The following is a 144,179-nucleotide window of genomic DNA, read 5'->3' as shown; positions in this document are numbered from 1 at the left end:
TCTCTTTTTGCAGCATCAGCCCTTTCCTTGCCAGCTTCTGTGAGCAGGGCCTGCTTCTGGCTCACAGTTTAACTTTGCTTTATGTTAGCAAAGTCTTGACCATTTCTTTAGTTCGGGCCTTAGGCCTCATACCGGGCCTTTGATACCAAGGTTTATATCTCAGGGCCTCCTCTTACTACAGTTTGCTTACAGGGAATGAGTCAATCAAGGGAGCAGGTTTTCAACAAACAGAACTTTCACACCGTAGCCTGGCCAGTCATGAAACTGGTTTTCAAAGCTTCTCTGATGCGCAGCACTTCCTGGTGTGATCTTCTAATCGCCCTGGTGTCTGGCTGCGCATAATCAGCAGCCAGGCGATTTGCCTCAGCCTCCCACCCCGCCATAAAGGTCTCCCCCTTACTCTCACAGAGATTGGGAGCACATAGCCAGCAGCAATTACAATGGGGATATTGGTTTGGCTGAGGTCTGACCGAGTCAGTAACGATCGCCAGTGACCTTTTAAACGGCCAAATGCACATTCTACCACCATTCTGCACTTGCTTAGCCTGTAGTTGAACAGCTCCTGACTCCTGTCAAGGCTGCCTGTGTATGGCTTCATGAGCCATGGCATTAAGGGGTAGGCTGGGTCCCCAAGGATAACTATAGGCATTTTAACATCCCCAGTGGTTATTTTCTGGTCCAGGAAGTAAGTCCCTTGCTGCAGCCGTTTAAAAAGAGTAGTGTTCCTGAAGACGCGAGCGTCATGAACCCTTCCCGGCCACCCCACGTTGATGTTGGTGAAACGTCCCTTGTGATCCACAAGTGCTTGCAGCACCATTGAAAAGTACCCCTTGCAGTTTATGTACTGGGTACCCTGGTGCTCCAGTGCCAAGATAGGGATATGGGTTCCATCTATCGCCCCACCACAGTTAGGGAATCCCATTGCAGCAAAGCCATCCACTATTACCTGCACATTTCCCAGAGTCACTACCTTTCGTAGCAGCAGCTCAGTGATTGCTTTGGCTACTTGCATCACAGCAGCCCCCACAGTAGATTTGCCCATTCCAAATTGATTCCTGACTGACCGGTAGCTGTCTGGTGTTGCAAGCTTCCACGGGGCTATCGCCACTCGCTTCTCAACTGTGAGGGCTGCTCTCATCTTGGTATTCTGGCGCTTCAGGGCAGGGGAAAGCAAGTCACAAAGTTCCATGAAAGTGCCCTTATGCATGCAAAAGTTTCGCAGCCACTGGGAATCGTCCCACACCTACAACACTATGCGGTCCCACCAGTCTGTGCTTGTTTCCCAGGCCCAGAATTGGCGTTCCACAGCTATAACCTGCCCCATTAACAGCATGATCTCCAAAGCACCGGGGCCCGTGGTTTGACAGAATTCCATGTCCATGTCCTCATCAGTCTTGCTGCCGCGCTGCCGTAGCCTACTCCTCACCGCCTGGTTTTGCAGGTTCTGGTTCAGCATAAACTGCACGAAAATGCGCGAGGTGTTTACAATGTTCATGACTGCTGTCTTGAGCTGAGTGGACTCCATGCTTGCCATGGTATGGCGTCTGCACTGTTCACCCAGGAAAAAGGCGCGAAACGGTTGTCTGCCGTTGCTTCCCTGGAGAGGGGGGAGGATGTACCCAGAACCACCCGCGACAATGTTTTTGGCCCCATCAGGCATTGGGATCTCAACCCAGAATTCCAATGGGCGGAAGAGACTGAGGGAACTATGGGATAGCTATGGGATAGCTACCCACAGTGCAACGCTCCGGAAATCGATGCTAGCCCCAGTACATACCGCCGAATTAATGTGCTTAGTATGGCCGCATACATTCAACTTTATACAATCTGTTTCCAAAATTCGAATTATATAAATTCGGATTAATCCCGTAGTGTAGACATACCCTTAGAATAGGTGTACATTTATCAAATGATTTGAGGAACAAGCATATTACCATAAGCCGATCCTACAATGGGCTCAGCATCCCCTCTCAGGGTGCTATGTCTATTCCTCTCCCTAGCAGTGTTATTGGGGTAACTCAGGGACTGCTCAGAACCTTTCAGTATTGGGACCTGTGACTGTTCCATCAATAGCCACCCTCATATTTTTAAGGTGGAACAGAAAAAGAAAAAGTGTTTCCACTGAACTCAGTGGAGGTATGATTTACACCACCTGCGATTTGGCCCATGATTAAGAATTTATTTTTCTGATGTAGCTAAAACACCAGCAGTTATCATAGAGTTCAAGCTGTATGCAGCTGAAGAAAAATGTACTGAGAAGGGAATTATTGTCTTCATTTTTAACCTGGTAATCTAATGGCTCTAATTAAAATTAAAAGAGGGCCTTTCCTGCACCAGCATGGACCTATATAGTTCCCCCTCTCTTCCGGTCACCAGGGGCTGACTTGGTTTGCATCTGCAGCAGAAAGTCACTTCTGGGCTCTCTAGCCCTTAAAGGGGCACACGCCTTTTCCAACAAGCCAGACAACAGCCTCAACCACCTAATGTGTGGTGAGGTCACTAGAATGGTGGTGGTGGGGTGGAATCTCTTCACTGTTCCAATTGATTGACACAATTTGGAAAGAATATCTTTTCAGAGATAAAAAGTGATTCATTTTGAGTTTGATGTGTAGCAAAGTGCATCAAACCAACAATTTTTTTATTTTATTTTTTATTTTGCCAACCAACAGTTCAGAACTCCTCATTTCTTCCAGTGTATATACCAGTTACACCCACCTCTCTTACGACATCCTGAAAAGAGAATTGTCTTTGGATTTGTATTAGATACTTATATAATAAGGTATGAGAGCTGACTGATTTCTCTCTTTTCAGAGGGACGTGTGTAAATCTGAATTTTGAAGGTTTTTTATTTGACACCTTTGATATAATTACTATCTTGTTTAAATTTCACTGTACTATTGCCTGACGTAAATGCAGTAGAAAATCACCATGTTCAATGTAACATTCTGATATTCACATCCCCCCTGTCAAAATGAAACCTTTTCTTAAGACTACAGGGGAATTTTTTATTTTATTTGCGTGTTCATTTTTAATGTGGATAGCCAATATGCTGGATATCTATTTTCAGATGCAGAATACAAATGGTGCCAGTTGGTCATGATTATGATGCACCTATATGCTTTTTCTTGTTGATTACTTTTGACATTGCACAGTGATAAAAATGACAAATAATAAATAAATAATATATCATTGCTTTTTAACCTACATTTGGTATTTAAATCAGCTGCCGTTAGTTTTAACTCAGATTCTCCACACTTCCCAGTTCAGCAAAACAATGAAGTACATACTTAACTTTAAGTCTTGACTGCAGAGAAACTTAACCACATGCTTGAGTGCTCTGTCATAGACATAGCCGTGACTTCCAAAGCAAGTTCTATGTTATGTAAGTATTCCTTCACTCTCAGAATTTCTCTGTTCCTCAGTGAAGGCATGGAGAAGAAGGTTCTTACTTGGCCCTAGCTCTCCAGAAATTTATTTCCTTCTATTCTGTTTGAGCCAGAGTCTGATACCCTTATTCATGCTGAGTAGTATTGTTGTGATAATAGGGCCTACAAATTTACTCTAATGGTTAGCTCAACTGTAAAAAGTATGTGAAAGTTCATAAAATGTCATAATAACAAATGTTGATGGGGAAAAGGTTTGAAAAGAAGACAGAAATACTGAATTAGTCTAAACAAAAAGGTCTACTGATAAAACTTAAGGACTGGGTTAAGATCACGCTTAATAAACAAGAAAGTGTAGGTCTGGAAATCAGCAAACCAAAACTGGTGTGTCAGAAGCTAAGCCTAAGTGGTGGACAAAATAATGAGGGGATGGGCTATTTCATCACTTCCATCTTTCCCTTTTATGGGTCCTTAAAGAAATATAGAAAGAACAGATGGAGGCTACTGAAGCAAGCTTCACTGTCCTTGCTACCAGCCTCACCATCTCCTGGGACCCCTTGCCTTCTTCATCCTAATCCTGAGAGATGTCCTGACCAAGTCAGGCCAGAGAGAGGCACCCAGATAACATCATCACCTCTACCAGTTCCACCTGAATCCCAAACACCACCTTGGATGAAATGGAATTGGACTTTAACAACAACAGCTCCAGTCTATCTAAACTAACTTCTTCTCTTCTTCCCCTCCCCAAAAGACAGTTATTACCATCTTTGATACCATCTAAGAGACTGTCAAACATGGGGGTTTTCCTTCTAAAAACTCTTCCCAGCTAACTGGAAAGGGAACAAGGGATATTGTAAAAATGAAAGTCTTATTTAATACTTTACATTTCAAATGCTTTAACTGTTTTTTTCCCTTCTTTTCTTTATCTTAAATAAAAGGTTAAAAAGATTTTAATGGTATGTTTGCCATGGTATTAAGCAGACTGAAGTCTCTGTATATCAAACTCCATATCTTGCTTAACACTGTTTGATGGTGGACAGTGACTGGGTTATGTTAACACCTTTGGCCTATGTATTCCATCTAAATTAATACAACAGTACCCTTACTTTGTAAATAGTCCAATTGAAATCAGTGGGACTACTCAAAAAGTTTGCTCATTGAGAGAAGGGGGGGCAGAATGTGTCTTTCTGTGGGTTTGGAGAATTATTTTCGGGCATACTACAGCAGGAATCGGCAACCTTTGGCACGCGGCACACCAGGGTAAGCACCCTGTTGGGCCGGGCTGGTTTGTTTATCTGCTGCATCCGCAGGTTTAGACGATTGTGGCTCCCACTGGCTGCAGTTCACCGTCCCAGGCCAATGGGGGCTGTGGGAAGTGGCGCGGGACGAGGGATGTGCTGGCCGCGGCTTCCTGCCGCCCCCATTGGCCTGGAGTGGCGAACCGCAGCTAGTGGGAGCCATGATCGGCCGAACCTGCCGACGCGGCAGGTAAACAAACTGGCCCGACCCGCCAGGGTGCTTACCCTGGCGAGCCGCGTACCAGAGGCTGCTAACCTTGGTCTATGGTGTGCTAGAACTGAATGCACAGGTGTTTGTGTGCAGTCAAGAGGAAATCAGGTTGATTAGGTGTGGCCCTGGAAACCCCTTAATACCAACTGGCAGAGGAGCCCCATACTGTAACCCACTCAGGCCTGACACTCACTGTCTCAACAAACTGTTGTCATAATACATATCCCAAAGATGTTATGTAAGGTATCATATGTAAACTGTTGACACAATGGTCCCTAAAAGCACTTGTGATGTAGGCAAGTGTTGTTCATAATGAGTTATAGATATGTGCTAGAAATATGTTCTTAAAATGTGTTTGGGAGGCAAAGCATAAGACCAGGCTGCACTAGACAAAGGAATGTGTATTCATTTGTCTAGCCAGCTTGGTTACAGGCAGAAAACAATGAAAGTATCTTTACATAAAAGGTAAGAAATCCGTCAAGTGAAACGAACAGGGTAGAATACTGTTCAACAATCATTCTGGGGGACAGAATCTGAACACCAAGAAGCCTTCCTGGCTTTTCACACAGAGACAATGGACTATGAGTAATATAAGAGGAGCAAAAAAGACATTTGAGTAATCCGTCATTTACGGGACTGCACCCTTTAAGCCTATGAAACCTGGATCCTCTTGGCTTGAAAGGCAAGAGTACTAGAAACTTGATGTAAGTGAGAAACTTGCTTAGATAAAGATTGTAACTTGTTAAAATTAAATTGTAGTAAGTAGGAAATGTGTGTTTTTTTTTTTAATTTATAGCCACACCTGTCTCATTGATTCTTACTTGGTATCATTTAAATACCTGCTCTTTATTAATAAACTCATTCTTGTTTTATTACAAGACCATTCCATTGTTGTGTTTAACCTAACAGTCTGCTGTGTACACTATGTCTTTGGAGGCAGAAAACGTATTAACTTCTGTGAGTATCCAGTGAAAGGGACTGGACCGTGCAGTGTTTTGCTGAATTGGGACCTATATTAAGTGTCTGGGGAACTCGGAAATTTGGGCTGACTGACTGTTACCTGCAAGGCAAGGTTTGGATTGACAGTCGTGAAGAGTTTGCTGGCAAACTAGACAAGCTGGTATGTCAGGAAACTGACACACAGCTTAGCAGCAGCAAAGTCCTGCTGAAGCAGAGTGGTAGCCCAGTTTTGCGTGTCCTGAGCAAGACACATTTTAGAATTGGCTTCTGATGTTCACAAGGCCTGTAGGGATGGGGCAGTTATAGTATATCAGAACCAAGTGTCCTGCCAGCACTTTTAAAACTGTTTTGTTGGCATATTTGGAATTGAGTATCTTGTAGTTCAGGGATCAGCAACCTTTGGCATGTGGCTCGCCAGGGTAAGGCTGGTTTGTTTACCTGCCATGTCCGCAGGTTCAGCCGATCGCGGCTCCCACTGGCCGTACTTCACCGTTCCAGGCCAATGGGGGCAGTGGGAAGTGGCGGCCAGCACATCCCTCGGCCCGCACCACTTCCCACAGCCCCCATTGGCCTGGGATGGCGAACCGTGGCTAGTGGGAGCCACAATCAGCCAAACCTGCGAACACAGCAGGTAAACAAACCAGCCCGGCCCACCAGGGTGCTTACCCTGGCGAGCCGCGTGCCAAAGGTTGCCGACCCCTGCCATAGACTGTGATAGAGGGAATATATACAAACCTATTGTTGCTGGATTTAAATATGCCAACCAACCTGTTCTCATGAACTCTGCCATTTGTCAGCATGACTGATAGCATGCTCATGAGGCCATTATTTAGAAAATTTAACTCTAGGAACTGCTAGATGAAAAAAGGAGAGCCACAATCCAATAATAGGATAAATTTTGCCCTCAGTTATATCTGTGCAACCTCTCTGACTTCATGGAGTTTGCACAGGTGTAACTTAGGGGATAATAGACACCACGGAGTTTTCAATCACAATTAAATGGGGTCTTTGTGTCTTTTTCTGAGTACTGGAAGTTTAGAGTTCTTTGACTAGGATTGTCTTCAAAGCTATAAAAACGGTTTGATTTCACAAATATGAAAATTCAGGTTTTTCCTAACCTGAAATTTAAACCTACATTTAAACTTGGATTTCTCTGGATTTAGTTGTCTCCAATAATATTGACAGGGTTATTTTTGTGAAGTGGTTTTGAAGCTACCAATTTTATAAGGACATTTCTGGAACTCACAAGAGCAAAAAAGGGATTGCACAGAAATGTTAATCCATTGGTATTCAAGTCTTTAAGCTTTCTGTATTCTCTGATAACATGACCTTTGTATTTTCTATTGACCATCAGAATCATATTCAATATAACACTATATTTCAATATTAATGCATTAAATCACATAACCATGCCATATGTTAGCTACTTTATTTCATTTTTTTCTTAAATTATACTAGAGGGTTCACATTTGAAAGAAATGTGAAATCTGTCCTTGAAAACTTGTAACTAGATCTTTATAAATATTACAAAAACAATAATTTTTGCATTAGTATGGTGAACAAGTAGCAAAGAGTCTGAAGAATATAAATTGAATGTTCTCTAGAAGAATTGGAAAAGGTTAAAATTCATCATTTTAACTGATAGGCTTTCTTTGGGAAATAACTGATGCAACGAATACAAAATACTATGTTAATTTTGTGTTCTTACTCAGTGTATTTCCTTGAAAAACAATATATTTTCAATAATAAAACACACTTTTTTGCATTCAGTCTAGGTTTAAAATTCTCTCAAATGTTTTTGTCTTCATACACAAATACTAACTTTCTTAATTAAAAATGAAAACTGTTTATGTGAACGATAATGTCTTTGTCCATTTCAGAAGGCATAATACTATAGGAGATATATTGTAATTTAGTCCTTTTTAGGAATAGAATTAACATAGCCACCATATCTTTAATTGGTTGAAAGCTGGTTGCTAACTACCTAATTTGCTACCATGGTTTCTATAGTGATTTTCAGGCTCTAACAAGCTAGTAACTACATTGTGAAAAAAATGAATAAATACAATTTATGCTGTCGTCAGATGCCACCGGTGGTGCTCTACTCTATCCAATGTTGATAACGGTCGGCTGTGTGCGTGTGTTCTCCGTGTGCTGCCCCAGCTCTGTGCAGATATCTGACACAGCAGACCCTGAGAGAACCCCCAATGACCACAGACTCTGATAAGGTATGAAGGCACCCGGCCAGGTGTATTGCCAAACGAAGCCCAGTAATAGTTTCCAGCAGACGCTACAGGACATACTATAAATTTGTGACCCCTGACAATGGACGCAGCTCAGTCAGTGGCAGGACTCTCCAATGCCCCCTAGTCTGGACAAAGAAATCCCCTCAGGGATGTATTCTTATACACAGGTACAAACAAGTTACACATCACTCCTGACGTATCGAGGTACAAGCCCTCTGCATGTTGGGGTGCTGCCTCTCTCCTGGTACATGTTAGTCGAACAAACAAGTCTATCCATCATATTATCATATAATCGTGCTATTGTGTGTCCAGGGAGATTGAAGTGTTCGCCTACAGATTTTTGTATATTGCCATTCCTAATATCTGATTTGTGTCCATTTATCCTTTTACGTAGAGACTGTCCAGTTTGGCCAATGTACATAGCAGAGGGGCATTGTTGGCATATGATGGCGTATATAACATTGGTGGACGTGCAGGTGAATGAACCGGTGATGGTGTGGCTGATCTGGTTAGGTCCTGTGATGGTGTCGCTGATGTAGATATGTGGGCAGAGTTGGCATCGAGGTTTGTTGCATGGATTGGGTTCCTGAGTTAGAGTTACTATGGTGCGGTGTGTAGTTACTGGTGAGAATATGCTTCTGGTTGGAGGTTTGTCTGTGGGCGAGGACTGGCCTGCCACCCAAGGCCTGTGAAAGTGAGGGATCATTGTCCAGGATGGGTTGTAGATCACTGATGATGCGTTGGAGAGGTTTTAGCTGGGGACTATATGTGATGGCCAGTGGAGTTCTGTTGGTTTCTTTCTTGGGCTTGTCTTGCAGTAGGGGGCTTCTGGGTACACGTCTGGCTCTGTTGATCTGTTTCCTTATTTCCTCGTGTGGGTATCGTAGTTTTGAGAATGCTTGGTGAAGATTTTGTAGGTGTTGGTTTCTGTCTGTGCTGTTGGAGCAGATGTGGTTGTACCTCAGTGCTTGGCTGTAGACAATGGATCGTGTGGTGTGTCTGGGATGGAAGCTGGAGGCATGAAGGTAGGCATAGCTGTCGGTGGGTTTTCGGTACAGGGTGGTGTTAATGTGACCGTCACTTATTTGCACCGTGGTGTCTAGGAAGTGGACCTCCCATGTAGATTGGTCCAGGCTGAGGTTGATGGTGGGGTGGAAGCTATTGAAATCGTGGTGGAATTTTTCCAGTCTCCTTCCCAAGGGTCCAGATGATGAAGATGTCATCAATATAGCGTAGGTAGAGAAGGGGTGTGAGTGGATGAGAGCTGAGGAAGCATTGTTCCAGGTCAGCCATAAAAATGTTGGCATATTGTGGGGCCATGCGGGTGCCCATAGTGGTGTCACTGGTCTGGAGGTATATATTGTCATCAAATTTGAAATAGTTGTGTGTGAGGATAAAGTCACAGAGCTCAGCAACCAGTTGTGCTGTGGCATCATCAGGGATACTGTTCCTGACAGCTTGTATTCCAACTGTGTGTGGGATGTTTGTGTAGAGAGCCTCTACATCCATGGTGGCTAGGATGGTGTTTTCTGGAAGGTCACCAATGCATTGTAGTTTTCTCAGGAAATCAGTGGTGTCATGGAGATAGCTGGGAGTGCTGGTGGCGTAGGGTCTGATATTAGGAATGGCAATATACAAAAACCTGTAGGAGAACACTTCCATCTCCCTGGACACACAATAGCAGATTTAAAGATAGCCATCCTGCAGCAAAAAAACTTCAGGACCAGACTTCAAAGAGAAACTGCTGAGCTTCAGTTCATCTGCAAATTTGACACCATCAGCTGAGGATTAAACAAAGACTGTGAATGGCTAGCCAACTACAAAAACAGTTTCTCCTCCATTGGTGTTCACACCTCAACTGCTAGAAGAGGGCCTCATCCCCCCTGATTGAACTAACCTCATTATCTCTAGCCTGACTCACTCTTGCTTGCATATTTATACCTGCCTCTGGAAATTTCCACTACATGCATCCGATGAAGTGTGTATTCACCCACGAAAGCTCATGCTCCAATATGTCTGTTAGTCTATAAGGTGCCACAGGACTGTTTGCTGCTTTTACAGATCCAGACTAACACGGCTACCCCTCTGATATGTATATACATGCAAATAGCAGCCTACTTCTTGCCAACTTCTGTGAGCAGGGCCTACCTCTGACTCACAGCTTAACTTTGCTATATGTTAGCAAAATCTTGACCATTACTTTAGCTCAGGCCTTAGGTCTCATACCAGGCCTCTGATACAAGGATTTATTTTTCAGGGCCTCATCTTACCACATATTCTAGAAGTATTACTTATTTAAATAACAGTGGTACCTACAGGCTCTATTATGCCAGGCACTGTACAACAACTGATAAGCAACAGCTTCTCTCCTGAAATGTTTATAATGTATATAGACAAGAAAAAAATCATATTCATATTTTATAGATGAGGAACAGAGATTAAGTGACTTTTCCAGGCTCGCAGAGGAAAGATGCATCAGAGTGAGGAATTGTACCCAGATCCCTTATATCCCCCTTCAGTGCTTTAACCAGGAGACCATCTTTTCTCTCAAGCAACTCGCCTCCATTTAGTTGTTACTAAAACTACAGATTAATCTGTTATATTGATGGCCTGAGATTGACCCCAGTTTGGGTAAGTAAATCAGGTATTAATTTGGGGGGGAAACGAATTCTCTGTCAATACCCCTGCCCATATCTGACTCTCAGCTTAAGGCATCTTGTGTAGTTTGTGATGGAAAACAGTTTTTTAATTGATTTGCTGAGGTATAAATTACTACTCCAATTAGCTTGTCACAAAGCAGAGAATTTAGGGCCCAGTTTTCAGATTTCATTGGGAGCTGTGGGTGCTTGGCATCTTTAAAATCCAGACTGATATTAATTCAACATGCCCTGAGGATGAAGCTCATCTAGGTGCAATGACACCACATAAGACTTTCTTCACAACATAAATATTGCCCTTTTGCATGGATAAGCAATCCCCTGTTCACCAGGAAGGACCCCTGTATAGGCCAACATAGGCTGACACAAATGAAGCCATCAGGCCAAGTCCAGGGGGGAGTTCCTGGATCTGTTCAGATTTGTGAGGATTGTGTTGCCGCCCCCTGGTTTGGGAGTTAATTCTGTTTTCTTTAATCCTCTTTTGTTCACACACAACCTCCTCAAACCCCTCCAAAATTCACCACAAAAAGCACATTTACTCTGGGCATATGCCTGTGTGTACTTCATCCATACATTTCCTATGGCTTACGAATTAACTCCTGCTACTTGTACACCTTTCTCATTTTCTTCCTTTCCGTAGTCTATTCAGATAAGCGTTTTCATTGTCCCTGTACCCACTTTATTCTGAATAACTGGAGTGTATGAAAAAGCAAAACTCACAAAAGAATGACTTGCTAACATTGCTGCCACTGCTGGATTTGAATTTTAAAGCCATCACACAAGAATGCTGTTAACATTTATCCTACTCTCTGTGGGCTGACAAATTAAAATATTACTTGAAGACTCCGATCAGTTTCTGCTTCAATGTTTCATGTTGATTGATGTCCTCTATTAATACCAGTGATGCTAGTTAGCTTTAAGACCCCCCCAAAGGCTAGTCGACTAGTTAAAACTCCAAATGTACCTCATGCCAGCTGTTTAGCCTCCTGAAAGTTTTGCTGAGACTGACAGAAGACCTTATCAATCATTACAATTAAGTGCTTTATGACTGCCCATTCTAAGGCAAGTCAGTTGAAGTGCCAGCTGCTATTTTGCTTTTAAAACTCACAGGTCTGTTTATCTAAGGCGGCTATTTAACATTTGAAATGATGTTTTCTTTACAAGGGTGTGTGACGGGACTGATGAAAAACAACTTTTTGTTTTAATAATCAGCAATTTCTATGATGTGATATAATTTTTGCAGTGCTCAGGGCCCTTTACAAATCAAAAGGAATCCAACTAAAACAGTAATTAATGTCAAATGACGAGTCACAAAAGGCCCTATTTAATTAAAAAGTTCTGATCTTTGATTAAGCCTCATCACATGTTCTTGTGATTGCAAACTGTTGTCTGAAAAGAGAAAGTAATTGGGGACATAGTCTATTGTGTCTCCTAACTGACACCTGCTAATTGTCTCAGCAGAAGTTAGCAGCGGTTTCATTTAAAAAGTTAAAATGTGTATTTTAAGTTTGACTTTCACATTAATGGCAGAGACGATATGGAGAAGATTCTGCTTACATGCAGGTTGTAATGAGATTCTGGTTTTATTATTTGAATTATAATAGCCCCTAGGAACACCAGCCGTGGACCAGGACCCCACAGTGCTAGGTGCTGTACAAACACAGAACCAAAAAAAGTAATAGGTAATATAAAATGTATCAATCCATAGCTTTATTCATATTTCACAATTTACTTAGTGCTTTTCATTTCTAAAAGATTTTGTGAACATTAACTAAGCCTCAGAATACTCTTAGTAGGTGTGTTTCTAAAACCATGGCCTGCAGTGAAAGGGTAAGGATTGCAGCAGTGGCCTCAGCAAGAATTCTGGCTAACTCTGACAGAATTCCTCCTGAGGGGAATTGGCAGCTTCAACTCCCTTTGACAGTGTAAAATATATATTCCCCACTGTGCCTCTCAAACTTGTGAAGTTAGCTCCACCGGGAGTGGCACTAGCCTGGAGCTTCCTAACAGGATTATTGCCTGGAGTGAAATGCTCACCTGATTGAAATTAACGGCAAACCTTCCACTTACTTCAGTGGGGTCAGGAATCCACCCCAGGAATGCATATGGAGAGGGAAGGTGCCTTGTCCCCGCATCTCCTCCTCCGTGCACCACAGTACAACTTAGTCCAGGAATCGGCAACCTTTGGCCCGCGGTCCACCAGGGTAAGCACCCTGGTGGCTGGGACGGTTTGTTTAGCTGCCGCATCCGCAGATTCGGCCGATCGTGGCTCCCACTGGCCGCAGTTCGCCGTTCCAGGCCAATGGGGGCGGCAGGAAGAGGCGGCCAGCAGATCTCTCTTACCCTGGTGGGCCGTGGGCCAAAGGTTGCCAATCCCTGATTTAGCCTGTGGTTTGCTAACGATTCATGATCAGAGCTGGGTTTAGCACTCATGAGTTCATGGTTCCAGACCTCAAGTCAATCTACTAGATTTTTCTGTAGCCAGTCAAGATTATTTCATAATTCCAGTTCTTATGCACTAGAAGTTTACCACTTTTTTACAAAGCCATATATACATGGGCATGATCCTCCAGCCGCACCACAGCCAAAATTCCCATTGAAGTCAATGAGAATTTTGCCTGCATAGGGATTGCAGGAAAAAGACGCAAGTGATATCTACTTCTTACACAAATAATTAAAAAAACCCTTTGATGTGTTGAGTGGAGCACTCCAGGGAAGTTTGCCTCCATTGTTTTTGATGGCATTCATTCCAGAGTCATGCATAATTAAACAGGCCTCCTACAAGGTGAAGTTTGTCCTTTAACATCTTTGAATTTTTTTTATCGTCTCTCTCACACAGCAGATTTTTGACACCTCCACCTCCAAGACTACTTCCTTGGGAATAATCATTTTCAACTTTCTATCAATCTTAAACATAGTTTGCTTCAGTCTTAATATCTGGAACATACATGTACCTTAAATAATATAGTAGATGATGTATTGTCATAATCCCTGGTGTGACAGGGAGTGGGGTGATTATGCATTAAATATCACACCTACATGTAGACTTTGGATGCCATATAATAAAATTTAGCTCTTCTACAGAATTTTTTTTTTAATTTGTCATTATCAAAGCATTATACAAAGGGATGTAAGTATCAGTATCCCCATTTTACAGATGCAGAAATTCAAACACAGCAAGAGGAAGTGACTTGTCCAAGGTCCCAGGGCAGATCCATGCTAAAGCCAACAATAGAACCCACATTTCCATCTCCTTTATATATATATATATATTGCTTTTGTGATTTTTATTACAAACAAGGTGGCTGTAGCATGCAAGTGAGAAAGTGAATAAAAACAACAAGATCCTAAAGTAGATAATCCCTCCTCCCAGGCAGTCAAACTTCTAACTTTGCAGTCATCTTTGACTTCTTCTTGACTTTCTATATTTCCTACATACCAGGTCTGGCCAAAGCCTGTTGTTTCTCTCTCTACAACATCCTCAGCATTCATCACTTCCTATTTTTCTCCACTGTTGAACCTCTGCCTCAGGCCCTCATTATTTCTCACCTACTGTGACCTGCTTTTGGCTTCTTTAACATTCTTCACTCTGCTCTCCCTTTCCACTTCACTCAACACATTTCAGCCAAGGTTATCTTTCCTGGTCACAGCTCTGATCATATCACCCCATGGCTTGAGCATCTCTGCTGGTTTTCCATCTCATTACACTAGGCCTGGTCTACACTACAGGGTTAGGTCAAATTTAGCCGCATTAGGTCAATTTTAAAATGAAAGTGTCTACACAACCAACTCAGTTCCGTCAACCTAAAGGGCTCTTAAAATCAATTTCTGTAGTCCTCCCTGATGATGGGAGTAGCACTAAAATTGACCTTGCTGGGTCGAATTTGGGGTATTGCAGACACAATTTGACGGTATTGGCCTCCGGGAGCTATCCCAGAGTGCTCCGATGTGACCACTCTGCACAGCACTTTGAACTCCAATGCACTAGCCAGGTACACAGGAAAAGCCCCGGGAAATTTTGAATTTAATTTCCTGTTTGGTCAGCGTGGCGGGCTCAGCAGCACAGGTGACCATGCAGTTCCCCCAGAATCGCAAACGAACTCCAGCATGTACCGAAAGGGAGACACTGGATCTGATTTCTGTATGGGGAGAAGAATCTGTGCAGGCAAAACTCTGATTAAAAAGAAGAAATGCTAACACATATGCCAAAATCGCACAGGGCATGGTGGACAGAGGCTACAACAGGGACACACAGCAGTGCTGTGTGAAAGTTAAGGAGCTCAGGCAAGCCTACCAAAAGACAAAGGAGGCAAATGATTGCTCCGGATCAGAGCCCTATACATGCTGCTTCTATGATAGGCTGCATGGCATTCTAGGGGGGGACCCTACCACTACCCCACCACAGTCCATGGACACCTGCAAGGGGGGAGTCTCACGCAACAGGAAGGAGGATTTTGTGGATGAGGAAGAGGAGGAGGAAGACAATGCGCATCAGGCAAGCGGTAAATCCGTTCTCCCCGGCAGCCAGGACCTTTTCATCACCCTGGAGCCAATACCCTCCCAAGGCGGGATACCCGACCCTGAAGCCGGAGAAGGCACCTCTGGTGAGTGCACATTTGTAACTACAGTACAGGGTTTAAAAGCAATAGTGTTTAATGTCTGATTTACCCTGAAGACTTGGGATGCATTCGCGGCCAGTACAGCTACTGGAAAAGTCTGTTAACGTGTCTGGGGATGGAGCAGGAATCCTACAGGGACATCTCCATGAAGTTGTCTTGGAAGTACTCTGAAAGCCTTTGCAGAAGGTTTCCGGAGAGGGCTGCCTTATTTCGTCCTCCATGGTAGGACACTTTACCACACCAAGCCAGTAGCAAGTAGTCTGGAATCATTGCAGCACAAAACATGGCAGCGAATGGTCCTGGGTTTTGGTCGCATTCAAGCAATATTCAGTCTATATCTTTTTGTGTTAGCCTCAGGAGAGTGATATCATTCATGGTCACCTGGTTGAAATAGGGGAATTTTTGTAAGGGAACAGTAAAAGGACCCCGTTCGTGCTGGGCTGTTTGCGCTTGGCTAAAAGGGATCATCCCAGAGAATAGCCACATGGTTGGGGGAGGGATCATCCCAGAGAATAGCCATGCGAAGGGGTTCGGGGAGGGGTGTGCTGCACATCCACCTGAAAACCGCAGTCCCTCTTTTTAAACAGCAAACTCAACCAGCATTGCTTGCTATGGGAAAGGAGGGTGCTGCAGTTTGAAACCATTCCCACATGTTATGAAGGCGTAAGAAGCCAACCCCACGTATCCATTGGCTTACCATGGCTGCCTGGAAACGGAATTCTGTTGCCCAGCCATGTGTGATGTGTCACCATACCGGCAGGCGCTCAATATAAAAGGCAAAATGTGACCTTGTACCTAAAGCACACGTGCTGTCTACTGTGAATTGCTTGATTCACTGTGAAAGAGTCTCCCTGTTGTTCTCAGAAATGTATCATCTTAAATTTTACTCTCCCTTTTCATCCCCCTGCATGTGCAAATGTTTCTATGCTCCCCTTATCATCTCTGTCCCTGAGGTTATCACAGATTAAAAGGTGAAAAATCGCACTCGTGATGACATGTTTTCAGAGCTCATGCAGTCCTCCCGCACTGATAGGGCACAGCTTAATTCATGGAGGCATTCAGTGGCAAAGTCCAGGAAATCATTAAGTGAGCGCGATGAGCAGAGGCAGGAGGCAATGCTGAGGCTAATGGGGGAGCAAACGGACATGATGAGGCATCTAGTGGAGCTGCAGAAAAGCCAAAAAGAGCACAGACCCCCTCCCCCGCATCCACTGTATAACCGCCTGCCCTCCTCCCCAAGTTCCATATCCTACTCACCCAGACACCAAAGAATGCGGGGGGAGGCTCCGGGCACCCAGCCACTCCACTCCAGAGGATCGCCCAAGCAACAGAAGGCTGTCATTCAAACAGTTTTGATTTGTAGTGTGGCTACAATAAGCAAAGTGGCCTTGTCCTTCCCTTCTCCCGCACCCCACCCTGGCTACCTCAGTTATCTCACTTTTTTTTTTAATTAAAGAAAGAATGCATGGTTTCAAAACAATAGTTACTTTATTTCCTTTGCCAGCTGTGATTGAAGGGGAGAGGGTGGTTGGCTTACAGGGAATTAAAATCAACAAAGGGGGCGGCTTTGCATCAAGGAGAAACACACACAACTGTCACACTGTTGCCTGGCCAGTCATAAAACTGGTTTTCAAAGCTTCTCTGATAAGCAGTGCACCTCGCTGTGCTCTTCTAATCGCCCTGGTGTCTGGCTGCTCAAAATCGGCCACCAGGCGATTTGCCTCAACCTCCCACTCCGCTATAAACGTCTCCACCTTACTCTCACAGATATTATGGAGCACATAGCAAGCAGCAATAACAATGGGAATGTTGGTTGCGCTGAGGTCTAACTTAGTCAGCAAACAGTGCCAGTGAGCTTTTAAACGTCCAAAGGCACATTCTACCACCATTCTGCACTTGCTCAGCCTATAGTGGAACTGCTCCTTACTACTGTCCAGGCTGCCTGTGTATGGTTTCATGAGCCATGGGAGCAAGGGGTAGGCTGGGTCTCCCAAGGCTAGCTATTGGCATTTCAACATCCCCAATGGTAATTTTCTGGTCTGGGAAGTAAGTTCCTTCTTGCAGCTGCTCGAACAGCCCGGCATTCCTAAAGATGCGAGCGCCATGCATTTTTCCCGGCCATCCCATGTTGATGTCAGTGAAACGTCCCTTGTGATCCATCAGTGCTTGCAGCACCATTGAGAAGTACCCCTTGAGGTTTACGTATTGGTTGGCAAGGTGGTCCAGTGCCAAGACAGGGATATGCGTTCCGTCTATCGCCCCACCACAGTTAGGGGACCCCATGCAGCAAAGCCATCCAGTATGACCTGCACATTTCCCAGAGTCACCACCCTTGATAACAGAACGTCAGTGATTGCATTGGCTACTTGGATCACAGCAGTATCCACAGTAGATTTGCCCACTCCAAATTGATTCCCGACTTACCAGTAGCAGTCAGGCATTGCAAGCTTCCAAAGGGCTATCGCCACTTGCTTCACAACTCTCAGGGCAGCTCTCATCCTGCGCATCAGGGCGGGAGAAAGCAACTCACAAAGTTCAAGGAAAGTGGCCTTATGCATGCGAAAGTTTTACAGCCACTCTGAATCATCCCATACCTGCAAAACTATGTGGTCCCACCAGTCTGTGCTTGTTTGCTGGGCCCAGAATCGATGTTCCACTGTATCAACCAGCCCCACTGCCACCATGATGTCCCAATTGCCACAGCCCGTGCTTTCAGGAACATGTGTCCATGTCCTCATCACAATCGTCCTCGTTCTGGCATCTCTTAGCCAGGTTCTGCACATATTGCAGAATAATGCGCAAGGTATTTACAATGCTCACAACAGCAGCAGTGAGCTGAGCGAGCTCCATGCTTGCCATGCGATGGCATCTGCACGGGTAACCCAGGAAAAAAGGTGCAAAATGTTTGTCTGCCATTGCTTTCAGGGAGGAGGGAGGGGAGATGGACGGCACGTACCCAAAACCACCCATGACAATGTTTTTGCCCCATCAGGCACTGGGAGCTTAACCCAGAATTCCAATGGGCAGTGGAGACTGCGAGAATTGTGGGATAGCTACCCATAGTGCACCGCTCCGTGAGTCGATGCTAGCCACGGTATTGAGGGCGCACTCCACAACTTAATGCGCTTAGTGGAGAGGTACACAATGAACTGTATAAAATCAATTTCTAAAGATAGACTTCTATAAAATTGACTTAATTTTGTAGTGTAGACATGCCCTGGGTCAAACTTCTCATCCTTCCACACATTCAAGGCTGTGCATGGGGCCACTCCTGCTTATATCTTGGCTGTCAGGTGCTGCTATATCTCTACCCATCCACAATGCCCTGCCTCTTCTGTACACTCTTCTCCCACTCAGGACTCCCTGTTTTTGCCACACAGTTCCCTGCAGCTGGAACACTTTCCAGTGTGCCAAGCAATAATACTTTCCTCCTTGAAGTCACTCCTAGAAATTAATTATTAAATACCTTCACCTCACCTCATAATTCTTTCATTTATATTGGGTTGTGAAGAAAGTATAAAAAATAAAGAAACCTTTAGAAGTAAAAAGACACATACCAAATACACTGCTCAGCCATTTTGCTTTTATGGTTCATCCTTCCTCCCCTGTCCAATTTGATTTTATTTGATGAGATTTATATTGTGAGCGCTTTGGGACAAGAATCTTGGTTTCTTACATGTCTGTAAAGCATCAGCCATGTCAATGACACTGTATAAATAATAATTATGGACCTGAGACTGCTAGCTTTTTTCACATTGTATAGTGTCTTAGTCTATGGGTACGTCCAGACTACCCACCAAATCGGCGGGTAGTAATCGATCTATCGGGGATCAATATATCGCGTCTCATCTAGACACGATATATCAACCCCCAAACACGCTCCCTTCGACTCCAGAACTCCACCGGTAGCTGCGGCCGTCGATCCCGTGCCATGAGGACATGAGGTAAGTCGAAATAAGATACATCGACTTCAGCTACGCTATTCCCGTAGCTGAAGTTGTGTATCTTACATCGACCCCGCCCCCCCAGTGCAGACCAGTCCTTAGAGTAACATACTCAAATGTGATTTGTATCAGCCTAAGGGAAGTAAACAACCAAGATCTGTCCAGATTCCCTTCCCTCCAGAATTAACCTTGGCCTCATCTAAACTAGGAGGAAAAAGTGTTTTAACTTGTAACTTAATATGTGATAACTAACACACTTTAACGGTCTAGTATAGGCAAGGCAAGTTACAGTTTTTAAACCTTAGCTGGTCAAGATAAATGCTAGGCTCTCCCTCCCCCCACCCTAATTAAGGTTTATCTTAATCAGCCAATACATTTTAAAACTACAACTATAATTTGCCTTGTCTATATTAGGATTCAATAGGTGTTCATTACTATATGCTAAAAATACACCTTTGATCCTGAAAAAGATAAGGCCCCAGATAGCTGGCTATCAGTTCCAACGCGTTCTCAGTTAAGAACCCCATTCCTTATCCCCCATCTGGCTTAGCCCCTCCTAGAGAAGGGGCTTTTTTACTGGAAAATGGGCTTATTCTGGAGTGTTTGTCAACCAAACACAGCTACTGGTGCGGAGAAGCAGCTAAATTTAAAGGAAAGTAAAAAAAAGGGTGCATGGAGAGAAAGAACAGAAATGGTGAAGATTAATTGAGAGTTTGTGCCATCAGTTCAACCTGCTTTCTCTCAAAGTAGAAAGGAAATTTGGGGAAGGAAAAAAAATACGAAAGGAACCAAAACAACAACAAAACCCTTTATTCTTTTGAGTTCTTTTAGATGAGCCTCGTTATCTCACAAATCATTCCTGTGACTCAGTTATTAAGCATCTGGATTCTCCAATCTATTGTCAGTTAAATTAATGTCTGTGAATCTTTATCACTGACAATATTATAATATCAGAAGCATCAAAGGGCAACTGCTTTCAGTTTCATTGACAAAAGCAATGGGAAGTAGAAGCAAAACCTTGCAGCAGCAAATCAGTAAATTCTTCTGCTAATAAAAATGTGGCATTTGATTCATTCTTTTTAATTTAGAAATCATGATAACCAATCAGAAGAAATAAAAATGCCTAGTGACACTAGGTTTGCCTCTTGAAATATAATTAGGAAGTTGATTAATTAACAATAACACTCCTCAAACTGTTGTATCATGTCAGTTACGTAGATGACTTATATGAGTAAAGCTGGTCACTAAAATTTGAAGATCTGATGTTACTGTAAATAAATCAAAGAAAAAATACTGAAGCAATTTTATAATGATAATTGGAGAAATATTAAACATGGAGAATGGTAGATCATAAAATGATACATGATTATTCTCTATTGATCACTATTTGCCTAAATTCAAATATGCATTAACATGATTTGTGACTTATACCACACGCATTTAAAGACCTGGACTTTCTATAATGTATATACCTACTTGTAGTCTATTTAAAAGTACTAATAGAAAATGTTTAGCATTCTTTCTTTTAAACATAGTCTCAAATCCAGAAATATTTTGACATCTAAAATTGACTAGCACACATTTTTAACCTGTTAAATTCAATGAACACCTGTTAGCTTTAGTGCACTGATCCTTTAAAAAATTTATCAGTGACTCTGCTCTCCACTTTGTGGAGCTAGTGAGTCAGTGTGGATAGTGAGCAACAGTCTAAATATTTTGATTGAAAGTCTCTTATTTGAAAGACAATTCATAATCCGCTAGAACATTCTGCTCTCTCTTTTTCAGTGTATCTCTGAATCAAATTAGAGTAATATTTCAGCAAATATGACAGCAAAATATATGTACATACTTAATTTTAAATAATTTACTTTACCTTTTACTGAGATAATTTTACTCTATGCAGTGTTTTACTCTGGTTGATATGTTATATCATATCATATTTTATTATGTATTGACTGCAGACTTTATTAGTGTTGTATTTGCCTATACTAACTTAAAAAAAAAAAAACATGTGTTTTCAATGTCAACATACCTGTTCCCTCTGCCTTGAAAATCAGTGACAAAACTCCCAAGGATTTCAATGAGAGGAAGATAACTGCCCATGTTGACAGCTTAAGATACCCCAAGATTTTGTGTGATAATGAGCTGCAACATTTATTTAATGAAAACTACTCTAAATTATTTACTTGACTGTAAATAATACAACATGCAACTGGAAATGAATAATCATTTATGCTTTTTCACACAGTGTAGCATGGACAGTATCAATGATAAAATAAGATTATTTAATCTTTTATTTACTTATTGTTTATATGGTGGCTGACTTTTTATCTTTGGAGCCACAATTCAGAATCCACTCAGGAGGTCTCAGCTCATTCATTTATGAGCAACATTCTATATTTCAAAATTTGATCCTGTTTGGTTTTCCTTGCTCTGGAATTAAGAAAGACTGAGTAAGCCTCGGTCCTTGTTTAGCTACAGCCAAAGTGAAGGTGGACGCTCTGGGGCTACATCAACACTACAGGGGGGAGTCGATTTAAGATACGCAAATTCAGCTACATGAATAGCATAGCTGAATTCGACGTATCGCAGCCAACTTACCCCGCTGTGAGGACGGCGGCAAAATCAACCTCTGAGGCTTCCCATCGACGGCGCTTACTCCCACCTCCGCTGGTGAAGTAAGAGCGTCGATTCGGGGATCGATTGTCACGTCCCAATGGGATGCGATAAATCAATCCCCAAGAGGTCGATTTCTACCTGCCGATTCAGGCGGGTAGTGTAGACCCAGCCTAGGTCAGGGTTCAGATAGTTAGTTTGATACATTGTGAGGATGTATGTTTTGCACATAGCTGAACAAATTTCCAGGTCTGTGGATAGGAAGGAATGTTTGCTTTGATGAGCTTAACCTTGACAATCACAATTTACCCTACACAAAAGCATTTTTTAAACCATGAGTATCTTCTAATTCAATTAAACCTGTAAAAAGATGTTGCCAGCAAAGGCTCCTATCCTGTTCCTATTAAAGCTAATGGGAATTTTGCCCCTCACTTCAATGGCAACAGAATTGGGCCCTTAATTAGATTGTAGCAGAGCTTGTAGCCAGTTAACCCATTTGAGATGAATGTCAATCACACATGACTGCAAGCCCAACACAGTGGAGCGATTTGGCTCACTCTGTCAATTAATCATCATCTTCATGTGATCAGGATTTGAATACTAGCTGTTCCTGTTATATTCCTGTCATTTTCCATTGACTCACTAGAGAATGCACATAGTAGAATCTGTCAGAGGGTTTCCAAATTCCATTCTAAAGAAAATGGACAAAACAAATAGAGAAAAAACGGTTACTCACCTTTGTAACTGTTGTTCTTTGAGATGTGTTGCTCATATCCATTCCAATTAGGTGTGCGCGCGCCGCATGCACGATCGTCGGAGAAATTTTCTACCCTAGCAACACCCAGTGGGTTGGCTGTGGAGCCCCCTGGAGTGGCACTTTCATGGCGCTGGATATATACCCCAGCCGACCCAGCGCCCCCTCAGTTCCTTCTTGCCGGCTACTCCGACAGTGGGGACGGGGGGTGGGTTTGGAATGGATATGAGTAACACATCTCGAAGAACAACAGTTACAAAGGTGAGTAACCGTTTTTTCTTCTTCGAGTGCTTGCTCATATCAATTCCAATTAGGTGACTACCAAGCCTTACCTAGGCGGTGGGGTCGGAGTGAGACATCGCTGCGTGCAAAACCGCTGATCTGAATGCAGCATCATCTCTGGACTGCTGTACCAGTGCATAGTGAGTGGCAAAGGTGTGGACCGATGACCAAACCGCAGCTCTACAAATGTCCTGGATCGGGACTCGAGCCAGGAAGGCAGTCGAGGAGGCTTGAGCCCTCGTGGAGTGGGCGGTGAGGCGCGGCGTCGGGGCACCAGCCAGGTCGTAGCAAGCACGAATGCAGGACGTGATCCAGGAGGAGAGACATTGTGAGGAGACCAGTAAGCCTTTCATCCGGTCGGCCACTGCAATGAAGAGTTGTGTCGTCTTCCTAAACGGCTTTGTACGCTCAAGATAAAAAGCCAGGGCCCTGCGTACTTCCAAGGAATGCATACGCTGGTCTTGACGGGTGGCATGCGGCTTAGGATGGAAGACCGGGAGAAATATATCCTGGTTCACATGAAAAGGTGAAACCACCTTGGGAAGAAAGGCAGGGTTGGGGCGAAGCTGCACCTTGTCTTTATGGAAAACTGTATATGGAGGCTCAGACGTAAGCGCCCTGATTTCAGAAACACGTCTTGCTAAAGTGATGGCTACCAGGAAGGCTGTCTTCCAAGACAGGTACAGGAGTGAGCAGGTAGCCAATGGCTCGAACGGGGGCCCTGTGAGCTTGGAGAGAACCAGGTTAAGATCCCACGCCGGAACGGGTTGGCGTTGCTGTGGGTACATCCAGTCTAAGCCCTTGAGGAATCTAACGACCACCGGGTTAGAGAAGACTGAGGAAGCGAGTTCTCCTGGGTGGAACGCCGATATAGTGGCCAGGTGAACCCTGATTGAAGATATCGCCAAGCCCTGCTGTTTCAGAGATAGGAGATATTCGAGTATAAAGGGAATTGACGCCTGCAAGGGGGACGTAGCCCGCTGCACGCACCAACAGGAGAACCGTTTCCACTTGGCTAAGTAAGTGGTCCATGTAGAGGGCTTTCTACTTCCCAGCAGAATCTGCTGCACGGGATGTGAGCAGTGTAGCTCTATCCGATTTAGCCATGGAGCATTCACGCTGTGAGGTGGAGCAATTGCAGGTCAGGGTGACAGAGTCGGCCGTGGTCCTGAGAGATCAGGTCTGGGCACAAGGGAAGCATGATCGGAGTTTGAACCAATAGCTCCAGAAGCGTGGTGTACCAGTGCTGTCTTGGCCAAGCTGGAGCGACTAAAATGAGATGTGCCTCAACTCTGCGTAGCTTGAGCAGTACCCTGTGGACCAGTGGGAATGGAGGAAAAGCGTAGAACAGCTGGTCTTTCCACCTCAGAAGGAAAGCGTCCGACAGGGAGCCCGGAGATCGCCCTTGTAGGGAGCAGAACACATGGCACTTCCTGTTGGCTCGAGATGCGAACAGGTCGACCTGGGAAAATCCCCACCTCTGGAAAATGGAATAGATGATGTCTGGGTGAATTGACCACTCGTGCATCTGGAAGGATCTGCTGAGACGGTCCGCTAGAGTGTTCTGGACTCCAGGGAGGAACGATGTCATGAGATGTATCAAGTGGACAATGCAGAACTCCCACAGGCGAATGGCCTCTTGGCATAGGAGAGACGACCAGGCTCCTCCTTGCTTGTTGGTGTAGAACATGGCCGTGGTGTTGTCTGTGAGGACTGACACGCAACGGCCATGCAGGAGACCGAGAAATGCCTGACAAGCTAGACATACGGCCATCAGCTCTCGAACATTGATGTGCAGAGCTAGTTGGGGTGCGGTCCACAGGCCCTGGGTGTGGTGCTCTCCGAGGTGAGTGCCCCAACCGAGAGATGACGCATCCGTGACCAGGTACAGGGAGGGTTGTGGAGCGTGAAACAGCATTCCCGCGGCAACTGCCTTGTGATCCAGCCACCAGGTGAGAGAGGCCAGGACCGAGTTCAGTACTGTGACCACCATGTTCAAGTTGTCCCGATAAGGACGGTACACTGACGATACCCAGGCCTGAAGTGGGCGAAGCCAAAGTCTGGCATGCCTGGTTACGTAAGTGCAAGAGGCCATGTGTCCCAACAGGCCGAGACACGTCCTTATTGTTGTAATCGGGAAGACCTGGAGCCCTCGGATGATGCCTGTGATGGTGTGAAACCGATTGTCTGGTAGAAGAGCTCGGGTGAGTCTGGAGTCTAAAACTGCCCCGATAAACTCTATTCTCTGGGTTGGCTCCAGAGTGGACTTGTCTTTGTTGAGTAGAATGCCTAACTCGTGGAATGTTTGCAGTATTATCTGGACGTGAGCTTGAACTTGCTCCCTGGTGCGGCCTCGCACCGGCCAGTCATCTAGATACGGGAACACCTGTATCCTTTGTCGACGAAGGTATGCTGCCACGACAGCCGTACATTTGGTGAACACTCTCAGAGCCGCGGACAAGCCGAAGGGAAGGACGGCAAATTGGTAGTGTACCTTGTTTACTACAAAGCGAAGGAAGCGCCTGTGTGTGGGGTAAATTGCTATATGAAAATATGCATCCTTCATGTCGAGGGCGGCGAACCAGTCTCCAGGATCCAGGGAAGGGATGATGGTCCCCAAGGAGACCATGCGGAACTTCAACTTTACTATGAATTTGTTGAGTCCGCGTAAATCTAAAATGGGACGTAGACCCCCTTTTGCTTTGGGGATCAGGAAGTAGCAGGAGTAAAACCCCCTGCCCCTTAACTCCGGGGGAACCTCCTCTATGGCCCCCATAGAGAGGAGTCCAAAAACCTCCTGTGTAAGGAGATGCTCGTGAGAAGGGTCCCTGAAGAGGGACGGGGGTGGGGGATGGGAGTGGGGGGAACGAAGAAAAATGGAGAGCGTATCCCCTCTCCACCATGCGAAGGACCCAGAAGTCCGAAGTTATAAGGGACCAAGCACGGTGGAAATGGGAGAGGCGATCCTGAAAGGAGGGAGATGGATCCTGGGTAGTGGCTGGGGCGCCGTCCTCGAGCGCACCTTCAAAAGTTTTGTCTAGGGCCTGAAGCTGGCCTAGGCGGGCCCTGGTTCTGAGCGAGCTGAGGGCCGGTCGACCTTTGTCTACCACCTCGTCCCCATCTTCTGGCAAAGTCTTGTCTTGGACAAGGCGTGGGAGGGTAGAACCTTTGTGGCTGGGGCCTAAAGAGTCTGCACTGGGGCCCTGGGACACGCATCCCCAGGGAGCACATGATGGTTCTCGAATCCTTGAGGCTCTGCAATCGAGAGTCTGTCTTGTCCGAGAATAACCCCTGGCCCTCGAACGGTAGGTCCTGCAGGGTCTGCTGCAGTTCTGGCGGTAAGCCCGAAACCTAGAGCCAGGAGACGCGTCGCATGGCTATGCCAGATGCTAGTGTCCTGGCGGCCGAGTCCGCTAGGTCCAGGGAGGCTTGTAAGGAGGTCCTAGCCACCTTCTTACCTTCCTCCACTAAGGCCCCGAACTCCTCCCTCGAGTCCTGGGGAACCAACTCTTTGAATTTACCCATGGAGTTCAATGAGTTGTAGCTGTAGCGGCTCAAGAGTGCCTGTTGGTTTGCAGCTCTGAGCTGCAGACCCCCCGCCGAGTACACTTTACGCCTGAACAAATTGAAGCGTTTAGCGTCCTTCGATTTGGGCGCTGCCGCCTGCTAGCCATGATGCTCTCTTGTGTTCACCGAGGATACGACTAGTGAACATGGTGGAGGGTGCGCGTATAAGTATTCACGGTCCTTGGAGGGGACGAAGTACTTTCTCTCGACTCCTCTGGCAGTGGGAGGAATGGAAGCAGGAGTTTGCCATATGGTAGTGCCATATGAATCATACAAATCAGTGGTAATGCCACCCGGGATGGGGGCATCAGCGGACAGGATGCTCACCACCGGGTCCTGCACCTCTACTATCTCCTCCGCCTGGAGGTCCATGTTACGTGCCACCCTACGTAACAGGTCTTGGTGGGCACGAAGATCTATTGGGGGCAGGCCTGACGCTGTTGTGCCCGCCACTGCCTCATCCGGGGAAGACGAGGAGGATGCATCCGGGGGCAAGGAGTCCAAATGAGGGTCCGGTTCTAAGGGCCCCTGAAGTGGAGGATTTCCTGCCCCGGGGTCTAGGGCCTGAGGTGGTGTAGGCATGGGAGCTTCCATGCCCCCTGGGGGAGGATGGGAGATGGTGGCCTCCGGAACTCTGGGCTCGGATTGTGCCGAGCGAGAGGCCGATGGTGGAGCCCCTTGCGCCTGGTGATATGCCCACGGGGTCCAGAAAGACCAATGCATAGGGTCCTGCGTCGGGTCCTCTGCCCCCTCCTGCCAGTGACCCAAGTCAGCGGCAGCCTGACCCTGGGGAGGGTATGCTGATCGTGAAGCCCCGTTGGACGAGTGAGACGCTGATCTCGATGGCCAGGGCGGTGCCGAACGTGGCTGCATCGGCTCGGTGAGGTACGGTGCCGATCGGTGCCGGTCCGTAGGTGAGCGGTCCCTGCGTGGTGAGTGGTACCGTGATCAAGATCGGTGCCGCTGGCCATGTCGGTGCCGAGATCTGGATCTGGACCGAGATGAAGACGACCGCCTGTAGATGTGGTACCGGGAGTGGCCCCTCGAACTGGAGCGGCACTCGTACCGGTGTCGAGAACTACGTCTAGATGCCGACTGGTACTGATGGTCCTGATGGTGCCGAAATGTCAACCGGTGCCGTGAAGAGGACCTAGGCCGCGAGTATGATCGGTGCCGGGTTGAAAGTTGGCGCTGGGACTGCGAGCAGTGTCGGTACCTGCTCCGAGACCTGGAGCGGTGCTGCGAGTCCACACCCGAAGACAGCGGGCGTACCAGGGCAGGCTTGCCCCTGATTGCACGGTCCGAAGAGCGGGCGGTGCCGCGGGTTGAGACGGCGCCGGCTCCGTGAGAGCGATGAGGTCGTTTGCCGTCGCAAAGGTCTCTGGAGTAGACGGAAGACAGAGCTCCACCACAGACCGAGGCGATGAGCCAGTCCGCACTGGACTCAATGGCCCTACCCCCGGTTCCGGAGTCAACGGTGTAGAAGATATTTGTATCTTCTGGCACTCTAGAGGCGGACACGGCTCTACCACCGGTACCAGGGGAGCCGGTGCCTGTAGAACAGCGGCTTCCTATGTCTTGCGGGGTCTCTTATGTCCCAGAGACAGAGAACGGCGCTGAGGTGCTTGTGGCAGATGCGGTGCCGAGGGAGGACGGTGCCATGAGGCCTTATCTGTGTCTGCTTGCGGTGTAGTACAGGTAGGTGCTGCCTACCTGTGCACCGAGGCGCTCGATGCCGGAACTTGGCGCGACGAGGGAGGATCTGGGCTAAGTGCCGCCTCCATGAGGAGCTGCTTGAGTCTAAAGTCCCGCTCCTTTTTAGTCCTGGATCTGAAAGCCTTACAGATTTTGCACTTATCTGTCTGGTGGGACTCTCCTAAACACTTCAGACACGAATCGTGCGGATCTCCCATAGGCATAGGCTTAGCACAGGACGCGCACGGCTTAAAGCCAGGAGCCTTGGGCATGAGCCCGGCTATGCGCCGGGGGAAAAGCGGAGAGAAATATCCCCCTTAACTCCCGCTAACTATTTACAATTATTTAAATAATGAACTATTAACAACAATCTAAGAATATACTACAACTATAACTACAACTATCTATAAGAATTACAGGATAAGCTAGGGAGAGTGGAGAACAGCTATGCCGCGCTCCACAGTTCCAACGACCGTCAGAGGTGGTAAGAAGGAACTGAGGGGGAGCTGGGTCGGCTGGGGTATATATCCAGCGCCATGAAGGCGCCACTCCAAGGGGCTCCACAGCCGACCCACCGGTTGTTGCTAGGGTTAAAAATTTCTCTGACAATTGTGCACGCGGCGCGCCACACCTAATTGGAATTGATATGAGCAAGTACTCGAAGAAGAACTAATCTTAATATATTAATTATGAAATTTTCTGGACTACTAATGCTAATACAATCAACTAAACTTGAGCATTAAGCATATGAATATGTGATGACTTATTGCATAAGCATCACTGCTGCAAATTGTAATATTTCTTATTTAATTAGATTGAAAACTCTTTGGGATAGGGACTATGGGTGAAATCTTAGCCCCAACTGAAGTCAATGGGAATCTTTCCATTGACTTCAGTGGGGCAGGAGGTCCCCTTATAACTTTGTAATCATTCTGTGAAATGCCTTCAACACATTAAGGCACTGTATGCATTAATTAAATGTGTCTTAGTATGATTTCAACTGACTGCAAAGCTCTACAGTAGTTACATTATGTTGGTTACCTAGTGGCAAGGTTGTCAAGTAGCTGAATAATTTAATTTGGCTCCAGACAGATAGGACCCAAACCTGCAATAGTTACTCAGGAAAAATTTCCACTGCTATCAAAGGGAGTTTTACCTGAGCAAGGACTGTGGGCATATCCCCATAGTTACAATTTAGGTCTTGACCCTGTGAAGTATTGAACTCTCATATTACATAATAGAGATCTTAAAGAACAGAGATAATGGTCAAGATGGTCACCCTCCTTAGAGAAGATAATGCATAGTAACTTAAAATGTGCTGACTCAACAGTTTTCTACATGATTAAGCTTTGCATTAAGAGTTCAATAACATCTGCATTCAATCATTCTTGTGACCTAAATGTACTTCAAACATTTCAGTCCCTGAACACTAGACATCAGAGGTGTTTGCATCAGTGTTGTGTCCTTATATCAATTCTATTCTATATAGGCTCTTATACCATGGTCATCACTGTCATATGTGAGCGGCTTCCAGTAGTGCATTAAACAATCTAACATCTGTTCTCTCCTCCTCTCCCCAGGGGAAGAAGTATGTGCACTGTAATATATTGTTTGGGATTTTTTTTTAAAATATATAAACACACATGTTGTTATGCTGCAGGTCAAAAAATGCACCTTGCACTTAAAGTGAAAGGTGGTGAAGTTTGTGATGGTCCTTAGTTTCTGGGCAAGTTATTCTGCAGTCTTGGACTGGCCTCTGAGAAAGTTCCATCTCCTGCACAGATGAGCTTTACCCTTAGTGCAAAAAATCCCATTGTGCCACAGGAGTGAAGTTGTCAACCACAATCTTCATCCCAGGGCTTTAGGCGATCTTTTAGATACCCTGGGTACAAGTAATTGAATGCATTCAAGATAAGAACTGAGACCTTGAACTGGATTTTAAATTCTATGGGAAGCCAGGTTTCAGAGTAGCAGCCGTGTTAGTCTGTATCCGCAAAAAGAACAGGAGTACTTGTGGCATCTTAGAGACTAACAAATTTATTAGAGCATAAGCTTTCGTGGGCTACTGCCCACTTCTTCGGATGCATATAGAGTGGAACATATATTGAGGAGATATATACACACATACAGAGAGCATGAACAGGTGGGAGTTGTCTTAGCAACTTTGAGAGGCCAATTAAGTAAGAGAAAAAATTTTTTTTGAAGTGATAATCAAGCTAGCCCAGTACAGACAGTTTGATAAGAAGTGTGAGAATACTTACAAGGGGAGATAGATTCAATGTTTGTAATGGCTCAGCCATTCCCAGTCCTTATTCAATCCTGAGATTGGAAGCCAGTGTTGAGAGTGGAGGACAGCTCTGATGGATTCTCAGAAGCCAGTGCTGCCAAGACACACTCCAGTGTTCTGTACTCGTTGGAGTTTCCTAAGCACTGAAGGCTTCATGCCCAGGTATATTGCCGTGCTTTAGTCCCACCAAGGGGTGGCAAGGCATGAATAGTTGAGGCCAGTGCCTTTGATTCCCAGGATGGGATCAAGTCTCCTAGCCAGTCGGAGGTGGTGAATCAATATACCTTGCATTTTGAAGTTAAATTAACTAACCTTCTTGAGTAACACTTTGAACTCAAGTTCCCAAATATGCATTTAATTTAGAGTTTATAACAGTTATTGAACATTAACTATGAATTAGTTATTAAGAAACACAGACGTTTAAGGATAGATACAAACTAATTACACAGTCCTTAAATCTGAATATATGTATAAAATACCTACCCTAATTTTATGAATATACAGTGACTTTTTACATCAAAATTAAACTTCTATAATTTAAACAGAACCTTAATTTAAAATGTTACCCCTTTTTATTACATGTACTTTTCTTCTTTATACTGCAATGGAGACATCTCTTGAATATGCACATCAGTGAATTGCTGAAAGTTAGAATACCTAAACAGTTATACACAATACATTAAAACCAAGTGCACACTATACATTTTCAGACTGATTTTATTTGCAATGCAAATCTTAACTTGGAATGCATGTTAAGATGTTATTTCTGCTAACATTTTAAGATATTATAATAAAATGAAGCAATATAGCAGTTCATTTATATTAATTTCTTTAAATTCTAAACTCCTAGGGGCAGCAGCCATGAATTCTTCTTTTTCTTGGGCAGAACCAAACATTGTTTTGGTACTTAACAAATAATAGTGATAGGAACTAGTGATAGGAATACTAACTAGTGCAAATAGGTGCATGCTTCTCCCTTTTCCAATTTTTAAAAAAAAAACAACAACATTGCTATTTGGTTATTGTTAATTTACTCTTGTTTAGTTTAGAGCACAAAATAAGATAACATTTAAGACCATGACTAGTGATTTGGATGCCTCACATTTTGGGTATCCAACATAAGACATCTTAAGGGGACCTGATTTTCAGAACATGGGTGCTAGGCAATTTCTGAGAATCAGGCCCTTTTAAAGGGTCTTATTTTAGGCAGTCAAAAATTAAAGCATCTAAAATCACTAGACACTTTTCAAAATCTTGGCCTTCATTTTGGGGTATATTTTCCTTTAAAACTTACAGTAAGGGTTACTTTTTAAAAGGCTGTTTCACCTTGTTTGTTCATTTGGTGCTGATTTTCACTACTGTAGTCTAATCACTTATGACAAGATTGTAACGTAACAGTTTGCCTGGAGTAAGGGGTGGTGCATAGCAGCACCACTCTAGGAGTAGATTGGGCAAGATTTCTAGAGACATAATCCCCCCTGACTCCTACTGCTCTGCACAAGTAGCAGATACCTCCCCATTCCATCTCAGATCTGTTCACCCCAGCTGGCCAACATGTTGAGGGGGTAGAACCAAAGCTCCTGCTGTTCCATGGCCAAGGCCACGGAGGTGTGTCAGCAGCCTCTGCTGGAACCCAGGATGCACGTAGCCAATGCAAAGGAGTGAGCTCTTGAGCCCCCTTACTCTCCTGCACACTGTTTAAGGGCATCAATTTAATTGATGATTACACAGTTAGGAGCAATGTTGAGGCCTCAATTTAGCAAACAAATAGCCAAATTAAGCAGTTATCTTATATACAGTTACCCTGATGGAGCCATATTGGACAAAAGACATGATTTTGCAAATGCTAAGCAATATCAACTCACTGGAGGTTTGGGCCCCACAGTATTCTTATCCCCATAACAAGATTAAGTGAAGCCTCATGCACATAAATGGACTGTATTGCAGCTACAAACGTCAAACTTTTTCCAAACCTCATGCTCTAGACAGCCTTGCATTTTTGCTAATTGGTATGTTTTTCTTTAAAAAGTGAGAATCCTAACCTTTTACTTGACAGATATGTGGATAAAATGCCACATAACATTTTGAAAGCTTATCTACTGTATGCTGTTTACCAGCTTTATGTTGGACCTCACACAGGAGTATACAAATGAAAAAAGTCCACAGAAACAAAACTATCACCTAAATGGTTCGAATAAATGTGCACACTACTAGCGAATGGTTTTCAACTATGTAAAAGTACTAAAATACTGCTGTGCTTGGAAAAAATGACTATAAAAAGGGTTCATTTTCACTCAACAGCTCTATTCCTTGTTTTTATTCACCATTCTGTCTATTGACTTTAGTGACAAAAATAAGATGTCTTACTGCTTTTTTTCTCTCATGTTACCGCAGCAGCTAGGAAAGAGTAAATAAGATTTTATTCCTTCCTAAGGACTAGCTACTGAATTGTTTACAATATTGAATCAGTTATACCTGTGAAAATCTGTTAAAGCCATACAGTTGGAATCAGTAAAGGAATACTTTGAAATTGAAAACAATAGGGTTGCACAGGGTGTAACCAAAAGCCTAATTTGGTCTGTAGAACTTTTAGTGCAAGATGCACGAGAAAGAAAGAACCAAATGTGACTCTTAAAGGAGTTTGTAAGGCTTATAGATAGGAGAGAAAAAAATTGTACTTGTTAACCAAGGAAAATGTACATGAAAATAATTGAGATGATGGCCAGACCAAAAAAAAATCCATAATTTTATCTGCTTTTCCAACTACCACTCCATCTCCCTTCTCCCTTTTATATCCAAGCTCACAAAACATGGCTTCTACATTCATTGTGTGGGGATCCTTTCTTTCAGTTTCATCCTAAGCACTCTCTAATGTGGCTTCACCCCTCTATACTCTATTGAAACTTCTCTCAACAAAGTCTCTAATGACTTCTTCACAACAAAAGCTCAGTACCTGTACTCTAAGTATGGCATGGCTTAAGGATCAGCTAAGGGTAGCATTCCCTATCTCTGACTGACTTCACTGACATCAGTGTATATTACACTGGACTAACTGTCTGATAAGTTGATTGCTTGCTAACCCTATTAATTCACAGATTCTAGATAATAAAATTTGGAACCACTGCTTTCACCAAGTTTCTTGTGTCCATGTCTTCTTCCTGGCATTGTATGATCAAAAGAGAAAATTACTCTTTTTACATATCATCAGGAGCTTATGATTAACTATACTAGCTAGTTGTCTCTGTAGATATGAACTCATCTGAGAAATATTGAATGTTTTTCTTTGTGGTATTAGCAATTTAGACTAAAACCAGGCTTACAGCATTGACTGGTACAGTATTTAATAATCACTATTAGTAAAATTCAATTTTACAAGAGTCAGCAACACATGCAATTCAGCATCTGAAACATGTAGTTTGATGGAAAAACACATTGAGATGCCAAAACTGAAACCACTAAACTATGGAAACACCTTATTTTTTTTAATAACAGAGTAAAAATATAAGGAAGAGTTTTTGTGACTCTACCTACTACAGATTCTAGATTTAATAGTGGACTTAATTTTAAGGGATATACATTTATATCAATGGATTTTGATATGCCAAATAAGTGTACTCAGTGTAATACAATATTATAAACTTATATACATGAGAGTATATTGCATGTATGTATTAATATATTATTAAATTAAAAGCTATTTTGGAAAGAATGTTACTGTAGCAAAGTCAAGCACCCAATTAGGAAATGCCAAAATTAAGATTGTGCAAGCAATGCTAATTCGGCCCACTCGTGCGTATGCATTATGACATAGTCTTTAAGTACATGATCACATTCTTTTTTCCAGAGGATTCTTGTATCATTCAGTGAATAGGTAATTATTTAATATTTCTTTTTATCCTCCTAATCAATATGCATAGCTCAGATCTTATTTACTGCCCATTATTCAAATACTATACTGAATACAAAATTATTTTCCTGATGAGCTTTTCTATGATGAGCTCACCATAGTATCTAAGTGCTTCGCAAGGATGAATGAATTTATCTTCACAACAGTCCTGTGTGATAATCCCCATTTCATAATTAGGGAACTGAGTAACAGATATCGTAAGGCCCAAAGTGTCAAAAGTGTGAGCCCGACAGGATACCTAGAGCCTGATTTTTCAGAGTACTTAGGATGGGATCTACAAAGGAATGTAGGTGTTACAACACTGAGTGTCATAGCACCTTTGAGATATCTAGAAAATCACAAAGAGAACAGGAGTACTTCTGGCACCTTAGAGACTAACAAATGTATTTGAGCATAAGCTTTCGTGGGCTACATCCCACTTCTTCGGATGCATAGAATGGAACATATATTGAGGAGATATATATACACACACACATACAGAGAGCATGAACAGGTGGGAGTTGTCTTACCAACTCTGAGAGGCCAATTAAGTAAGAGGGAAAAAAAACTTTTGAAGTGATAATCAAGATAGCCCAGTACAGACAGGTTGATAAGAAGTGTGAGAATACTTACAAGGGGAGATAGATTCAATGTTTGTAATGGCTCAGCCATTCCCAGTCTTTATTCAAACCTAAATTGATTGTGTCTAATTTGCATATAAATGCACTTATCCACCCCTCACTCCTGATTTCCTCTTCTGCTGCAACTATCTGCTCCCTGCCCTTCCCACAGTGCTTCAGTTCCTGACCCTCTTCATCTATCTATCGAGGTTTAAACTGATGTAAAAATGTCCACATGCAAAATTACATCAGTTTGACTTAGTTAACTTCTGTGTGTGTAGACCAGGCCTTGGATAGCTTCTTGCAAGACACTTCACTACAATAAAGTAAAATTAGAAATTTAAATATATTATGTGAACTTTAGATATTATTTTGTTAACACACTCAAAGAATTCTAATAGACTACAGAAGCACCATTTTACTTTACAGAAGCTGTGCTGGTTTGTCCTTACATGCTGATCCAAAGCCCACTGAAGTCAATGGAAAGACTTCAGTGGGCTTTGGAGCAGGGTCTTATATCATGTTAATCTAGGTGTTTTATAATTCTATTTTTAATTGTAATTTCAACTGATTTCCTGATACTGAAGTAAGGCTCACTAGACTATAATTCCCTGGATCACCGTTACAGCCTTTTAAAAAGATAAGTGCATTTACTACCCTCTAATCCTCTGATATAGTAGCTGATTTTAATGAGTGCATATTTTATAGCAGCTCAGTCATTTAATTTTTAGATTCTTTCAGAATTCTTGATGTCTATCATCCTGTCCAGCTGACTTTTTGATCTTTAGTTCATCAGTTGCTCTGTCAACACCACATTCTATGTAATACCTCATCTTTGTTACATGAAAAGAGTAGGTCTAGGGTAGATATCTCCCCAACATTTCCTATAAAGACTGCTGCAAATAAATCATTTAATTTCTCTACAATGTCTTGATGTTGTTTAATTTTTCCATTTGCTACCTGGTAATCCAGCAGACCCACCAATTCTCCCTTAGGCTTTCTGATTTTGATCTACTTAATAATGTATTTGTTTGTAAGTGTTTGGCTATTTCTGTTCAATTATCTACAGGTACTTTGCTCCTCAAATTCCCTCTTAGGCCTCCTAATTTCCACTTTACCTGCTGTAGTTTATGTTCTTTTCTGTTAGTTTCACTATGATTGAATTTCTGCTTTCTGAAGGATACCTTTTAGACTGAAATAACCTAAATCTTGAACCTTGCCATCTACCCATATTGATTTTCTCCTTGCCATCCTACTTTCTTTTTTAGTTTAGGGATATGAATGTCTTCTATCACTGTTATGATATGTTTAAGTGGCCCCCACCCAGAGACTAAGGATTTTGATTTCAGTACTTCTGATTTAATGTCCTTTTGACTAGTTTCCTCTCTTTTTAAATTGAAATAAAATAAATCCTTCTTTCTCAGGATAAGGTCACCAAGACCTAGTGTTTGGGATGAATCCTTACTCCAAAGATTTTGAACTTTGTTATATTGTGGTCACTATTATTTAACAGTTCAATTATAGTTACTTCTTGAAGCAACTGCTGTGTACCTTAAAACAAAGTTGAGAATAGTCCTGCTTTTGTTTGTTCTAGAACTATCAGCTCCAAAAAGCAATCATTTCAGGTTTCAAGAAATTGATTTTCTAAATCTTGTCCTCTTATGCCATTTGACCAGTTCATATGCAGGTAGTTGAAGTAATTCATTATTGCCATTTTATTGGACTCAGTTCTCTTGTTGATCATCCTCAACACTCAATATATTTTTTCGGATCAGGCGGCTGGTTAGTATAATCCTCCTAGTATATTTGTATTCTTATGTCCCGAGAGTTATATGCAATAGTTTATCTTTGTATGGTCCTCTCTACTCAGAAATTTTATTTCACAAAATATTTCTAATAGGTTTTTTTCCCCCACTAAACATGTGGCATATGCAGAATACATGATAGTGTGGTGCACTACAAAGGTGTTATTGGCACTCATTTGCCATGACCTTCACAACTCTCTTGTGGCTTCTCCACACATGAGTAATGTACCTATTACAAATTAATGCAGATAAAACCTTTATAACACTCTACACCATCACTTGATATATGCTACATATTTGACAGAAATAAATATTTTAGAAATATCTGAGAGCTGTTAAACAAACAAAAATTGTACTATTTGCACATGTGGATTGAAATCAATAAATGGCTTTTCATGGCTATAAATTGCCTGGCAGAACAAACACCAGAAAGGGAGACAGATGTTTTAGAGGTTCTGAGTCTATGAAATTAATAGGAACCACAGACAGTCAATGTTTCTGAAAATAAGGGGTGAAATACTACACCCCCCTTGAAGTGGGATGGATTTCACCTCACACCACTTATGTCAGTGTTCAGATATGGATTTAGGGGCCTAACTTTAGGCACTCACATTTTGATATTTTTTTCCAAATATTCTACATGTGTACTTAGTGTAAATGGTATGTAGCTCTTTGGTGCTTTTAGGCAAACCTTCCCAGCAAATTTTGCAGGCAAAACTTCCACTGGTTTGAATAGAAGTTTTGGCTGAGTATGCACTATATAGTTTGCCCCTTGTTTCAAGGTCCTGGAGGCTTATCCTATGAGATGCTGAGTGGTCTCACCTTCATTGACTTCAGGGTGAGTTGAGAACTGTTCAGCATGTAAAGTTGAATACTTAATTATATCAAATGGAAAGAAGCAATTGCTGAATTGGGGGGAAAAAGAGAGAAAATATCCCCAAATGCATCTTATTTCAACTGAACCTAAAAATTAGAGAGAAATCCTTTGATGCATATTACTCATAATATTCCATCCTAAAAGTGAAGTGACTATTTTGGCATGTTGGAACCCTAACAAAAAGACAAACTAGAGACAACATATGTACACAAGCGGGTACCCATCCACTCACCCACAAGATGCCCCAAATGCAGTAGTACTGGCTCAGTACACTAGAGGGAGCTAGTACATAAATGCAATGAGACATTTTTTCATATTCAAAGAGCATTTATGTCACATATTTAGATATCCTACAGTATTTAATTTGGCAACAGTTGCCTAACTATATAATAATAACAACATAAGACCCAAGGATGGGTGATACAAACCTGCTGAGACAACGGAGTATCTTTGTATCGATGTTCCACTTTATAAAATGTGTTGTTGGTTCACATCTTATTTTGGTAAATAAAAACAGACTATTTGTAGCAGACAGCCACACACACTGAGCTTTCATCAGCCAGTCAGAATCCTCCTTTCAGAAAGCCCATTTTATAAATATACCATATATGTCTCTCTTTGGCACACAGACTATGTGTACATTTCAGTTTAGTGATTCCACCTGTAACGATAGATAGATAGATAGATAGATAGATAGATAGATAGATAGATAGATAGATAGATAGATAGATTTTTACACAGCATTAGTTTCATAATGGTTAGAAGCAGAATCATTCTGCATGGCAAACTATCCATTTTAAAGCTACAAAGGGGTTTTAGGATTGGGAAGTGCTCTAGCAAGAACACTGATTTGAATATATAAATGTAAAAGCTGTACTCTTAGTTGAATTATATTGATGGACATAACTAAAAAAAGCCTGACTGTAATTTTCATTGACTCAGGCAAAAAAAAAAAAAAAAATCCTCTCTCACCTGAATTTTTAACAAACTCCTCTAAAATAATTTCCAGAAGCATCTTGTAATTGCTCTAAATTTTATTTTCTTTACTTCCTAAATGATTCATGTTACTCACTTACACATTCATCATTCACAATTTATAAATGGCAACTTAACTTTAGTATTTATGAATTGAGATCAATACATTAGCAATCAAAACACCTTTCTATTTCAATACATCATGCTTCCCCCCTACTGCTCCCCCAACTTTCGCCCGGGATGTCTGAACAGCAGTCGAAGTTTATAGAGCTCTCCCAGTGGCTGCTTTATGAGAGAATATATGTGTAGAGACAGTAGTCCTAGTTTCGGTACTAAAACATTAATCCAGAAAAAGAAAGAGGTGAGAGAGCACTCCAGGTGCTTCTAAATATTGGTAATACTTGGATGCAAAAGAAGCTTCTTGTGGACCACAATCGTTTGCAGAAGTGCCGAAATTGCCTATTCCAGTTGTTTACCACCGGACCAGCTTCCATAGGTATCACACAGCATTCGGACAAATGTTTCTTTGTGCTTGATAAGATTTATATTTTGGTCATCTTGTGAAACCTGCTAACTGTGGTTAGGGTGGGGCCCAATTTCTAATGAAATGTTTAACGGACTTGAGGAGAGGGCGGAGATATTTGATTATCCCCCCTTGAGACACTTATTGATCAGTATGTGCTGGAAAAAATATAATATTCGGGGTATCTATCATGCATTACTATATTAGTGCGTTTGAAATAATTATTTATGGAGTGGCAACTCAAATATTTTTACCGAAGGTAGGGGAATTGGGTGAAGATCGCTGCCTACCCACCGGTATCATAGAAGATATATAGGACCGGCAGCTAGATCACACGGAGGCACACTCTCCTATTCCCACAGTGAAGCATTCTAACCGTACTCAGGGATTTACGTGGAGAACCTGTTGGGAATCTGGGATCTATGTCATGTATGCAAATTTTATCCCGTCATACGCCGTTACTACAGTTTGTTTAATGTCTGACATATGGGACGTATTGGTCCTAATTTTTCTCTATTTTCAGCGATCACCTAAGACTCCTTAATATTTCTACAAAAAGAAAATAAAAATAAAAATGCCAGAGAGACGCTGCAGTGTGTAGAAATGAGAGACTGCAATTTACAAGCAACAAGCCCTTCTCACATTGTTAGTCTCCAATCTAACTGATCTAATCAATGACACCAAAGCACTGGGGATTCTAGCACCGCCTCCCCAAGCCTTTCCACTGATTCTCATTGGAGGCCAGGTTCGGAGGCAGGTTCCTTTCCTCAGCACGGATTGGCTGGCAGGGAATCAGTATCAATGTTTAAGCAGCGGCGTGAGGTGAATAGAGTCAGTCGGCAAGAGGCACTGGGAGAGAGCGATGGGGCTGGGAACCCAGCAAATGCTGCAGTAAGGGAGGGGGAGCTATAAGAGACAGTGCTCCAACTGTTGAATTTTCGCAAATCTCCACTTACCTACGGACGGCTTATACTGTGGATCTGTTATCTCTGAAATCGACATCGCTTTTGCATGTGGTCTAGTTAACGCTGGCTAATGCCTGTTTGAAAGGTGCTACCCATCAATGAGACCGAGAGAAGAATTTTTAAAAATCCCTCTACAACAGACTGCAGAATTAACTATGTACAGTGGCTCCGGACTCAAATAAAGGAGGAAAAAACAACACAGAACTGAGACTTGGAACTAGAACTGTGAGCATTTCAATGGGAACCTGTGCTTTCCCCCCCCGTTAATGTGCAAGATCTCTGGGTGTTCACACATAACTCTGAGGAAAGGTGGCTAAAACACTCAGCAAAGCAGGAGACAGACGCGCCTCTGTGCCCGTGAGTGGATAACAGCCTTGTTTTCCTGATCCCCAGTCTCCCGGAGAAAGAGGTATAGTAAAAGTGCAGCTGGATCCGACACCCTCCTCTTTCTTCCCCTCTCTCTTTTTTTCCTCCAAAACATGAATCTGATTTTTCTGTCTACAGCGTGAGTCAGAAAAGCGTTAGGAAGAAGCTGCAACTAATGTCTGTGAAGGGAGGAACATGAGGCGATAGAGAATGTGATTTGTTCCGCTGGATCTGACTCATCCAGCAGATTGAAACACCTGCATTTCTGGATGTGTCAATCATTTCTTTTCGGCTGTTAAAAGTACCTGAAATAAAAATTAACCCCCTTCTCTCCCCCTCGATATATACCTATACATACTATCACTGGGGAGGTAAATCATCCCGGGTGAACGCATCTGGCATTGCAGCCGCTCTTTCCCCATACACCAAGATGCCCAGAAAGACTATTACAGCTTGAAAAGACTGCAAAATGCATCACACCAAACACTGAATTGTATTTGTTTTATTCTAAAAGAATTGTCGATCAAAATATTTGCCTCTTTTTATTCATCGCCAAGATTCCCCCTCCCCTAAATGAAGAGGACTAGGAGGCAGTGTCATTGGAAGGAGATGCTGAATAGAAAGAAAAGAGAGGCACTTGACAGCTCAGCCTTGTGAATGCAGAGACTGTTTCCCTTTTAGCGAGAGAGTGTGTGTGGTGGGTTGCTTTTTTCCCCCCCTCCCTCGCTCTCTCTCTCTTTTTTTTTAATCTGTGCGTCCAGCCATGGATTGCCTGTTGATTTCCTCTCGACTAGAAAGAAAAGCAAACTGGAATTAAACTGCATCGAGAAAAGTGCTGCTCCACAGACACACACACACACTCACAGTGTGTGAGAGAGGATGTGGTGGTGGCGGCGGCTACTGGCCTGTCTTAAAGAAACCCAAGTGTGCATTTGATTGAGCACAGCCTGTGATTTTTTTTTTAACACACATCTATCGCTAGTGATGACGAGCAGCTGGTGGGTTTCTTAATCCCCCACCCCACCCCCCAAAAAAGGAAGAGAGGGAGGCTGGTGGCGCGGGGAGAGAAAGGAAACTACAAATCCGGACACTAGTTTTCACACTGCAATTTCCCTCCCTCTTTTTGTTGTTCGGAAAGGAAAGAGTGAGCGTGGCGGAGCCGGCGAGGGGGAAATACCGATGGCAGCGAGATGCAGTTCGCCGCCGCAAGCAATGCAAGATTAGATCTCTAAATGCAGCAAAACACTCCCTGAAAACCAACAACCCCGCGGTGCAATCAGACATTTCACTGCCTCTCACTGCACACGGAGCGGGCTTCTACACAGGCGAGAGACTCTTTTTACCCCCCTCCCCCGCTGTCTCCCCCTCCTACCCACCCTCCACTCCATCAGTCGCATCACAAGCACTGAGTAGCAAATAAGCGTTTTCTGTTTACGGTCCTGCTTCCCAACAGCCAGCTCCCTTTTCTATATATTTTTTTAAATTCCTTGGACTGATCTGGAAAACCACCACCACCACCACCACCACCACCGATCATTTTTTATATTCTTTGTAAATCGGCGAATATTAAAGAAAAAAATTAAACAACCCATCCGTCTAAAGAAGAAGATATATTTTTATTCTCCTCCTCTTCCTCCAGCTGAAGTTGGACAGCCTAAGTAACTGTGCGGGGATTGTGTGGCCGCAGAAGCGCTGGATTTGAGGCGGCTTTTCTCTCGCTCTCTCGCCCCTCCCTGCGAGCTACATGCTCCATTTGCTGCCCCGCAACCTGTGTCTCTGCAGATGTTTTAGAGCAACAGGTTCAGCAACTTAAAACACAGGGGTAGGCAGCGGGAACAGAAGAAGGGAGAGGGAATAAGGCAGCGGAGGAGGAAGAGGGGGCAGGGGCCACCCTGGTGCTGCAGCAGCTGCCACCACCCCCTGGCTTGGGGATGTACCTTTCCATTTGTTGCTTTTTCTTCTGCTGGGCTCCTGCCCTGACTCTGAAGAACCTGAATTACTCGGTGCCGGAGGAGCAGGGGGCGGGCACGGTGATCGGGAACATCGGCAGGGATGCCCGGCTGCAAGCGGGGGCGGGCGGGCAGCCGCCGCCGGCGGAGCGGGGAGGCGGCCGGGGGACCAAATCGACTTTCCGGGTGCTGGAGAACTCGGCGCCGCACCTGCTGGACGTGGACGGCGAGAGCGGGCTGCTCTACACCAAGCAGCGCATCGACCGCGAGGCGCTGTGCCGGCGCAGCGCCAAGTGCCAGCTCTCGCTCGAGGTCTTCGCCAACGACCAGGAGATCTGCATGATCAAGGTGGAGATCCAGGACCTGAACGACAACGCGCCCGCCTTCCCCTCCGACCAGGTGGACATGGACATCTCGGAGAACGCGGCGCCGGGCACCCGCTTCCCCCTCACCAGCGCCCACGACCCGGACGCCGGCGACAACGGGCTGCGCACTTACCTGCTCACCCGCGACGACTACGGCCTCTTCTCGCTCGACGTCAAGTCGCGGGGCGACGGCACCAAGTTCCCGGAGCTGGTGATCCAGAAGCCGCTGGACCGCGAGGAGCAGAGCCACCACACGCTGGTGCTGACGGCGCTGGACGGCGGCGACCCGCCCCGCTCGGGCACGGTGCAGCTCAACGTGCGCCTCATCGACTCCAACGACAACAGCCCCGTCTTCGAGGCGGCCTCGTACGTGGTGGAGCTGCCGGAGAACGCGCCGCTGGGCACCGCCGTCATCGACCTCAACGCCACCGACGCGGACGAGGGCACCAACGGCGAGGTGCTGTACTCCTTCAGCGGCTACGCGCCCGAGCGCGTCCGCGACCTCTTCAGCATCGACCCGCAGAGCGGCCTCATCCGCGTCAAGAGCAACCTGGACTACGAGGAGAGCGGCCTCATCGAGATCGACGTGCAGGCCCGCGACCTGGGGCCCAACCCCATCCCCGCCCACTGCAAGGTGACCGTGCGCCTCATCGACCGCAACGACAACGCGCCCGCCATCGGCTTCGTCTCCGTCCGCCAGGGGGCGCTCAGCGAGGCCGCCCCGCCGGGCACCGTCATCGCCCTGGTGCGGGTCACCGACCGCGACTCCGGCAAGAACGGGCAGTTGCAGTGCCGGGTGCTGGGCGGCGGCGGGGCGGGCGCGGTGCCCTTCGCCCTGGAGGAGAACTACGACAACTTCTACACGGTGGTGACCGACCGGCCGCTGGACCGCGAGGCGCAGGACGAGTACAACGTGACCATCCTGGCCCGGGACGGGGGCAGCCCCCCGCTCAACTCCACCAAGTCCTTCTCCGTGCGGATCCTGGACGAGAACGACAACCCGCCCCGCTTCAGCAAGAGCCTCTACGTGCTGCAGGTGCCTGAGAACAACATCCCTGGCGAGTACCTAGGCTCCGTGCTGGCCCAGGACCCAGACCTGGGCCAGAATGGGACTGTGTCCTACTCCATCCTGCCCGGGCACGTGGGCGACGTCTCCATCTACACCTACGTCTCCGTCAACCCCACCAATGGCGCCATCTACGCCTTGCGGAGCTTCAACTATGAGCAAACCAAGCACTTTGAGTTCCGCGTGCTGGCCAAGGACTCGGGCTCACCCCACCGCGAGAGCAATGCCACTGTGCGTGTCACCGTGCTCGACGTCAACGACAACGCACCTCTCATTGTTCTGCCTGCCCTCATCAATGACACTGCGGAGCTCCAGGTGCCACGCAACGCTGGTGTGGGCTACCCCGTGGGCACCGTGCATGCCCTGGACAGTGATTTTGGGGAGAGCGGACGCCTCACGTACGAGATCGTCGAAGGCAATGAGGAGCACCTCTTTGAGATGGACCCCACCAGTGGCGAGATACGCACTTTGCACCCATACTGGGAAGAACTCAGTCCCGTGGCTGAATTGGTGGTCAAGGTCAGTGACCACGGCAAGCCCAGCCTCTCAGCCGTGGCCAAACTGATTGTCAGGGCCTTGGCAGGACCATTGCCCGAAGCCGGCGAGCCGCAGGTGAATGGTGAGCAGCATCGGCGACCACACTGGGACCTGTCACTGCCCTTGATTGTGACCTTGAGTACAGTCTCCATCATCCTACTAGCTGCCATGATCACCATTGCCGTGAAGTGCAAGCGGGAGAACAAGGAGATTCGCACCTACAATTGCCGCATCGCAGAGTACAGCCATCCCCAGCTGGGAGGAGGGGGCAGCAGCAGCGGGGGAGGAGGAGGAGGTGGCGGTGGCGGAGGCAAGGGCAAGAAGAAGAAGATCAGCAAGAATGACATAATGCTGGTGCCCAGTGAGGGCGAGGACAGCAGGGGCCCCCTCAATGTCATGAACGTAGTGAGCAGCCCATCCTTGGCCACCTCACCCATGTACTTTGACTACCAGACCCGTCTGCCCCTCAGCTCACCCAGGTCCGAGGTGATGTATCTGAAACCCGCCTCCAACAACCTGACTGTTCCCCAGGGACATGTGGGCTGCCACACCAGCTTCACAGGGCAAGGGACTAACGCCAGCGAGGCTCCCCCGAGCCGGATGTCCATTATTCAGGTAGGAGACTTTTAGAATAACCCGGACCTCACTTTAGACGCTGGTTTAAACGTTATGTTTTGTCTGCAGTGAAACCTGTTGTAAGGCACCAACAAAAATCAGTCACTTCAGGGAGGTGGACTTATTAAAGTAAAGGTATGCAGATCATACTTGAGGGATCTGATTCTGTTCTCATGCTGGTGTCACCAGTGTAAATCAAAAGTTATTCCACTAACATAAATGGAGTTACAACATTGTAAAGCTGGTATATGTGAGAACACTGTCAAGCCTAATATGTTTGGGATACTTTGGGGTATTGCCTAATAAAGGTGAGAGAGACCAGGTAGGTGAGATAATATCTTATTTTGGACCAGCTTTTGTGGGTGAAGAAGACAATCTTTCAAGCTACACAAAGCTCTTCTGCAATCTGGGAAAGGCAAACTCACCCACCTTGTCTCTCATAAATAATCTGGGACCAACATGGCTACAAAAACACTGCAAACAAGCAAAAGGTGGTCTCTTCCACAGGTTTCACTGTACTTTTGTTTGGGGCAGAGAGATGGGGATATTTGAAGAACTTATGTCTGCTTCTGTAACCAACAGGACATTGCAGAAACTGTACACACTAAGGACACACTCCTCCCCCCCCCCCAGGAAATCTATTGCAACAGTGTATATAGCCTTCCAATCCTGTATATAATATGAGCTATTTCCAAGATGTATGCTTTTAATTTTTTTAATTTCTTTTTTAGGACATATATACATATATTTTTTATCTTTGACACAGAACAGTATCATTTGGGGCCCCATTACTTCCTTTTCTTCCCTGAAAACAATAAAACTTTCAGCCTTGGAAAGTTTGCTTAGTTAACTAGATTAAAATGTATGTGATAGCTCCCCCCCCCCCCCCGCCGCCAAAGTTAACAAAACTCAAATCCTATTGTAAATCAACAGAATGACTAGTCAGATTTCCAGTAGCCTGAATCAATATTGACTATTGCTTTATAGTGAAAGACTTACATGCTCTGTTTTTGTTTTTGTTTTTGTAATCAAAGCTTATTTTTGAAAAATACAGTAGTGGGCCACATTCTGCCTTCAGTAACACTCATCACCCATTGACTTTCATGTATGTCAGTGATGGCAGAATTTGGGCCATTGGATTGAGTTTAATATTTAAGTAAAATAACAACTTAATACATAGTGTGTAGGATGAAGTTCAAACACAGAAGATATGTTCTGAAGCAGTGGGCTTATACCATTAAACAGAGGGCAGAATCTGGCCCTAACTGATCTAATTTAAAGTATTCCTTAGTTAGTGTGGCTTAATGTTCAAATGTTACAGGTATGCTCCAAAGCAATTTTTAGATTTTTCATTGAATGCAGGCTCTGGGTAATGACTATTAAATATATCTAAAGTGTCATATCTGTTTTGTCCTGTGGTTCTCCTAATATGCTGTTCTGAGTCATAGGGGAATGAGCTGAGTGTATCAAAAGTGACACAGACTCATTTTGTGTTGCCAGCTAATGAGAAAAAGTTGCACTGTAGACACTTGATGTATCAAAAGGAAATTCGTAATGCATTTGAGGCTTCATATGATGCAGTTTTGTGAACACCAAATTTACTTAGTTTCCAGTGGCATCTAATATTGTCAAGAGAGGTGGCCAATAATTGATCATCTATAGCTGTATATTTTAATAACTGCAGAAAAATGCCCTGTGTACAAGGTCACTGTGAACTATTTCTCAACCCACTATTGAGTTGTGTCACAGAAACAATTTAATTTTATACTTATCATGAATTTGTGTTGCTAGCAATTAGGTGGTTGAGCAATATTCAAAATCAGAACTTGATTTTAACAAAAAGTGACACTTAAGGAAGAATATTAGGTTAGGGCAATACCGAAAATAATTCAATTTATAATTCATGCTTTAAAAGACAAATAAATAACTTTCCATTACTCTTGTTTAAGTCATGTAATTTTTTTTACTATAAAATGAAGTTGTCAGAATACAAAAATACTTTTTTTTCCAAGTGACAAGTGTAATAGTTACTAAAACTTAGAAAATTATATTCTCTTGCAACCATGTAATGTCGATATAAAGCAATTAATATATGTATTGATACTACTAAATAGTAAAGATTCAACTGTAGTGTAAAATCTCAGTCGTAAATATTATTCCTTTTTTACAGTGTTCACTGTATCATATCAGTCATGATTTTTTTTTTTGAAATTTATATAAAACTGAAAGAGGAATTTCCTCCTTTAAAAAAAGGTGTGTTGTGGTTTCTGTGAAAGTTTTGCTGTGATGACTGTGAAAAAATTTAACCCTAAGTCCTGATAGCATCAACCTGTATACCTAATATTTAACTTTCTGTTTTCCTGAATATCTACACACACAGTGTTTTGGAGCAAGGTGGTGCAGCTAGTGAGTTAAGAAACACTCCTCTTTCATTTATGGAAAGCTGGATCAAATTTAGTTTAGGTCACAAGTGGACCTGAATTTAATAGTCACAACATAATCATAAAACAAATACGCAGTTTGACATAGTTGTTGGGGCTCTGTTCAGGATAGGTCCAAGTTTATAGTATCAGGATTTTGTATTAAGAGAACTATGTGGAAAAAATTGCATGTCTTCACCACAGGCTACATGAAATGAAATTTTATATTTTCTTGCCTTCTTTCTCTCCCCATCCCCAAATTAGATATTGTATATAAACTCTGCACTTAAAATCAGAAAGCACATGCTACTTTGAGTCTGATTCTGCACTTCATTGAAGCTCTCATTGGAGTCAGTGGGAGTTTTTCATGACCAAAGAGTGCAGGATCAGGCTCTCTATCTGGATCCTAATCCACTGGTAGAAAATCTACTTCTAGGAAAATAACCTATGTTGTTAGGAAGAAAAGAGGTAGCCAGTAAAAGGAAGAGCTAGTTACCAACCATCTGGGTTCTTGTCCACCTTCATTAACTAGTGAAAAATGCACAATTTGCTCATTGCTTTAAGTAGGTGAAAGCTAAGCTATTTTATAAGTATTTTCTCTAGTGAATATTCAGTGTAGTTTTTTAAATATATATGTATGGTGGAACCACATTAATCTCCTACTTTCTAATATACACAACAGAACAGCTCTCTTTCTCTTCCTGTTTCTCAGCAAGGATTTAATAGTAGAGTTCTCTAGTGAGGTTCTACTAAGATTTTGTATATTTACAGAATATACTACATTGCATTACACCACATTAACTAGTACACTACCAAAAATTTATAAATAATCAAATCAAGACTACAGTTGTCTAATCAATAAGGGCCAGATTTTCCCATTCTTACCTTTTTACTCTGAAGTTACTCCCAGACTAAATTCAATAGGTCAGATTGTGATATCCTTATCCATGTGCATAGCATCGTATCTCACCTATAGCCCATCTAAGTTAAGGGATACCTGGAAAAAGGTGCTACTTAGAATCTGGCCCAATGAGAATACTTGCCAAGTAAAGTAAGGCTCAGTATGAATGAGGTGGCATAATTTTCTTCCCAATTAAGTACATTTTGCAATGCATTAGCTTTATATTTTAACTGTCCATTTACTCACTAATTTGTGAGTAAATTTCAGTATTTGCAGGTTTATAAGTAACTAACGTGAATTAGTGGGTTTTGTACCATAATTATGAAAATCTTCAAATTTCCTGTATTATGTATGTGTAAAATGTTGGATGGATATTCAGCGTCACTGAGAACTCAGCACTCATCGATTTCTATGAGACTTGCAGGTGTTCAGCAACTCTTAAAATCAGGACATGTTTATTCAATAGATTAATCAGTTGATAGGATGACATATAAAGACTATAACTTTACTAGTCATACATAGTTAGGACACTTACTATGCACAAACACATCTTACTGTTATTTAACAATTCAACCAGCACATTGTATACATCCTCTAATAAAGAATAGTGGCTTTAAAGAATAATTTAGCATAAATATGTTTAGACATAAATGTACTGTTATGTGTTTATATACACAAACAAAATTTATTTACAAACCAAAATTTTAAATGGCTCACATAGAGGAGAAAAGGTATAAATTTCATGGCAAGATTAACTCAAACTTCCATCCAAGCCCTTAATCTTGTAACAAATGGGACTTTGCTCTGTAATCTACAAGTACATATTCAGCCCTATCAAAAACTTCTATAGTTAAGTGTGTAAGCAATTCATGCTAACAGGAAACAGGCAAATAGTTCTGCTGGCAAACAAGCCACAATTTCTTTTTCTTCAAGTTTCCAGTAGATGAAAGAGTTGATGGATAAAGGGAAACCAGCAGAAATAGGTTCTTTAAAGTGACATGACAGTAGTGTAGAAAACTATCTACATATGCAAGGAGTGTTGATGATCATAGAGAATATTTATTATTATACTTGTGATGCAGTGTGGAGAGATTTGTAAATATATCAACTGAGACAGAATGGGGAAACTTTCAGAGTAACAGCCGTGTTAGTCTGTATCCGTGTTCTTCTTTTTAATGGGGAAACTGTGGTCACAGATTTTATTGAATAGAAAAAAAAAAAAAGAGAAGAAGAAGAAGAAAAGAAAGAGACCATTTTACAAGGAACTATCAAGCTGGGAGTTACCACAGTTGCTTCACTAGGCAGTCCTGTAACATTTTAAGATAAAGTGCAGATCATTCTTAATACTTCCAGGCACCTGATGTTTACGATGTGTCAACAGATTACTGTTAAGTCCCAATGCAGCCTCATCACCAGGTGTCTAGTAGTATCTGAGAAGATATAGACTTCAAGGGGAAAAAAACCCCGTAAGCTGTATTCATGCTGTTATGTCTTCAAATATATTATTGTTTTCTTTTAGAAACTTCAGTGTGCAGTGTTGCAGAATGAAATGTGCTGACACTGCAATATCAGGAGAACTGAAATAATTAAAAAACATATTGCATTCATTCCCAGAATTCAGAACTCCAATCTCAAAAGACTCACATTACGTTTGGGTTTTATATCCTTTGCAAACAGAGAATATTCTTCTCCTGATGCAGAAGCTAATTTTTCCAATAGAGCTAGTGGTAGTTTAGGACATGTATTGGGAGGAGAATTTAGGAGAAGTCAGTGCAAGTTCTGCACAATTGCAGGCTTGCAGTTGGGACATTATATTTCCTAGGCATTTGGATTTACCAACAGTAAATGAAAAACTACCAGACTAATGTCTGATCTCATGTCAGAGCTATCTGTCTGAGAGGTATTATGATAGTTTTTATCATCTGTATGTTTAGATTAGATGTAATGCAAAATAGCCCTATTAAATGTTTGAGATGTGTAAATATATATTGCACTGGGTATAATTACATTGTACACATTTCTATAGCTTCTATGCCAGGGATCGGCAACCTCTGGCACGTGGCTCACCAGGGTAAGCACCCTGGTGGGCCGGGCCAGTTTGTTTACCTGCCCCGTCCGCAGGTTCAGTCGATCGCAGCTCCCACTGGCCGCGGTTCACCGCTCCAGGCCAATGGGGGCTCTGGGAAGCGACGCGGGCCAAGGGATGTGCTGGCCGCGGCTTCCCGCCACCCCATTGGCCTGGAGCGGCAAACCGCGGCCAGTAGGAGCCATGATCGGCCGAACCTGCGGACGTGGCAGGTAAACAAACTGGCCCGACCCGCCAGGGTGCTTACCCTGGTGAGCCGCATGCCAGAGGTTGCTGAACCCTGTTCTAGGCCTATTTTTCATTGTGTATTAGAGTCAATGCAAGTATTGCCAGCGTAAGACCTGCAGGATTGGATGTTTCCTTTATATTTTCACAACAGTAAATATTTCCTTTCTGCCCAACTGCTACTCTGTTTGAATATAAAACTGTTACATTAAACACACGTACTTTATGGCCTGATCTTGCAACCTTATCCCACAGTAGTATCTTCTGGGATTACTAATCTGGGTAATGGCTGCAGGATCAGGCTCCCCGTCTTTTGTACCATGACTATCATAGACCCTCTGGGCCTGATTCTGATCTTTCTTCCTCCTACAGTTTACAACAGTGTTATTCCATTGATTTCACTGTAGTTAAGCCTGATCTATGCAGGTGTAAGTGAGATCAATCTAAGGCCCTATATTCCAAAATGGTTTGTGGGGTTAAACATTACAGAGTTAAACAATACAAAATAGCAAAGGGAGAGATAAATTAAGAGTAAGGAGGAGAAAACACAGATATTGGGAGTAGGGAAAAAGAACAATGCCTCCAAAATAAAAATCCTCACTAACTAGGTGGTTAAGAAGATCAAGGGCTCTATATGACTTATTTTCTGTTAAAAGAGACATATAAGAGCTGAAAAAAGTTAGTGCAGTTAAAATCAGTGACTAAGGGACAGATCCTGCAATCCTTATTTGGGTAAAACTCCCATTGACTGTTATGTGCTACACAGTTGTTGAAGCTTTACTCATGTTGGTGACCACTTACATGAGTAGTCTCATTGATTTCAATGGAAGTACTCAGGTGTATAAGTGATTACCAGCATGAATAAGGTTTGTACAACTGAGCCCTTGAAGAGTTAACTTTTGGTTTAGCAATAATTTTGGCCCAGATTCTGCCACCCTGACATTAAGTACTGTCTTACTCTACAAATAATTCTATTGAATCCAGTCAAACTTCACAACAAGGGATCTAGTTCCCATTTTAGTCAATAATATAACTCCCATTGACTTCAGTGATGCAAGATCAAGCCTCCTACTAAGGCTTCTATGGAATGTGAGTAAGGGTGACAGAATCTGATCTTTATATTTAGAACTCAGCCATAAAAATCGTCTGTCATAGCAGATGTGGAAAGTTGTTCATATATATAATGGAAACAGCCTGTGCATGATGGTGCAGAATCTTTTTCTAATGAAGAATTGGGGAGATTTCAATCTTTTTTTTTTTTTTTATAATTTAAATGTCCAAATTTATGTTTGGAGTTTGAAATAATATAATAACATAATAATACATTAATTAATAATTATAGTGATATAAAGGTCAGAGATATCTAAGACTCCTTTGAACTATTCATAAAGAACATTTTTTGCTTTTATATTATCAAAACAAATATTTGTATTTGTTTAAAACCATGTATACAATATACTATTATTTTTAAAATGTGGCAAATATAGCTCTGTGGAAAATTGTCACTATGTAAATTTAAAGTATTTGCAGCTCTTACCTACAAATAATCAAGTATAGACCAAATCTTGCAGTTGCTACTCACGCAAAAAGTTAATGAAAATTAATGGAGTTTTACCTGATTAAGGATTGCAAAAGTGGACCCTAAATCAGTTCTTGAGGGTTTTTTTAATATGAAGAAGCTCCAGTTTCTCTTTACAGCCACTTTCTCTCCCTTCAGGCAGTATTACACAAATCCATGTCCGTGTATTTCACTTGTCAGAAGTCTTTAAAATAAACAAAAGAACACCTGTAGCAATGTTGCTATTTGGAGGTAACAAACTGTTCAAGTTTGAGGAGTGTCTGTCTATATTAGATGAAAGGAAAAAATATTGTGCAACAGTTAAGAATTTCCGTGCAAGGATCTTTAAACAATGATTTGTTGACCAGAGCAGAAACACAGCTCCTTTTTTATCTCTACTAGTAGAGAAGCAGTATTTTGGTGTCAGGAAGTCAGAAGAAAATACTTCAGACATATTTTTTTCCCCAGAAAGTAGCTTGAGGACTTTTATTTTCAGTCATATCAATGCTTACATTGTACAAACAGAAGTGGTAAAATTCATGATGAGAGGGTACCAAAAGGTAGGGAATGAATGAAATCTGCTTCTCATGGGAATGCAGATTCTTACATGGAGATGAAAATGCTCCGGGGAGAGCCTGGCAACATCTTTTTTTGGGAAAATATAATTTTTGAGAGTAAGGACCATTTTGTTTTTTAGTGGGGAAGAGGGAGAAACTAGTAGGTCAGGCTTTCTGATGGTTCTGAAATGATGGAACTCAATATTGCATGCATTCTGACAGTATTAAGCATTTTGTATACAATTTCCACTGTTAGGTACTACACTGAAGAGTAAGCAAATTTGTACATATACACCTGTTAATTAGGATATTAGGTATTGCTTTATATAACTTTCCCAACACTAATATATTTTATAGATAAATCCCAGAGGCTACAGCATACAGTTCACGCTTTATTAAGGTCACAACAGAAGCATCTATTTCTATTACTGAATTGCTTCATCCAGTTAGTGGGGCTACCTATGCAGAAGGACAATATAAAGATCAGTTCATTTCTCAGTTACTTTCAGGATGTCTTTTTTTTTTCAGCTCTAAAGATAATCAGTCCTATGCTGATGTAATGTCAATTTATTGCAGTAAAGGAGATGTCCTTTGATTACTTAAAATAAATTAGCTTTAATAAAAAAAGGCTTTAATGACATCAGTGTGCTGTGTGACTGAATGCTACAGTCTCCAATGCATGGGACAGCAGACTTCTAAGTGTAAAAAGAGAGACTTGTTAGAAAATATAAATGCAGAATTTCAGCTATGTGGATGGCACAACTTATCGATTCATTGTAAGTTCTTTCAGCGATAGACATGTGAAATTAGTTTCAGACAGTGTTTCAGACAATGTATTGATATATGTATGACACACTTACATTTGCTTGTTCTAGTCCTAGTGACACTATGATTACTGGTATTTGCAATCCTTGCCCTGGAACACTTCCAGACAGTTTTATTGTATTGAAATGACTCTTACAGTTCATTGAGCATCTAGCATAACACTGCTGAATATGATTGGCGCGTTTGCATATATTTATTCGAAAAAAATCAGGCAGTTAAACTGCATAATTATGGGAAAACGAATCATAACAATAAAAGACCATTTAAGTTAACAAGCTTTGTGATCAAAGGATAAATACAGGTTGGATAAATGAGACTCTAGATGTAACTAATCTACATAAATAGGCTTTGGTCTGATTAGGGGAAAGGAATACATTAAAATAATTTAAAGGTATTAAAAAGCATTTTGCTTCAGTAGCTTTATAACATCTAGTTTTATTTTATCTTATTTTTGTTATGTTTCTATTCAATAAAAATAGCTGTGTTCAGTGATAAACTACTTTTATGTGTTTTTTTATTTCTTGATTACCAATGCAAAGAAAATATAAAATAGCACAAGTAAACAAAAGTAACAAATCATAAATTTCCATTTTATTTTGAACACATTGTGTGTCAAAAACCTGAAGCATTTTTAAAAACTTGCAATGTTTTTGATTGATTTTTAATTAAAGAAAAACATTAAAGGGAACATTTAAAGGAGTATTTCTTGTTTACTGTCTTTATCAGTGAAGAGCAGCCTTTGTAGTATTTGAAAGCTGGTGCATTAAAAATCAATTTCAAGTCTTCAAAGCTATAAACTCTTCCTTGCTTTGTAGATATATACTGTTTTTAAAACCATTCAGAGTACACCTGACAATTGAATTAAAAACAAAAGGTAAATAATAGCGTCATCAAAATTTTGAAGGATTTTAATGTATTTTTAATAATTGCTAAGGGATCTTTATATATAACTGACGTGAATCACAATTTGTAGTTTTTAAATGAATAATTTGTTCCTAAAGACAATAATACTTAGTCTTTTATTTATACATTTTGTTTTCAACTTTCATTCGTGGTGTTTTTTGTATTTTAATGAACATCATGACTCAAACACAGAGAATGTCAGTCAATATCTTTACTTACTATATTTCTGCCTGGATCATTACTGATTGCTAAGCAACCACTTATGGGTAGAATTGTTGTGGCTACAATTCAATAAAAACTGAGCAAGAGTACACAAAATTGCATTAGGAACTGTCATAACTGCTAGAAGTTTAATTGTATAAAACTGCAAAGGTCATTTAATTTGGAAGAGAGTTGCCATAAAACTCTAAAACACAAAGATTGTTAACTTAAATGGTCTTTTATAGCTTTCTTACTGCACCCTAAATTCAACACTTGGATCCTACTTGCACAACGTTATCAGAGTTTTTTCCTTAATTTAGTGGATCAGGATCATGCCCTTAATCTGTTTATGATTAACTCTAAGACCTGTGAAAATCAACCTCCTTAGATATAACAACTCCTTAGATAGAACAACTGCACTGGTATTACAGGTCAAAAGGCCTGATTCTGCAAATACTTATTCAGCAAAGTGTTTTAACTTATGAGAATAGATCAGTGGTAGGCAATCTGCGGCCCGCTGGCCACACACAGCCTGTCAGGGAATCTCTGTGGCCTGCGCCACTTCCCGCAGCTCCCATTGGCCGAAACGGCGAACCACGGCCACTGGGAGCTGCGGGAGGCCGTGCAAATGTAAACAAACTGTCTGGCGGCTCACCAGCGGATTACCCAGATGGGCTGCATGCGGCCTGCGGGCCAGTTGCCCACCACTGGAATAGATCAATTGAATTAAATGGGATCACTTGTGAGTGAAATTGCTCATGTGTAAATATATGTAGAATTGGGCCCAGAATTTGTGATTCTTTATTATCAGCATCCCTCCCTGTGGCATCTCCCAAAATTGAATCCAAGCTGCAAAAACTGATCATGTAACTTTCCCTCAAACTGTATTCTGTAATACTCTACTGAGATAATCCTGATGACTGAATATTTGATAGTTTTTGCTGTTTTGCATACACTTGTGTAATTTGATATGCAGATTTGAAGATCATAAAAACAATCTTGCTTTGATGATCATGAGCAAGATTATCCAGCCACAGCTGTAAAGTACCCAGTGTGTTCTTTACTGATCTCATCATCATTTCACTGGATCAGATGACAATAAGAATATAGTGGAATTTAGAGTGCTTGGGAAATAGTGGGTTTAAAAGCTTTAAAAATGGCAATCAAGAAAACCCTAGAAACTGTTTCAATATCTAGGCCACACTTCAAACAAAATAAGTGTGTGTGTGTGTGGGGGGGGTGGGGAAGAGGATGCAATGTGTTTCAAAAAGAGATATCTACAGGTTGAATGGAAAAGAATGTGAGTTAACAATGCACCTTTAATGGCTTTTTTGTACGTATTACATGACCTGTAAAGAACAGTTAAGCAGTCCTGGAGAAGATGTTGTCAGTCTGTACCCTCTTGCAACAAATGAGAAAGCATCAGGTTTAGAGGCAGATTCTGTTGTCATGTTTTCCTGTGGCAAAAGTGTAATGAAGGAACAGCCTCCCTTTCTACTGCATAGTTGCAGTTAAACATCCTGCTTAAAACTGTGTATTCAACTATCAACCTTCAATATTGAGAATAATGATGAAGAGGCGGTATAAATCATGTGGAATGTGAAATAATCAGCACTCAATCAGTTTTATTAACAGCATTAGGTATTAAAAACACACGGTAATTTGCATCCCCGTAGCTTCAAGGTAAGGAAAAAATCAGTCAACTATGTAGGCAGTGGGTAGAAAAGGGGGAAAACAAAATGTTTTATGATGTTTCTTTTGAAGTATAGTCCTTTCTTTATGTAAGTCCATAAATGTATTCTATCTGTTTAAGCCACCTGTAACTCCTTTTCAGGCCTAGCAGAATAGAATATTGAATAGTGATAAAATTAACTGGATGGATTTGTTTATTATTTATGACCACCATTATATATGAAGTCTCTTCAACAGTATACATCTCATTAACACAGTAATGTGATTGTCATGAAATAAAGATTTCTTCAGAAGTAAAGTAAGCAATTTTAAATGCCTGTGTGTTTCTGCTTCCAGAATCTTGGATAGAACTTTTAAGCTCCGCTCATTTAAATATTATACACCAACATCTTCCCTGCATCCCCTGCACTTTGATTTTTGGCAGAACAATCCTAATAATTAGTGGCTAGCTTTCCAGATCTTGACCTGCTCTGTAAGACTACTGTTTATCCTTGAATGAAGTTAAAACAAGAGAAAACTGCTACGGTTAAACAAATGCAGGCTGCAGGAATTTTGGCTGGTATTGGCAAATATCTATTATGGATTGCTTGCAGTTGAGTTAGTCTTGCTGATACCAATACATGAAGAAATGGGTACCCATGCTGAGTAGCAAGAGGAGGAGAGAATACATTTAAAGGAGACTTTTTGTTCTGATTTAAATTTTGAGCAATAGGTTTTCTACAGTATTTTATAATCAAGACAATTACATAGTAATTTGGGTTAGAATACATGCCCAGTTCCCTATCTCAAAACCCAATTTGTTACCACCTGTGGCTATTTCTATTAAAAAAAGAAACATAATTGCTATGAGTCTCAGCAGTCTAAAAGTAAATTTTTGCAATTACAATACCTCCCTTGGGCAGATATGTGAAAATGGCAGATTAATTCCTGCCAGGGTCTATCTGTTCCTTGTGAATTTTTAGGGTTGCTAGTGGTTTGGTATAGTCTGCTTATTACACTGGTACTGTTTGTAATGTTGTGGATAAAGTTAAGTCAGCACTTCCGTTATAAATCTCTAGAAATAAGGCTCTATAGCACTGCCATAAAAATTCTCTCCAAATTGAAACTTGACATATAGGGTCTCAGGCAAGGAGTGAGAACCCAATTCTGCTTGCATGGGAAACTGATAGGAGTTTTGCCAGTAGAGTTTACTTCAATAGAAAGAGGATTGGTATATATGTTATTATTTTATCCCTGACCAGATTTAAAAAAAAAAAAAAAAAGTTTAGTTTTACTACAATAGCTGGATCGTTCTTAGAGTCACATAGTAACATTGATGGAATAGTGTGTGAACTGAAGGGCCACATATTGCCTTTACGATTTTTTGTTTTGTCCACAATGGCACACGGACTAACATGTTTCTTTAGAGTGTAATGTCTGTGGGCCATCAGGACCAGATCCTGAAACATCCACCTGAGTTACTCAAGGGGGGTAGTCTTATTCAAGTCCTAATTAACTTTACTTGCCTGAGTAAAGTTACTTGTGTGCATAGGTATTTTCAAGATTGGGTGCTTAGGCTCATAGCCTGTAAACAGCTTTGCGCAGATGACCTCTTGCCTCCAAACGGAGCCCTTGTTGAAGTCAGTGTGGCTGCACATGGGCTCATGAGTCCACCTGCAGGGAGTAGCATTAGCCTGTGTTAGAGATTAGTGTCTTATGAGTGTGCAAAGAGAGCAATTTAAGGAACCTTAATGTGTCCATTTTCTTTACATTCATGTGTTGTTTGTGTGTGTGTGTAATTTTATTTTTTATTGCTGTTGTGATTTGGGATTTTTTTTTAAAGTCAGAAGAATTGTTTGTTTCAGCTCTCAACTGGTTTTATGGCATTTTTCTGACTTGGGCATTGTCACAAACACAGAATGACTTCCTTAGAGCCTTTACAGCCCATTAATTGAAAATCCATGGGGAAAAAATAGGTTTATACATCACACCACAATATCAATTGATTTATTTATTCTTGATTAAAGCATCCATATGATGTCTCTGAGTGCCTTGCCATGTAAATAAGATTATAAAATCAAATCACCAATTCAGTCAACTCACGCTCCTACCAAGCAGCTGCTTATAATCAAATATTAACAATCACATATATTGGCCTATACATCAGTCTCCCATCCTCAGGTGAAACAAATGCGTCCAGCAGCTCTGCCCTGAAAATTGACAAAAATCCATGCTAGTTTGGAATGAGGCAGGAGGGAATTCCAGAATCCCAGGCTCCTTACAGAGAATACCTTTCCAGCTGTCCTCTCTCTACTTTACCAAGTGGCTCTAGCTTCCAAGTCTCCACAACTGTGGCAGTGTATCACAGGGAGAGAGGCAGTCTGAGGTGGGCTGATCCCAAACTATTTAGGGTTTTACAGGTCCAGTCCATCACCTTAAAACCTATGGAAGCTCACAGAAAACCAGTGCAGGTTCCAGAACATAGGTGTAATGTGATGTCTTATGTATAAATACACCACTTATCAAGCTAGCTGCTGCCTTTGGTGCTAGTTCCAGTTTCATATATAGCTCCATGTAGAATGCACTGCAATAGGTTAACCTTGAAGTGATAAAGGCATGTATCATGGAGGAAAGATCTGCATCCAGAAATTAAGGCCATACCTTTCTGGGAAGGCATAGATGGTGAAATGCCTTCTTTACCACCACTATTATATTAATGGTAAATTGGACCCAAACCTTGTATTTTACAAAGTGCTTATGTGAAGATACATGACTGTAATGGTTCTAACATTTATTTAAGGACATAACCTCTTGTTAAGTTTGTGCAGGCCTAAATTATTTATCTTATGTCATAGATGATAAAGCAACATCACAAAATTTTACAACTGCAGATGTATGTCACACAGGCATGTGATCCCATCAGATTCGATAATTTGGTGTTCCTTCATTATGGGTTCAGTTTTCAGTTCTGCAGATGTTTCCATATACAGAGGCTGTGACTCTAACTAGTGCTAGTTTATGGTAATTATATCTATGTGAGAATAGACCATCATATCCATGAACCAAAGAACATGAATAACAACTTTAAAATGTTGAAATAAATAGTTACATGAACCTAAATAAATAGTAACCCAGACAGAAGTAAATAATGTAGATCTCATGGCCTTCAGTGAAGAATTACGTAAAATTAAAGGCTTAATTTTTGACTGGCTCTGAGAAAATCTTCAGGGGAGGAAAATCTTCTGAAAGCTCCTTTACAACTCCTAAAGTACCAAAAGCAGGTGAAGGGCACCAATTTAAAGAAAAGGGCAACTGAAAGAACTGTGGGAAAATGCAGATCTGCCTCTGTATATTTCGTAAGTATCGCACTGACAGGCAGGTCCAATGCCCTGCTCATTTGTGTCCTCTGCCCCTAGCAGGATCGCTCTAAAACTATACTATATCATAGATTTCCCCGGGAGACAAAAGCATGGAGTCAGAGTACTAACACCTGTGCAGATTTACATTTGGAAATCTGCTGGGTGTGGAGTAGAACATGTCATATACAGGGTCTGCTCTCTTGGTGATTCGCCATTCCTTATCATCACCCTCAAAAACCCACTGAACCCTAACCATGTGTCTGTGTAGAAGGGCATCTGCAAGTGTGTATGGGGAGGTGGAACATACTGTACAGGAGTTCCTTTACCCATCATTTCACTTGTTAAGAGCCCATTGCAATCTTTCTCCTGCACCTTTGCAGCTTTCTGCAGCATTCAGTGTATATGTATGTGGGGATATAAACCCCCATGTAAGTACTCAGTTCTGCTCTGGCTGAAGTAAAGGGCTGATCCAAAGCATATTGAAGATAGTGGGAAAAAAAACAGTTTATTTCAGTGGGCTTTGCATAAGGCCTGGTGTGAGTTTTGCCATTGTCTTTAGAGGGAGAGGGAGCAGCCCCAGACTATGTAAACAGTATATTAAGGTGTTGATTCAATCTAAATAAAGCTAAGACATTCAAAACAGAATGTCTCTGTTTTCCTCCTATCAGTATACTGTGAGTTCAGGATAGTATACCAATAAAAGGACACATTTTCATCTACCTCCCTACCATATACCGTTGCTTTTATAGAAAAATGTTTCAGTACTCTTAGAAAAAGGAAAACAATAGTAGTAAGAATAGGACAAATCCTGAAGTATTTACTTGCTTGAGTGGAAGTTTGAGTAAGAACTTTGGGATTTCATTCAAAATTAAAAATAAAATGCCCCCAGATCAGCATTCATGAGCATTGTAAAACCAGTGTGCATGATAGAAAAATATACGAAGATAAAGAGATTGTTTTCATACTTCCAAGGGAGAGTTGCAAACAGAGGGAGAGGAAGGAGAATATTTTTTTTAAATTATGCAAACATACTTGGACTGTCTCCTTAACTTTTAATATCCTTGCTTTTGTCAGCTTGTATGTAATTTTAATTGGTTTAACTTTCAGTGTTAACATTTAATAAGTAAATCAGGATGACATTGGTATCAAAGTTGATATCAAAGATGTATTATCTCTTTTTGCTTGTGATTCACAAGTCCTATAGCAAGCTGATACAGTGATAAGGTGGTGGAGATATCATCTAGTCATTTAATTGTAGTTGAGTCAGTTAATTGTAGTAAACATAACATCTTGTTCGGAATGCTAAGGTAGATTCAACATGGTGAGAACCATAGATAAAAGATGCATTAAAGCATTTCAAATTCAATCATTAGGTTTCATTGCACCCATCTGCTACCAGAAAATATAATTGGAAACTTGATTCATTGACCTTTAACTGTCATTTTGGACTATGGTTTTTAAACCCATATTTTCAAGTCAGAGTTAATTTGATAAGAGCAATGCCCACTACATTTTAATGCAATTATTTTTTGTGCAATTTTAACAAAAAAAATATAATCAGGTTTTAATGGTCTGTTGTATATTCTGCTAATCCAGTCAAAGTAGTTATTTAAAACTTTATGTGGTTAAAAGCAACTAATGTTCAACTTCATTAAGGCCTCTGTTAAATAGGAGGCTTGCTGAACTTTTTACTGTTATTTTATGCACGAACTACTACCTCTTATTAATTATTTCCAGGGGTCCATGTTACACTAAAATTATACTTACAAGCTCCAATCACACCAAGATTATACAGCATGACACAGAGGCTAAATAAGCACTGAAATTACATAGCGCTTCAGGTATTCATTTCTAAAGCATGCTTAGTTTCATAGCCTTTCTTGTATTTTTCCTTGCACAGATGCTGTCTCATACAGGGGGGATAGTACACACATATCCCCTAGCACTTCTCCTACATGTGTGGCACACAGGTAGAGTGTCTTGTAAAATTACAGGATTACTTAGAACAAGCAGGAAATGTGTTGTGATAAGTGAGCATGATTTAATGTCCTCTCAGTGATGGTATGCTGTTCTGTTGTCTGAGGTTCATGTGATGGAAAATAATGATTAGACAGGTGTTTCTTCAGCTTGTGGGATCAAATTCCTGAAATATTTTATATAGTGTAGAGACAGATGTACACAACATAACCTTATAATCCCATTTCACAGCTTTTCCAAATACTGGAGAGCTCGATAAATAGAAAGCCGATTATATTGGTAGCATAACTCCATTAATAGGATTCAGATCTACATTATTGACAAGTCAGTGCTGTTAATATGATCCAGTATATTAACTTGACAGGAAAAACTAGAACGATAGGATGCATCTGCAGCCTAATTGACAGGGAAGCTCTTTCAAAAGGTTCTTAATGTGGTTTTTATTGACAGTGTGGCTCTAGTAAGTACATATCATTGGTCAACAGTGAAAATATATTGGATACAACTATACTAGTAGGCTAGAGTGTAGTAGTTACTGTTCTGGTTTCCCATACTGCCATCTTAACTTTGATATAAGTCATATCAAGTCCCCTCATAAGAACTTCACAAATATCTCTTAAAGCGTCAGTCTCAGCTGCAATGCTCACAGGCATTTGACATGTTGTGAATTATTTTAAATGTGCTCATCTTTTTTTTTAAATGAATAGAGGCAATACAGAGTAATGTAATAATGTGTCATGAATTTCATTATGTTTATTTATTTATTCTGTTCTGCGATAGCAGAGGCAGAGCTATTGTATTTTCAGCCAGAGCTCTTTATACAGTGTGGTATTTGGCACATCTTTCTATATGCATTTCTTGTGCCTTCTCCAAAAAATAGTTTGTTTTAAAAAGTCATATTACCATTAAATAAATATTTTGATACTATTTTTCCTTCACCTTGTTTATGTTCTCATCAGATGTTCACATCTCATGTGAATGAGGCTCACAGACCTCCTAGTGAAAAAAAAATCTATTATGCAGCAAAGGGAAGCAAGAGTTGGGCCTTCAAAGCATTCCCTCTGATTCCCATTTTAGTAGGAGAGGAGTCATGGACTGAATGAGGCTGTCACCCTTTCCCCAGTTCTCTTTTTCACGGAGAGAGATTTGTCTGCTAGGTGTCTCTTGCATCTCCTCTTGCATTGATGGGGAGAAAAAGGGATGTGTTAGTCTGAAAGAGCTTTCCCTCTGAGGAGGGGAAGAATTAATCATGAAGAGATCGCATTCTCTCGTATGTCTTTTATTTCAGATGCGAATTTGGCCAGGATCTGTCCATCCCCTTTCCCATCTATCTTTCACTTTTCCTTTTTACAAGGGCCAGGGGAAAATCTGGCAAGTATTCTTGAGTCTTTTGTGTGTGGTGAATTGCCAAGTACACCATTGGCAGAACTTGGCAAATAAATAATAATACATGGATTGGGAACTGATTTGGCCAGGATAATCTGTGATACTCCAGTTTATTATATCAGATGGAGAGAGTGGTGGATATCGCTCATTCTTTTGTTCTCAAGTTTCAGAGTAACAGCCGTGTTAGTCTGTATCCGCAAAAAGAAGAACAGGAGTACTTGTGGCACCTTAGAGACTAACAAATTTATTAGAGCATAAGCTTTCGTGGACTCTAATAAATTTGTTAGTCTCTAAGGTGCCACAAGTACTCCTGTTCTTCTTTTGTTCTCTGCTTTCCGGGGTAGGTGTGTATATGGGTGTGAAAGTGCAATCCATTGCCTTCCCACAAGAATCCTACTTCCTTTGGGCAAAAGAAATGCATGCTACCAGCAACCTGTAGTCAGTATCCCTACAGCAGAGGCCAGTAGTACACATCTTCACATGTGCCCTTGTTTATTTTTGGTATCATGTGTTTTCTTAATGAAAATGTGTTTTTGCACAATATCATATGTCATATAAGCACGCTGTACATTTTCTAATATGGAAACCCACATTTTACAAGTGTAAAGCTTACCAGCCATGTATATATGTAATATAAAATATACCTCAATGGTGCAATTCCAGAAAGAAATGAGAGCACAGCACATAAGAGGACAATTGTTCCTAGATTTGTCTAAAATGGTTTCACTTTTTATTTCTATCCTCCAAATAGCTAAAATTCTTCATTACTGATTTATGTACAACTCTTTGTTCGCTGTTGGGCCAATACCTTTTGTTAATGGTAAAGGTCTGAGGTTTAAAATTTTTATACCAAAATAAAAAAATAAGTCTTCAGGCCAAACACACTCAGCAGCAGATTTACCAAGAAATCTTTTCTTTCTCTTTGTGGAAAATTGTACCATGTAGAACATAAACAGTTTCTAACAAAATCAAGACAATTGTCTGTTCTCTCAAAACTAGATTTGGCAGAAAACAGTTCTTTTGTCTTGCAAAGTGATTGCCAGTATGTAAGAGCTCTGTTTCACTGGAAGGAAAATACTTGGAATTAAGGTTTTCAAGAAAAGAATTGGAAGATGCTTGAATTAGATATTAAGTGGCAGCCTAATAAAGGGGAGCGATGTTCCATTTCATTTTCTGCTAATGTTTAATTAAAAAGATGTTAGAGTCAGCAAAGACATTTTGCTTTATTGTAGTTTCAGGTATGAACATCTACATAAAATAGACTTGCATTGAATCACACATTTTGCAGATGTCATGCTTGTTCTTGTAATTCTGAGAAAGATTATGAATATTCTAGTTGCCTAATATTCATAAATCTGCTTAATGTTTGTCTTCTTTTTTAGATATTAGAATAAATCTTCTTCTAATATGGCAGTTATTTCTGGGCACAATTTGTCAAGAATACTTGAATACCATGTTTCTCAAAATTTTTCTGGAATTGTGTTGTTTTTAGACGTTTATTTTTACAAGGGCGGGAGCTGTCAAGTTGCAAGCTTGAATTTTCTGTCTGATTTTCTAATTATCTTATACAAGCTAATTAGAAATGTACCAATAGTGGATTTCAGTCTGGAGAATTACAGTGTAATAGTGGGCCTAATTTTGCAAAACAGCTTTTAAATTTGCACCTATGATTTTGGAAGTTCTACACATGCACAAACACCCAAATTTGCACCAGTAAAAACCTTTGCATGCACTGATGTGGGATTTTGTGAACACAAATATTAAGAGGCAAGGTTCAGGTCCCTTTTGGAAATTAAATACTCATCTAAGGGATGTAATGATGTTTCCAACATGGATCCAGATCATACTCTTCTGTCATAATACCCAAGGGAGATGACTCTGGAGGGGAAAATCTCCACAGGTATGATGAAGTTGCCCTATGTTGTCCCACTGGGAAATAGTGGGATGCGTGCAAACCTGGTGGATCCCAGAGGGTGTACCTTTCTCCTGCGAATCTTCCCAAAAGAACAAAACCTCTAGAGACATTGTGGAAATCTTCATTTACAAAACATCAAAACCATTTCATTTCAACTAATGTAGATTTCAGTGCTCACATTCCTCCCTTGCGTGGATTCACAGAAATTAGAAATAGGAGAGACCTCTTAGTTCAGCAAGGCTATCCTCCCCTGCTACTAGAGGAATGTTCACTGTAATACAACATCATCTAGTGCTGTTTCCAGTCTTGTTTAAAATGTTTCAAATGGTGGGGCTTTCATATCTTTCTATAGGAGACTATCCCACTCTAGTGGATCTCATTAGAAAGTTGTTCCTAATATTCAGCCTATTTATATCTCAATTTCCTCCTTTCCTTTCTCTTAAATTAATCTTTTTGCAAGTAGTAGCTATTGTAAAATTAAATAGTAGAACCTAACCAGTGGACATGCAAATTTCTGGGTCACATGGTTGTGAATTTGGGAATTGAGAATTCTAAGTTCCCCATATGTAAGGAATAAGCAACTGCAGTGTTGGTTTACTGAAATTTATTTCTTCTGAGTTCACAGATCCCAGCTGGTATCACAGAATGTGGATGGGTAGGTGTGTACCACAGCATGCAATTTCGAATTCCATCCGGCCAGCATTTCGTATGACTAATAGCAGAATTTGTATGTGTGTTCTTCATCAGTACTTTATTATCACCATGCTTGATCCCTGTCTAATGCACTGTGTTAGATAATTTTACTCAGTGAACATCTTGAATTCCAAATAAAATCTCCAAAATCTGATGCTAAAAAAGCTGTCTTTTGTGGGGTTTTGGTGGGAAGGTGGGTAATGCTATCTGCCTGTTCAATTTGGGAGCAGACCAGGGTGCATTAGTGTAGCCCCTTGGATGGGCTACTCCAGGCTTCAGATTAGTAGCTGTTGCCCTGCACCCCTGATATGGGGATTCCTGATCACTGAATACATGTAAAGTTCTGTCACCTCTCTGCCCAAATATATTTGAATCTGGTGTAGAAAACATCTCCCTAGCAGCCAGCATGGCTGCCCCAAGTAGGCCCTATTATGCAATGGTTCTGTGGACAGTTCTAATAATTATAACTGGCAGTTCAGTTCTGATTCTTGAACATCCGTTCAACATCTAGTTCAGATAAAAGCTGACCAATAAATTATTTCCTAAGAATTAAAATTATCAAGAGAACTGCATAGATTGCAACATTTACAATCATAAATAGTGTTTAATAGAGGTGTAGTTTGCCTGCCCTTTTATCTTCCTTCTCCTCCAAACACAAAAGCCTGAATTCTCTGCTGTTGTAATGCCACTGAGCCTTAAAGTTTGACTCTGTTACTCTGGTTGTGTGATACCAGTGGCACTTGAGGTTTTATCCTATAGTCCTTACTCAAGTAATTAAAATCCCATTACAGTCAATAAAACTCTATAAATGAGTGTGTTGCATGTAAATGAGTTCAAAAGTTAGCAATGAATATGGGCATACAGTATAGTACTAATAATATCTGCAGCTAATAACATGGAAAGGTTTTGGGTGGTCAGAGTGCAACAAAATGCTTTTGGCTGGTGCTAGGTTTTTCAAAAGCCATACATTGCTTAGAACTGCAGCTGTGTGGGTATAAAGTGGTATGACTAATACATCTGCTGAAAATATTTAAGATGAAGTTTGGTGAAAATATTTCGTATCAGCTTTCATCAGTATTACATTTAAATTTTTTTTTTAATGTTTGCTCATTTAGGCTGGGATTGTCAATAGAACCCATGTGAGTTAGGCACCCAAATCATTTAAATCAGTGTGAGTTGGGAACCTGACTCCCTTAAGCACCTTTGAAAATCTCTGCCTCAAAGCTTAATGTTTAGTATTTATTATCAATGGTTACAGTGTATGTAAGGACGGGGGGCTTTATGTTTTTTGCCGCCCCAAGTACGGCAGTCAGGCAGTCTTCGGTGGCATGCCTGTGGGCGGTCCACTGGTCATGCGGATTCGGCGGTGTTTCTGTAGGTGATCTGCCGATCCCACCAAAGGCTGCCTGACTTCCACCCTCACAGCAACTGACATGCCGCCCCCCGCGGCTTGCCGCCCCAGGCACGCGCTTGGTGCGCTGGTGCCGCCCCTGTGTAAGGATAGTGTATGTAAGGATTTTGTCCTCTAGCTTAGAGTGCCCTGCTGTAGCTCATTATTGATAGGGAGTTTCCAAGCTTAAGTGGTAAAAGTCTATGTTTCTGGAGTTGAAGGAGTAGGATTTTACACTTAGTTCTGCAACTATACATAGATTATCTAGTAATTGTGTGTGTTCTTCTGTAACAATGGACTTATTGTAGGATGGCACCCAACTGTTTGTTTTTCTGCTAAGTATAATATGAAGAAAATCAGTTGAATTATTATTGAGTTACAGGTCATTAACCTTTACTTTGAATATGGAGCTTCAGGGTAGCAGCTCCATAGTTAAGATTGCAATTAGGGTTCCATTATGAACCCTGTTTTTCTTATCCCTTGTAACTTGGCATAGAAAAAGTATTTTCAGCTAAAATTCAAATGTATGTATGCAAAAGAATGTTAGTTTATACAAAAAAAAATTAAAATAATGGAAATGGGAAGTAAATAATCAAATACTCACTCCATACAGCCTCTTGAATAAATGTTTGTTCATAAAACGTCACATCTAATATTCAAAAAACAACTTTAACTCTGATGCCGTATACCGAACTGTCATCCATCTAGCAGGGTTATGCTTTACACCATAACACCTACAACATTAGATATTTTATAACTCTTAGTTCTAAATCCTTTCGCTGCCACCCCTCCCTCCAGCTCCTCTGTGATTCTCTGGCAGCGGAAAGCAGACAGCTTGCTCACTCAGTCAACTGGGTTTCCCCTTAAGTAGGCAAATCCCCAGGTGATACAAATCTGGTATAGCCTACTGTATGCATCTTGTTGCTATCCCCCTTGGCATTGGAGACTGAAGGGGGTGTGGCCAGAACACACATTGCTCTGAGAATACTGGCAATACTGTTATGGGGCAAGTACAAAACAGTGTAACATGGCTTGCTCTGTCTTGCACCAGTGATCAAATACATTCAGATGATCCCGGGATTGGAAGGGAAAGATGGAGAAAAGCCATCTAAACCCTTTCCCCAGGTATACCATTTGCACTGGCCCATGGATTACATATGAAAGTGTAATAATATGTTCTAGACCTACTCTATCTCTCTTCCTTTATATAAGTAAGTAATGTGCAAGCCTTGGTGAAGGAAAAGAAATTAATTGTTTATTATTATTATTATTATTTATTAATTTAAATATCATAACCCTGAGTGTCTCGGAGGAAGGAGGGTGAGAAGTTTGCAGAAATGGCCTGTTGTGATTTGGTTATTATTCCTTGGGAGGATATGTATGATACAGATGGTGTGATGACTGGTGCAGTTCCAAGATTCTAGACAAAGTTTGAACAGAGTATTATGAGGCATGGGCATAGATGTAAGGTGGATTGAGCTAAATTTAATATCTGGCTTGTATCTGTAAGATAGCATCTTTGACTTTAGGAAGATAAAAAAGGAAATTATATTGAGCTATCCAGTCTATATAAATATACTGGATGAGGTAACTTTGGCTTTTTGCCTCATAGTGGAATGATAGATGGGAACAGTGTTGATTCTGGGTGGTCTCTTGAACATAATAGATCGTTGGGATTAGGAAGAGGCAAATGTCTGATTATTGAAGATAAGAGGAAGAGGTTGGCATCTCTGGCCAATAATAGTTAAGATGAATGGGATCTGGAAAATGGTCTGTGGTTGGTTCTATTGGCTATAACCATTATGCTGGGTTGGATGACCTGTGATTTGTGAACAGTGGTAGACTGTTTTCAGAATATATATACTGTAGGTTGGGTAAGTATAAGAGCGTTTCTGGTCTATAGGCTGAGATTGAACAGGATATGGGGGCAGAATTAAAGTTGTTTTGGGGATATGTTATGTGGTATTTAACGTGAACACTTAAGAGAGAACTGTATTTTTACAGTTTATCTGCCTTCCCCCATTCCATTATTGTTATTTTAATTCTTTTAAATAACTAATTTTTAAAACTGTACTATTCATTGATATATGTACATTATAGCCTACATGTTAAGTAGCAAGCTTAATAGAAATAAAAAGCTAACAGAGGCTTTTTTTGATAGTAGATATTAAGGATCAGGTTTCAAAAGGGCCAAGCACCAAACTGCTTCTGTTTAGGCATCTAAATGAAATGGCTGGATTTTCAAAAGTGTTCAGCTCCCTACAGCTCCTACTGTGAGCACTTTTCAAAATCTAGCCTCAATAGTGAGAACTGAGCACTTCTGAAAATCTGGTCCTAAGAGATTTGCCTAAGGTCACACAAAAAGCCAATGAAAGAGCTGGGATTAGAACCCGTAATTCCAAAGTTCCAGTTCTCTAGACTACATTTTCTTAGGTTATACCTAAGAATATGATATTTCCCACAACAGAATTCCCTTTTACCTTCTAACATCTGAATAAAATCAGTTGCTATATGCATATATAAACCCCTATATTTGAAAAGCACTGTAAAGATTTGAGGCTACAACAATGAATTGGAGACATAAATCTAAAACATTTTATTTTGAAAAAAGAGGAGTAAAAGTCTGATTCTATTGTCAGACATATGATTTGCATTGCTATGCCTCTTAAAAGAAAACTCTCACATGTGCAAAATCAGATTTTTTTAAATCAACATACACAGTGTGGTGCATTTCAAATCTGAAATTTGAAACTACTTCAAATGTTAATACAAAATGCCTGGTTATACTGTACCAGCTGTCTGTGCCAAAGAGTTAATAAGCAGTAAGGGGGGAAAAAACCCACAGAATAAATACTCTTCTTTAATTAGTGGGTGAGAGAATGTAGTTTTTTCCCCCACATAATCTGTAGTTTAAAAAAAAACCCACCACAAGTTATATAGCTAAGTTTATTTTGCATATACTGGGAGACTGATAGATGTTTGATAGTTGATTGCAGCAAGCAACTTAGAAGAATAGATTTCAGATGTAGGGTCACATTCTCCCAAACTTCCCATGCACCCTACAAACGGCAGCAAATCATTCTTATTGCAGTGGGTCTTCATCAGTTGCACATAACAATAAACAAACCTAAGAAATTAAGTTGGGAGCGAATAGGGAAAACAAATATTTAAGAGACTAGTCATTTATGTAAACACTTGTCCTACAACATTAAACCTTACCTTGGGCCTTCTGCTTCGTTAATTAAGTGCTCCCTGTGTTACTGATACTTATGCGCTAGATGCTGTTCCAGAACTCATTGCTGCGGAGCATAATGGCGTGATATGAAGTGTTTCAGAAAACAGTAGAAGCTTTGTCGCTAAGTCAGCTGCAAGAAGAAGTGACGTGTATGAATGTATAGTATATGGTGTTTTATGAAAGATACAGTCTCTTTCTCTCTCTTTCACCAAAAGAACTGTAATTGATGATACAAGGGGAATTCAGTTCCCTTTGGCAGAACTCCATGTCAGTCTGGATGCTGTAAAAACTCCTGTTCTACAGTTACTTAGCTCATACTGCTAAAAATACACTAGTCACAGACTTTATAAAATATCTTCTTTTTAAAAAATGTTTGGCAACAACAATCATTTAATGTTATTGTGTGCATGCATTCCCTATTGTTCAGATACAGCTATTAATACTGATGAGAATTAATTAGAGAGACAAAATCAAATATATGCATAAAGCTTGCTTTTGTTTCCAGTAATATTTAAAAGCCACAAACACAAAGATTCTTAAACTAGTTTTTTTGCAATTCAAAAGCAATGTACTAGTTTAAATGAAATTGTATTCAGCAATAAAGGCGTCAGAATCCCAGTAGATGATGTAACTATGTTAAAATGAGTATTATTGAATAATTCACTTTTGTAATATGCAAAAATTGGGTAATTTTTTCTTTCCTCTCTAATAACCATCAGTCTTAATATCTAACTAATGAAAAAACATAAACAGGTTACTGACAGAGAATACCACTTATTGGAGCCTCATTGTTTACTTTAGCAGGTAATTTGTGGACCGGAATCATTTAATTGTTCTGAGTACATAATTACATGCCAGCATTTTCCAATTTAATTAAAATGTACAAATCTGAAGATTAAGGGATTTTTTTGAATTATTAATCATTTCTCCTCTAGGAAATCTTGTTGCTCTGCAGGAGATTTGTCCAGTGTACAACTATACGTATTTTTTTCCTTCTCTTTCACAGACAGACAATTTTCCCGCAGAGCCCAATTACATGGGCAGCAGGCAGCAGTTTGTTCAAAGGTAAGGCCTATTAAATAACTTTCTCGGCTTCCCCATTTGCATTCTTGTCAAAATTGCTTTGCCAGAGAGTACAATTCAAATTGGAACATGTAAATACAACTCTTTCTCTTTTTTTTAAATATGTATTTCAGTAGCTCCACGTTCAAGGACCCAGAAAGAGCCAGCTTGAGGGACAGCGGGCATGGGGACAGTGATCAGGCTGACAGTGACCAAGACACTAACAAAGGCTCCTGCTGTGACATGTCTGTTAGGGAGGCACTCAAGATGAAAACTACTTCAACTAAAAGCCAGCCACTTGAGCAAGGTGAGTGAAGCTTTCAGTGCCTACAAAATGTAAAGCTTAAGCAATCATTATAAACCTATTAGTGCTACAGTTGGAGTTTATCATGGTGGAATAGCCCATTGATAATACTATCAGATGAAACAGTAAATCTTGGCCCAGAGCAAAGAATGTTCAATATCTTTAAGTATGAACATGAAACTGCAATAGCCTTTTTTTTATTCCAAAGAAGATTTAAAAAATCATTAAAAATTAGTATTTTTCCAAAACTATTAAAGTATACTTTGTTTGCATGGACATTTCCATATATGTATAGTGTACAGTCTTTCTGCCTAGGCATGCCTTGAAAATTGAAATTAGATATGATTACAACAACAGACAAAATAACATCCAGTTATTTCTATTCTTTACATAGTTTGGAGTGAGGTTTAAGAAAAGACCTGGGATATCAGAGGGGAAAAAAAACAAAAAACTGGATCAGAAGAAATTTTCAGTTCATGGCTATATTTTCCTATTTGTAACATTGACTTCACTATTCATTGCAATATAAGAAGCAAAGTGTCAAATAATGGCATCATATGATTTTCAGTATAATCATTTCATTCACACCCTAAGAAAGACGCAGATAAGTGTCTGTGAAGCTGCTACAATGATTTATACTAGGACAGCGGCAATGCTCTATAAGCATACATTCTGATAAATAAGCATGTTTATTGCCTCAAAGTCTGTGTCCAATTCATTTTTTTTATGCCTTTTCACTAATTATATTTTCTATTTCAAAAGAAATATGACATTTCCTAACAATGTCAGCCAAACTGAATGCTCCAGCATCATGTGTGTTTGTGTGTTTTGTTTGTAGTCTCAAAGGCAATGAGGAAATGAACAAATTAATTCTTTTGAATTTACTGTCACATATCTGTTAGTCATTTTACTCTGTTGTGTGGAAAGTGATTCACAATGTTAAGGATATTTAAAAATTGATTAATTAAGTCATTCTTAATGAGAAGCTATATTTATAATTAAGCAGAAATACATTATAAGCTTTTTATTAATTGGTGATTAATTGGAACTAGATTTTTGCCTCTAGCACAATCTGATCTGTAGCACATTCATCAGCAAATACATGCTCTACTTCATTTTTCTGATCATGTTGAGATTGCAATATAATTTTTGTTGTGTACAATATTTATAATGCTGCAGTATAATTTATTCTGTGTGTATTGGAGGGTTGACCTCATACAAGGCCTTGTTTTCCAAGTAATAAATGCCAGAAAGATTTTTTTTTTTCCTGACCTTTTACCACAGTGACTCTGCTTATAATTGGACATTGATCTGTATAAAGATGCAGTGCTGGACTTTAAAAAAAAAAAAAGAAAGAAACTGTTTGAACATGGATCTAAGTTTCTCAGTTTTTGTATAGAAAACAGAGGACAGGGTCTCCAGGCTTCAACATAACAGGTAACCTGAAAGTACAATGGAATTCCAAAAGACTAAAAAAAAGTAGAATTAGGAAAGTTATGTTCTAATAATCTAAACAAAACAGGTGCATTTTTAGAAAAGGGTTAAAAGACAGTTTGTATTATTGCATTTTGTGCAGCAACATGTTATATACATCAACCCAGGTACAGGTCAGATTACAAAAAGACTAGTAAGCAAATTTAGTCAACCATTCGTATTGCTTATTTTTGTAATCATGCAAAGAGCTATTCAGAAGTTTGCATTTGTCATCATATCTGGATGAGGGGTCCTATTAATCAAAAAACTACTCATGCAATTGGCTCATATTACTTCCTCAGTTTCTTTTTATACAGAAATTGAACTATGAATGTTAAGTGCAATCTGTTGCTGAATATCAGCAGGAAGCATTTAGGTAAACCTGTTTTGGGGGTTTTACACAACAAATTAAATGTAAACATAGAGATGGCAAAGGGAGCTATTTTTCAAATGTAATTAAAAAGGGTAATGATATTCATTTGTTGTTTCCTGTGAGTTCTTCAGTAACAAAATGGATGGTAGAGTTATGTAGACTAAGGTTCCAAAGCTTCACTAAATTTCATATGGACACAGAGGTTCATCCATGCAGAGATCATTGCAGGAATGAAACCCAAAAGCCCAATTCTGTTCCTACTGAATCAATGATTGTTTTACTGTTGATTTTAATGCAAGCAGTATTGGGCTCAATAATTGTACCCGCACCAGTGTATTCTTTCTCTTCAGAAAATAGGTTTTGTTTTTTGAATGAAAAGGCTAGTTTGTGGGAGGAGACGTGTGACAAATAAGATAGTGAAAGAAAATGGTCTTAAGTATCTTAAGTATCAGAGGGGTAGCCGTGTTAGTCTGAATCTGTAAAAAGCAACAGAGGGTCCTGTGGCACCTTTGAGACTAACAGAAGTATTGGGAGCATATTGGGAGAAGTATTAGTCTCAAAGGTGCCACAGGGAGCTCCCAATACTTCTGTTAGTCTCAAAGGTGCCACAGGACCCTCTGTTGAAAATGGTCTTGTTTTCCATAAAGAAAAATTGCCTTCCAGGGTAAAGGAAATGAAAGAGTGGCCAAAAAACAGCTGTATAGACCAGAGCTCAAAGTGGTAGCAGAATTACTGGCTCTGTCATCATTCTAGTTTGCACTCAAGGATGGAAAACCATCAATTTGTAACAAAAAATTAAGCCAGGTGATGTTTGTTTAAATAGATTTAAAATGCTGTTGCTTTTGTTGATCTGAGGTCAATTGGAATTATTAGATGTTCAGCACTTTTTAATATCAGACGGTGTTTAAATGGATTCAGGAACCTAATGTTAGGGTTTTGAAACTCTTGGCCTGAGTTTGTGTCTGCAAACTTTTGTATATAATTTCCAAGCTTTCCTATCTGAAGTATAGCTCCAGGCCCAGCCATGGTAGCAGCAGCGGGAACACTAGTGTGAACTGGTTACTGATATGTTAACAACTGTGTCATCTAACCTGGCTCAGAGCAAGTCTAAATGACAGGGTGGTTAAATGTCAGTGGTTGATCTACACTTATGCTACCACCTGTACAGCCACACAGTGGTAGCAAAATGGGAAATTTTATGAAAAAAAAATGTCTAGGGTAGAAATAGCTTCTGGCTGGATATGGGGATCTGCACAACCCACTCACTTCTCGGCTTCCACCAAAGGAAAGAAACAGTGGTGAGCAAAGCCCCGATACTTCTGCTGTTGAGAAAGTTTGATTTTGAAGGGGAAGTCTACAGATGGCACTTTTTGTTTCGTGCTGGCCTGAATACTATTAAATATGGGAGAAACTGCAAATGAGGGAATTTTTATCAAAACTAGACATTTGGCCTCAATGGAAAAAAAAAACACACACTTTTAAAAAAGTCACTGGAACAATAAGTCTTGTGTACTAAACAAGCATGTCTCTATTCAGTTATTTCAGTGAAGCCATCCTGCTGTATACTTCAGTCCTCTCTTTCTATAAAAACGTCTAGCTGTCTTTTAAACTTATTTACACTATCTGATTCACTATTCTTACTAAGCAATTATTCAATATGCTTATGGTTTTGCCAGAATTTTTTGTTTATGCCTCATTTTTAGGTTGTATCCCTGAGTTATTTTAACCCTTTCACCAGACAGGACAGTTTGAACTCATTCCCTTTGTTAAACACTTTTAACAGCTTTGAATAGTTCCTGTTAAGTTACTTTGAAACTCTTTGCTGCTCCAACTGAAATAGCACATAGTATTTTTTTTTCAATAGTATTTTTTAAATACTGGAATCATCCTTTTGGATACCTATGGTTTAAACATAAGGGCAATAATATATTTTCCTGGAAAAGGTGACCAGAACTGAAAATCATATTCTAAATGGTATCTAGAAAATGACTAGTACAATAGCAAAATAATTTGTATTCCATCCTTCTGTTAGTGCATCCTAGAAATCTATTTTCCATTTCTTGCAGCTATCTACAAAGCTGGATTTTTTTCTAATAACCCCTAAATCCTTTTCCTGGTTAGAATGCTGCAGGATTTCTATTTCATTTCTATTTTGGTTTACATCCTGTGTTTTTCCTACTTTTTCCTACATACAACTATTTTTTCATTTTATTGTCAAAATTACTTTTGAGATCAAGTCTCTCTGAATCTGATAGCCTTGCTCAATATTTGCTGTGACACAAGATGTGGTATCTGAATTTCAAATATATGGTATCAAAGTTTGCTTTTCATCCACACCTCACAGGAGGAGTTTGCGTAAATGCTGTTGCCTAGTTAACAATAACTTTATTCTTGAGAGAAAAGAAAGGACAGAGGAGCCTCCTGAGAGGAAGATTAGAAGGAAATTCTTCAAGATTCATGTCAGAGACTCCTTTAAACCCTATAATCTGCTTGCCAGGTTTCTCTGCAAGAGGGTACAGTTTTGCCCTAATTTACACAACACAGCTAAAAGGGGCAAAATGAACACCCAAGAAAAATAAGAGATACTAAAGCATCAACTCCAAAATATAATACTTCTTTCTTCTTACAACAAAAATACATATGCATCTTAACTGAAGTAGGCCTACCTGCAACATTCTTATAACAAAAACATTATCAGTGTTTTAACATCTGAAAGAATATTCTGAACTCTTGAGTTTGTCCACAGAACAAAATCCCTTAAAGTCTGTTGTAGCTTATTTGTTGATTTTTTTCCACTCTTTGAGCAAGAGTATGATTATTTATTCTTAAAATCTAGTACTCTGCATTGATTCCCCAATAGTAAGCATGAGATTATCAGAATTTTTAACCAAGAATTTTTCTGATCTCCCCCTTGACAGCCTCGTCACAATTCCTGAGGTCCCCAGGATAATTAAAAGCCAGTGGGATCTGTTTAATTGACTGAAAATCAGCCCTGGATGGTCAGTGAGGAAAGATCAGGCACAATTCTGTTCTGCTCTCTGACACCATCACCAATGCTTTTTATGCCATTTGGAATGATGGGTTGTTATACAAGTGCATTAATTTAATGAGATATCCAAACAAGAAGATTGTGGAGAAATTCCTTTTCACAGTTTGGTGATTGCCTCTGCTGAGAAACTGATTCAGGTTGGGAGTCCCCCAAAAACTGACACAACCTATGAAATATTTTGTTCAACATTGCTTCCTCCCATAGGTTTTTCCCCCCGGACAGAACATCTTCTATCACATTCTCTCTGTGCCCAGAATGTGAATAGCTGTCAGACTGCACTACTTGTTCTGACGCCACCTAAGAATCTTTATGTCCAAGAGTATCATCCACTCCAACTTGGTTACCCCTAACATGGTCAGGTAAGAGACTACCTTGCTGTTGTATGTCAGGACTTGCACGCAATACCCATTCTTCACTTTCATCTGATTCAGTGTTATCCAGACCCAGAGCAATGCCAGCTTGTTTATACGTAGAGTCTCTTACCTTTTGATGTCCCAGAGACTTTTCTCATTCTGATTTAGAAGTATCAGTTTCTAGATCTATAGAGTATAGAAACTATTTGTCCAAAAGAAATGAGGTTTTATCCCTATCAGATTTGTTCCTTACCATACATTCCCTGGTATTCCCACCCCTTTTCTGACTTCTGTGTTTTAAGCAAGCACATCTGTTAGTTTTATGTAAGCAGTTGCCATGGGAAATGCTAGCAACAAAGCTGTTGTATCAATGAAATGACCTATCTAGCCAGATGTCTCTGACCAAATCAGTAACCAACACCCTGTGAGATATTTGGGTAATGCGATATCATTTTAACAATGGGGATTTTAGTTTAAGACTCAGAACCCACTGTGGATTTTATTATTTATTTATGGATTTTATGATCAGTTCCAAAGGTTTCTTAATTTTCTGCAGTGAGTAGGATCTGATGAGAAACAGTAAAATTAAAGAGTCCCATTCAATTACATTACATAATGGCACACAGCTAAAAAGTGAAATTTTTTTAAAGCGCTTATGTACAAATGCTAGAAGTCTAAGTATTAAGATGGGTGAACTTGAGGGCTCATACTAAATGAGGGTATTGATATAATAGGCATCACAGAAACTTGGTGGAATGAGCATAACTACTGTAACACGGTAATACCAGGGTACAAAATATATCAGAAGGACAGAATAGGTCGTACTGGTAGGGGAATGGTGCTATATATGAAAGAAAGCATAGAGTCAAATGAAGTACAAATCTTAAATGAACCAAACTGTACCATAGAATCTCTATGGATAGTAAGTCCATGCTTGAATAATAAGAATTTAGCAATACGGATATACTACTGCCCATCTGACCAGGATGGTGATAGTGACTGTGAAGTGCTCAGGGAGATTAGAAAGGTTATAAAAATTTTAAAAACTCAGTAGTAATGGGGGTTTCAATTATCTGACTGAATATATGTCACATCAGGATGGGCAGCAAAGATAAAGTTTCTTGACATCTTAAATGACTGCTTCTTGGAACCCACAAGAGGAGAGGCAATTCTTTATTTAGTGTTAAGTGGAGCACAGGATCTTGTCCAAGAGATTAACATAGCTGAACTGCTTGGTAATAGTGACCATAGCATAATAAAATTTAACATCCCTGTTGGGGGGAGGGAGAAACACCAAAGCAGCCCACCCCAGTACTATTTAATTTCGGAAAGGGCAGCTACACAAAAATGAGGAAGTTAATTAAACAGAAATTAAAAGGTACAGTGCCAAAACTGAAATCCTTGCAAGCTGCATGGAAACTTTTTAAAGATACCATAATAGAGGCTCAATTTAAATGTATACCCCAAATTAAAAAAAAAACATAGTTAGAGGACCAAAAAAATGCCAACATGACTAAACAACAAAGTAAAAGAAGCAGATAGAGGCAGAAAAGGAATCTTTTAAAAAGTGGAAGTTAAATTCCATTGAGAAAATAGAAAGGAGCATAAACTCTGGCAAGTGAAGTGTAAAAATATAATTAGGAAGGCCAAAAAAGAATTTGGAAGAAAAGCTAGACAAAGACTCAAAAAGTAACAGAAAAAAAAAATAAGTACATCAGAAGCACGAAGCCTGCTAAACAACCAGTGGGGCAACTGGATGATTGAGATGCTAAAGGAGTACTCAAAGAAGATAAGGTCTTCACTGCTGAGGATGTGAGGGAGATTTCCAAACCTGAGCCATTCTTTTTAGATGACAAATGTGAGGAACTGTCCCTGATTGATGTGCCATTAGAGGAGGGTTTTGGAACAAATTGATAAGTTAAACAGTAATAAGTCACCAGGACAAGATGGTATTCACCCAAGAATTCTGAAGGAACACAAATGTGAAATTTCAGCACTACTAACTGTAGTATATAACTTATCATTTAAATCAGCTTCTGTACAAGATGCCTGGAGGATAGCTAATGTGATGCCAATTTTGAAAAAAGGCTCCAGAGGCAATCCTGGCAAATACAGGCTGGTAAGCCTAACTTCAGTACCAGGCAAATTGGTTGAAACTATAGTAAAGAACAGAATTATCAGCCACATAGATTAACATGAATTATTTGGGAAGTAAAAATGGTTTTTGTAAAGAGAAATCATGACTCAGTAATCTACTAGAATTCTTTGAGGGGGTCAACAAGCATGTGGACAAGGGTGATCCAGTGGATATAGTGTACTTAGATTTTCATAAAGCCTTTGACAAGGTCCCTCACCAGAGGCTCTTAAGCAAAGTAAGCTGTCATGGGAAGATCCTCTCATGGATCAGTAACTGGTTAAAAGATAGGAAACAAAGGATGGGAATAAATTGTCAGTTTTCAGAATGGAGAGCGGCAAATAGTGATGTCCCCCAAGGGTCTGTACTGTGATCAGTCCTGTCCAACATATTCATCAATGATCTGTAAAAAGGGGTAAAAAGTGAGGTGGCAAAATTTGCAGATAATACAAAATTACTCAAGATAGTTGAGTCCAGAGCAGACTGTGAAGAGTTACAAAGGGATCTCACAAAACTGGATGACTGGGCAACAAAATGGCACATGAAATTCAGTGTTGATAAATGCAAAGTAATGCACATTGGAAAACATAATCCCAATGATACATATAAAACGATGGGGTCTTAATTATCTGTTACCACTCAAGAAAGAGATCTTTGAGTCATTGTGGATAGTTCTCTGACAACATCCACTCAGTGTGCAGCAGCAGTTAAAAAGCTAACAAAATGTTGGAAATTATTAAGAAAGTGTTAGATAATAAGACAGCAAATATCATATTGCCTGTATATAAACCCATGGTATGTCCACATCTTGAATACTGTGTGCTGTTGTGGTCATCCCATCTCAAAAAAGATATATTGGAAAAGGTACAGAAAAGGGCAACAAAAATGATTAGGGGTATGGATCAGGTTCCATCTGAGAAGAGAAAAGACAAGGACTTTCAGCTTGGAAAGAGATGACTTAGGAGGAATATGATAGAGATCTATAAAATCATGACTGCTGTGGAGAAAATAAATAAGGAAGTGTTATTTACTCCTCATAACAGAAGAACTAGGGGTCACCAAATGAAATTAATAGGCAGCAGGTTTAAAACAAGTAAAAGGAAGTATTTATTCACACACCCACAGTCTACCTGTGGAACTCTTTGCCAGAGGATGTTATGAAGGCCAAGACTATAACAGGGTTAAAAAAAGAACTAGATAGGTTCATGGAGGATAGGTCCCTCAATGGCTATTAGCCAGGATGGGCACGAATGCAAAAGCGTGCTCTGAAGTGTCCCTAGCCTCTGTTTGCCAGAAGCTGGGAATGGGAGACAGGGGATAGATAATTTGATGATTACCTGTTCTGTTCATTCCCTCTGAAGTATCTGTCATTGACCACTGTCAGAAGACAGGATAATGGGCTAGATGGACCATTGGTCTGACCCAGTATGGCCATTCTTATGTTCTTATCAGTAGATTGTTCAAGAAAACAGCACTTCTAAGCTTGCGAGTCTGATCAACTGTACCGCTGGCCGCGTCCTCCTCATGAAAGTCCTAGGTGAAGGAAACAGACTGAACATTGTGAATTTCCATTGGTGTATTACTGCTTTTGACACAATCATCTAGCATTTTTGGTAATAATAATACTCAAATGGCTTTGCTGAAGTCCACTTTTGCTTAAAAAGTTCTCCTGTTGAATCTTATAAGCTGTCCATTTTGAATGCTTATAGAACTAAATACTTGTTCAAGGGTTTTAAAGGTAGCACAAGCCAAAACCAAGACTTTCTGACCAAAAATATAGATCTGAACTAGTCTCTGCAAATGTACTGCCCCTCTAATATTTCATAGCGACCTCTCCTGTAAGACCAATGAGCATAAAAGATATGCATTAGCAAAGTTCAGCCACAAGTTGTTGGGCTAGATGCAAAAATTATTGGATGAAATTACGTGGCCTTTGTTATGTAGAAGGCCAGACCAGATGATCATAACATCTAAAATGTGTGATTCTGAGAAGTATCTCAGAATCCCCCCAAATTATATTTTGAACAAAACTAAGCCTGAGCCTGTCTGACATCCAGCTTGTATTTACTGAACTGGAGGATGTACAGTGTGTTTATTATATTGTGAGAGGAAGGGTTTGTTTTTGTTTTTTTGTCCCATCCTTTAAAAGTCCTTTAATAATGAATCCCCCTTTTGTTTGCATGTTTTGTTTTTAAACTCGAGTCTATCAGTTAATTTTTAGATTGAATGTCTGCATTTTCAGTCTCAATTCCATATTGAACGTAGGTTCTCTGATGGCATTTTGTGATGTCAGGCCAGGAGACAATAACAGCTGCTGAGAAGCAGGGTCCAAGCCAATATGCTGGGTTTCTGCCATAAAGACAAGAGAATTCCTGCATGCTGCCTCCCTCCACCAATATGCTCCCCTCAAGTCTTTGAAGCTTTTGGGAGCTCTAGCAGTGGGAGCAAAGGGGGAGCGGGATGAGGAAGAGGATGCTATGCTAAAAATGGACAGAAAAATTATATGAAGTGTTAACCCTCTGATGGGAGAAGGGGTCAGGTTAGTGTCTCTATCTATTTACTGCCCTTATATATAAAACGGATAAATTTAGGCAGATGTTACAGGAGTTGAAGAGTCAGTGAGCAGCACACTTTGCATGAAAATACCCATTATCACAAGCTGCGTTTCAGTTGGAGTTGGGTTCATCCATTCCAGATTTTCAACCAAAATTTTGTTTGGGCTCACCACTAGGATATCCTGGTGTATTGGCAATGTACTTAAGTATATGGGAGAAACTAAATAAAGCTATTTAGACAAAAAAATAGGGGGAAACTCTCTATGACTGACTTTCAAAACATACCGAAAAGTATTTGTGTATCTATATGGAAATAGAAATGTGTCTTTGCAATACAAAGGGATAATCAGACAGCAGGGCATTGTATGTGCACCATTTGCTGTGTTATGCCACTTTGTCAGACAGCATTTTACAGGCTACTTCGTTTTTTCTCCCAACAATTCACCTTCCATTTTAACTGGAGGTTGGCCATCCCAGACAGCTATACTTTCCCAGTTCTACCCCAAGCCTGCCAGTCTGCTCCTCTCCTCCAGGGACCTTCTTCCCATTGGCTGTGGGAAAGAAGACTTGTCCTGTGGGACTGGCTCCCAGCCCTGCTATTTGAAGGGTCAGTTGTGAAATGATTTCCATATTTTTGCATCTATATCTTTATGTTTTTATTTTGTAGACACAGTTTCAGCACCAGATTAATTTGCTGTATGATGCTGATGAACTCTTAAAGGGGAAGGGATTGAAACCTGACCTGGATAAATATTACTCCAATTCAAATGCTGTTTGCTTGGTGTGCTTGTTTGCACATCAGTACCTAGGATATTCCTCAAGCTCACAACTGTTTAACAACAGGTCTTGTGTTTGAACTCTGGGTGTAAAGGGTAAGGTTTGGGAGCTATACTGTAGCTGCTCATTTCTACATGTATTTCTGAAAGCTAGAAATGCAGAAGTCATCTCCCCTCCCCTCCCCACTCACTCCTTAATACCCTCACCCCCAGTTTAAGACTCTATACCTTTTTCTGTAATCCTTATTTTGAAACCACCTTAGCTGTAGACAGGAACAAAGTCACAGTACTGTGATTTGTTCTTGGAAGTCTTGGAATTCATAAGTATTTCACATAGTAAAGCTTTGTGCTTTTTTACTGCAAGAAAAGCAGAGAAAAGGCTCACAGTGCTCAGTAAGATGAAGCACTTCTGTGTCAAAATTATTATCTTGAGCTAACAATGTTCTTTCAGATTCTTTCTGTAAATGGAAAGAAAAGTGGGGGCATTGAGAGATCAACAACTTTGGAACAAGGCAACCAAAAAAGAGACAGTTCTTATTGTTTTAGGTTTTATATATTTTTCTGTGTAGTAAACAGCTATTCTGTTGTGCTTACTTTTGTTAATAGAAATTTTAGGCATACACATATAAATTCATGGTGACTTCATAAAACCCATACTTTTGTGACAGGATTGTACCCTTTACTCTTTTTGTGAGAAAGTTCTTGGTTTGGTGGGCTAATATTATAACTTTCCCTTCCTTTATTATAGTTTCTTGTATGGAATTCAGTTTTATTTAAAAGTACGTGTCTATGTTTATGTGTGTATCCAGTTATTTAAATTACATAATTAGAGCATGTACATAATTAAATGTGATGATGGGCCATATCCTCCCACCCTAGATTAAAATGCACAGAAGGGGAAAATTTGCATTGAATAATCCCAAGGCTTTTTGTCAGTGAGCATCCTCTCCTCTATGACACATGGCTGGCTGTGGTGCAGAACTGGCAGGAGGTGTGGACTGCTGAGTGCTCCGAGGCAAGAATCCATAGAATATAATAATACTACTTAGCATTTATAGGGGCTTTGCTTAGACACAGTGCTGTAACAACATTAACTGATTAAAACTAATTTCAAGTTGGGTCTAAACCCCAGGGATGCTAATGTATATGTACTCAATGTGTATGTATATGTACTCAATGCACTCTGCCACCATACACTTATCAGCTACCCCAAAATTCAAAATGGCAGCTGAGCTGGCTTCCATGTCCTGCTACCACTTCCCCTTCATCCCAGCAGCTGTTCTCATATAACCTCCTTGTCCCGAGTGGGCTTCATATGTTGTGAAAGAGACTTATTGCTCCTGAGAGCAGCAGGAACTTCTGATGCATATTTCATCATGTTACAGTTCTTTATACTGAGAACACTCCATGTATAACAGATGTTCTTTGACTACTACCCTTTCCTGAAGGTGACATGCCCTTTTTTTTATGTTGCCGCTCTGCTGTCTGTTTTCTACAGGAGCTAATAGTGGCTACGTGTTACTAGGGGATGATGCTGCATAGCAGCCCTTGTACAGCATGCCAAGCTACATTTAATTCCATCTGCTCCCCTGTGCTACACAGAATGGAGGGGAGCATTTGCCCAATGTAACAAAGTTATGCTGTGACATCAGAAAATCTTTATTTAAATCTGTAAATGTGTTGTACAAATTTAGGACCAAATTCTGCTAGCCTTATTCAGGTGAATAGTCTCATTGAAATCAAGGCAATCAAGCAAGATAGAACCCACAACTCCTAATATTTCAGATGTTAACTTTTTCTTTAATAGTATGTTATTAACCAACAGTTTCTGAAAGTTGATTATTTAAAGAATCCCAGTTTATTTTGAATTATAGGAGCAGTGTGAAAAATTCAAACATGTACATTTCTTATACCTGTTCCCAGACTCTAAAAGTGAATGCAGTTTGCAAGTGTGCTCTTATGCCAGGGCAGTCAGTTAACCTCTGTGTTTGTGAAGTTTAATAATTCTAGGGTAAAAACTGCTGCTGGCTAAAACTTAGTGTACACTATCAAAGTGAGAGAATGTTTTATAAGAGGAAAGATTTAAAATGTTAGTGTTTTTTTAAATAGTGCATTAATGGGCACTTTAGAAAAACTTAATATAGGAAGACTTGACTGTTTTAACAGAATATTTAACTTCAGCCCTCCTCCTTGTGGGTTATTGTGAGCTTGCATAACTCAAACCAGTTTTTATGTAAAAACTGAAGTTCAGCAGTCTCATTGGGCCAAATCCTTGGATGCCTCGCCTGCCCAAATAAGGTTCAAAAGATTTGTGCAGGCCAGGTGCAGCAGAAGGACAGCACCAGCTTTCATACTGTGAAGAAAATCTCTGTGATAGTCTCTGTAATGTGAGTGGCCGCAAAAAGTGGCCACTATACAAATCGACTGTTCCTAAACCCCACATATAGGAAAAGCATGTGTTGTTTCTACTTCTCCATTCCTAGGGTCTGTGGGCTGTTGATGTTGAGGATTCTGACCTTTAGCCCTGTGACTTTTTTGTTGATGTGAGCAAAGCCCACATTAAAGGGCTTTGCTCCATTTCTAGTATTTGGCCTTTGGTCTGTAAATTTATAATATTATCAATATTTTTTTCTAATCTGAAGAAGGAATAACTTTTTATTTGCTGTGTAACTTTGAAAATTATCTGCTGCATCTTTGCAATAATTATTTCATAAAATGCCAGCCTCCCATCTTTTTTCCAGCAATATTCCATTGATAGTGTAAAATCTGCATGTATGATTAACAGTATATTCTTAGGATATGGTTCTAACAATTTTAGAGAGGATTGGCTATGAGAATAGTTGCAAAACAATTTCAGTTAAATTCCTATGCTTTTGGACTGATTTTTTAAATACTTGCTATCTGTCCAAAGGCAAATATGTTCAGAAAGTTTTAACTAATTCCCTTCACAATCCCTTTTTGATTTTGAAAGGTGTGAACAAATACTTTTTCCATTAAAAAAAATTCTGGCTAAACTTCTTTAGGCAAGGCTTTGAGATTGTGACCTCTAGCAAAGAAAAGTTAAAATTGCTTTGAGCACCATCAATTGGCAACATTGCATACAACATTTTTTTCTGCTCTCTCAGTTTTTCAGTGCAAAACATTACTACAGTAGAACCTCAGAGTTCTGAACACCTTGGGAATGGAAGTTTTTCATAACTCTGAAATGTTTGTAACTCTGAACAAAATATTATGGTTGTTCTTTCAAAAGTTTACAACTGAACATGGACTTAATACAGCTTTGAAACTTTGCTATGCAGAAGAAAAAATGATGCTTTTAACTGTCTTAATTTAAATTAAACAATCACAGAAGCAGTTTCCTTACCTTTGCAAATCTTTTTTTAAACTTTCCCTTTATTTTTTTAGTAGTTTACGTTTAATACAGTACTATACTGTATTTGCTTTCTTATTTTATTTTTTTGTCTCTGCTGCTGCCTGATTGTGTACTTCTGGTTCCAAATGAGGTGTGTGGGTGACTGATCAGTTCATAACTCTGGTGTTCAGAACTCTGAGGTTCTACTGTATTTATTATTAATGAAAATTGTACCGCGTTATATGTGCAACATGGCAGAGTTAATGTTGCAACCTTAACTTTTAGAATTTCCTAGCTTTTGAATTCTTGATCTAAAACCCTTAACATTGCAATAGTTCAGTCTAATTTGACAATTGTTTATTTAGGAATAATTGTCACGTTTTGGTGTTATTCTTCATACCTGAATGTTTCTTCTTCAACAGAGGCAGAAGAATAATATTTTATTTCAGAGAATTCCAGGAAAAACTGGGTTCAGTTGGCTGCCATCTCCCATTGTTCTCATCAGCGTAGCAAGCAGGTGCTTGGGGCGGCCAATGGAGGGGGGGCGGCACGTCCGGCTCTTCGGTGGCAATTTGGCGGCGGGTCCCTCACTCCCTCTCGGAGTGAAGGACCTGCCGCTGAATTGCCGCCGAAGAATGAAGCGACGGCGGTAGAGTTGCCGCAGATCACGATCACGGCTTTTTTTTTGTTGTTGTTGCTGCTTGGGGCAGCAAAAACCCTGGAGTTGGCCCTGGCCAGAGGATGCCCTTAGCAGAGACAGACGCTGTCTCCATTCACCTCCTGACAGACGTAGAGTGTTACCATCTTCCCTGAGCATGTTGGCTTTATTCCCTTTTGAGAGACAATGGCTATTTTGTAAGAGGATATTCTCACTGAGGGCAGGCCTCTGGTCATTTTGAAAAAAGGCAACTCTTTTTGGGTTCTCTGAAAGAGATTTTATTCTTCAGCTTCCACTGACAGATACATTTTCAGTAATGAAAGATAGTGTTAGTTCTATTGTACATACTCCTAAATATTTCTTTTTTTTTAAACTATCAAGCCTACTCAACAAGGAGGACAGACGATTTGGGGGGGTGGTGTGCAAACTAGGGAATATATGGTTGGAGGAATGTAGGGGTGCAGAAGGGTGGGTGGGGGAAGATGGGTGTTTTGTGTATGGAGGAATGTAGGTGGTTAAGAAAGGAGGATACAATTTAGGGAAGAGGTGCATGGGTATATAGGAATGAATGAGATTTTGGAGGCAGAAACTGGCGTATACACTATATTTTGCAATGCTGTGATGATGCAAAGTCTCTCTAAACTCAGTTGACTAGTCAGTATATTCTGACTGGTTGTGGTTCCCTAGAGTGCCATAAAGTATCCAGAACATGTTGATGAATCTGACCCTAAAGATTAAAATAAAAAAGATATCTTCAAACTATTAGAAATATCACATGATAGCAAGAATTTTTTTTTATTTAGTGTTCATATATGACATTTTCAATGAAAAAAAACAAGAAAAATTCCCATACAAAACCTATTTTCAGGTGAAATTAAGGTTGAAAGTATATATTAGTAATTTAGGATAAAATAAATTACAGGGATGTTGCAATTATCACCAAAACAGGCATTATAATTTATACCCAGCAGAGTGATAGTTAAGGTTAAACTTTAAAGAAATCCAAAAATGTTAATATATGGAAATGCACTGTTAAGCTCCCAAACAGACTTAGTACTGCCCTATTGTGACACCGGGGGATGGGGGAGGGATCCTCAGCATAGCATCACCTAAATCCCATTTGTGAATCTAACCGGCACTTACTATACAGCTGCATCCCTTAGAATGCAAATTAGGATATTTTTTGGCTTTCCTGATGTATGTAAAGACAGAGAAGAGAGAGGGAGAGGAGAGAAAAGAGAAAATTAGTTTTGAAGCATGAGAGTAGTAATATAGTATATAATACCAAAGAGAAAAAGGCAAATAACCATGACACATTTAGATTCCGTAAGAATAATCAGAGGCTGCCCTATGCACAAAGCAGCATAGTGTGGCCTTCTGGTGAATACGGTATTTTTTAATTCTCTGTTAAGAATTAAGAAGAAAGCAGAAATTTATTTTGTCATCCTGAAGATTTGGAGCAATTAAACTGAAGTTGTAGTGAGGTTTACCATAGTGTAAGTGCACTTCGTTGTGTGCTGTAGAGACTAATCAGGGTAGGCAGAGTAGATCCGCCCTTTCCTGTTTTGGATCAATACAATATAATCCTTACTTACTGCTGTAAATCAATTTAGCATAATTTAACTTTAAATTTTCTCTGCCAGATGTCTCTTCTCTTTGTGTGAGATTTTATGTGTTAAAAGGGAAACAGATTAGTAAAAGAGGCATAGCAGCAATTTTTGTGTGTGTGGGTTATGCGACTGTTTAATATTTACATTTAGTAGAAATTATTCGAAGCAGTAGAGAACTAAACATAATGAAAAATTGGTGAAGAAAGTAAAATAAATTATTTGTCAGTATGTCCAGATCTTAATCAAAATTTCTTATTAATTTTAAAAGGGAGGGAAAAAATATCCATCACATGGTTAATGAAATCCAGAAAATTTAAGTTACCTAAGAAAGAGAGCAACTTTAAAAGAATGTTTAGTTGAATAAAGTTAAACTTTTCCACTAGTGAAGCTAATGAAAACTTAGGCCCAGATTCTCCCCTAGGTGGGTTACTCTTCTGTAGAGACATGGAAATTGAAAGAGTTAAGACTCAGAGAGTTTCCTTGGTTTGCTCTTCTAAAGAAGTGGAAATCACATTGAGCCTCCAAAATTTGCAGATTGCCCCAGCATCTGCCAGTAGCCATGGAGGTCATCTGCCTTCCAGTCCCCTAAATATAGAAGCAAAGTTTCTTCAAGAGTTATGTTACCATGCACTTGCACACTGGCCATTCAGGGGTCTGGCAGAAGTTGTTGTTGGAAGTGGAAGCATTAATTTATTCCTCAGATCTTGTTGAAATTAGTGGGGAGATGATGCCAGAGACAGTGATTGTCTGCTCCATATCAGAATTGTGATACCGGTGGCATACCTACCCATGGAAGGCCCTCTACAAGGTTATGGAGAAGAGGCATCCTATTACAGAGTATGCTCCTCCCTTCCATGCTCCTACAGTTAGCTTCTGCTATTCTTCACTTGCAAAAGTGGAGACCAGCACAGGGCCCTTAATTCTTGATGCTATAGTTAAAGATTCATCTGTTTAACTCTGGAATCCTTCTGGGCTTGTATCTCTGGTGCCAAAAGCTATAAAAATAGTGCATTTAATATTTAAAATTAGAATCTGAGGTCAACCTGTAGCTTTGCTCTAAAAAGCCAGGTTGTACTGAAATACTCTGCTCAAGTGATTGACAGAAAATGTTCACTAGTAGCCAAGCGTATATGTGACTCAAACTAAAAGTCAAAATAATTAGCATGTTTATCTGACCACTTGAGTTGTTAAAAGTTATGTTAATTAAATACCAATGCATGATTACAAACATTAACTTAGGGATTAACTTCAGTATATGATATCTATATTTTACATAGTGTTAATCTTTAGTAATTAATGTATCATTTGGAGGTTTGAAATAATTCACAATAATATTAAATCTAACCTTATTAAATCTTGTATGTTCATTAAATTCTTAAACAGCTGTTAATCCTTGGCAAATGTGTTTAAGAATCAGTCAGCATTTAATAAACATACAGAAACAGTCTTATTAAATCTAAATAAATATGTATTTAAGACACTTGGGGCCCTATCCTGCCCTATTATATTCACATAGCTCAGCATGTATCATTATTTGCACTAGAATCACAAAATACTGCTCAGCATCAATATTATTAACAGTGAACATTCTGCCTTCTAAAAAGGCCCACATATGTAAGGATACAGTAGGGGGCTGCACATTTGGCAAATAGAACAGGACTCCCAAGAAAAAAATTATGTTGCATAAATTCCCATCTTCAAAGTTACCTCAATATCAAATGTTTAGCCCTCTGGGTGTACATCAAAAAACTTCCTACAGAACAAATCTGGCTGTGTTGTACACCAGTCAAAACCTCGTGACCTGAAGATGTTAACATTAGCTTTTTGGTTTTTTTTAAAAATTCTGTCAAGTGGTGACCAACTTGGTCATGAGAATTTCTTACTGGAAGGGCAGTTCGGTTTCTTTATGTAATATGGCCACCTTCTTGTACTGGCCAGGTTTTTATTTTATTTTTCTAATCCTTAATATCCATACTGCAGGATTCTTTTTTTCTTCACATATTTTTAAAGTGACTTGTTCTTTGGGGAAAATATGGGTTTACGTTTCAGGAAAACAGGGTGTGCAAAATGTGAACTTCCACAAGATTCTCATAGTCCTAAAATAAACATGTTTATTTGAATAAGCAAAAAGGCCAAAGTTTGTACTCAGAAATAATGTGTAAGTTAGATCCCATTACATTAATTTAGGCTCCCTTACACACACTTCAATTCACTCTGCTGATGAATAAAAGATTCCATGTGTGTATAACTTACACACAAAGGATTCAGAAGCATGTGTAAGTTAAAGTAGTCTCTATCCGAGGGGTCGGGTAAGCGCCCTGACGGGCTGGGCCAGTTTGTTTACCTGCCACGTCCGCAGGTTTGGCCGATCACGGCTCCCACTGGTCGTGGTTCGCCTCTCCAGGCCAATGGGGGCGGCGGGAAGCCATGGCCAGCATATCCCTCAGCCCGTGCCACTTCCCACCGCCCCCATTGGCCTGGGATGGCGAACCGCGGCCAGTGGGAGCCGCGATCGGCTGAACCTGCGGACACGGCAGGTAAGCAAACTGGCCCGGCCCACCAGGGTGCTTATCCTGGCGAGCCACGTGCCAGAGGTTGCCGACCCCTGCTCTACCCTATTTAAATTTACCACACTGTACAGAATCACATGGCTTCTCTGTGCTCTCTTAGACTCTCTTCTACATCAGTTAGAATGTGTCCAGTGGTTGTTAGGGAGACTAACTTATCAGTCCATTCTGAACTTAACCCCAGATCTCCTGTATTTTGAAAATTCATTAAATTATTCATTAATTTTTACAGAAAATACATTGTAAAATTACCTTTTAATAAACATAAGAGCTAAGTATTGTCATTATCAGCAAGGGTAGGAAGCAGCACTATCAATCAAATTAATAAAAAGAAAAGGTGTTTCAGGTTAAAATAATTATATCATGTGATATATAATAATAATTGTCATGTGAAGCTATCGAAAGGATATCTAGAATCTTATTTTCTCTGGATTTATGGGATTTTTAACCCTGTTTCTGACATGATTCCTCATCATCCAGGGCCTGCCCATTTTTTGTTTGGCACTGTAGTAAAGCAGACTGCACAGCGTTTTTCTTAAAGGGACATATTGTATCAATATCTTTCAGACATTTTTTGTTGCATGTTGATAAGCAGTCGGGTGGGTAAGCATCTGGTTTCACCAACATAAATTAAGCTAAACTGCTTTAATTTTTTTCTAATGTAGATATTTTAAAACCTGTTTGAAGCAGAACTAAGCTGGTACTTAAAATAGCTCACTGACATTCAGAATAATGGTATGAAAGCAAGTGTAATAAAAATTGTCATCAAGGTGCAGTGTAAGCACTGATTCAGCTACTACGAAACTAATTCAAAAATTTTAGCATGTAAAATCTACATCTGTGTGAATTAAAAAGTGTATGTACACACAGGCTGTCTAGAAAGTTTGTCTAAATCAGGCAATAGTGGTTGACGCTATGAGGAAATCTGAAGTGTGATGTAATCTTCAAATCCTGCTTAGTACAGAAGAGGAAGGCAGCAAAACTGTTATCCAAAATTAGTTGGATAATATTCACTGTGTCATTTCCCCAGATTTTAGCCTTCCTTGTGACCCAACTGACTTTATCAGCACCTCTTTATGAAAATGATCTCCCATTGTCATGTCTGTTACTGAAGGCAGATGTGTCTGTCTCTACTAGATGCCTTGTGAAAGGTCCGATATTTAGTTTTGTTCTCTCTGGAATATCCTGACAAAGTAAAAGCTACCAATTCCCTGCTTGCGTTTATTCTTCTTTGGAGCTTTGCCTTCAGGAGTGGTTTATTATCATAAGTATGTTTAGTGATTATATCTGCTTTTGATTAGTGTATAGACAAAGGTACATCTCAATGAAAGTACTTTTGAATAAGACTATTATTGGTTCATTTATTATACAATTTTCTAAATACATAAATTAGTTCTGTTCTTTGTGCTATACCATCTTTTTGCCTCCTACATCAACATTGGCCTGCTTGGTTATTTCAGAGAGCTCTTCCAGGGATTATCTTTGCAAATCTCCATTCAGGAATATAACCTTCAGCAGTTAATATTTTTTCTCAAACCAAGACACCTCTCTGTGACTTTGACACACATACAGCTGCATTTCCCATGATGGATACATCACATATGCTTCCAAATATATCAACTACAGTTCCAATTTGGATTGCAATTCAGATTGCCACAAAATGTGCATCTCGTTTCATTTATAATTTCATAGAATCATAAGACTGGAAGGGACCTCGAGAGGTCATCTAGTCCAGTCCCCTGCATTCATGGCAGGACTAAGTATTCTCTAGACCATCCCTGACAGGTCTTTGTCTAACCTGCTCTTAAAAATCTCCAGTGATGAAGATTCCACAATCTCCCTAGCCACTTTGTTCCAGTGCTTAACCACCCTGACAGTTAGGAAGTTTTTGTTGTTGTCTAACCTAAACCTCCCTTTCTTCAATTTAGTCTCATTGCTGCTTGTCCTATCCTCAGCAGTTAAGAAGATTTGTTTTTCTCCCTCCTCCTTGTAACAACCTTTTACATACTTGAAAACTGTTATCATGTCCCCTTTCAGTCTACTCTTTTCCAGACTAAACAAACCCAATTTTTTCAATCTTCCCTCATAGATCGCGTTTTGTAGACCTTTGCTCATTTGTGTTGCTCTTCTTTGGACTTTCTCCAATTTGTCCACATCTTTCCTGAAATGTGGTGCCCAGAACTGGACACAATACTCCAGTTGAGGCCTAATCAGCGTGGAGTAGAGCGGAAGAATTAATTCTCGTGTCTTGCTTACAACATTCCTGCTAATACATCCCAGAATAACGTTTGCTTTTTTTGCCACAGTGTTACACTGTTGACTCGTATTTAGCTTGTGGTCTACTATGAGCCCCAGATCCCTTTCTGTGGTACTCCTTCCTAGGCAGTCATTCCCCATTTTGTATGTTTGCAACTGATTGTTCCTTCCTAAGTGGAGTACCTTGCATTTGTCCTTACTGAATTTCATCCTATTTACTTCAGATCATTTCTCCAGTTTGTCCAGATCAATTTGAATTATAATCCTATCCTCCAAAAACAACAAGGAGTCTGGTGGCACCTTAAAGACTAACAGATTTATTTGGGCATAAGCTTTCGTGGGTAAAAACCTCACTTCTTCAGATGCATAGAGTGAAAGTTACAGATGCAGGCATTATATACTGACACATGGAGAGCAGGGAGTTACTTCGCAAGTGGAGAACCAGTGTTGACAGGGCCAGTTCAATCAGGGTGGATGTAGTCCACTCCCAATAATAGATGAGGAGGAGTCAATTCCAGGAGAGGAAAAGCTGCTTCTGTAATGAGCCAGCCACTTCCAGTCCCTATTCAAGCCCAGATTAATGGGAAAATGATCCCTCACTCTCACAGACCTTGGGAGGCAGGCCAGTCCTCGCTTAAGACAACCCCCCAACCTGAAGCAAATACTCACCAGCAACTACACACCACACCACAGAAACACCAACCCAGGAACCAATCCCTGTAGCAAACCTTGTTGCCTACTCTGTCCCCATATCTACTCTGGCGACACCATCAGAGGACCCAACCACATCAGCCACACCAGCAAGGGCTAATTCACCTGCACATCTACTAATGTTATATATGCCATCATGTGCCAGCAATGCCCCTCTGCCATGTACATTGGCCAATCCGGACAGTCCCTCCGCAAAAGAATAAATGGACACAAATCGGACATCAGGAACGGTAACATACCAAAGCCAGGAAGTAAACACTTCAATCTCCCTGGTCATTCTATTACAGATTTAAAAGTCACTAGCATTGATTAAAAAACTTCAGAAACAGACTTCAAAGAGAAACAGCAGAACTAAAATTAATTTGCAAATTTAACACCATTAATCTGGGCTTGAATAGGGACTGGGAGTTGCTGGCTCATTACAGAAGCAGCTTTTCCTCTCCTGGAATTGACACCTCCTCATCTATTGTTGGGAGTGGACTACATCCACCCTGATTGAATTGGCCCTGGCAACACTGGTTCTCCACTTGCGAAGTAAGTGGAGAACCAGTGTTCTGGTTGTGGGGAGTGATAGCTCAGTGGTTTAAGCATTGGCCTGCTAAACCCAGGCTTGTGAGTTCAATTCTTGAGGGGGCCACTTAGGGATCTGGGGCAAAATCAGTACTTGGTCCTGCTAGTGAAGGCAGGGGGTGGACTTGATGACCTTTCAAGGTCCCTTCCAGGTCTAGGAGATAGGATATCTCCATTTATTCATTTAACTCCCTGCTCTCCATGTGTCAGTATATAATGCCTGCATCTGTAACTTTCACTCTGTGCATCTGAAGAAGTGAGGTTTTTACCCACGAAAGCTTATGCCCAAATAAATCTGTTAGTCTTTAAGGTGCCACCAGACTCCTTGTTGTTTTTGTAGATACAGACTAACACGGCTACCCCCTGATACTTAATCCTATCCTCCAAAGCACTTGCAACCCCTCTCAGCTTGGTATCATCTGCAAACTTTATAAATTTGCCATTATCTAAATCACTGATGAAGATATTGAACAGTACTGGACCCAGAACTGATCCCCACAGGACCCCACTTGTTATTCCCTTCCAGCATGACTTTGAACCACTGATAACTACTCTCTGGGAAAAGTTATCCAACCAGTTATGCACCCATCTTATAGTAGCTCCATCTAGATGTATTTCCCTAGTTTGTTTATGAGAAGATCATGCAAGACAGTATCTAAAGCTTTACTAAAGTCAAGATATACCACGTCTACCACTTCCCCCCTATCCACAAGCCTTGTTATCCCGTCAAAGAAAGCTATCAGATTGGTTTGACGGGATTTGTTCTTAACAAATCCATGCTGACTGTTACTTATCACCTCATTATCTTCTAGATGTTTGCAAATTGATTGCTTAGTTATTTGTTCCAATATTGTCATATACATACAGATAAGGGTAGCATAAAATCCCTCCTGGGTAGCTGTACTGAATCTTTACCTATAAAGGGTTTAGAAGCTCAGATAACCTGGATGGCACCTGACCAAAAGAACCAATAAGGAAAGAAGATATTTTCAAATCTGGAGGGGTGGGGGATGTGTGTGAAGGTTTTGTTTGTGCTCTTTTTGTTTGTTCCCCAACATCTCCTGAAAACATACCTGAAATGATTCATCTAAGATTACAAAAATTGTAAATAAGGCAAGGAAATGCATTAGATTATCTTTTGTTTTAGCTTGTGAATTTTCCCTATGCTAAGAAGGAGTTTTATTCCTGTTTTTTGTAACTTTGAAGCTGAGCCTAGAGGGGAATTCTCTGTGTTTTAAATCTTTTTATTCTTTTTATTACCCTATAAAGTTACCTTCCATTCTGATTTTTCAGGCGTGATTCTTTTACTTTTTCTTTATAATAAAGTTCTTCTTTTAAGAACGTGATTGATTTTAGTGTCCTAAAGATGTACTTACATTAAAGGCAATTGTTTCATATATTATTCTCAAGCTTCCCCAGGAAAGGGGATTAAGGGGCTTGGGGGAGTATTTTGGGGGAATAGGGACTCCAAGTGACCCTTTTCCTGAAGTTTTGTCTAAATCACTTGGTGATGGCAGCAGTACCGTCCAAGAACAAGGAAAGGATTTGGCCTTGGGGGAGTTTTTAACCTAAGCTGGTAGAAATAAGCTTAGAGGGTCTTTCATGCAGTTCCCCCCGTCTGTACCCCAGAGTTCAGACTGCGGAGGGAACCCTGACAAATATCTTTCTGGGTACAGAAGGTAAGCTGACTGGTCTATAATTCCTGGGTTGTTCTTATTTCCGTTTTTATAGATTGGCACTATATTTGCCCTTTTCCAGTCTTCTGGAATCTCTCCCATCTTCTATGGCTTTTCAAAGATAATCGCTAATGGCTCAGATAGCTCCTCAGTCAGCTCCTTGAGTATTTTTGGATCTATTTCATCGGTGACTTGAAGACATCTAACTTAACCAAGTAATTTTTAACTTGTTCATTCTCTATTTTAGCCTCTAATCCTACCTCATTTTTACTGGCATTCACTATGTTAGATTTCCAATCACCACCAACCTTCTTGGTGAAAACAGAAACAAAGAAGTCATTAAGCACCTCTGCCATTTCCACATTTTCTGTTACTGTTTTTCCCACCTCATTGAGTAACAGGCCTACCCTGTCTTCAGTCTTCCTCTTGCTTCTAATAAAAACAACAAGGAGTCTGGTGGCACCTTAAAGACTAACAGATTTATTTGGGCATAAGCTTTCGTGGGTAAAAACCTCACTTCTTCAGATACCCCCTGATTCTTGCTTCTAATGTATAAGTAGAATGTTTTCTTGTTACCCTTTATGTCTCCAGCTCATTTGATCTTGTTTTGTGCCTTGGCCTTTCTAATTTTGTCCCTATATACTTGTGTTATTTGTTTATATTCATCCTTTGTAATTTGACCTAAGTCAAATACTTATGAAATATCTTTATGAAGTATCTTCTTCTTTTATTTTTCAAAGAATCTTTCCTTTGTCATTTTTTGTTAAATTAAGTAAATAATGTTTTGTAATCTCATTATTTTGTTTTAAAATTATTGGATTTTTTTTCTTTCACATAGTGTTTTGTAACCAAATTAATAAAATCTCAAAATTTTATATTCTAGATTTCACATACTGTATTGTGTTAAAATAATATTCTGTTAGAACAACACCTTAAACTACCAGCCCACTTTACATCCACTGCTGTTACAGGTTCTTGTATGGAGCCATTTGGGGCTCCATGCCAGTTACTCTGCCACCTAACACAAACTGATGTTGTTTCACACTGCCTGCTGCTTCCTGGATTATGGGAGGTGGCAGGACTCAGGAGACAGAGCATGTAAAGGGTTTAGATCAGTGATGGGTCATGACACCCACAGATGCTTAGAGCTCAAAAGTAGTGAAATCACCATGCCCCTACTCCATGGGAGGACAAGGCTATGGAGAGGCCACAGAGGAAGAATCTATGTATCCATCTTGAGATCTGCTTCACAATGCCTCACTACGCAGCATATCAGAGGGGGGTAGGAATGTGGTAGTTGCTCTGGGGGGGAATGACCGTTTTTTCTTTGAGAAGTATCTGCATATTCCCATTTGTAGAATCAAGGCACCTGAACCATGAGCAGAATTCTGCAACCTTCTGGAAAGCAGTGTCCATTAGGGCCACCTCTCCCCCCCCCCCCCCCTTGAATGGTTCTGAGGGTATAAAACAGGGAATGGCCCCAATCGCCCCTCATTTCTTATCTATTTCTTAACTTGGATTGCACAGTGTCCTTGATACTTTCCTTGTTGGTTCTTTTCCTTTCTCCCTCTCTTCTTATGCTTTTTTTGAAGAAAATTTTTCTTTATAGTTAGTTTTTCAGTTCCTCACATTTTTCTTTAAAAAGAAAACATGAGATACATGTACTGCCTGGGCTCTATTGGGACCTGCAGGAGTTGGTTGGGCTGCCTGAAATACACCTCCTGATAGAGGTGGCTCATCAGGCCCAGTCGACCAAGCTGGCATTGAATAAGTCCAGTATCAGCTCCAGAATTTGTCCCACCAGACCAAATTTGTCTCTCAAGGCACAGTAAAGGCATCTCAGAGTGGTTGTTTTATGGCAGTTGCTTTGTGAGGGAGTGGCCAGTTTCTAATCTGTTTCACTTATAGGTTCTAATTCACTAATGTAATGTTTGGTTTGCAATTTATATTTATTTTAAAATATTCTATTAGAACCTTAAAAATTTAAATATTTTTATTCCTATAACTATAGCTAAAATAGGTTTTTACAAAGCATAAAATTTGTGTCATATTTGACCTGACAGTGTCCCCCTACTAGATTGGTTGATTCAGTCAAGCAGTTCCATCAATCCTTTATTCAGGGATTTCCAGATCTAAAAAGAAAAATGCAGATTTGAATTCAAAGCCATGGTACACTACACTGTGATTGATCGGCTCAAAAGTGGACAAGGATACCTGAAACTCTATTTAACTAAGCATGAGTTCCACACTGATGCACGCTGAGAACTAACATGACTTATTCTCTGTGGTGACTGCCAACCATGTAATTCTTAGATGATATCCTGCCATATGTTCTATGCAGCAGAACTGATACTGGTCTCAAAGTTGCTCTCTCCACTTCTTGTGTAGAGTTAGAATGCCAAAATAGTGACTTTGGGGTATTGTGGACAAATTAATATAAAAATGGACAGTGATGGAATATGAGGAGAAACAAAAATAAAAAGTCCATTGTTGCCTTCTAAAAACAAATTAAAGTCAGATAAATCTTTTACAATCTCCTTTTCCCATGTGTCATTAGCTTTCCTTGCATTAGCCTTCCTTATACTTATGAGCTTTGAAAGTTCATATGCTGCAGGTCTGTCTGTCTGTCTATAGCAAGGATCGGCAACTTTTGGCACACGGCTCGCCAGGGAAAGCACCCTGGCGGGCCGGGCCAGTTTGTTTACCTGCCGCCTCCGCAGGTTCAGCCGATTGCAGCTCCCACTGGCCGTGGTTTGCCGTCCCGGGCCAATGGAGGCGGCGGGAAGTGGTGGTGCTTATCCTGGCGGGCCGCGGGCCACAGGTTGTCCATACCTGGTCTATAGTATGGTGTTGCTAAATATAGCAATTCAGATACACATTATTGAGTCTGCTCTTCAACTTTCACAGGTTTGGCTGATTTTGCTTACTCTGATTTGTTTTATGTTTTTGTAATTTTTGGACTTTGATTATTGTGTGCTATTAAGATTGCAATGTGATCTGAAAACTTCTGGTTTGATCCCTCCTTATGTCTCTGGTAGATTTTTCCACAGATGGCAGCCATCAACTAAGAGAATTTTATCTCTGTTCTTTAGAGCTTCACATGGAATACTATTATATATATTGGCATAGAAAACAACTGCTGTCTCAGTGTCTAATGAATGGAGAAGTGTTCTCAGATATATTCTATCCATTAAAGGCTTTAAATATTTTGACCAGGGTCTTGCATTGGCATTGGAAGTAAAATGGGAGCTAGTGGAGAATGCAGAAACGGATGTTGTTGTTTTTTTTTTAATTTAATTTTTGACAAATTTTGCAGTGATCGGTGGTTTGGCCAGATGTTTGGGTTATACTGTCCGGGGTGATTAGGCAGCTGACTGCATTGAACAGTTCTATTAACTGTGATTTCACCACTGCTGTAGCAGAAGAAAATATAGGTTTTTTTCCACAACCTGTATGGAGGTGGCATATTTCCACTATGAATGTTTGAATTTAGGGCTACAATTTCTAAGCTGGGCATAATGAGTGTGCCTGCAAAACTGTGCAGTTACCTGAACTACTCGGTTTGTGTTCAGTGAGTGCAGACACATTTTAACAGTTGCTTCTGTTTTGTTCTACTGAAAAATTGGCCCTTAATGTTTAAGCAGTAAACAAATTTTCCTGATAGTTAAACCAGAATTAAAGTAGGATCAAAATTGTTCCTGTATGTGATATGAGGCTTTAGATATTGAGCTAATATGTCTGTATGCAGTGAAGTAGGATTATATTGTAAATTTGAAATTTTGAAGTACTTTTTACAGGTAAGACCTTGGAAAATGTGTTGCTATTATTTATTAATTACTTTATGTTTCTGTTGGAGTCTTAATCAGATGAATTGCCCATTGTACAAGAAACTGTGTAAACAAATGTGAACTTTCATAATACTAAACTGAGGAGAATAGGTGTAGTCTTCTTTTCAGCTATTATTTCTGTTTAGAATAATGACTTTATGCCCTTCCATCTTAAAGAGGAAAATTATAGAAAAGAATATCCAGGGATAATAGCTCTCTTTTCAAATCATGAATGGGTGCTGTGAAGTGATTCCTTTCCTAGTAAAAAGCTCAAGAGTTGTGTAGACAAACAAAGCAACTTAAAGTATTGTTGAACACAATGTTAAGATCCTAACATTTATAGAAATCAGACTTTGCAAACCTCATGTAAGTGCAGATACATTGTATCTAGATAAATATATTAGAAATTTCAGGGCTGTAAGTAGTGAGGTTTAAATTTATGTTTTATCAATTACCCTGGATAAAGAAGGTAGCCATTCCGTTTCCAAAGCGTAAGACTTTTTCACATCTCTGGTGTTAAAAACGATGCCTTGCCAAAGAATTATTAATAGAAATTCTACAGTCTAAGAAAGCTTTTAGTTCTGTTAGGGAAGTAAACTGACTGAAGTTTTTCTCATTTAGTAGAAGAAAAATAAAGGCATCAAACATGAGGACTGGCAGTACTTATATCTGCTTAAATTCCTTCCACATCTCCAGTTGATTGACAGACTCAACAAGCTGTTAATTGCCCACTTGGTGTGTTTTAAATGAGCCTTAATTTTTTAGGATTTCTGATGTAGATTTGTAAGAACTGGAAATTAAGTAAGTTTAATTGCCTGTTGGGTAGTTTTATTCACTATTCACAGAAACAATACTCTAGGCCATTGTAGCACTTAGTCTGGATTTTCAATGGGCCTTTTCCCCTGATCTGATCAGCAGACATTTGTTTTCTTTAAATGAATAACTGTGTACTATTTATACTGAGGTAGTACATTTCCACTAGTTTTACAATGAGCATATGCATGTTGTACCTGTTATTCATAAAATAAAAATTGTGTACGTAGACTGGCAGTGTTTTAGAATAGTAATTTAGAGGCCTTCTTAGATAAGAGTGTAAGAGTATTGGAAATCTAAGGTGACTCTAGTTGTCTTCACGCAATGAATTGGAACTACCCTTTTTTCAGACTACTTGCTTTACTTTTACTTCAAGAGTTTTGGTCCCTGAGGTGCAGAGCTGAGAAATATAGATTGTAAGTATGATGCCACATAAGCAGAATAGCTTACGTGATGATACAAAATGAATTGTCTCTGGTAGTGAACAAGCAGAGACTGGTTTGTGTAAAACAGTTTTTTACAGTCTGACTGTGGTGAGCTATTCTCACCCCAGTGATACCTGCTGAGGAACTGTTAAATTTAGTTGCATTATAATAACATTTCTCTCAAGAAATGAATTATATACCTGTAGAGTAGTGATTGTTTGCATGCAGCCATGGCTGTTATTATGCACTCAATAACATTTTGTCTTCAGCTGTGAATATTTGTATTGGTGCCAGATGTGAATTAATCTGTGGTTGTGATATAAGAGAGGATGTTGGCAAGGTTGAGATGGTTAGGATGGCAAGGTTCTCTACTCAGGGTCTAGACTTGGTTGTCTTTATTTTGTTCAATAAATGCCACGTGATCTTTCATCAAGAACCATAAATAAAAAAATCAGAACATAAGATAATATTGAGTACAGGGAACTGTCCAACCATCCAACAGAACCCCCTAATGTTGGACACTTACAGCATACGGTATAAGTCCTGATTACCAAAAGTTTACCTCCTCAAGGACTATGTTGTCAACTTTCAGGTAGCCTATAGGCTGCACCTAATTTGCATTAAATGGAGAAGATGAAGCCATAATTTTGAACATGGATGTATGGATCATGGAGACTAGAGAGTATAGTTTACAGTGTTCCATCGTGAGCTGAGTGGAAGGCTGCACTGCATGTTTGCATATGTAGTCTCTAGCCATGATGAAGACAGCTGGTAAGCATCACTTCAGTCACCGTGCTCTGGAGAGAGAAGAGTATGCCATTAACTGAGTTATATTGAAATACCATATCTGGTATAAAATAGCCACTGTGTTCTCTGTGACCTCATCCCTGCAAGCCAGCTGCGAACAGGGGATATCTGGTGGGTCTTTCTATTATATACTGTCTCTTACAATTCCTGTCTCCACAACTGATAACCTATGTTCTTTCATCTGCCTTTATACCTACTGCACGCATAAAGTAAGGTGGGGTGGGGGTGGGAGGGAAGGAGCTAACCTTTTCAGCTCGATTACAGAGAGAACAATTTGTTTTTGTAATTAGAGCTCAGCAGTGATCTCTGTTTATTTCACTGTTATTCAGCTCGTTGTAAACAGAACTCAATTTTGACAACTGTTTAGCTCACGGCACAGATTTAAAGTATTAAAGGATAATGGAAGACTTATTAGATTAGCTTTTGCCATGATCTTTTAGTGTCCCAGATAATTATTATTTGTGATACAGCTGAATGGTTTAGGCTTGTATTATTATTATGCATGCATTTCTGTGTAATACCTTATGTACTGTTGATAGGCACTAAAATATGCATTAGGAAGTATACATTTAGTCAGATTGCACTGATGTCAGTGGCGTTTTCAAGTGGTTCCAATTGCTCTTTTATGTGAACTGCTTTAGTTTCCATATAAAAGAATGAAAATGTTCTCAGGCTCCAGAATTTTTCTTTTAAAGGCTCAGTCATCTTCTTCATCATTATTATTACTCTTAATCATTTTTAGTATCGCTCATGTGATTCCACCACACACTTTTGATCCAATCATTACATTACATTTCTCCTCAGGGTCTGGCATTTTTACTTTTAATGCTCTCTCTCTCTCTCTGTCTCTCTCTCTGTCTCTCTCAAGCTTTCTCAATGTTCTTGCATATTTTTTCTTGCACTACTACCCTTCTTATGTTTCTTGTTTAGTTCTTTATGATCATCCCTGCTAATCACATGCTGTTTTGTACTTTCTCATTTCATTCTTTTTCTGACTGCCTCTTAATACTCATTAATTATGACATTACTTCTTACTCTGATCTTATCATTGACTTTTTACCTTTTGATCACTTTCTGCCTATTTTACATAAAGTCTGTCTTTTTAATCTTTCCCCCACTTTTCCCCGCATGCTGGGTCCCCAGTTTCTCTTTCTTTTAGCTAATCTTGTTCTGTTATTTTGTCTGTCTCTGATCAGAAACAATACCTCTAATCTTATTTTCTGGTTTTAGCATGAATTGTATACACTATTTTGCCTTTGTTTATAGCTTTGATATTCTATGTAGTCTTTCTTTTAAAAGACTTAACTTAAATGGCAATTTCCAGGCAATATTTAATAGATTAGGGCACTGTGTTTAAAGAAGTTTACCTGATCATCTTGGGCACATTCTACAATTACTGGAATAACTGAGAAAAACTTTAATATGGAGTTTTCACATTTGAGTGACTGCATTTACTCTTAATGTCCACTCGAAAAGAGCATATGTCAGTGACGAAGTGGGTGAATTTAACAAAAAGATACTTTCATAAGTGAAACACATTTCATATTTTCTTCTCAACCCTCTGTGAACACTGGTGGCTTACTGGTTCACAATTTGCTTAGAGCAAAGGAAGCGTACTGTCAAGGTCGATGAGCCCAAAATTGCGCCTACTCTAAAAAAATTCCTGATTTTTTGAAATGTACTTTTCAAAAAAAAAAACAGTCTGATATGCATGGGTCGCAGATGAAGCTTCTCCTGGGGGAGGCTAGCTCCCTGTCCTGCCTCTTTCTTCTGTGGCCCCACCCATTCCTCCCATGGCCCCGCCAATACTCCACCCCACTATCTCCCCTAACCCCACCCGCCCTTGCCCTCCCCCCACTGCCACCGCTCGCCGCATCCCTCCTCATCTCCAGCTCCCTATCCCGCTTGGTCCCCTCCACCGCCATTCCCTCTGTCCCTCCTCTTCTCCACACACCACCTTCCCCCAAGGCCCCCTCTGCTTACGCTCACCACGTCCCTCCTCTTCTCCATCCCACCTCAAGGCCTCTGCCCACAGTAAGTCTCTGCGGGGGAAGAGGGACTGTGGAGGAGAGGAGGGATGCAGTGGACACGAGGGGTCTTGTGGGGCAGGGGGTGGAGGAGAGGATGTGCCGAGTGGCGGGGACTTCCAGAAAGGGGGGGTGGAGTGGACGAGAGGAGGGACTCAGCCAGGCAGAGTTGGGTGGGGGCCTCAGGGAAGGGGTGGAGCAGGGACAGGAAGAGGCAGAGTGCAGGTGGAGCCTCTATGGCCCAGGCATCTGGCGGTGGGTTGGCAGCCACTGTAACAGGGGAAGCTTAGCTTCCCTTGGCTTATTATCCTATGCTGATACGGAAAAAAATACCAGCTTCTCCACAATGTGATCTTTCTCTCAATCTCTCTGTTATATATTAGTCTATATACTGCACTCATCCTCATGGTATCTGATCCACTACTATTAAACAAAACAAGCTCCGTTTTTTGATAATTTTAATCATATGCACATGTTACCCCATTCTTTTGCTTGGTGCTCTCTTTTTGTTCACTTAAGGAGGCAAAGTATTGAAACCTACAAGAACCCCAGTTTTACAACAGTGTTTAATACCTGGCGGTGAGGGGAATGTCCATCTTTTGGGAACCAAACTAGTTATGTGGACCCAAGATAAAGGAGTAGATAAGTGTGATCACATTGGATCGGAAAAGCCATAGGTTTGCAAATTCACATGCACACATTGCAAACATGCTGCTGTGTCTGTTGGAAAAGAAGCAGGTGGCTCTCTGAAAGCCAGAATCCTCCTTCTCTGCGCCTGTTCCTTGTGACCCTTAATGTAGTTGGCTGCAATAGCTGATTGCAATAGCGTGTATACAAGATTGCAGGCTCAGGCAGCATCCCACAAGTCAAACTTTTTTTTGCCCCTGTTGCACAAATAGATACTGCTCTCCCCAGCAGCATATAGTCTGTGTATGAGTGAAGGAATTGGAAGAGGGCTCAGACCTCCCAGACAGCAGGAGATTAGGAATGAGGAGGTGAATCAGACAAAACATGTAGAAATGTTGTAAAGACTGAGGCCTTGTCTACACTACGGGGGGCAATCGATCTAAGTCGGGTAGGCAACCTATGGCACGCATGCCAAAGGTGGCACGCGAGCTGATTTTCAGTGGCACTCACACTGCCCAGGCCCTGGCCACCGGTCCGGGGGCTCTGCATTTTAATTTAATTTTAAATGAAGCTTCTTAAACATTTTAAAAACCTTATTTACTTTACATACAACAATAGTTTAGTTATATATTATAGACTTATAGAAAGAGACCTTCTAAAAACGTTAAAATGTATTACTGGTATGTGAAACCTTAAATTAGAGTGAATAAATGAAGACTCGGCACACCACTTCTGAAAGGTTGCCAACCCCGATCTAAGTTATGCAACTTCAGCTACATGAATAATGTAGCTGAAGTCAATGTACTTAGATCTACTTACCACAGGGTTCACACTACGTGATGTCAAATGGAGACACTCTCCCATTGACTCCCCTTGCGCTTCTTGTTCAGGTGGAGTACAGGAGTTGACGGAAGAGCGATCAGTGGTCAATTAGCAGGTCTTCACTAGACCCGCTAAATTGACTGCTGATGCATCTGTCGCCATGCATTGAAACCCCGGTAAGTGCAGACAAGCCCTAAGAAAGGGAAATGGTGGAAGGAAGAGAATGGCAAACAGGAAAAGAGAAGACAGAAAAGGAGGAGAGAGAGGAGAGAAAGAAAAGAAAGTTAGTGGTATCTGTGGCAGGAGGAAATAGTGTGAGGGGCATGTTGAGTGGCCATCTGCTAATCCACAACAAATAGAGGCTTCAGCAAAAGAGGATGGAAACCACTGTCTTAGATCTTCTTAAACTTCTCACAAGAACGTAACAGATCGGCAAGTTGGCAATGTGCATACATTCACACAAATGCTGGTAGGTCTGATTTCAGGCATATCGACTTGATGATGTCATTTTTAAAAACCCAGCAAATTCTTTCCCTGCAAAAGAATGTGTGGTACTTTCATCTCACAGCTATCATATCTTGGTAGAACTCAGAAAGTGATGTTGCACTGTAGTGCATGTGGCCGGAATGTGTAGACATGAGTAGCACTTACAAGGTCTGTAATTTTTGGTGAAAGAAAAAAAAAAAACAAAAACAAATCCTTGGATTAAATTTATATGTAAGATTTTCTTCTTTAACTCAGAAATAACTGTCCTCTGAATTCATATATAAAATCTGAGAAGACAGGGTGATTAATCACAATCCAGCGTGTACTGTCAGTGTGCCATTTTATTTTAACACTGAAAGGAAAAGTTTTAAATTATTTCCCCCTTTTTTTGTAGCCATATTCAAAGATAATGATGATTATATATATATGGCTTATTATGTCTTTTCTTTACTTTTTTTTAAGAAATGACATAATCTGCTCTGCAGAGTACTCGAATGTACAGCAGATAATATGTCCGTAATGCTATTGTATATCATTCTTCTTTTCTTTGATAACGATTCTGATAATAATAATAATTTAAAATATAATTCTGCATCTTTTTTCAGATCAACATAAAGGGTTATGGGCTAAATGTCATGAAAAATTAAATTAAATCACAACATAATTCCCTGTAAAAATCTGTTTAGTTCTGTAGAATTCCCACCAGGAAACACTGAAACCTCAGATGTTTGTATGGTGTGGTGAAAAGGTTGTTTGAAGCTAAGTGAGCAGGGTGTAATTTACAGTGCTACAATACAGTATGCATTCCTTTTTCATCCAAACAAACTGTAATAACGTGGCAGAAAGACTTTCCTATAAACAATATCACAGTTGTAGCAATCTCATATAAAATAGTTTCTTGTATTAGTATTGAAAATGTTGTTGTCATTTTTTACACACTGTTAGGTTCAAAAGTCTTGCTGCAACTTACAACCTGTCTGGATCAGTTCAAGATTCCCAATTTTCTATGCACACATGAGTGCACAATAACTAACAATACACTGATACGTGGCAGCTAGTACAAACTAGTCTTCCTTCACAGTCTTCTCAGGTAGTTGCAGGATGTGCCAGATGTGGGGTGTTGTCTTTTAGTTTCTTTTAACATTTTGTGGCATTTTCTCTCTGTTTCTAAACTGCCTCTTCTGCTTTGATTCCTTTGTTGAGAGCAGGTGAGGATGGTATGGAACAAAAGGGTTTTTTGTAACTACAAAAATTAAAAGCAAAACTGTAAAGAGATTTGTCTCAAGCATATGCAGAAGAACCTCTGCACAGAAATAGTATTTTTTTCCAAAGTAAAATTTTACATTACAAAAGAAATGTCCATGTTAAATATGCACATATTTATGACTAACTTTACAGGCCACATTTACAAAAACTACACACGTCATCTTTCATTATTAGAGCAGATTCTAGAACTAGGTGCCATTTAAAAAAAAATCAAATGCATCTCCTTACCTTACCACAAAAAGAGATTTAAAATCTGAGGTTTTTCATTTCAAAATTATTTTTAACCTTCTGCTTGGGGGAAAAAAACAGATGTCTTTCAGGAGAACAAAAAAAAAGGGGGGTGGGGAGAATAATCTGATAATCTGTAACTCTGTCTCCTAAATGTAATTTTGCCCAAAGAAAAGATATTAAGCTTTCTGAAATATTTTCTGTTCATATTTAGTTCAAAAGCATTCTTTTATTCATCTACACCTGACTCTGCTACTGGAATATCATGATTTCTCTTTTACTGAAAAGCCTGAAGGTTAGGAGCTGCACACTATTTTGTGACCTTCTTTAAAGAGCAGATGCTAACTAGGAATACTAGGAAATTAAGTTTTTTGTCTTCAGCACTAAAAAACTAAAAATAAAAATTATAAGGCAATCTTTTGTGAAAAAACAGAAAGGGGCCTGCAAATGATATTCTGTTCTATTAATAAGGGACAGTATCTCTTCCCACTGTAACATAAACTATCAGTGGAACTCAGCGTCGGAATAAAAATTGCGCACTGCAGAGCAAACCGGAAGAAGATTAAAATCAACATTTTGTATAACAGCTTGCCAAGAAATATGGAGAGAATACACAGAGGTGTGCACACATACTGTATAACAATCTGTGATAATACATAAAAAAAACCATATTACAACATAAAAAGCCTTTCTCAGTCCTGAGAGCACAAACTTGATGAACTATTAATTCATAACCCTGTGGATAAAATATTCTATTTTAAATTATTAAGAATTATTTGGATCCATCTTGTTTACAATAATTCAGAATTCACTGGATAATGTCAGTTGAGATATTTACTAAGAACTGAAGATAGGAGTATCGAATTGCTCTAGCACACATTTTCCCAGAATCTGCTGCATTTTATTCACTTGTGATCCATCATATGTAAGATGAGATCCGTCCTAACTATTTCTATCTAGTATCTTCTTTTGAATATGACTTCAGTCGCTCCTTCATTGTTTTTACCCTTTTATTCTAATATGGATAAAGTGAAGATTAATTAGACCATTTTGTTGTTTTTCTTAGTTAGCTCCTACTTGTCACAACATATTTTTCACTTGTGCATTGGAATTAGGACCCCTTATTCATCCTAATAAATGATCTCTTTGAAAATTCATGGAAAATGGAGCATGTTATAGCACTCTCTGTTTGCATGGAGGAGCTGTGTGTTTCAGAGGACCTTTTTAGACAGAGCAAACATTTGTCAGTGTAACATTTTCCACCTTTTTTTTAGGTTGAATGTCAAGTGCTACTTACTGAAATGAAGTATTACAAAATGAGAAGTATTTATCATAGAAGCATGACTACTTTTAAGATATATAGTGGTTTTATGTCAAATTTAGGAAGGAAAAAATAAGCCTGTTTGGAGAAAAGAGAACATTTATGAATACTGAAAGACGGTGGACCTACATAAAGAATCTCTTTAAAAGCTCTGGAAAACTCACTGGAGTATCAATTTGAGTGTGGTAACAAGATGACTCATAGATTAATTGCTTTTGCTTCAACAAAACAAATAACATGCCTTTCACTCTGCTCTTTGATGTGCTGAATATCATAATAGTAGCCTTATAAACTTGTGCATATCCCAGACTTACTTTCAGGTGCTTCCATATGTTGTCAGAGCACACTTTAAGAGCAGGACAGAAACATACACAAATTAAACATGAAGCCAAAAAAAAAAAAGAAGAAAACGAAAGAAACATCTGCAGGGCAACAGTGCGAAAAAATGTTTAAGCTGCCTGTTATTAACTACTCAACCTGTTTTGCGCTGGAATTCTGCATAATTATGTTACAGAGGAGGGGGAAACAACAGATGTTGAATAAAGATTGAAAGTAAGAAAATGAGATTGTTTAAAATAAAAAAAATTTAAAAGGAGCTACAGTTGCTCTCAGCTAGACATTTTTTTGGCAAGACTTTTAGACAGCAATCTATTTCTCAAATTCATTGCCCATTTCAGTAAGATTAATGTAAAACAAAGTGTTTCTTTTTAAGTCTGATCATTTGAACAATTATACAGCTTCAGTAATCCCCAAGTCAATCTTTCAGAAAACAGCTGAATGTTTCCTCAAGCAATTTCATAAAGTAGATTAAATGAATTTGATATCAGGTCAAAAAAACTGCAATTACTTTGCATGAGAAGTTTTTTTTTTCTATTAGCTTATATAATTAATTGTTTTTACTTTCTTTGCAAATATTTAAATAATCAATAGATTGGACAGTTGTTCCCAATCTTTGTGGGATAAATGCCATTAAACTATACTCAAACTTTTTTTTTTTTAATGTCACCTTTCAGACGTCCCCCACACGCCTCAGACATTAGAGCAAAGGCAATAAACCACCTTTTACTTGAGAGAGTGGGTCCCATTTTTTTCCTCTCATTAGCAGCTAATTTCTGGCTTTGACTATTACTAGATTACTACCTTGAAGTTGCTGTCAATAGAGTAAGCCATGGTATAGCCAAAATGGAGTACTGAAAGATACGAACAGAGCCAACACAGTATTATCTGAAACTATTTGCATCACCACTATGACATTCCCACTATCATTTGCACATAGAATAATTTACCCATTGACTTCAGTGGGAGTTTTTCCTGACCTAACCAGGATTGGCCATTAGTCCTTAACTGGAGGCCTCATGCATTTCTGTGACACTGCTGCCCTACTCTTAGAGATGGTCATTCAAAAAGGTTGTTTTATACAAAAGCAGAGACCATTTGGGGAGAGGGATTCAGAATTGATACGGACCCTTTTCCCAACATTTTATTTTTCTACTTGTTAACTAAAAATATTTTATTTTTCAAGCATTCCCGACTTTGCTTTCCTTTGCTATCCTCACCCTACACACCATCACAAGTAGACTTCAGTCTGTTGATCTGCTTCTGCCAGGTGAGCAAATACTTCATCTGCTAGCTGTCTTCTCTTGTGATCAGAATTTTACATGTAAGATTATAAATCTTCCTAGGGGTTTTTTTTTTTTAAGGCTATGGCTCAGAACTTGATAAGACTGTATTATTTCTTAAAGGGCTTACAAGTAACATGATGAAGAAGAAGACTGCAGATTTGTATGCATTTTATATTCCAGAAGAGTTGAACCAAAATTTCATTTGAATAATATTCAAAGTTAAATCACTCTGCCTTATTATATTTGCATTAGTCCTGACAGAGCTTTATAAAAGATGGTATGCAATGCAGAGATTGTAGAGGTATGAAAGAAATGAAAATTTATCTGTGTGTGTGTGTGTACGTTTTCTGGGCATGCTCTTACTGCAGACTTTCACTGAAATTTATCAGATGTGAATATCCGTAGTTCAACACTTCAACACATTTAATACTGCAAGTCTGCCATTACCACCAATCTCTGTAGGAATTGTATGGTTCACAAGCACCAGCAGGTTGATGGATCTGTCTGTGGAATCAGGACAAATCTTTCTTATGATTCATTTTTGCCACAGATAAGTCGTAAAACTAAGACAGCAGATTGATGGGGGTTTAGGTTTTCTGCGCTTGTTTTAAACAGTAGATGTAGAACAGGTTCTTCTGTTTTATAGCCTGGAGCTGAACTGTCAACATAAAAGATGTACGGACTTAATACCTGAGAGCCGGGCAGAAGAATTTCTTCCTACTTTTTTTAGAGCAGATTAACCACCACACAATATAGCTCATTACTGCCTAGAGTAAATTTATTGAAAAGGCAGTTTTTGCTAAAGTACATGAAATACTTTATCTAGTCATTATCTGCTTTACTGCAAGACACAAAAATCAGCTGGAGAGGCTTCTCCAGCAGCTCAGAGAAGAAAGATATTCACTCAAATCACTGTCTGTCTGTGAAGATTTCTGCATCTGACCAAAACTTATTGGGCTTGAAATATTATTCTTCCATTTTGTGTGTGTGTGAGAGAAAGAGAAAGAAATTGACATGTATATGCCAACTCACTGTCACTCTTGATGTCACGTTATGGTGGTTAGAAATAATTTTGATTTATTAAATCTGTAATTAAAGAAGAAAAGAGTGGAAGTGATGATCATATGCAGAGTAACATAAGTAAAGAAATAACTGTTCAGGTTTTGCCATGTTTGATGAATATTCTTCTGGTTTGGGGGTTTCTAGTAATTAATTAAAAAGGTAACCTCTATAGAAATCAGTATATCATTTTGTTGTTATACCCATGTCATCTAACAAAAGCACATCACATCATTTTTTTTTCTGAATTTGAAAATAGCTTGTAAAACAGTGGAATGAAAAAGAAAACAAAGTAAATGATTTTTAACAAATAACAGCATTTGTCATCATCATCAGCTTATACCTAGTAGAAACTGCCTTCTTTTTTGTAGTTGTTTTCCATGTTCCTCATCTATAATTTTTTCTAGGCGTGCAGATGCCCTGGACAATAGAAGCCAAATCCTGCTTTCTTTACCCATGCAAAACTCCCATTGAGCCAGTTCTTGAGAGATGCAGAGCAACTACAACTCTGAGGGGGTCTAAGAGAATTGTAGTTGCTCAGTACCTCTGAAAATTCAGCCCATTCATTTTCTCAAGGTAGATTTACTCCCAGTTTTATATGACAGAATTTAACATGCAGTGTTTGCTTTAATTATTTATTATTGATAACGCTAAATGGAGAAAAATGCCTGCTGGGTATTTTTGATAAAGCTAAATGGGGGGGGGGAGTTGTGCTGAAATGCATTGCTGTTTAGCTTTTATCAGAAATGAAACATTCTTTGTTAGCCTTTGCATTGCATAGGATTTTCTTTTATTTTTGCTTGAAGTCCGTTTTAAAAAATCCACCTGTGTTTAACCACAGCCATTTATTAAAGCAATAAGCTGATCGTGCAGGGATTTGTGATTGGAGGGCGGGAAAGGCAGCAACTTACTCAAAAGGTGGATTGGGCATTTTCTGTAACCACTAAATGTTTGGGCGGAGTTGTTTTAGGTTTTTTTATTATTATTTTGCCCTTAAGCAAGGCAGGTGTATCTCAGACATCCTATTTACTGCCTCTGTGTGTTTGTGTATACTGTGTGTGCATGTGTAAATGTTTTTTGGTTAGGGTTTTTGCCTTTATTTTTTCAGAATGACCTCTGAATAAATAACTTTTTTAGTGAATGGTGTTTTTCTATTTATGTAAAATAAAAAAGTATAATCAAGGTTATTAAGTATAAAGTTTGCCTTATCTTGACATTTGTTCCACATTGAAGTTCTTACCTAAAGGGCTCCATTCATGAGTGTGCTTTCCTTTTACAAACAAATACTTTTTGTCACTTAAAATTATATTTTACAAATAGCACCTAAATTACTGGTGAGTCAAGGTTTATGAAACAGAGGGTCTTGCATTCTAGAGAATGATGAGTTGGAATTTGCAGTCCAGATTCAAACAAAGCTCCCATTATTGTCAATGGTACTGTTGCCCAAATCAGGATTGTAGGATTGGGCCTTATGTGTATATTCTGGTTTGTTTGCTGTCAGACCCATAGTATTTGGGTATCTGATTTTTAATATCTTTATGTTCTGAGTAGATGTAAGTACCTCAGACCCTTATGGCCAGTCCTGCCCCAGATTTTCTGTCAGCTCTTGCTGCTTTCTTGCCTTGTACCCGTATGGATAGGAGGTTGTTTGCTGTTCTCCATGTCTGGAGGATGCCATTAGGGGCCCTGTAGGCCAATCTCTATCATCAGTGATACTCTCTACCTTCACGGAGGGGACAGGATTATAAGCAAGTTTCTTTAAATTAGCTCTTCTTTCCTGTCTGCTACTTGGTGGATGCAAGGTGTTTCATTACCATGGGTTAAATCACTCTGCAAGAAATTTGCACAACTGGGCATGACAAGTTATAGCATGTCATCCAAGAAATTTAAAAACCGTGTTCCTGAAAACATGTGTATGAGAAATAGCAGATATCACAAATAAAACCTCCTTTATATAAGATTTCATTATGAAAATAGGCTGAGTTCTATATGCCACAGAAACACAAACAATCCATTTGGATGTTTGGCTCTGCAGGTTTGCTCATATTTGATAGCAGAATTGTCTGCAAAGGATATTTTCCCACCTTGCCATGAGAAGAGCTAGGAAGTCAGTATTTAGGATCTAAGTCCAAAATCTTCAAATGTTTGTATCTAAAGGTAGAAACCTAAATCTATATTTAGGCACCTCAATCCTCATTAGGTGCTTGAATACACACTTAGTTGACTAACCTCACAAACCTACATTTGAACATTTTAGCCCATTTTGATTAGTTAGTTTATGGTAGCACTCATGATGTGCTGGGCACTTTTCCAGGCATTCAAGAATGGAAAGTTCTTGCCCAAGCAGCTCATAGTCTCAGAACAGATAGATAGGCAGACAGAGGTTAGGGGAAGAAGAACAAAGAGGGAGATATATTATGGCCAGTCCTATCTGTCTATCTGTCCTGAGACCGTGAGCTGCTTGGGCAAGAACTTTCCATTCTTGAATGCCTGGAAAAATAAATACAGGGAGTATATTATATATAATATACCTGTATTTACTTGTATTTATATATGTAAGAGGGATATATATATATATAGTCAAATAAGAATTGCAGTCAGCTAAGAATTGTAGACAGGATAGTAGATGTAGGTCTTCAAGAGAGAATTAAATGTGGACAGAGTAGTGGTCTTTCAGATGAGTTCAAGGAGGTCATGGGAGGGGGGCATAGAAGAAGGCAGAGGCATTTGTGCAAGAAACTGACAAAGGTGTGGTCAAGATTTGAAGGGAGTAGTGATGTGATCAAATCAAATTGCAAGCAAGACCACTAGTACCTGCAGAATATGAGGGCCTGAATGAAAAATTTTGTTTGTGAGCACTGAAAGAGTATGTAAAATAAATGAGGGGGGAGGGGTACTGTCCCAAACTCTTGACCCTTTCTGTGATTTTGGTGGGTGACTCCCAGGTAGATTTGCACTGAGAGGACCATGCTAGAGAGAAAGGGCTGCATACTCATTACCCTCTTCTGCTCATTTCCTTCTCTACTCCTATGCACCCCACAGAGCCATGGCTCCCACATTCCACTAAGAGGCCTCCCTTAAAGCAGAAGGAAAACACAGCAAATCCTATCTAGGGTGACCAGACGTCTCGATAAAATCAGGACTGTCCCGATATTTAGGCGTTTGTCCCACGTCCTGACCAATGTTTGGTCGGGACGCAATTTGGCCCGATTTTCGCACTCCGTTTTTTGTTTTGTTTTTTCTCCGCTGGCAGATCCCCCACACCCCCAATGTGTCCCGATATTTTCTTCCTCTCATCTGGTTACCCTAATCCTATCACAGGTTTGGAAACTCTTCAAGCAGATTTTGCTCCATGTAACAGAGAGTAACAGCTAGTCCTCAAAGTATTTATTTGCTACTTATAGTTATCACCACTTTTATTCATGGTCTGTGTTCCTCACAATAGATGTTCTCCACTTTCATTGTGCCACTTCATAGCTCCTTGTTAATTTATCCTCTGTTTATCATTCTTCAGCTGCTGTCATAGGATCTCTAAAGGTGCTTGTTAAGAGAAAGCATTTTAACAGATGTCCTTGCACATTGGGATGAATGTATTATGGATACAGAATTGTCTTCACACTTCTTACAATCACCTTTTTCACCTGCTCATGCAGTGAACACCTCTGGCTTGTTGTCAGTGCACTTGATTGCAGCGTGGGAGGCATACAGGGTCAAAGCAAGCCTTGTATCTTATGTTCTGTCATGCAAGTGTTGTGAGCTTTATTCCCATACTCCCAATATTGATATGGCTTCTTTGTGATTTTAGAATTACAGTATAGTAATAGCATAATTAAATATTTTTCATCCATTTGTAGGATGACAGTTTTGTCCCCATAATATATATCCCTAATATCCTTGTGAGTTTAACACATCCATATGTGAAGCTGATCTCAATATGGTAAATTGCAGAGAGATGTGATAAATTGACTTTATCTTTTACTTTTGCCTGCCTGACCTGCCCCTGCAACTAGTCCCTTTCCCGAGGACTTATTCTAACTGTCCAGCCCTGCAAGCCTTTCTAACAGCCATCATTATTTTAAGTCAACCCGTCAAACAGGATGACTGGAAAAAGGTTAATGTAGTGCCCATCTTTAAAAAAGGGAAGGAGGAGGATCCAGGGAACTACAGGCCAGTCAGCCTCACCTCAGTCCCTGGAAAAATCATGGAGCAGGTCCTCAAGGAATCAATTATGAAACACTTAGAGGAGAGGAAAGTGATCAGGAACAGTCAGCATGGATTCACCAAGGGGAAGTCGTGCCTGACTAATCTAATTGCCTTCTGTGAGGAGATAACTGGGTCTGTGGATGAGGGGAAAGCAGTGGATGTGTTATTCCTTGACTTTAGCAAAGCTTTTGATACGGTCTCCCACAGTATTCTTGCCGCCAAGTTAAAGAAGTATGGGCTGGATGAATGGACTGTAAGGTGGATAGAAAGCTGGCCAGATCGTCGGGCTCAACGGGTAGTGATCAATGGCTCCATGTCTAGTTGGCAGCCGGTTTCAAGCGGAGTGCCCCAAGAGTTGGTCCTGGGGCCGGTTTTGTTTAATATCTTTATTAATGATCTGGAGGATGGTGTGGACTGCACTGTCAGCAAGTTTGCAGATAACACTAAACTGGGAGGTGTGGTAGATACGCTGGAGGGTAGGGATCAGATACAGAGGGACCTAGACAAATTGGAGGATTGGGCCAAAAGAAACCTGATGAGGTTCAACAAGGACAAGTACAGAGTCCTGCACTTAGGACGGAAGAATCCTATGCACTGCTACAGACTAGGGACCGAATGACTAGGTAGCAGTTCTGCAGAAAAGGACCTAGGGGTCACAGTGGACGAGAAGCTGGATATGAGTCAACAGTGTGCTCTTGTTGCCAAGAAGGCTAATGGCATTTTGGGCTGTATAAGTAGGGGCATTGCCAGCAGATCAAGGGACGTGATCGTTCCCCTTTATGCGACATTGGTGAGGCCTCATCTGGAGTACTGTGTCCAGTTTTGGGCCCCACACTACAAGAAGGATGTGGAAATTTTGGAAAGAGTCCAGCGGAGGGCAACAAAAATGATTAGGGGTCTGGAGCACATGACTTATGAGGAGAGGCTGAGGGTACTGGGATTGTTTAGTCTCCAGAAGAGAAGAATGAGGGGGGATTTGATAGCAGCCTTCAACTACCTGAAGGGGGGTTCCAAAGAGGATGGAGCTCGGCTGTTCTCAGTGGTGGCAGATGACAGAACAAGGAGCAATGGTCTCAAGTTGCAGTGGGCGAGGTCTAGGTTGGATATTAGGAAACACTATTTCACTAGGAGGGTGGTGAAGCACTGGAATGCTTTACCTAGGGAGGTGATGGAATCTTCTTCCTTGGAGGTTTTTAAGGCCTGGCTTGACAAAGCCCTTGCTGGGATGATTTAGTTGGGAATTGGTCCTGCTTTGAGCAGGAGGTTGGACTAGATGACCTCCTGAGGTCCCTTCCAATCCTGATATTCTATGATTCCTCCTTCCCAAAACTCACCTTTGCCCAAACTGTGATAGGTAAGATTCAGCTCTGCAGCAGTACAGCTTTTCTGTATGTAAAATGTCACTATTATAGGCCCCAATTCAGCAAGGTACATAAGCACATGCCTACTTTTAAGCATATAAGTATTCTCAATGAAGTCAAGATAGAAATTTGCTTCCCTTTTTAAGACTGTAAATGAGGAAAGACAAAAGTAAGCTTCATGTGTAGCTGTACAACAAAGTCGAAAGGACTTGCTCAGAGAGCTCCCAGCATGGCTAGTGAGCACTGAAAGAATAACAATAAACGGCTAAAGATGTTTATTGTCTTTCTTTGCTCTGTCCCAAACACTTAATCCTTTCTGTGATTTTGGTGGATGGGTCTAGGTATTGGGCTGACCAAAAAAATTCTAAATCCTAGGTTGGCAAATCAGGCATTTCAGCTCCTAGTCCATTACTGTGTTTGAAGATCTTCATGTGGCATTTGAGAAGGATTTTAACTCTATGTATAAATCTATCCTCAAAGACCTCAGGTTCCCCACTGTAGCCCTTCATGATTCAGTTTGTCTCTCAAAAATTGTCACTTAATAGTTTTTTGTTTTTTTTTTTATTTTAATTTTTGGGTGTTTTGGAGGGAGGGACAGAGAAAGTGAATAAGTTCACTTTAATGTTTTGACTTACGTAACCCAGAAAGTTACTTTTCATATGATAATTTTTTAGGTACTGTAGATCTACAGGTGATATCTACCAAATGGAACTTTTTACAAGGCATATCTGGGACTAGAAATCTGATTAAAAGAACCATCTTTGCTCAAATAGCTTTCCACCCTTAAAAGAACACTTCTTTAGATCCTGACAGTGATCGTCTTCACTTGGATTCCTATCCATCTAGCTTAATTTAACTTAACTAGCAACCTTAGCTCCCTCCATGGAATTGGTTCCATGAATATGATGAATAGTCTCAAGAGCAGAGAATGTCATTAAGCAAGCTGAATTTAACCCTTTCCTTTTAACACAGTCTTTTGGGACTCCCAAATCCTACTGGCAGGCACTGATTGCTGAATAATAAGCAGTAGAGGATTAGCTGCATCTGCATTGACTGTGTCTTTGGAGAATGCTACCAATAACACCAATTCTGTTTGTTACCACTAGGAAATGAACAAAGGAAATGTGTTAGAAGCAAAATATGAACAACAGGATTTAGCATGGTAAACAGGTGCATATCCCTGTAGAAATCAGATAGCAAAGCAGAGAGAGAAATCCTAATAGGAAAATGTTGCTTACAGCTTATAACTGGTTGGATTTAATAGGCGTATTTTCCTTGACCTTCTGTACAGGATTACAGCTTTGCTAGAAGGAAGACTTGAATTTTAGATGTGTTCATCCATGTCATCAAAGATGCATGTTATCATCAGAGCTAGAGTTGGCTAGCAGTGACACTGAAAGCATTTAGAAAACTCTGTGCTTTCCCCTTCAAAATCAGAAAATACAAAGCAACAGAAATACACATACTGAAGTTAATAATCCTCTGTGTCTGAAATACTTTATTCTCCGCTTTTGTCCTCATTAGATTTGTAGATTGGGATTGAAGAGGCCACTATACTCACAGACAACATTTGCTGATTGTTTTATAAAAGATATGCTACCAATAAGAAAAATAAAACAAAACATGATTTTGTATAACTTTCACTTATTAAATGCTACAGCTCAGATTTTCTTGGAAAAAGAGACTGAATATGAACAGTCTATACGAAATGAGTTTTGATTGCCTATTTCTATTAAATATTAGAGAAGACATTTTAGATTTCATATATAATTTCCTCTCCCCCCTCTGTTTTCCACTTAGAAGTTCAGAATACCTAACGTCACTTTTTCCTACTGGAAACAGTTAATTGGTTAAAGAGTTACCTTTTCTTTATTCTTATTTACTGGCCATTTTCATATTTCTTTTCTTATGTCCTTTTACTTCAGTGCTTATCTTTTTTTAATTTTCCTTCCGATTTCTCATTCTACAGGCTGCCAATACATAGCCCCGAAGATACTGTAGATGTTAGTCTCAGTACTCTGTCCAGAGGGTCAGTAAGCCTCTGAAACATTCCCTGAAGGTGTGCAGGTGCATTGAACTGTGGCTGCAAATGTTGGAGGCAGATCGGAGCATCCAGCTGTCACTGAATTCACTTGAACATGATGTAAACCAGTAGGTTCTAGTGTATGAAAGTATCCGTAGTAATATATCATAGGAGCATTTTGTAATGCAGGTGCACTCTACAGGATTGCTGTCACTGTTTTCCACTTGATTGTGTTTTAAGAAATTAGGTGCTAAATATGTGATGTCAATTTGTCAGAAGGGCAGAGGCTTATATATTACAATGAGGTTTATTGACAATATGGAAACCTTTGTTTGTCACAAGAAGAAGAACAGGAGTACTTGTGGCACCTTAGAGACTAACAAATTTATTAGAGCATAAGCTTTCGTGGACTACAGCCCACTTCTTCGGATGCATATAGAATGGAACATATAATGAGGAGATATATATACACACATACAGAGAGCATAAACAGGTGGGAGTTGTCTTACCAACTCTGAGAGGCCAATTAATTGGCTCCCTAAGAAGTACTCTTATTGAATAAAATAGTTAAACTGTTAATTTATTTACATAAATGATATTTGAGTTAGTGTTCAGAAGCCACAGACCTAATGGAAAGAAAGAGGTCAGGCCTCTTGAGGCTTTGAAATAAGAATTTCTGGCTCAGAGTGCATTTCTAGCAATACCAAGAGGGGAACAGTGATATATCACAATGAATATTACAGGTACATTGTTCTAGTCAAGTAAACTTTCTTTTGTATTTTTCTGTTAGAAAAGAGAAAAGCTGCATATAACAGATCTCCCTCCTGCCCAGCTATTACTTACTGGTGGTGAGCCTGGCTTACTTAAAGTCGAAGTTCAAAATCCAAAGCCAGTGTTTACACAATACCAGGACAGGCGGACAGTCATGGAAAAACCTGTAAATAAACATGGGTTAAGACTTACTCTATAGAAAACAAAAGTTAAATTGTATACTTCTGATAGTGTCTACCACAGTTCTGTAGATAGATAGACAAGGAGGAGGAATGCACCTTTATTTTTGTATGGAAATAACTATGTGGAAGAATAGGTGAAATCTTGTTTTGACTAGTATGCTGCGTAAATATGACATAGAAGTCATATTGTGAATATGTATATGTACCACCAAGGTGTCATTTTACAAAGTGACTTTTTTTTCCACCAGAAGGAACACTTGAGCCTATAAACTTGTGGAGGAAAATGGATAATCATAAGCATTACAAAAATAAAGACCTTGAGCAGTTATAGTGTTTGTTGTTATAATTCATGAGGGATGTCAGATTTCTAGCATGTTACAGATTGTTGTGCTCCTTCGCAAGAAGAATTCATTTTTATTAAAGTTATACACAAATTTTTCATCTGGAATTAAGATAATTGCTAATGTCACAATTTCCTCTGATGCAAACATTAGCACGGAGATTCAGATAATTTCAGATTAGGCATTCCTCTTGTTTGTGCCTTTGCTTTAGTTTTGTGCAATTGCATTGGTATTTTAATGGACCACTATTCTGCATGAACTGCCAGACCAGGGGCCATAGGCTTGGAATTTTTCAAAATGTTGAAAAATGTGAGATCAGGTGCTTTGCCTAGGTATTGCACTCTTTTGCCATTAGTGATCTGAAAATTACACTAAGCTGTATAGTACCCCTGCAGCTCACCCCAAAACATTAATGGGCATAGCTTCAAAAATGACTGCTCACCTGCCTTGCCAGTCAATTAGGTTCTAGGAAGGCTAATATAGATGAAGAAGGGAGGAATGGCAATCGAAAAAGAAAAATGAGAACAAATGGGAAATGAAGTTCCAGTTCAAGCATTTCCTAATGGAAACAGCTCTGAATTTGATTAAGCAGCTGTGAGAAGTACCAAATGTCATACTACAAAAAGACCACTGTTTCTATTTAGAGATATTTAGAAGTCAGAAATAAACTATTTTGTTGATAGCCATGATGCAGTGCACATTCTGTCTGCAAACCTTGCCAGTAATGTAACAGTAATTCTCCAACATCACATTTGTCCTTTTACTTATTTGTTTTGTATTAAATATCCAGAAACAGAGATTTTCACATAATCATTCTAGGGACAATTAAATTTATTTTTACATAGAGATGGATGCCAGGTGTATATGTGTAGCAGATACACTGGAAGCATATGCATGATACCAGCTTTACAAATACTTGGGCTCCCTAGATACTAGATAATTTTGAGCTAAGGGAGGGAACGTTTTTTATGTTATAACATTTTTTTCTTAGTGGTAGCAAATTAACTGCTTTGTATGCATCTTCAGCTGGAACTACACAGAGTCACTTGAGAACTGGACAAATAAGTGTAAAGCTCTGCTATTGTATCATTTTAGCTAAATTACATGCCTGAAACCTACAAAGCATGGTGTGTGATGTACCTGTACAGTAGCAGGTAGCACGAAGAAAAAAAAAAAAGAGTCCTCTTTCTCCTAAGAACAGTTTTTTACCTCCTTAACTCTTTATGCAGTTTTTCCTAATGAACGACAAACAGTACAGTACATGTGGTGCTACTTATCCATTTTGGCCCCTTAATGGTCAAAGCAACATTTTTCTTTACAAGAAAAATAAAGCAAATCAATATCTTATTCAGAAGTCCATTGGTCACTTTTTGAACCATCAGACAACCTTTGGGGATCATTTGTTTCAGATCCCTGTTATTTTTTATTCTAAGGCTAGGTCCACACTACCCGCCTGATTCGGCGGGTAGACATCGATCTTCTGGGATCGATTTATCGCGTCTCATCTGGATGTGATAAATCGATCCCAGAAGCGCTCCCCCATCGACTGCGGAACTCCTGCTCGCCGAGAGGAGGAAGCACTGTCGACGGGGGAGCTTGCCTGCGCCGCGTGGACCCGCAGTAAGTAAACTTAGTTCGATCTGAGAAATGTCGACTTCAGCTACGCTATTCTCGTAGCTGAAGTTGCGTTTCCTAGATCGATCCCCCGCCCCAGTGTGGACCAATCCTAAGAGCCAAACGATTCAGACAGCCAAGCCAAAAAACCCCACAGAAGTCCCTCAACTTTTCTTTCCATGCACACAAAAAGACTAAGAGCAGAGATCTAATATAAAACAAAAGCAAATCAAGGTTTAGTAGGAAGCATATATGAAGTTCTGTATTAATTATATCAGATGAAATGCTTCAGGAAACCAAAATGTCTCTCTGAATAGCCCAAGATAGTTCATAATGTTTATATGTCGACAACAAGGTTGGTCATCTTTCTAAATGTCTGCACCCATGTCTGCCTTAATGAAAGGCTCTATCATTTACAGAATGGAGATTTTCTCCCAAGGAATCCATGGACAGACATATTGTATGATTTATCTTCAAGAGAAATGATGAGGCTTCCTCAGTAGTCTTAAGGGCAGCAGTAGCATCTATCTGCTTTGCCTGAGCTGTTTTCTTAGACTGTGGAATGTCTTACTGTAGCTCCTCCTTAATAAAGCATGAGGATAAAGTAATAGAGGACATCTCTCAGAAAGATTGCACTAACAGCATCTTCCGTTTTGGTTGTGCCTGTGGATGCTTTTTGGCTTCTTGTCCAGTTCTGTAGTATGTAATGCAGTTTCTCAAAGGAATATGATTCAGATTGTAAGAAGCTAATGGCCAGGCAAAGTAGATTCTAACTATATCCAGGGAGGTTATTTAGGAAACCTGTGGACAAGTAATGGCAAAATCTTTGGGGGAAAAAACCAAAGAGACTACAGATCTTGCTATAAAACAGACAGCCATTTTTTTATGGCATAGTACTCAAACAGATCTCTGTAACAGATGAAGATGCAACAAGCTCAAAGGTGATGGATACCAAAGTGACTCAGCTGCTTATTTCAACACATGCAAATCAGAGGAACAGAGAAAGTTCCTCCAACAGAGAATTGTTAATGTCTATATTCTATTCTAATTATGATCCTCAAAGTATTAAAAAACAACACCACAATCTGGAACTTGGAACTCTTGATCAGGTATCTGGAGAAATTAAAGTTCAGCATGAAGACTCTAAAAGTCATCTTCAAACAGAATATCTTAGAGATTTTTTTTAATTATTATTGACTGTGAACCTGAAAAAAATCTAACTGTATCTCTCTGTGTTCCCAATAGTCTATGCCAAAGTTCTCATAGTTAGAAAGGCAGCTTTCAGACAAAGGGGCATCTTTATTTATTCTCTCTTGAATTATCTTGTAATGGAGCATCACCCAGGCAGAAAGCCAAGGATGATATTCTTGTGACACTCAAAATCATAGAAGAATGTGGATTCCTCATAAATTGGGATAAGTGAAAACTCCATCCAGGAAATCTCTGACTTGAAGGCACTAATAATACAATAAAACATAAAGTCAGCAATTGGCAAAATCATAGTCCATGGTGCCATTTAGTCAAACTGGTTATCCTGACCTAGGGCAAATCTCACATGAGGCATTTCCCTTTTTCCCCACCTTTCTACAAAAACATCTCTAAACCCATATACAAAGTTAGGTTTCCTCAGAGATCTCCAGCCTACTATGTGGCAAGGGAGAGGTTTGTGGTGATCTGATAGCTGAATCTTGGCAAGCGGAAGTAGCAATGATGGCCTTCAGAAGGAGGAATGGGAAAACATTCTGCTTCCAACAAGGATTAAGGGGATGAGGGGCCCGGGTCCCAGCCAAGGGCCCTAACAGTGGTGAAATGGTCCACCACTAGGTCAGTGAGTCTCTTCCTGCAACATGCTGACCTAGTATCAGGCCAAAGCCCAACCAGACTGCCATCTAGTTCTCATGGGCTACTTCCTACTTTCCCCTTGATTATACCTCCTTTCTATGGGTGTCCTCCATCTCCCTGCAGTAGGTGGACAGCAGCATCCCCAGCAGCTCCTCATCATCTTGGTCGACTGGCAGCTCTGTCTCCCTCAATGGCTCCAGCCCAACTGAGCTGTGGGACCTGCTTTTTATACTTCCACTTCTTGTCCCACCCCTCAGCTTCCGGCAGGGCAGGTGTGACCTTCCTAGCTCTAGAACCCAAGGGGCAGGTTGTGGTCTCTCCTTGTCAATCTCTGAGGGAGTCCACGCCTCCTTGTCATAGTCTACCATGTATAAAGGATTGAGTATCTATTGACAAACTTTAATGCATTGATCCTGCAATAGGCAAACTCATTCTCCCTCACAGAACCCTACTGACTTCAGTCTATCACAATCGAAGAGAAGTGATGACATACTCTGAATGACAGCAGGGCTGTTGAAACAGGTATATAAATGAGAGAGAGTCTTTCAGAAAGCCACCATATCACCAATGCCACATAGCAGTCAGATGTGTCCTTTAAAAATATCTGCCATCCCCAAACTTTTAAGATGGTGTATCTCAGCTTACAAAGCAAAAGGCTTCTCTTCTGGGTATAGATGTAAAGACTATGTTAAGCTAATTGATAGTTTACGAAAAATAGTTAATGTGGTAATATAAAGCTAATCACTGGTGCTTGGTTGTGTGTCAGTCAGGGATAGCAATGTTTGTTTATTTAAAAAAAAATAAAAAAAATATTTGGTACATTCAGGAAGGATCAAGAGTGTGATCATGTTTTCATTACCTTTGTCTGTCCTCCCTCATTCTTTGCTTTTATTTCTCATAGTCACTTGTTGTCTCTTCTCTCTAACGAAATTGTAAATTCTTTGGAGCAGGGACTGGCTTTTACTATTCGTTTGTATGGTGTCCAGCACAATGGGGCCTTGATCTTGACTAGGCTCCTAAAGACTATCACAATAGATATGAACACAACATAGAAGATCATTTGAATTTTATGAATTATTGGTAAATAATTATACAAATTCAATTTAATTTCTGAACTAGAGGAATCCCATCTCATTGGAATAATGTTGATAAAATCCCATTGTATGATCTACAGACCTGCCTTTGACAAAGAATAGGAAAATGTGTTAGTCTGAAAATGTCCTTTCTAACAGATCCACAGATCTGTCCTATTAATTACTGCAGTCATATCTCTCTTCTTTTCCAGGAAACAGCTCTTGGGCTCTACAACAAGGAGTCACTATATTCACAGTTTAAATGCTAATAGTTTATCAGTTTAGGCTGACTGTTTAGGCAATGCAAACCACCAGCAAGTCTCCTGTTGGGGATTTCCTTAGGGTGGGGAATTCCTCAGCAAGCATAGAGCTGGCATAGCTGGCTCTTATGTCTTCCTCCCTGCAGCCCTGGCTCAGGGAGTATTTTGGTGGTGGGATCGGGGAGAGCCAGAGTGTGCTGTGCTCTGTCTATCTACAGCTGCCATTTGGTCCATTGGTGAGCAAATTGGGGAGAGGGATAGCTCAGTGGTTTGAGCATTGGCCTGCTAAACCCAGGGTTATGAGTTCAATCCTTGAGGGGGCCACTTAGGGATCTCCAGCAAAATCAGTACTTGGTCCTGCTAGTGAAGGCAGGGGGCTGGACTCAATGACCTTTCAAGGTCCCTTCCAGTTCTAGGAGATGGGATATCTCCATTCAAAAAAAAAAAAAAATTAAAGCAGATTCTAGCTCCTCTCAGGGTTGGTATAGGGCCAGAGAACTAGGAAGCCAAAATTGGTTGCTGGTTTTCTACTTCTTTTTTTCCCTTTCTTGAGCTGTCCTGTGTGAAAGAGGGGATATATCCTTTTCTAAACACTTCTCTAGGCTCAGACAGAACCATTTGACCTCCTGTCCTGCTCACTTGGGGTTCTCAAACCCTGGTAGGGAAGCAGGTGCCATGGAGCATCCAGAAAGACTCTCTCTTCCCTTCCCTCTGATGCAGCAGATGGCCAGCTATCAGAGCTGTTCCTGGGGCTACATGAGAAACTGATGCCCTTGCCCCCACTGCAGAGTGGGAGGGCTGATTTAAGCTCTTCAACTGACAAATTACAGGATATGTCTCAGGAAACACATTATCAATTCTTATTAACGCCGTCACCCTGAAGCACAGTTTAGAGTCTCAAGGGCCACAAGTGGTGCCAGGACCACATGTTTTACCCCCCTCTGGTTTAGATAGTATTTTTCTACTGAGGAAGTGTTCACGTTGGTGGGCTTTGGGGAAGTGGAGCCTATCTCTGTCTGTGACTCACAGATCTGGTTTGCCTCCAGAACAGCAAGGCAGAGGCCAAAGACCCATTGTTGGGATCTGTGGACCAGCCCGCTGTGAGGAAGGAAAATTTTCAGGTAACAAGTATATTTTCTTATTTTTGCACTGCCTCTAAAAATATGTAAGACTGACACTAACTCTTTCATAGATTTCAAAGCAAATTTTAATGTACTGTATGTAATAATCCTCTCGGCCCTGCAATATTTTTGAAATGTTTATGGACTAACACAGCAGTGATGAACTAGGACTAAATCTACTGGCCCACCACCTTTTAATTGCCTTTCTAATATTTTATGCCATATCAATGTTAGAAATATCCTCCCCTTACCCTGTTTCCTGAAAAACTAGAGGGAAACTGTGTATAAGGGTAATAATCCTCAGGTGTTGATAGTTGTAATATCAGAAGAAAAGCCCACAAGAGTTAAGAGGTTTAAAAAAACGGGAATCCATTTTGGTTCTACTGTCAATCATCATTCTAATCTAAGCTTTGCCTAACAGAAAGAAGCCTTTAAACAGACAAGCCAATATAAATATGCAGATTGCAAACAGCTCTGTTTAATAAATGCAAGCATGTGCAGAGAACTATTTGTTTACTTCTGCTTATTTATGTCAAAAGCAATTGTAATTAAACAGGAATCCAACCTCAGAAGTAGTACTTTAGTTGATTGTTCTCATCAGAAGTGTCATATAACCCTAGTGTTTAGGGCATGTCAGAGAAGCCATTATTTTTTGTCTCTAATAGATGCCTACTGATAAATAGTTCTTTCAGGTTACAACATTTTTGAATAAAGGTAATTGTCTCCCTCAAATTAAAAGTGAGACACAATTTCATATTAATTCAAGAAGGGTTTCTGATCGGATTACAGGAATTACTAGCTGTCGTTCTTAAGAGAGAGTTACTGATATCTCTTTTTGGAAAATATATACAGTTAAGTATACAGCTATTTATACATATGTGTACATAAATATAGGCATTCAATGTTTAATATTTATGTCAAAATATTAAAATAGTATATAAAAGTTAGTGCATTCTATTGGTCTAAAGTAAATGCTGATTTTTCACTTTGCATAATTTTGTATGCAACTAGACTGAAAATGTGTGTGATTTCAAGAGCCCTGTAGTTATTTCATTTTTGAGTTCCACATAACCATTTTCAGTAATGAATACACAAAACCAAGGGTCAAATGAGTTCAGCTTCCAGGAAAGTCAATGTGAACTTTGTGCATGCACCCAAAGGCAAATCTCCCCTCCCCCCCCCCCCCCCCAAATATGTAATAAAGCTCAGAAAACACATTCTTATTGTTCACTATGTAATGCAGTAGAAAAGAGAACATTTCACGAGCAAGAGGTGGACTGTAATAGCATTATCATGCTTTAAGAACAGGTAGATATAAACTTTTGGGCCCAGTCCTGTAAACCCTTTCTCATTTGAATAGCCCTGCTCACAAGAGCGGTATCATTGACTTCAGCTGGACTGCATACTACTAAGGATTTGTAGGATTGGATCTTTTTTTTCCCCTTTAGCATTTATAAAGGTGAATAAGGTAAAACAGGTAGATTAGAGTGTGGCAGTATCCAGAGAGGATAGGAAATGGGGTAAAATCTTGGCTCTATGAAAGTCAATGGCAAAACTTTCATTGATTTTGGTGGTGCCAGGTTTTCCCTCCAGTTGTCCAGGATATCAGCTGTTATTTGAAAGAAGAGGAAAAAGAATAAAGCATATTAATATGTAAGACTGATGAGCATATGCTAGTATCCACCAAGACTGTAACAACATATATATAACAAAATTATTGACATCTTAATTCACTGCCCATAAATGGTAGAAAAGTAAGTGTTCTTCCTTTACCCTTTCCAATATGTAAATGTAATATGTAGTTTTACAAAATCTATTTATCTACCTTATAGTCCTGTTACATGCCTATATGGTGATGCATAGCTACACATGCTAAATGCCACGAGAATGAAATTTTAGGCAAAGAATGCATGTGAGCTATCATTTAGCAAGTCAGCCAATATAAGGCATAATGGGCCAAATTCTGTTTGCCTCACTGAAGTGTGGTTTTGGGTATTGTGGTTTTGTTTTGTTTGATTTTATATAATTTCTTTTATGTAAGTGAAGTCAGCATACACACATAAACACACAAACGTGAGCATACACTATTACATTATGTACAGTAATTTGACACAAACTGTAGTGACCTGGAGATTATAAACATAGCATATAAGATGTTTCTTGGCAGTTGTTTTTTTATGTTTGGTCTTTTATTTTTAAAGTAATTTAAAATAGACATCTAAGAGCCAATTAAAGTGAAATAGTATTTGTGAAGTTAGGTTAGCTATACTGAATCATTGTTAGAAGCAAAAAACTTTAATTATATTAAATTCACCTCACGATAATAAAGAAGACACTTAAGAATTAATGAGTCAAATTATAATTTCCCATTTTTTTAGCCATATGAAAGAAGTCAGCAATATGAACCCACTAATTAGTTATCATTGTAGTGCAGTGTATTTGTGATGTAAAGAGAACTATGGCACCATTTTTATTTTATTCTCTTTTATGAGGACAGTGAGGAAAGAGTAAGGAATAAGAGAAAGAACCACAGAAGTTCATCTTTCATTTTAAGGTTAGCTCAAATGACCATTTTTTGCATTGACTTTTATTGTAGCTTAAAACAGTATATCAGATGTAGCATATTTTTGCTCAAATATATATCTTGTATTGTACAGTCTACATTTTGCCAGCATGACTTCATCCTGGGCTATCTTAGCTCTCTTTCTGCTACAGATTTCCAATCTAGGTGACTATCATTTGCCAGGTAGCTTGTTTCCTTTTCTTTCTATGGTTGATAATTTAGCAGGTTATTTTAGGATTGGTTCTCCCTAAAGTGCATACAGCACTTGGCTGATTGTTTACCCTTAAAGCTCCAGAGATTGAGGAAAGTCTCCAGGCTGCTGCTGTTTATTGTACACACTTGGACTGTTAAGGGTTTATTTTCAACAGGAGGTAGACGAGTAGAAATAAAGACCAACGGTGCATATCACCCTTCCAGTGCATCTTGCTGTACAATGCGGCATATGACCTATTTTATATATTTATTTTTACCTTTAAATTGATTCTGTTTTCTCATAAATACTAATTTGGCCCTTGGTGGTGATAGTTCACTTTGTGTTTATAGTTTCTGCTGCTAGTACAAAAGTGGCTGTTCGATTTTCTTCACTGTCTGCTAGCAGCAGCAGTCAAAATTACAGGCTAATGGTGAGGTGAGCAGCTTATAATGTATGATAATCAATAGTTCAAATCTGCTTCCTATGATGCGACATAAAAGAGTGAAGTAAAAAGCTACAGATTTTCAGCAATGTAATGCAAAAGCTCATGCACTGCTGGTGGTTTTCCCTTCAAGGTCAACTTGTATTTTTTTCCTCACAAAACTGTTCTCTCCTTTTTTTGCTTCATATTTAATTCAGTCAGTGCTAGGATGTCCAGGGAACAGAAATGGAAGGTTAGTCAATACTGCAAATATGAATGCAAGTATAAAAACAGCTTTAGCCAATTCAGGAAACTAGAGGGGAAAGATAAATATGATATATAAAGATAAGTATTCATTTTATTTAAAGGGATCGCCAAGTCTAATAGATCATAGATTTTTCTTTGTGTACTTTATTGATGAGGGACTGGTTACTCTGCGCTGGTTAGGCCTCAACTGGAGTATTGTGTCCAGTTCTGGGCACCGCATTTCAAGAAAGATGAGGAGAAATTGGAAAGGGTCCAGAGAAGAGTAACAAGAATGATTAAAGGTCTTGAGAACACGACCTATGAAGAAAGACTGAAAGAATTGGGTTTGTTTAGTTTGGAAAAGAGAAGACTGAGGGGGGAAATGATAGCAGTTTTCAGGTATCTGAAAGGGTGTCATAAGAAGGAGGGAGAAAACTTGTTCACCTTAGCCTCTAAGGATAGAACAAGAAGCAATGGGCTGAAACTGCAGCAAGGGAGGTCTAGGTTGGACATTAGGAAAAAGTTCTTAACTGTCAGGGTGGTTAAACCCTGGAATAAATTGCTTACGGAGATTGTGGAATCTCCATCTCTGGAGATATTTAAGAGTAGGTTAGATAAATGTCTATCAGGGATGGTCTAGACAATATTTGGTCCTGCCATGAGGGCAGGGGACTGGACTCGATGACCTCTCGAGGTCCCTTCCAGTCGTAGAATCTATGAATCTATAAATAGCGTGTAATAGTTACACATATATGTATGTAAATACTTATATGTATGCACACACATATATTCATAAAGGTTGACAATTTCAAAGCTGACTAGGGAACTTAGCCACATAACTCATTTGAAGTTTACATAACTCCCGTTAAGTTCACTAGTCGGCTTTGAAAATCTCAAACATAGGGTTTTTTTTTTTATACATGACAGATACAGCCCTGTATAGATACAAAATTTGTAGGGCTTTAGATATAAAATTTGGATCCACATCCATCCCCAATCAACAAAAATGATTTGCATCTGCGGATGCGAATATCTGCAGATAAAAAGTGGATATCCACGAATTTGCAGGGCTTCAGTTACAGACAGAGTGTACAGTGATACCTATAGTTAACAGAATGCCCAGTGAGACCTATAGTTAACGTTTCATAAGTGTTCCATTTTATTTTCAGTCTTATTATATATTTGGTCTTTTATCTTTGAATGGTTTGTTCTCAGTCCAAGGACTACTGTTTTTAAAAAAATAAGTAAATTCGGTTCAGCCATTTTTGAGAATGGGAGGCAATGAAAAAAAATACAACTTCCACATATGAAAATTCTCAATTCCCATTCTCAAAAATGGCTGAAACATTATTACTTTTTTAAAAAAGTAATCCTTAGACAGAACAAAACAGCCAGATTTCAACCCAAGAGTTAAAAGACCAAACAAATTATAAGACTGAAAATATTGTTTAGATTGGAACACTTATGGAATGTTAACTATAGGTAAGGCTGTGAGGTTGTCCTGGAGGTCATGGAAGTCATGGATTCCGTGACTTTCTGTGACCTCCGTGACTTCTCCAGCAGCTGGTGCGGCTGACCCCAGGGCTGCCCAAGCAGTTGGGGCTGCCCCGTGGCCAGCCTCACCAACTGCTGCTGGGGAAATCTAGGGCCCCCATGCCTCCCAGAAGCAGCAAGAGTTTGAGTGTGGGAAGGTGGTCAGGGCTGGAATTTGGGGTGCAGTATGGGGTGAGGGCTCTGGGCAGCGCTTACCTGGGGGGGCTTTCCGAAAGCGGTGACATCCCCCTGTCTTGGCTCCTAAGTGGAGGCTTGGCCAAGGGACTCTGCGCACTACCTCCGCCTGCAGGTACTGCCCCAGCAGCTCGCATTGGCCGCTGTTCCAGCCAATGGGAGATGTGGAGCTGGCGCTCTGGGTGGAGGCAGCGCATAGAACTTCCTGTCTACGCCTCCACCTAGGAGCTGAGGGAGGGGGATGTTGCTGCTTCCGGGGAGGCGTGGAGCCAGGTAGACAGCCTGCCAGCCCTGCCAACTGTCCCTTCCAGCTGTGCCCCCCAGCACCAGTGGGGGTCCCGGGCTGCATGCCGTCGTCCCCCCCACCCACCCCTTTAAGATTTAGTAAGAGGTATATAGTACAAGTCGTGGACAGGTCACAGGCTATGAATTTTTGTTTACTGCCCATGACCTGTCCGTGACTTTTACTAAAAATATCTGTGACTAAAACGTAGCCTTAACTTTAGGTCTTGCTGTGAGCATTTTAGTTTTAAAAACTTGAAATTTAGCAGGAATATAATTTCTTCTTTGTAGATGTGCATTTTAGTGGTTTCACAAAAGTTGGCTGTGATATGTTAAAGTTATAAGTGTCTTAAAATAGTTGGCAAATATGCACTGATTTTTTAAAATATGACCAACTATCAGTGTCTGCCAGTCTTCTATCGTCTCTGTGCACATGTTCATATGTTAAGAAAGTTCAGAGAGAGAGCTGCCTTTTTCCATATGAGTGAAAGTGTGTAAGAAGGGACATAGGACCTACCTGCTTTGATAGAATGATTGAAGGTACATAGGAAAGTGTAGAGAACTCCTGCATCTTTGATTGTGTGGTAGAGAGTGTTCTGCCGTAGCTGCCTAGAAAATATTGTATAGGATGGCAATTTTTTGTATGGAATTGGCCAGGCTTTTTTAAGATGAGAAACTACATTAAAAGAATATTAAGGTTGCAATGTGAAACACTGAGAAGTCAGGAAATGAATGACTTATGGAGGAAATCCCTTAAGATGGCCATAAAAACCTTTGTACCATACTGTCCTGCATCTGTGTATTCCACATATTTAACAAGAAAAGTTTAGAAATGTTTTAGATAGATTTTAAAAAGAGCTATTCTACTTTTCATAATGCTCTGCCTATAAAGCCAGAAAGAGAGTTAGAATGACTCTAGTCTTGTGGTTAGGGGATTTAGCTGTGATGGGGGGGGGGGGAGTTGGATACTTGGGTTTCACTCCTTCTTCTAATGAATATTTATTTTTTATACAAAATAAAACAGTGTTAATAGAAGATAATAAGAGAGCCCAACTCTAGAATATCCTATAGCCTGGTGATTGGAGCACTCACCTGTAATTGGGGAAGGGAGAGTCTAACAAGTTCAAATCCCTACCAGATGGGACAGAGTAAGGACTTGAAGAAAGGTATCCCACAGCCCAGATTTTTCTTTGACTTTGAAGAAAACATTTAATTCAACCCAAAATGAAGTTTTATTTTGTTTTCAGTTTTTTGTTTCACCTAAAAACCAAATAGCTTTTATTTCGACGTGAAACTTTTTTTTTTTTTTCAGTTTGGCCAGCAAACCAAAAAAAATGGTTATTCACATATGTCATTCTATCTGTTACTGGTCTAAGATGGACAATTGTTTGTCCTAACCCTGACTGACATAATTTTGAGAGACATATGCCATTGTTTGGGATGAAAAATAAAAGAATATTCTCTAGCACAGTGGTTCTCAGACTTTAGCAACCCAAGACCCCCATTTTGATTTAATTTTTTTTGCAGCTCCTATGACCCCTGCTCATCCTCAGGCCCAGCCCCCCATTCCACCCCTTCTCCCAAGGCCTCACCCCTGCTCCACCTCTTTCCGCCTTCTTCTTCTTCCCCACCCCTGAGCGCACCCCGTCCCTGCTTCTCTCCCTCCTTCCCAGCGCCTCCTGCACGTCACTGAACAGCTGTTCCCCGACATTCAGGAGGCACTGGGAAGGTGAGGGAGGAGTTGATCAGCAGGGGCAGTGGCCCCGGACATGAATCCGCCTCCTCCCCTGAGCACACCCCATCCCCGCTCCTCCCCCTCCTTCCCAGTGCCTCCTGCGCGCCACTGAATAGCTGTTCCCAGGCGTACAGAAGGCACTGGGAGGGAGGAGACGAATTGAGAGAAGGAGGAGGAGGAGTTGATCAGTGAGACTGGCGGCCCCAGACATAATTCCGCCCCCTCCCTCAGCATCCCCCATCTCTGCTCCTTCCCAGCACCTCCTGCATGCCGTTGAACAGCTGGGAGGGGGAAGAATTGAGGGAGGGAGAGGGAGGAGTTGATCAGTGGGACTGGCAGACCCTCTGGAGGACCCTCGCTGTTTGAGAAACGATGCTCTAGCAGGTTGATGGAAGTTTTATTTTGTTTGGTTTGTTTTGGGATTTTTTCTCTTTTTTTGGTCAGCCATTTATTTTTCATTTGGTTCTTTTGAAGCTGCTCAGGGGGTTGCAATTTTCAAGCAGTTCTGATAGAGATAGACTAATTGGTGAAATGCAGGTGTAAGAGAAATGTAATTTATTTGTGTGGCTCTGCATTTTTATCACCAAGCAATTGTCACCACGTATTTTATGTGTGTGTGTGTGTGTGTGTGCGTGTGCACTAGTGTCATCTCATTAATACAGGGTGAAAACAGGCATCACAAACTTCAACCCCAGTCTTTAAGCTCTTCCCAGCCCTCTCTTGGTATGCTCTCTTCATTTTCTTCTTAAACTCCCTGCTTTTCACCATCTTTACTTTACGCCATTCCCCATACACTAAGAAGAGTGTCCAACTTCTTGTTCTCCAGAGATCCTCTACTAATTTCTTCCATAAATCCTTCCTGCTATGTTCTGTTCCTCAAGAATTTCTCACACTCTCTTCCCCCTATAGCAGTTTACTCTGTCTCATATTTGTTTCTTTTGTCAGTCTTAGATTTTAAGCTCTTTGGGGTCAGGAACATGTGTAGAGCACTGCATGAATTCGCAGTACTCTGTAAATGATTATTAATAATATATCTAGGTTAACTCTCTCACCATGAATTAAATTACTTCACTATAAAGTGATGTAGCACAGCATTAATTAAACTTAGCTCAAGCTTCAGTCATATGTCTGATTTTTTTGAAGTGTAAATGATTAATGCTGTTTTATAGTATTTGATTCTGCTAAATGCCTCTCTGTGTTTTTATCTGTGTGTGGATTTGTGTAGTTTGTGTGTATATATTTAATACATAGAGATGTGTGTTCTAAGTTTATTAAATAGTTATTGTCTGATCCTGATAGGTGCAGTTCACCTCCAGTATACTTTGACATTAAGTCAGTAAGAGTTACAGGTGCTCAGCATTTTTCAGGATCAAGACCTTCTCTGTGTGTATGTGTGTGTGTGTGTGCGCGCGCGCACATACATATATCAGGATCTCAATCTTTTTAGTTCAACTGGAATTCCAAATCTAAACATTTTTATGGCTACCAAATTCTTAAAAAAACCATAATGATTTGGAGGCCTGTCTGCTACTTTAGAGGGTGGAAATTCTTAGCAGCTGAGGAACAGTGTACAGAAAACCCAGGACTCAAGACATCTGAGACTTACTCTCTCAGTATTGGCTGGAGAGTACTGAGAATATGGGCAGTAGTTCCTCTTACAATCAAGAATCCCTTAATTAGGGATTCAAAGGGTATTTCTGAAATTTTCTAGCCTCCTGACATAGAGCTGGAGTCATTCACACAGTGGAGTTCGGGGGTGAAGAATGAAAGTCCAGAAATAATTGGTTTGGCTCAAAATGACCAACCAAAATACATTTTTAAGCAGAAAGGGATAGGTTCTCCAGAGGATTTAGGGCAGTGGTTTTCAACCTATTTTTCATGCTGCCCACGATGTGTTACCTGGGCCGTAGGTTGAGAACCACAGCGCTCTCCCTCCCCTCAAACCCCCCCATACAAACCCCTATGCCCAGCGCCTCCCACCTAGAGACCTCTCCACAGAGTGGGGCCAGGAGCAGAGCCCTGGGTGGGGTACTGGGCAGCAGGGACCCCGGATCTCGCCACGCGGGCTCGGCAGCATTTAGCACACAGCTGGGCCGTAGCTGTGTGCCAATTGGACCGCATGCGGGCCACAGCTTGGGGACCTGATTTAGGGTCTAAGTCTGACATTTAGTCACCATTGAGATACTCAAAACCACCGCTCACCTGCCGCCCACCTCTGTAGGTGCCTGAATTTCCATCATTACAGTCCCCTAGGGCACCTACATTTCTGCCAGGGAGCATGCACACAGCTGTCCCATTCTAGGCACCTATTTCATGCTGAAGCCCCAGCAGGATGCTCAAACTAGGTGTTCCCCTGCTGTGGAATCCAATCCAGTAGGCATTCTCAGAGAACACCTGAATCCACACAAAACAGCTGCTGGTGGTGCCCTTTAGCTTTTAGCCCACTGGTTAAAACACTCAGTTGGGATGTGGTAGATCCAATTCAATTCTTCATTCTGTCTTATATGGAGACGGGATCTCAACGTAGTTCTTCCCTCTCCCAATAGAGTGCCCTAACCACTGTGCTAGGGTGTAATCTGAGGTAGGCTTCTGTCTGTCCTGTTGGAGCTGTGCTGCTTTGTATAATTAACTATAGAGTCATTCTCTCTCTCTCTCATTGTCTCTCCCAATGTATATTTAAGTAATTATACACAGCTCAACAGGAGAGACTGAAAGAAACCTGTCCCAGAATAAGTCATAGCCCAATAGTTGAGGTAATCTCCTGAGACGGGGAAGACCCAAGTTCCTTATTTGCATCAGGCAGTGGGGAAAATTGAATGTGGGTCTCTCACATCCTGGTTAAGTGCTCTAACCAGTGGGCTGAAAGATATAAGGGGACCACAACCAGCACCTATTTCTCTTTTATCTATGCACTGTATAGGGAGCCTAGGTGCCTAACTCGGGGCTGTGGATTCCTCTGAGCAGTAAGGTGCCTAAAAGTTAGGTGTGGTACCATGTTAGTCCCTCCATTAATCTAGCTCAAAGTTCTTATGTATGCCTTTGAACTGAACTGTAGGACCAGAAATTTCCACATTTAGTCTTTAAAAATGCAGTGAACAAAAATGCTTTATTTAGCTATATTCCATTATCTCTTTGATAAAATAGAAATATAAAAATCCTGACTGAAAGCATTATCAATTCAAATAGTGTGTCAAGGCTTATCATTCTTCCAAATTGTATGTATTGAGCAAATCCATTTTCACATACTTTCACCAAAACAAAAAAGGAGGAAACTGATTACATGATCCATTCTCATGTCTAATAAAATAGCAGTATGCATTTTTGACAAGCTTATACTGAACCATACAGATGGAAAATTCCAGTTCTCTATTCTCAGCAGGAAAAGCTGGCTTTTTAAGGAAATCTTTTTATTTCATGACTGTCACCAAGCATAGCAATTACAAACAAAATGGAGGTGACAAAAATGAAAACTCAGCTAGCTGATTTCTATGAAGTGTTTGTGTTTCCAGAGAGCTAGTCATTGCTCAGTTATTTGATTTGAAAAATTAATCCTGATAATGCCTTTTGAGTTCCTTAAGTACTGTTCACTATTTTTCTAGGATGAGTTCTACAGAACAAAGACTAAAAGATTTCTACAGCAGATTAGTTTACAGATGAAGCTCAGTTCTACTGAGAATGATTCTCTAATGACCCCTTTTTATTTCCTTTGGGCTATGTGAATGCTTTAATAGTGAGAGAATAGAGTTAAGTAAATATATTGTCTCAACCAGTTAGTTTATGCAGTCCTCCTGAAATGTTTTAATTATTGCTTTTTTCCATAATTAAGAAATCAGAGGTCAGGCAAGCCAAACTGAGAGCTGATCATAGCCTCTGTATTAGTTTAAAGGAACCCCTAATAACATGAGTTGTTGTTTTTCTCATTTGCTTTACAGAACAAGAAGAGTGTGTTAATTGCACAGATGAATGCAGAGTGCTCGGTCATTCTGACAGGTGTTGGATGCCACAGTTCCCTACAACCAATCAGGCTGAAAATGCAGATTATCGCACAAATCTCTTTGTACCCACAGTTGAAGCTAACGTTGAGACTGAGACTTATGAAACTGTGAATCCCACTGGGAAAAAGACTTTTTGTACATTTGGGAAAGACAAGCGAGAGCACACTATTCTCATTGCCAATGTTAAACCTTATTTAAAAGCCAAACGTGCCCTGAGTCCTCTTCTTCAGGAGGTTCCCTCAGCATCGAGCAGCCCAACCAAGACATGCATTGAGCCTTGCACCTCAACAAAAGGACCACTGGATGGTTGTGAAGTGAAATCAGGAGCCTTGGCTGAACCAAGCAGCCAGTACTTGTCAACTGACAGTCAGTATCTATCACCTAGTAAACAGTCAAGAGACGCTCCATTCATTGCATCAGATCAGATGGCTAGGGTCTTTGCAGATGTACATTCCCGAGTGAGCCGAGACTCAAGTGAGATGGACTCTGTTCTGGAGCAGTTAGACCGTTCAAATCGGGATCTAGGGAGAGAGTCAGTGGACGCAGAGGAAGTTGTGAGAGAAATTGACAAGCTTTTACAGGACTGTCGTGGAAGTGACCCTGTAGCTGTGAGGAAGTGAAAAAAAAAAAAGTGTAGGCTGGCACTTACTTGCCTCTTCTGCTTATTTGGAAAAAAATAAAAGATCGCCCCTGGTTATAACAGTTTTACAGGGATGAAGGAAGACCAATGCTGCTTTAAGGCTTTTAGTGAACGTCTGAAGTGCCCACAAGTATGTTCTTTTCACTGCTCTTTCTTTTTCACATAAAATACTGGTTTCATTTTGACCAAACTTTCATTAGGACAGTGTGAAGTACATTAAGAACCAAGAGAAAGAAGGAAAGACAGTGCCATTTTGACAATCTGATAGGAAGGTATGAGAAATGAGGAATAGAACTACGTCTGATATTTTAAGACTGTCCTCAATAGTTGATGCTGACTTTACTGTTTACCTATAAACCCCATGAAAAGCAGGGTTGAATCATTCTGATCTGTGGTGGATTTCCAGCAGTCACCACAGGCTTCTACTGAAAGTCCTAACAAAGATTTTGTAGTAGTCCAAGCTACACCAAACATTAACATTCATTTGTGGTAAACGTTTCTGTATAAAGTTAACTGCCACAAAAAATGAAACAAAAACACAAACAAAAATCATTCCAGATCATTATTCAAAAAACATATTCTGGTCATTAGTAACACAACTCATATCATGTTAAAGTTAAATGTAAAATGATATAGTCCATTTTGTCCTGCACACACATAAGCTAATTCACTTGATAAAAAGAAAAAAAAGGTTTTAATACCTATTTAGCATTTTAGTGTCCGACAAAAATATAAATAGTTAGCACTAAGTTAGAAACAAACCTGAGGTATAATACGAGTTCGCAAAAATAGTTACCTTTGAAGGGTAATACATGAAACAAAATAACATTATTAACACTTTTTTATTAATTTGTGGACACTAAAATAGCTCAGGAAAGTGAAAATGTCTTAGACATCTACACAAATTACATGACCATTTAAATGTGCAAATGTAAGAAGATTCAATGTGTTTACATCAAATGACATATTTTTATTGATTTATTGCAGATTCAGTGCATATGAGCCAAATTGTTGAGTGTATAAGAGCTATATTGTGTATTTTATTAAATTAATATATAGTTGTGTTGCAAAAATATTTGGGCTTATATTGTAAATGGCAAGTGTTGCCTCAGTAGCTGTCGAACTCTATGAGTTTTGTTTTCTCCTGCTTCCTTTTCCCCATGGAGTGTGGGAAGCACTGCCTCAGAGCAAAGTCTCTTGTTTAATGTATGGTCTACAAAGTACTTCAGTACATAATCTGTTCAGAATGTGTTTGAGTGAGCTGATGGAGCTAACTGAACAGCCTACAAATACAACTATCAGTCATGGTTGTGTGCAAGTCCTTCTATTGCAAACCCATGTTTAATAACAAAAATTACACTTGAACCAACACCTGAAACCTCCTTGTTTTTTTCAAAGCACATATGCAAACAGTCTGTTTAGGTAACACATTCTTGGTTGAAATCACAACTGATCCTAATATTTAATGTTTTATGCTACTGTTAAGTTCATAGAGTATAAAAATGTGTCAGAGCCTGTGTGGTACAAGCGCTGTTTTTTCTGGTTTCTTGGAAAGTGCTATGGTTTACAAAGGTTCTGGGTGCGGGCTGCTTATTTTGTATTTGTTTTTTTTAAACTATTATTTTAAGTTGCGTTGTTATCGTCTTGTTGGAATAATTTGCAAGAGAATCTCTCTCTCTCTCCCCCGCTCCAACCCCCATCCCCCTATTTAACTTCAACCCTTCTTTACGGTGTTTGGCAAACTTCAAAATTGCTTCTAGATGAAAGTTGAAAAAAATACACATTTAAATATTTGCTTAAAATGAAACTCGCACAAGCACAAGAAGCAGCAGAGGAAAAGTTTAGACTAACATTTTCCTCTGGGTATTTTAAATATTCTCTATGACATAGCACCATGAAACACAGTTATAGAAAACTGTGGATCTGGATTACACTAAATTTAAACGGTCATATCTTTAAATGTATTTAAAAGAGTGAATTCAGTTCAGGTTGGCCATTTCAGATCCCACATGGCCATACTTAAATAATATTCATCAGTTCAAGAAACAAAGTTGACCAACACCTGGCTGTGATGTTGTGTATTCCGTGAAAAAGGTGTTCTCATCTAGTCAGTCCTACAATGAATTGTCTTTGGTTCTTGAAAACCAGCCATTCCAAAAGTTTGCTCTCAGCTTCCATTGTACAGAAAGTCTACAATCATATGTAAACAAAGGATATTGTACATGTTTTATCAAGCTACTCTCCATATTTTGGACAATTTGTGTATCTAAAATGTGTTGTTGTCTGTGTTCTACAGTATTATTTTGCCAGGAGATTCAAAGTTGATTTTGCTTGATAGCTAAAATTCCAGAGAGGATCCCTTTTTATTTTGTCTGTCTTTTACCCTTATTTCCATGGTGCCCATCACTTTAGTTTATGAGCACCAAGGTTTTAGTTCAGCCAGTGAAATCCATTATTCAGCTAAACCTAAATCAGTATGTAAATGTAGTCAAGTGACGGAGGCTTCTGTATTTTATAAACAATTTTAACACTCAGAAACCAATTGTACAATTCATTGTATGTGTCTGAAGACATAAAAACACAACATTCTGAGAAAGGGCTGTGCCAGTGTAAAAGAAATTTACCTTAAGGCTCTCTGTCACTAGTGATTTACTAGCTTGAGCTGTTTAACACATTATCTGTATTTAGTAGTGATTATTTATTTACCAGTCTGAGGTAATTCGGAATTCATGACTCACAGCTTTATAGCTGAGTTTAGCAAATCTTGCTTTTATTTAATTTGTCCAGCAACTGCCTTGTGTTGCAGAACTCTGGCATACTGCTTCCAATGAGGCTATCCCAGAATATGATATCTGCTTCATCATTTAGGAGTCACCTGCCACTGCTGTTGATACATCATGATCAACTGATAAAGTTTATATGGGGGGAGGTTTTGAGGGTTAAGTTAGCATCTGTGTGATTAATTGAAGGAAATACCACACATGGGAGAAGTAAAAATATAACTGTCTATCCCTCAACTTTCCTGGAAACAACCCAGCAATTAAAACTAAAGCCCATGGATTATTTCTTGCATTTTTGCGTACATAAGGCAGATTTTAAAAGTGACTTTTTATATTAAATGAAAACTTCCACCAGACAATTGTAAAAATAATTATAGTTACAAGGGGAAATCCATTAAACGACGAATAAAGGCATGAAATATGAGTGGAGAGGAATGGATGTCTATGCCACTTGTATATTAACCTAAGCAAATAATAGAGTAACATTTCCTGTGATTTCATAAAATGTTGACCAACCAAATCATAAACAACTGAATTCAAAATCAGTTAGAAAATTTACCATTTTCTAGGCCTGTCCAGCAGAAGAGAACTTCTCTTGAAATGTGATTTGTCATTAGTGCACACAGGAGATTGTCCATTTAGAAATATGACCATTAAAAAGTCATACAGATCCTAGTGATGGAGCTCAATGCTTTATTCAAACTAGCTTTCCAGCTGTTTGTTGCCTAATGGAGTAGAAATGCTGAGGTCAACAAGTAGTCTGAAGTCTGGCATATTATACGCCCACTCATTATTGTCTAATTACATTCTTTTGACATCAGGCAGCATTTATCAGTGCATTAATTCAAATGGGAGTTTTGGCTATCAAGATTTGTTGATTTGAAGTGTAATTGAATGAAACCTGATTAAGGTCTTGACTTCTCTGGCCCCATTGTTCCACAGGTTGGCAGTTCACATTTATCAACCCTTGTCTCCCCATATGGCTAAGAGCTGCACCAAGTGGCTGGTGAACAACACTAAAAAAACCAAACAAAAGCAGCATACATTGTATGGATTATCTCAACTGCTATTGTTTAATGGCTGTGTTTAATGTGACCTATCTGGAAAATGAGGACTACGAATAAAAAGCAATTACTAATAGTGGTGTTGCCTGCTCTTGCATTCATTAACAGAAAAGAAATGTGTTAAACACTGCATACCACAGGGAGCCTGATGGTAATTACTTTGGAAAAGCAACTTGTGGCAATGCGGCTGTTACAGCTAGTTAACAGTTTGCCAAAAAAATGACAGTTCCTGCTTCATTTATTAGAAATGTGTAACCGTTTTCTCTCAACAGGAAAGTGGTGAAGACTTTTCATCAAGCTGGGTAGGGTTATCTTTTAAGCAGCTGATGTGATGAAGCCCTACAGGCTATTATTACAACAGTATAGAGCTTCAGTAATAGGACTTTACTATACTGGTTTACTACACTGAAGTGAACTCACCAGAAGTATTATAAATGAGGGTCTCAGTTCTCAAAGGCTGTCAGCCTAGCAAGAAAGATCAAATCACTGCTCAAGTGTACATGTGGAAAAATAATCCAGAAGATGTAGGGTTTTGGTTTTTTGTTTTTGTTTTTTTAATCTTAATGTCCTGGGTAACAGAGGTAAGTAATCTCTATTCATATTCTGCTGTAAGCAACATGACAAAGCAATGGGGGAAAATGTTACTAAGTATTAAGTCTGGCTGCTTGAGTTGTTGACAAAATATAAAATCCTAACTAGCCTGTAACTTATTCATTTTTTGCATCAAGATGAATTCACCACATGATGTGCCAAAGGGCTTTTTAAAAGTGCTCTAATTTGATGTCTTCTGTGGTTACCCATGTGGCATAATGATAATAGGTTGATATATGTGGAGCTCTGGGGGAGTTTCTTCCACGGATTTTCAGCCAACAAGAGAATAGTGTTTGCTTTTGACAGATTCATATTTAGATCATTCAGGATACTGCAGGTATTAGGGAGATATTTTTAAATACCCAACTTCTAGCTCACTGTTATTCTAGCATGGTCTTTTGTCCTTTTCGGTTCTGTATTACCAGAGGCTGATCTTTACAGTCCTACAGGAAAGATGGCTATTCACTCATTCGATATCTTCTATAACTCTATTATGCAGAAATAAAACCATCCTGCATCTAATTAGCTGACTACCCTGGACACAGAAAACCCCTATTGTGTTCTTCTCTGCTTTCTGCTGCATATGTTTGTCTTCCCACAGGCTCCATTCCAAAATCCAGCAAGCCCTGTCTATGCAGAATCCTGCCAGAATGTACCTTATGCTCCTGAAGTCCTTGTTTGACGTGGGGATGTTTGCTGTCTTGCTGTCATGAACTCTGCATAATTCAGAGCTTGGCTGGGTACATACTGTATGTAGAACAAAAAGGAATAAACCATCCCAGCTTCCCTTTACCCCAGAATACAGAGTCATTGATTTCTCATTTGGAAAGTGGCCAGTCTGTTGCATAAAGATTGTTAGATCTCCACTAGGCCAATCACATATAGCTGCTTCAGGGTGTTCACTCATGGGACAAATATCCTGTTCTCAACCCTTATATGTCTGAGACAAGAAAGCATCTGAAAGTATATTTCTTCACTTAGTTCTATGTCCCTACAGGCAGAATTTCACTGACAGTAATGGGGAGATGGCCCTATGCAGTACATGTGTAGCCTGACTTGTAAAAGGTCAGCTTAGTATCAGTAGTGCACACAGAAATGGATCAGGAAGTTAATGAGCCATCTTTAAGCCTTTTGAGTCACATTTTCCAGGATGCTTGTGGTGTCAGAGGGATACATAGGAAGCACAATATCGCCCTTTGTTCATTGCTTCTGATTACTAATGTGACCCCGCTCACTATATGTTAAATTCAAGATTAAGAGAAATGTTTCCCTTAATGGTTAGGAGACAGTCTTTTCTTTCTTTCTTAATAGATGCTGGAATCAATCTGTGGTGTCTGTTTTTGTTTTAAAATAACAGTACTGCTTATAGGCATGCATCTTTTCTACAGGTATTTTAGAGCAGATATGATTGGGGTTTTTTTTATTCACACAAAAATGTAATATGTCCACGAAGACTTTTCTATTTTCCCTGATAAGGACACGAACCACAGGTAGATCTTACAGCATGGCCTGGCAGTCTACAAATTTGGGCTCTTGCTAACCTGTGGAGAAAGGGAGCAGTCAAGGACCCTCACTATTTAGCAAGGAGATTATCAGCTAAAGTGCCTCTGCTGCCATTGATGCATCTGATGAAGTGGGTTATATCCCACAAAAGTTTATGCCCAAATACATTTGTTAGTCTCTAAGGCATCACAAGGACTCCTCGTTGTTTTTACTGATACAGACGAACACGGCTACCCCTCTGAAATCTGCTGCCACTGCATCACAAGGAGAGAGGCAATCTGTGACTTATCCAAGACATTCAAGCTTTTTAGGTTAAAACCAGCAGCATAATTTGCACCTGGAAATGAATTGGAAGCCAGTGCAGATGAAGCACGTTTTTAACATGCTTTCAAGAAGAAACATTCCTTAACGAATCCAGTCACATTCTGTGCTAGCTGCAGTTTCTAAAGGCTTATCTACGTGTTGCAT

The 144,179-nt window shown here is 40.1% G+C and overlaps 1 protein-coding gene across 7 annotated transcripts; it reads left to right on the top strand.

The window, feature by feature from the left end:
• Positions 1 to 40,069: 40,069 nt before the first annotated feature.
• On the top strand, positions 40,070 to 141,693 carry PCDH17 (protocadherin 17). Of its 7 annotated transcripts, none has more exons than XR_008443235.1 (6): positions 40,070 to 45,068; positions 71,377 to 71,435; positions 71,567 to 71,739; positions 76,836 to 76,990; positions 125,896 to 125,970; positions 137,071 to 137,081. XR_008443235.1 is itself a non-coding variant. In XM_054013673.1 (6 exons), exons 1-6 carry the CDS (start codon positions 42,468 to 42,470, stop codon positions 137,751 to 137,753), a joined length of 3,675 nt encoding a protein of 1,224 aa, XP_053869648.1. In that variant the 5' UTR covers positions 40,070 to 42,467; the 3' UTR covers positions 137,754 to 141,693. The 7 variants fall into 7 exon arrangements, 6 of the variants coding, with proteins under 6 accessions (XP_053869648.1, XP_053869666.1, XP_053869657.1 ...); XM_054013673.1 differs by lacking the exon at positions 76,836 to 76,990 and adding an exon at positions 110,021 to 110,104 and having other exon boundaries at positions 137,071 to 141,693; XM_054013691.1 differs by lacking the exon at positions 76,836 to 76,990 and having other exon boundaries at positions 137,071 to 141,693.
• Positions 141,694 to 144,179: the final 2,486 nt, after the last annotated feature.

The sequence above is a fragment of the Malaclemys terrapin genome, chromosome 1, assembly GCF_027887155.1.
Source record: "Malaclemys terrapin pileata isolate rMalTer1 chromosome 1, rMalTer1.hap1, whole genome shotgun sequence".
Taxonomy (NCBI): Eukaryota; Metazoa; Chordata; order Testudines; family Emydidae; genus Malaclemys; species Malaclemys terrapin.
Note: the sequence above shows the minus strand (reverse complement) of the source record. Positions and strands in the feature narration are given on the sequence as shown.

Excerpts from the sequence above, each read along its gene's own strand:
- PCDH17 (XM_054013673.1), top strand. The coding sequence starts at position 42,468 with ATGTACCTTTCCATTTGTTGCTTTTTCTTCTGCTGGGCTCCTGCCCTG. Across the intron at positions 71,436-71,566 it reads AGGCAGCAGTTTGTTCAAAG|TAGCTCCACGTTCAAGGACC; the intron begins GTAAGGCCTATT and ends TATGTATTTCAG. Across the intron at positions 71,740-110,020 it reads AAGCCAGCCACTTGAGCAAG|CATTCCCGACTTTGCTTTCC; the intron begins GTGAGTGAAGCT and ends TTATTTTTCAAG.